General features: G+C 37.5%; 8 protein-coding genes and 1 non-coding gene across 13 annotated transcripts; 5 read left to right on the forward strand and 4 right to left on the reverse strand.

The window, feature by feature from the left end:
• Positions 1 to 2,186: 2,186 nt before the first annotated feature.
• Positions 2,187 to 23,232, forward strand: ago2 (argonaute RISC catalytic component 2). Of its 3 annotated transcripts, none has more exons than XM_053491870.1 (19): positions 2,187 to 2,390; positions 7,453 to 7,675; positions 7,762 to 7,882; positions 8,006 to 8,187; positions 9,635 to 9,771; positions 9,891 to 10,025; positions 10,121 to 10,208; positions 11,373 to 11,520; positions 11,620 to 11,739; positions 11,829 to 11,951; positions 12,058 to 12,191; positions 12,471 to 12,655; positions 12,770 to 12,929; positions 13,050 to 13,140; positions 16,095 to 16,289; positions 16,382 to 16,516; positions 16,603 to 16,704; positions 17,037 to 17,236; positions 17,666 to 23,232. In XM_053491870.1, the coding sequence occupies exons 1-19, from the start codon at positions 2,366 to 2,368 to the stop codon at positions 17,772 to 17,774; spliced, it is 2,613 nt and encodes an 870-aa protein (XP_053347845.1). In that variant the 5' UTR covers positions 2,187 to 2,365; the 3' UTR covers positions 17,775 to 23,232. The 3 variants fall into 3 exon arrangements, with proteins under 3 accessions (XP_053347845.1, XP_053347846.1, XP_053347847.1); XM_053491871.1 differs by having other exon boundaries at positions 7,483 to 7,675; XM_053491872.1 differs by lacking the exons at positions 2,187 to 2,390; positions 7,453 to 7,675 and having other exon boundaries at positions 7,761 to 7,882; positions 8,010 to 8,187.
• A 7,176-nt stretch (positions 23,233 to 30,408) lies between these two features.
• Positions 30,409 to 36,657, forward strand: si:ch211-57n23.1 (uncharacterized). The gene is made up of 3 exons (XM_053493520.1): positions 30,409 to 30,796; positions 32,504 to 32,983; positions 35,688 to 36,657. The coding sequence occupies exons 2-3, from the start codon at positions 32,514 to 32,516 to the stop codon at positions 35,827 to 35,829; spliced, it is 612 nt and encodes a 203-aa protein (XP_053349495.1). The 5' UTR covers positions 30,409 to 30,796; positions 32,504 to 32,513; the 3' UTR covers positions 35,830 to 36,657.
• On the reverse strand, positions 36,452 to 40,755 carry chrac1 (chromatin accessibility complex subunit 1). The gene is made up of 3 exons (XM_053493521.1): positions 40,589 to 40,755; positions 38,535 to 38,661; positions 36,452 to 37,329 (listed from the first exon to the last, which is right to left on the reverse strand). Exons 1-3 carry the CDS (start codon positions 40,724 to 40,726, stop codon positions 37,256 to 37,258), a joined length of 339 nt encoding a protein of 112 aa, XP_053349496.1. The 5' UTR covers positions 40,727 to 40,755; the 3' UTR covers positions 36,452 to 37,255.
• A 2,390-nt stretch (positions 40,756 to 43,145) lies between these two features.
• Positions 43,146 to 53,788, forward strand: crtc2 (CREB regulated transcription coactivator 2). The gene is made up of 14 exons (XM_053491315.1): positions 43,146 to 43,394; positions 45,977 to 46,078; positions 46,358 to 46,471; positions 46,582 to 46,643; positions 46,780 to 46,848; positions 46,933 to 47,030; positions 48,242 to 48,321; positions 48,425 to 48,465; positions 49,854 to 50,029; positions 50,217 to 50,656; positions 51,022 to 51,834; positions 52,801 to 52,857; positions 52,966 to 53,116; positions 53,265 to 53,788. The coding sequence occupies exons 1-14, from the start codon at positions 43,227 to 43,229 to the stop codon at positions 53,351 to 53,353; spliced, it is 2,460 nt and encodes an 819-aa protein (XP_053347290.1). The 5' UTR covers positions 43,146 to 43,226; the 3' UTR covers positions 53,354 to 53,788.
• trnal-cag (transfer RNA leucine (anticodon CAG)) lies at positions 44,177 to 44,259 on the reverse strand. The gene has a single exon. It is a non-coding gene; the product is annotated as a tRNA-Leu (tRNA).
• Positions 53,789 to 55,130: 1,342 nt separating the features above from the next.
• On the forward strand, positions 55,131 to 57,338 carry acot13 (acyl-CoA thioesterase 13). The gene is made up of 3 exons (XM_053492655.1): positions 55,131 to 55,432; positions 56,277 to 56,461; positions 57,090 to 57,338. Exons 1-3 carry the CDS (start codon positions 55,349 to 55,351, stop codon positions 57,244 to 57,246), a joined length of 426 nt encoding a protein of 141 aa, XP_053348630.1. The 5' UTR covers positions 55,131 to 55,348; the 3' UTR covers positions 57,247 to 57,338.
• c3h6orf62 (chromosome 3 C6orf62 homolog) lies at positions 57,331 to 61,569 on the reverse strand. The gene is made up of 5 exons (XM_053492654.1): positions 60,017 to 61,569; positions 59,502 to 59,678; positions 58,930 to 59,055; positions 58,672 to 58,806; positions 57,331 to 58,588 (listed from the first exon to the last, which is right to left on the reverse strand). Exons 1-5 carry the CDS (start codon positions 60,143 to 60,145, stop codon positions 58,463 to 58,465), a joined length of 693 nt encoding a protein of 230 aa, XP_053348629.1. The 5' UTR covers positions 60,146 to 61,569; the 3' UTR covers positions 57,331 to 58,462.
• A 730-nt stretch (positions 61,570 to 62,299) lies between these two features.
• gmnn (geminin DNA replication inhibitor) lies at positions 62,300 to 66,584 on the forward strand. 2 transcript variants are annotated; one of them, XM_053492798.1, is made up of 7 exons: positions 62,300 to 62,439; positions 63,294 to 63,359; positions 64,206 to 64,307; positions 64,413 to 64,569; positions 64,717 to 64,799; positions 65,468 to 65,578; positions 65,793 to 66,584. In XM_053492798.1, the coding sequence occupies exons 2-7, from the start codon at positions 63,306 to 63,308 to the stop codon at positions 65,979 to 65,981; spliced, it is 696 nt and encodes a 231-aa protein (XP_053348773.1). In that variant the 5' UTR covers positions 62,300 to 62,439; positions 63,294 to 63,305; the 3' UTR covers positions 65,982 to 66,584. The 2 variants fall into 2 exon arrangements, with proteins under 2 accessions (XP_053348773.1, XP_053348774.1); XM_053492799.1 differs by having other exon boundaries at positions 62,338 to 62,414.
• A 510-nt stretch (positions 66,585 to 67,094) lies between these two features.
• ripor2 (RHO family interacting cell polarization regulator 2) lies at positions 67,095 to 112,906 on the reverse strand. Of its 2 annotated transcripts, none has more exons than XM_053492582.1 (22): positions 112,729 to 112,906; positions 90,155 to 90,275; positions 87,873 to 88,043; positions 86,383 to 86,461; positions 86,117 to 86,140; positions 85,891 to 85,944; positions 79,314 to 79,463; positions 79,153 to 79,216; positions 77,791 to 77,834; positions 77,248 to 77,373; positions 76,412 to 76,560; positions 75,665 to 75,794; positions 73,511 to 74,149; positions 72,919 to 73,091; positions 72,664 to 72,829; positions 72,362 to 72,494; positions 71,493 to 71,657; positions 71,057 to 71,218; positions 69,669 to 69,871; positions 69,439 to 69,522; positions 69,253 to 69,343; positions 67,095 to 68,939 (listed from the first exon to the last, which is right to left on the reverse strand). In XM_053492582.1, the coding sequence occupies exons 1-22, from the start codon at positions 112,802 to 112,804 to the stop codon at positions 68,839 to 68,841; spliced, it is 3,105 nt and encodes a 1,034-aa protein (XP_053348557.1). In that variant the 5' UTR covers positions 112,805 to 112,906; the 3' UTR covers positions 67,095 to 68,838. The 2 variants fall into 2 exon arrangements, with proteins under 2 accessions (XP_053348557.1, XP_053348558.1); XM_053492583.1 differs by lacking the exon at positions 112,729 to 112,906 and adding an exon at positions 103,203 to 103,332.
• Positions 112,907 to 126,643: the final 13,737 nt, after the last annotated feature.

Consider the following 126,643-nt stretch of genomic DNA (forward strand, 5'->3'; position numbering starts at 1 on the left):
TTAACACTAAAATAACAGATCTTACACCACCAGCGTTTAATCACATTAGACCATATCTTAACAGTCTTAAGGTGTGATCATGAAAAGGCCAAATGGCAAGACAGTCCAGTGAAAAAAAAAACATGGGAGAGGAAAGAAAGGGAAAAAATAGAAAAAAGAAAGTCAGGACTAGGGTTTTGATTGTTCAAGTAAATCCCACAAAGGGGACTATATTCAATTTATTTAAATTCAATTTTATTTGTATAGCGTTTTTAACAAAGGTCAATGTCGAAAAAGTAGCTTTACAGAATCAAAAAAATATATATGGAAATGTGTATGAAATGTGGGAAAATAAGTATGAATCAAAATTATCAGATTGTCCCTGATGAGCAACCCAAGGGCGACAGTGGCAAGGAAAAACTCCCTGAGATAGAAATAGGAAGAAACCTTAGGAGGAACTACTCACCAGGGAAACCATCCCTGGATAGCAGGAATTGTTGTGCAGTCATACGGTGTGTTAGGCAGCTGGAAGTTCAATATAACATTTGATTTCTTTAAATTAATACAGAGTCCAGTGGAGGCTCAGATAGAATGTAAGAAATTCCAGTTCTGAACTATTGAGTAACTGCAATCACAAGTCCTCAGAGAACAGCTGTCTGCATAAGCTAAGGCCAGGACCGTCTTCAAGGTGAAGTGGAACCATCCCCAGTCACCACATGCATCCCAAGCAGACCACAGTGGCCTCCATATCTGCCAGAATAGTTCAGATTTGTTCTGTAAGTCTACTGTAAGTTTTTCCAAAGGGAAAAGATTAGCCACTTGTGCCAAACTCATCTTCAGATTTCACGAGATGATGACCTTAAGATGAGTATTAATTTCTTTGGCAGTTAAGTGATTTAATGAAAATTTAATACACAGTGTGAATGAGAAAGAGGATCTAGTGATGATTTACAATTAACAAACATATAGTTGAAGCTCAAGTGCAAAAAAGGTTACATTTTCTTATAGTCCCAAAATAGATGCATTAACTTTAATATTTCTGATAAAAAACACTTAATGAAACATTTTTAAGGAAATGTTAGTTGATGATTTGAATGCTACGTACTACATTTAGTTTCCAATGGATAACTTTTTATTTAAGTCACGACAATAAATGAAACATTTTTTTGTAAAGGAAATGTTAGTTGACAGGTGGCACAGTGGTTTAGTGGTTAGCACTGTGGCCTTTGCATGGTATCCCCGTGCATGGTGGGTTTCCTCTGGATAAACTGGTTTCCTCCTACAGTCCAAAGACATGCAGATTAGGCTAACTGGCATTCCAAATTAGCCAATAGTATGTAATGTATTAGCACCTTGTCCAGGGTGTGCCCTGTATCATGCCATAAGCATTCTGGTATAGGCTCTCTTTGTATACTGGATAAAGTGGTATAGACATTCAGTGATTAAGTGAGTGACTTTTAGTTGATCACACTGATCAGCTACAGTACATCAATATGACCACCCACCAAATATTTAGTAGGTCCCCCTCACCCCAAAACAGTAATGACCTATGTGTTCTGACATCTTACTATTGGACCAGCATTATTCTTTTCCTCAATCTAAGCTAGAGTGGCTTTTCTATTGGGTTGGACTACACAGAAGTTTTCCTGAAGTTGATGTGTTAGAAAAATGGGAGAGTATAAAGATTTGAGTGACTTTGGGGCCAGGGGAGAGGGGCCATATTGTGATGGCTAGAAGACTGGGTCAGAGCAACTCTAAAACTGAGGCGCCTGTCAGATCTTTCTGGACTGCAGTGGCCAGGTCATGCCAATAGTGATCCAAGGAATGAAAACCAGTGAAGTATTGACACTAGATGTCAAATTGATCAATGTAGATCAAATTGAGGAAAAGTTTAATGCTGGTTACATTTAGAATAGTGTCAGAACATACAATGCATCTCTGTTATGGTGGCAAATAGGGGGGTGGTAATATGCAGGTGGTAAATAATAGGCAGGTGGTCACAGTGTTATGGCTGATCGGTGTAAATACGTTTCAAGTCAGTTAACTCCGTTCACAGCTTTGCTCTTACCAATATGGCGCTGTTGTTGACGTGAAGGGACTGCCGACATGTTTGAATGGTAGAGGCGGGTTATATACGAATACGGGTAGGAAATGGCTGGCTCCGGATTTGACGAGAACACAGCATGTCGTGTTGTGACGGGGGATGGGAGTGGGGATTTCTCTCGCGGTCTCGTAGTTGAACTCCAGTGTGAAACGTTGTTTTCCTTGTGAAAAAACGGCTTCGTAGCCGATAAGTTTACTTCCGTGCACGCGGATGCACCTCACGACATCTGAAAAGCGAAAATAATCTACGCGCTTGCTGAGGTCTGCTACTAAAACAGCTGCAATGTATGCGAGCGGAGCACCGAGTGGTGAGTAACCGCTACAGAGCGAGCTAAATGGCTAACTGCTAGCTAGTTTGGAATTGTTATGCTAACTGTGGAGTCTGTATTCACGAACTGTTTACACACACTGGGTTAGCAAAGACGTTAAGTCGATGAACATTAAATTAGGAGCGAGTAAAGTTAATAAACGGAGAGTTCATTTTTGTGTTTTTAAACCCGAATGTTTGTGAGGCTTGCTATGTTATTGTTAGCAAGCTAAAGGAGTCTTTCAAATGGATGCTGCTAACTCGCAAACTTGCCAGAGTTGCTTGCTAGCTAAGTTTTTTTATTATTCAATAAATGTACAGACATAAAAAGTTACCTAGTTAAAGAAATAAAATGAAAGCTACCTGGGTATCTAGCTATCTATTTTTGCTAGGCTGTTTTATTTCCATTAGTGAGGCTAGCTCCCACACCAAACTGCCCCTCACTTGCTGTAATTGTCTGCTGAAATTATCTTGATAACCCAGTGCTAATCATATTTAGTTAAAGGTCGTTTATAACATACAATGTTTTATATCTCGAAAATTAGCAGACCAGTGGTGCTGAAGGTACTAAAGGACGGGGTGAGATTTATGAGGCGAGAAAGGCTTTAAACAAACCGTTGATGGTGTTAAATAACTCATTCAGTTTTTTTGCACAAGTCTCTCTTAAGTGCCCTAAATACAAGTTTAGGTACAAGTCTTAATCTACTATTGAAAGATTGAGAGTTTATCCTAGTCTAGAGTCTCAGTCTTAAAAGAGTGTAGATCAGAAATAATACTTCAACAATGTTTATTACTTTAAGACACATTACACAGTATAAAGTGGTTATATTTTTTTCATTATTCACATTTCTACTTCTGATTAGCACCATCTACTCTAAATAGATATGTGATGTGAATAAGTACACACTTTTCTCTTTAATCCTCTGCACGAATTTTGAACATTTTTAAACCCATGTTGTCACTTTACTAAACAGACCAGGGAGGGTAAATAAAATAAATTATTTGTAAAAGCATGTGAAAGCCCCTTTATTTCTCAGTACAATGCCTTTAGGTGAATAAACTGTAATGCAGGATCAACTACAGACAGATGAAGAAAAACTATGACTATTTTTTCCCTCACCGTTGATCACTCCTGCTAAGCTATTTTTTGGGTTTTTGGTTAGATCCACTGAAGTAGATAAATTTTAGAAGTTGCAGATTTTGGAGTCATTATATTTCGTACGATAGAATCTGACTTTAAGTGACGTGCGTCTTGTGTAAAACTGAAAGGATGAGGAAAGTAACATTGGATTCCATCTACATAAGGGTGTAAAATGGGTACAAACCATAACCACATCTTTAACCTTCATATCTTTTTGCAAATTAGAGTTTAAGAGCTCTTCTGAATTTTTAGGTGTGAACATGTTGGATGTGGTCTAGGTGGGGCAGATTGCTAGACATTTGTGCTGTTCTGTGGTCTGTAGATAAGGAGTTGAGGGAGTCTGCAGTCCAGATCAAGTTAAGATCCAGTTTGACACATGCAAGTATCTTCCAAACATGATGCGTTTCTGGCTCTGATAAGCTGGGTTGAGAACGCCCCCCCGTCAGCTTTTTTCTATTACTTCGCCTGTTGACCATCTAGTGCATTTTTGTGTTTCATGGTACAGTTAGCCAGTACACTTCTCTCTCTCTCTCTCTCTCTCTCTCTCTCTCTCTCTCTGGAAAACTAATCATGTATGTTTTTGTGTGGCTATTTATTTTTTATTTCTTTGAGGCTGCTGTTACAGTTTTGTGTACAGTTACTGTTGAATTGTTCTATTTTAATTAATTGCTTAGAAGTGTTTGACAATATTTCTCATATTGTGGGTTTTTGTGTGGAAATTGTATCCCATAGTCTAAGACCAAAAAAAAAGGATAGATTAAATGCATTCTTTATCAAGGGGAAAAATATTAATAATTTCTAAACTTTATTTGTTTCTTTTTAACATAAGTAAAGATTCTGTTCTTTAATACATTTTTGGGGGGGGGGGGGGTATTCGGCTTACTTTGGAACAGTGTGTTAAAAGTAAATAAATTACCAAGAAAGCTTTGGGTTGTATCACACAATTGTCATTAATTATTTAACTGTGATAGCACATGCTGTATATAGACTTTTAGTGTAAGCATGTACAGTAAATGTTTAGTTATACTATTTGTCTAAGTCTGTATTACACACAACAAAACTGTTTAGTGTCTTATGTATGTGTCCATACATAGTAAGCATAGCACTTGACCTATGTTTTATGTATAGTGGACTAAAGAAACCTGTTGCCAATATAGCACCGGTTTCCATATAACCGATATGTACTGGAACCATGTCTGAATGCAGATTTCATTGCCTCACTTTGTTGCCATGCCTGAGCAATTGACTTAAATATTTGTTCTCTTGTTCTCTGAAATGAATGAAGAAGCATAATCACCCTCACTGCACATAAAATTATTTTCCAACTGAGAAAATGCACGTGAATGCAAGTTGGAAAGCTCTAATCATACAAATCCAACTAATCTTTGTGGTAACATGAGTGTCCATTTTGTTTTTATGTTCCGACTTAAAAACATAACTAGGGAAATGAGACCATCCATGTGAATTCAGTAATTACACTTGGCCTGATAAAAGCAGGTAGCGTTAGCTCGTTTAGCTAAACACACCTTAAATTAGAATGCCTATAGCTAAACATAATTTAAACTGTGACTGTATTTCACAACAAATTATTCAGATACTGTGACATCCAACAAGTATCTTTTAACAATAGCGTGTAAAGGGGGAAACACGGCAAATCTAATGAAATATTTTAGGACACAAGGGATGATCTAAAAGCAGAAGGATGCACCGTGTTTAACAGATTATGTAGTATGGGCTTTCCAGGCCCCAGTTAGACGAGCACTAGCAATGTCAGGAGAAGTGTCGTATTTTGCCAGATAACGCAAATATGTTTATATTTCTCAAAAAAAAAATTGCTGAAATTTTAAGCTGGGTTGTAGCATACCAAGAATACCAACTACTTTGTTATTGCTGTTAAATTGTAGTTGGGTTAGGTAGTATGTAAAATTGTCATGTTTTTTGTATTTATGTATACTTTTAATATATGGTTTATTTTAAATATTCATTTTATTATTATTATTTGTAAAAGCTGTTCTTTAATGTTATCCACTCATTTTTATAGTCACCAGTACCACTATAAATGTACCGATTTGGCACTGTTATCGTAAAAAAAAAAACAAATGGTACCCAACTTTAGTTTTATGTCAGTTCTAAATCGTGATTTTTTTTTTTCATTTATCGTCACACTGACTCCAAAATACATTTTAAAAAAACCTTTTATGTTTATAATAGAGATAACCCAGTTGATTGGCCAGTAACCAGAACTGGCTGGTTTTCAGTTTGATTGGCGATGACCGGTGTTCGGCCGAACAACTTGCAGAATCAATTTTGGTATTTTGAAAGCATTTGATGAGGTGAAACGCCTCTTTTTTTTTTTTATAATCCTATTATTATTAGGTAAACTATTTACATATTTTCATAGGAGTAAATTATTTGTCAAGTCTATTTAGAAATAATAATTAAGGCCGATGATATGTGCTGCTTGGTTAAGTGTTAAACTCTTGTATTTAAAATCAGTTTGTTTTGTAACAACATAATGTTATAAGAAACTGGTATGTGTAATTACTTATTAAATCTATTTTTTTTAAAGGTTTAAAATTGTAATACAGTTTTTTGAAAATGTAATAATTTAAATATTTTTTAAAATTGTGATACTTAAAATTGCATTTTTAATCAAATCGATACCCAAGATATGTTTTGGGAAGCAATTTGTGATTCCTATCCCTAGTTTTTGGAGTCAGTAAATTGATTATTACATTAGTAAGGGTTTCCTGCACAAGTCCGACTTAAAATCAAAGTTGAGAACACATTTGAAGAAAAAACTATGGTCAAGTGTTTCTTTCCCCTATTAATCATGTGTTTGGTTCGATCCACTGAAATAAATAAATTGCAACACCAGTTGGTTGATGACCCTTTAGAAAGTTTAGAAGTTGCAGATTACTGATTTTGGGGTCATTATATTTCTTATGCTAGAACTTGAGCTGTTTATTTTTTCGTGTGAAGCGTCTTGTGTAAAACTGAAAGGATAAAGGCAGTAACATTGGATTCCCAATAATGTCCCAAACTCAGGAGTGGCTTGATACTAGAGAACATCTGTAACCCTTTTCCTGACATCTATGCATGGTAGCTCTAAATGCACTGACTCCAGCCTCAGTCCTTTTAAAGCACTCCCAAGGACTTAAATCAGCTTCTCTTGAAAATTCTCTGAAGCCTGAGACCAAGAGATGTACTGTATTTGTACTGTAAAAATAGTGAATTACTCAAAATTAAATATATAGATTTTAGATTTTCATCAGCTAAAATAAAAGCAAAAAAGGTCTGAAATATTTCATTTTACATCTAAATAAATCTAGAATTAGTTTTACTGTTTAATTAAAATTTTCATGATATTCCAGTATTTGTGCTTATATTCGTTTGTGTGTAAAGTCACATAAATATCAAAGCTATTTTTGTTTAGGTTTGAAAAGTCAGATAAACAAGTATAACGCTGTAAGACATCACATTGTTTCTACTTCTCAGTGTTTTAGATTTGCTAAACAAATATATCTGCTTATTTTATTTATATATATATATATATATATATATATATATATAAAATATTATATGTGTGTGTGTTTGTAATATTTGCTTTTTACTTTGTGTACTTGGGTATGAAGAAATAGGGTTGTTGGTTTAATTTTTTACACCCATACTCCTTACCTCCTTTAATTTAAATTAGTCTATGCATTACTCAGGAAAATCTAGCTTGATATTAATATTGACACCATCACTGCCGAAAATTTTCCACTGTGGCATTTTTAAAATTTTCTTTTTTCTTTTTCCTAAATAAACACTGTCTGTTTATGGGTAAAGGGCAAACAATTAAAGGATTATTCATTGCTAAACAATGTGCCAATAAAGCTGGTTCTTAAACATTCTAATATGTTGATAATTGCGATTACAGCTCATGAATCTTCTCTGATCACCACTACAGCTCCTCTGTCTCCTCCTCCTCCACCACCACCCCAAGAGTATGTGTTTAAACCACCTCAGAGGCCAGATTTTGGCACCATGGGTAGGACAATCAAACTGCAGGCCAACTTCTTTGAGATGGAGATCCCCAAACTGGAGGTGTACCATTACGACATTGACATCAAACCCGAGAAGTGTCCACGCAGAGTCAACCGGTAACTCTAAGTTCTTGAATCAGACCTCAGATTTAGAGTTTAACAATGAGTTTATTATTTTCTAAAAACACATTTTTCTTTTCCAGTGAAATTGTTGAGCACATGGTCCAGCACTTTAAAACACAGATCTTTGGTGACCGAAAGCCTGTATATGATGGGAGAAAGAACTTGTACACAGCTATGCCCTTACCCATAGGGAGAGACAAGGTGAGTGGTACTTGTACAGGTACTCATGTTCTAATCTCTATAGATTTACGTTTGAGTACTATACCACAATATATGACTTTTTTTTCTTTTCCTTATTTTTAAATTTTTTATTTTTTTTTGTAGGTAGAGCTGGAGGTGACAATCCCTGGAGAAGGGAAAGACAGGAGCTTTAAAGTAGCCATAAAGTGGGTTTCTTGTGTTAGTCTGCAAGCTCTTCATGAAGCACTGTCTGGACGACTGCCAAGCATCCCTTTTGAGACTATTCAGGCTCTAGATGTGGTCATGAGACATTTGCCCTCCATGAGGTCAGTTAATGTATTTTTGTCTTTCAAGAAACAAATCAGACATTTTAAGCACATGTTTTGGTTTAACAGTCCAGCCATTTTCCACTGAGTGTTTAAATCAGACTTCTACAAGTTTTGCATACTTTTTTTAAAATTATTATTATTATGTGATGTATTGGTTAATGCATTGCTAATTGAACAGTTTACTAGCATGTTTTTAATGAGCAGTTTTGACTTACCTTCACGTGTGTGCTTTTCATGATCACCACAAGAGGGCATTGTTTTATTTATATATATATATATATATATATACATATTTTTGCATGTCATCTTTGCAACACAACTATAATAAATATTTATAGCTGTCTTTGTTGGGGAACTGCTGGAAAATAGATATTTTTTAGTAATAACTTGAGATGATTCTTCTATGAGTACATTTATATAGGCCATAATAATCATATCATTATCTTGTTGTTGAAGTTGCCAATTGTGGCTTTTTTAAACAGCATATTATGTTTACATCAGATTGTGAGATACTGTTTTGGGGATTTTAAATAAAAACAGTAAACAATCCCTCGGTTTTCACCCAGTAATTAATCACCACATGTATGCCACTAATCTGGTATCTTTGGCATCTTCATCTATGACTTATAATAGATGTAAGCGCAGATCAAGCGGCGAGTGTTTTCTACACATGGGAGTCAATGAGAGTGTTCACACGGGCTTTGGTGACGTGCGTTTGTCCGGCTGTGCACTTATATGTCATTAAAAAAACGTTGCATGCAGCTTTTTCTTGGCGTTCAAAACCCAACGAACGCAAGAAAACCGCTTCTTGATCATTTTCTGCGTGTTCATTTTACGCTTTGGAGGACCGGATATATCCCATGATCCTACATGCTATACATAGGGACATGCGGAAAAGGGCAAAATAAAAAAAAAAATCATTGTTGAAAAACTTACGCGGAGATTTTCATTTCTTCATAAACCACAAAAAAGACTTCCTTTAATCCGACGTTGTGCAGTCAGAGAGTGAACCCGGTAGCTGCGGGCTTTCATATCCAGTTCCCGACACACTGCCCCCACAGGTTAACACACAAACTACAATTTGGGCTGCAGGCTGACGTTAGACAAAGACAAACGAATGCCAGTGTAGAAGTCAATCAAGCATCACTACAAAATGCAAAATAAACGTCTAGGACGTTCAGAGCACGTTCGTTTATCTAAAAACTTGACGCCCGTGTGAGCAAGGCCTAAGTGTGGCCATCAGTTGACAAAAACATAAAACCTGGGATTAAAAACTATTTCCTACTTTTTTGTTTGCAGTAGGAAATGTAATAAAAAAATAGATTAATTACTGAACTCGGGTAGACATTTTGTCCCCATCAGGTTGCATAAGTTTATGTAAACACAGTAACTAACTGCAATGTTGCCAATGAATTAATGTAAACAAACTCTGTCTTTACCCCAGGTACACACCTGTTGGCCGCTCATTCTTTACACCTTCTGAAGGCTGCTCCAACCCTCTTGGTGGAGGAAGGGAAGTCTGGTTTGGCTTTCACCAGTCTGTTCGTCCCTCTCTTTGGAAAATGATGCTAAACATTGATGGTAATGCCAGTCAGCATGTTTTAATATGTTGTAATACATTTATCTTTTTTTGAAGCAGACATATAAATGTCAAATTTCCTTGCCATCTTCCCCATTTTTTTTTATTTATTTTTTTTAAGTATCGGCTACCGCATTCTACAAAGCTCAGCCAGTGATTGAGTTTATGTGTGAGGTTTTGGATTTTAAAAGCATCGATGAACAACAGAAGCCTTTAACAGATTCCCAAAGAGTCAAGTTCACTAAGGAGATAAAGGGTAAGTACATCTTGTAAGTCTGTTTTTTTTTTGTGTGTGTTTACATAGCTTCACACTAGCACTTTTATCTTATTCTGCTTTGTGTCTTTCTTCAGGTCTGAAGGTAGAGATCACTCACTGCGGGCAAATGAAGAGGAAATACAGAGTTTGTAATGTAACCAGAAGGCCAGCCAGCCACCAGACGTAAGGGTTCTTGTCATATGGCCTCCTAATTAATTTAAATGCTTTAGGTTTGGTGAATAGTTTGTTTTTTGAAAATGAGAGAGAAACCCACTCCTAATGCATGTTAGAAATTTTCACATTTTCTGGTCTTGTTGGGACACATTTAGTCTGAAAGAAGCAAATACAGTATGTGCCAAAATATATAGTAATGAAATGAAAAAATGAACAATTACCTTGTTGTCATCTGTGAGTTTATTTATTCTAAAAGAAACTAACATATACACTATTAGCATGTTGATTTACCATGGTATGTGTAATGTAAGTGTTCGAAGTGTGTGCACGCCCTTGCTGTAGACAGCGTTCACATCATTCACATGGATCTCTACCCAGATTCTCGGAACAAAGGTTGCTGTAGACTCCTGTAAAAGGAAACGATTTGTTCGTGTAATGCAGGCACAGTTCTCAGCGGATTTTCACAGTTGAAAACACTCCTTTAACATTAAGTTAACATGCCTAACACAAGTAAGCATTAGGTGGTGTAAGATCAGGGGATTGGGACAGGTATGCAAAGGAAGGTGTTCTGCCACCTTTTCAAACTCGGTCCTCATTCACGACCCCTTCCGTATGAGTTTTTCCTCTGTCAACAGACCCATTTCCAACAACAACTGTTTAACATAACTTCCCCTTTCATTACTGGGAACATGTGCGGCTGGCGCTTTGCCCCATCGGCAAATGCGTATGCGCAAGTTTCAGTACTGTATAATTTGGTGCATACCGTACTTTGTTGGGACTATTTAGCCGTTCAACATGTAAAAACATATTTGAAATAGTATTTTTTAGATCTGAGCCTTGCATTTTCTATGCAACTTTACAAATTCACAATGAGTTAGCCTGCACCAGATATAGTAATTGGTAATGAATCCAACAGGTTAATTAGGTTCTGCAAATATACACATAAAGTGGATTTGTATAACCAAATTAAGTTGTGTGAGGGTGTTCTCAACATAAGCAGAATTTAGTTAGGATGAATTTAATTAATTTGTTTTCCCCTTATTTAGGCAGGTGACTATACAACAATCAATGTACAAAACAGGTTTTCCTGTTGTCTGATCATGGTTGTCTCGGTTTGGTTTGATTTGATTGTGGCCGTTTGAGCAAAACCCACTTCTCTCTCTTCTGCTACAGGTTTCCCTTACAGCAGGAGAACGGGCAAACTATTGAATGCACTGTGGCACAATACTTTAAAGATAAATACAAACTGATTCTTCGATATCCTCATCTCCCATGTTTACAAGTCGGGCAAGAGCAAAAGCACACTTACCTTCCTCTTGAGGTTAGCAAAGTATAATATAATATAAAATAATCTTTGTGAGAACCTTTTATTAATGAGTTTTATGTATTTACCTCCTGACCTCATCTTGGTTTCTCCTAGGTTTGTAACATAGTGGCTGGACAGCGATGCATCAAGAAACTGACAGACAATCAGACCTCTACTATGATTCGTGCCACAGCCCGGTCAGCACCTGACCGCCAGGATGAAATTAGCAAATTGGTCAGTTCATCTCTCTGCTGTGTGTAAGGGCTGCCAAATGTACGGCTGGTGAACTGACCAAAAATAATAATTCTTTTTATACATTACAGATGAGAAGTGCCAACTTTAATAGTGACCCTTACGTGCGCGAGTTTGGGGTCATGGTAAGAGATGAGATGACTGAAGTAAATGGCCGAGTCCTCCAGGCACCATCAATTCTCTATGGAGGACGGGTACAAACTATTTCTTTACTTCATTTTGAGGAAATCATCATTCATCTGTGTGTTATTAAGTAATAAACAAGTGTATAGCTTATTGATGATGCACATCTTTTATCAGAACAAGGCAATAGCTACCCCTATCCAAGGTGTTTGGGATATGAGAAACAAGCAGTTCCATACTGGGATAGAGATCAAGGTGTGGGCTATAGCCTGTTTTGCTCCACAAAGACAATGCACTGAGCTTTTATTAAAGTAAGTCTCTTTTTGTGCTTATGTTTTTAACTTTAATATTACTTTGTTGAAAACTTACTTGCACTTTTAAGTGCAGAAATTTGTTTAATGTAGAATCTGAAGTTTCTGTACAACTTATTGGAAAACTGAACTCTCAAACTTTCAGTGTGTCTAGAGGGCAACTAATGGGCCACTTTAAATAAAACCCTTAACACTTAATGTTGAGTTATGTAAATCTATTCAAGCAGTAAATGTCTATAAATATTTTTATCACTCTTGATTATTTTCCGTTCTTTGTAGAGCATTTACAGACCAGCTGCGCAAGATTTCTCGTGACGCAGGCATGCCCATTCAAGGCCAGCCCTGCTTTTGTAAATACGCCCAGGGAGCTGATAGTGTGGAGCCCATGTTTAAACATCTGAAATATACCTACCAAGGCCTACAGCTGATCGTGGTCATTCTTCCAGGGAAGACGCCGGTCTATGGTAAACCAGCCTCTACTATTATGATGTGTGTTTTTGTGTCTCTAACACAAATGTAAATGTCCGGTGGTCCTGCGTGCTACATCTTTTGTAACCTGTCTTCTCCTCTTGTCAAAGCGGAGGTGAAGCGTGTCGGGGACACAGTTTTAGGAATGGCCACTCAGTGTGTCCAGGTGAAGAATGTCCAGAAAACCACTCCACAGACATTGTCTAACCTCTGTCTGAAGATCAATGTTAAGCTGGGCGGAGTCAACAACATTCTGCTTCCACAGGGAAGGTGAGCACAATTTAGGTCTTACGGAAGAAGCTTACATCAATAGAATTTAAGTCTGGTGTGTTGATGGAAGTTTGAAATAGCCTTTTGTCTGAATTAATGCTTTGATTCTTTGCTCTCTAGGCCTCTGGTTTTCCAGCAGCCTGTAATTTTCCTGGGTGCAGATGTGACTCATCCTCCTGCAGGAGATGGAAAGAAACCCTCTATTGCTGCAGTAAGTTAAAAATTTACTTATTGGGGGAAATGTTTTAAAGATTAATCAGTCTCCTTGGCTTTACTAGAAGTTACATTTACTCATACTTGGGTAATGAGAAAGGTGCCTATATACACTACTCACAATAAGTTAGGGATATTGTGAGAGAATTAGTGGATGTCATTTATATGGTGTTTGTTTCTCTTCAGATATTTTTGGAATGGGGAGGCACATGTATTGGGGTGAACACACCTCATTTTGTGTTTTCCATGTAATGGGTTCATTGTGTACAGGTGTGCCTTATATTGGAGCCAATCCCAAAAGACACCTTTTTTCAATGTGGCATCAATTTCAACATTCTGTGGGTATAAAAAAATTGGTATTGTCAGGAAGTCATTTCAAGTTCATCATTCAAACAGCCATGAACACACGACATCCCTTAACGGAAGAGCAGCACCACCTAGCCATGGCGCGCCTCCGGGTCGGTGGCAGGCAGTCAGATGTTGCTTGTGAACTTGGTGTCATTAGCAGACTTGCTTAAAGACACGGAACTACAGGCAGAGTTTGACATACCCAGGAGTGGAGCCCCATGAGTGACAGACCGCAATGATGACCAGTACCTAAGGACCTAAGCATTCAGACATCATTATGCAACTGCCACACAGCTCCAGGCCCGTTTACGAGATGCGAGGGGTACTAGGGTTTCCAGACAAACCATTCACAAACGACTCCACCGCTTTGGCTTGAATGCTGGACAACTGTTGCAGGTGACACCAAGACACTGCCGTGAACATTTGCAGTGGGCACAAGACCATGTGACCTGGACAATGCAGCAGTGGCCTGTTTACTGATGAGTGTCGGGTCACCTTGCACAGAAATGATTGTCGTCAGCGTTGCTGGAGAAGGCAAGGTGAGCGATACGCTGAGGTAAATATGGTCCCCAGGGTTTGCTTTGGTGGAGGAGCTGCAACAGTCTGGGCAGGCATCACCAGTCAGCGCAATACAGATTTGGTTATTGTACATGGCTCAGTCACTGCACGTTCTTACCTCAGAGACATCATAAAACCCATCATTCTCCAATTCCGCCAGCACATGCTCCACCACATCGTGGCAGAATTGTCACAGCTCGACTTCAGGAAGTTGGAGTGCCTCATATATTATGGCCATCAATGCCCTCTGATTTCAACCCCATAGAGCACGTCTGGACCCGTTGAAGCAGAGACTGGATGATCGTACCCCATAACCCACCCCCAGGTGATCTGGCAGAACTGCGTGTAGCACTTCTGGAAGAGTGGAACACATTGTCTCAGAACAACATCATGAGGCTAGTGAGGAGCATGAGACGTTGCCGTCAAGCACTGCGGCAAATGGTGGAAACACCCGCTACTGACATTGTCAATTTTTGTTATTTGGGGCTATCCTTGTTATTGTCTACATTTTTGTGGTAATAATTATTAAACTAATGAAAATGGTGTTTTTTCTCATAAATTATTAGTAATATCAAAGGAAACTTTTACTTATTTAATTCAAATTTAGAGCAAATAGAAAAAGCACTCATGTAATTAACAATATCCCTATTGTGAGTAGTGTAAATAAAATGCATTATTATTATTATTATTAACATTATACTATGTTGCATAGTTGTCTGCAAAAGGAATTCACTACTAATGTTTATTAATATTCACATCTAAGTAAATGTAAAATTTTTCAATTAAGATTGAGTGAATGTGTTATACGTAAAACAATTCATTAGGGGGTTGGTGTGATGCCTATTATTTTCCTTTAACGTTATGTCCTTCTTAATGGTTTGTCGGCATTGACAATTGACAATATATAATTTTTTTATTTTTTTTTTACAATTAATTGTCTTTTTTCCATCTCAGCATTTCCCATGCAGCTCACCACAAAATCAACATTAACAGCCACATATTGACTTTTTTTTTTCTTGTTTAGAACGGGTAAAATTGCATTTCATTTCACCCCTCCTTGCACCCAATTCAAATTTTCTTTCAAAGAACTATAATTGACAGCATGGAAAAGCATTTTGTAGGTTTTTTAAAATGATAATTTAAATGTATTTTATAATAAAATGTAAACTATTTAAAAAAACAAAAATTTTAAACGTTCTTGGACTAACTCAGAGAAACCTCAAAAGAAATTGTTCATATTGACATGTGACACCAGTCAAATCCTGGCATACGGAGGCAGGCGGAAAACACGATCAATGTTTGTTCACAGACATCCGTGACTGGCTAGTATGGTTATGACAGTGCAAGTATAACAGCCCTATACCTAACAGCACAGCCAACCTTCTCTCTAGGCTCCCATATACACATAGCTATATTTGAATTTGCGATCTCCTAGGGCAAAAGCATTCTTGTTTGATTTTTTTTTTTAAATGGCCAAACCTGTTGAAAATTATCATAAAAATCTGTAAGCGAATTATTCTCAAAACACTTATGCATTAGGCTAAAAACTTTGCAAGCACACAGAGCAGTATTCAGGCATAGAAGAACTTTCGCAACTGCTTAATACACAAGATAACTTGACACTGGAGGTGGAAGCACTGGTTGTTCTCTGCTTGATTGGTCTTTCCCCCACCCTATCAACTACAGCCACAAATTGAATCAATTTCTGTGGGAAACACTGAATGTAATTAAGTTAATTAATCAAACATACAGCTTGCATGGCATTAAAACTTTCCAATGTGGAAAACTTTAAAGGAACAACTTTACCTGTGAGTATTACAAAGTGTAGACACAATAGACAGATCCATTAACTCCAAAATAAATGTCTTCTTACTGAAAACTTCACTACACCCACAGTTAAAGACATTAAAAAAAAGTGTTAGAAGCGCTATACAAGATCTTTTTTTTTTATATTTGTACAAATACACTTATGTAAACTTGTAGTTTACCAAGTTTCTGTTATAGAAGCAATCCTCATTTTGCTAAATATGTTTTTGTCTGATTTAGGTGGTTGGTAGCATGGATGCCCACCCAAGCCGATACTGCGCCACAGTGCGGGTTCAGCAGCATCGCCAAGACATCATTCAGGACTTGGCTGCGATGGTGAGAGAACTGCTGATCCAGTTTTACAAGTCAACCCGCTTCAAACCCACACGTATTATCTACTACAGAGATGGCATTTCAGAAGGTCAATTCAATCAGGTACACTGTTAATCTATATTGACTTTTTTTTTTTTTTTTTTTTTTTAAGCTTTTTATTTTGTATTAATTTGTTAACTATTGGTTTTCTCAAGGTTTTGCAACATGAGTTACTGGCAATCCGTGAAGCCTGTATAAAGCTAGAGAAGGACTACCAGCCAGGCATCACTTTTGTAGTTGTCCAGAAGAGACATCATACCAGGCTTTTCTGTATGGACAGGAATGAGAGGGTTCGTTACTTCAGTAACATTATATCTTATGGATTATATTTCTTGAGGTATGCTTTTGGGTAACTTATTGGTTCTGTTTATTTTAGGTTGGAAAGAGTGGGAATATCCCTGCTGGCACCACAGTTGACACAAAAATCACTCATCCATCAGAATTTGACTTTTACCTTTGCAGCCATGCTGGTATTCAGGTACAAGCTTCACAGGATATTATTATCTGCAGGGCATTTCTATTATGTTTTTTCATACGTCTTGTAAATGCAAATCTGGTTGCCTAGATTTGCAAGAAAAAGGTCTCCATGTTATTTGTTCTCTTGTTCAGTTTCACCTTGCTCCTGCATTTGCCTTTGATTCTTAAATAATTAAGCCATGCATGCTAAATTACTTCAAAATGCAATATTGAAATGTCAGTTTAGTTTTTTTGTCTGATGTCTGCACTACCTTGCTGTGCTTGAATCAGTTAACATTGCTTCTAAAAAGGGGGAACTATTTTTATTTCATGGATCACTGATGCACTTTACAGGGTACTAGCAGGCCATCCCATTATCATGTGTTGTGGGACGACAACCACTTTACTTCAGATGAGCTACAGGTACTCACATACCAGCTGTGCCACACCTACGTGCGCTGCACCCGCTCTGTCTCCATTCCTGCACCTGCCTACTACGCCCATCTCGTGGCATTCCGAGCACGCTATCACCTGGTGGACAAGGAACATGACAGGTATGCAACCTTGTCTTAACCCTTTTCATTCTTTGATACAGGGCTGGATGATATTTTATAAGTGATATCAGGATTATAAGATTTTCAAATGATTAAAAACAAATTAATGTCAATTATTAATTCAAGTGTAGTGTTGTGGTATTTTTTTCTTATCATGGATATAAATTAAATGAAAAAGTTCTCAAAAGAAAACTATAGAGTAAACTCCTATTTTCTGTTCTGCCAGGTTAGAAAAATAAAACAGAAAATGTATGCGAAAGCAACAATGCAATTAAAATCACTTAAATATAATAGTTATTATATAGCACCGAAGGGACTTAATCTGGAAGGGGTGCTCAGCAAGCACATGGGTGTTAATGATGGCGTCCACAACTTTTGGCTGTATACTGTATATTGGGATATTGATTTGTTCATCATGTCTCTTTACAGTGCTGAGGGTAGCCATACATCAGGCCAAAGTAATGGTCGAGACCAGCAGGCTCTAGCTAAAGCTGTGCAGATCCACCAGGACACACTACGCACCATGTATTTTGCCTGAGCCTGACCAGAGTTGAGTCTCATATCCTCAAACACCATGTGTCTGTATGTTTAACATGCCCCATTCATCTTTGGGGCCTCCAGATGTGCACATAGTTAATTAGCAACATTTCACACATTCAAGGTCTTTGTTAATCTTGGTATTTATTTCAGCTGCAAGAAAACATTACTTTTCTATTCTTTCTCTGCCTTTACACTGACAGTTCTGATTTAACTTCCTTTGATAGGGATTGTTATTATTATTACTATTATTTTTATTATTAATATTATAATTATGATCATGCCAAGGCTGATGGAGTAGAACATTTGATGAAACGATGCCATTAAGTTTGCAAGAAAAACATATTTGTGGAACTTCCGTCAGCACTGACTTAGAAGTACACAACTTCAGGACTCAAGTACTTACTGTTCTTTTTTATGTTTCTTTTACATGGATTAACAAATCTATATATGTGTTGTCTCAATTCAGTCACTCTGTCATAGGTATTTAAGTTTATTTCTTAAGTAACAACTAACTGATTGTGCTTATATTGGAAACCAAACCTTCATATTATAAGGACACATTTAATAAGGGGCTGTGGAAGACTAATCGGTCATTAATCTGTAATTCTCTCACCACGAGAGGTGTGTTTTGACAATCAGCTTTTGGAGTCTGAAGAGGTAATTATTAAGTTAATACAGGACTGGTTCCTGAGACCAGCATCCTTTCCTGAACCAAAATATTAATTAGTTATTCTTTTTTTTACCCTGGTTTCCTTTTTTGTTTCTCCCCCAACATTATCTGTTAGACTGTAAAGAGAAGTACTAATATTTTGTGTGTAAGATTAGTCTATGTAGTCTATGTACTGCTGATTTATTTTTATTTTATTTCTACCACAAGTCCAACCTAATGATTTGCTTTCTTAAAGGACCACTCCAGTGTTTTCAAACTAATGTCTATCTACTGCCTCTGTAGTGTTTGAGACAAAATTCTAAATAAGAGACCGTCATTACATTACTGTTTATTTCACTTTCCACCACTGGAGTAGTGAAGTAAAAGCAAATTCTGGTCACTCACTCTATTCTCAGGACTTTATGAACTTGCATGCTTGTTGTCTGTGTGCATCTGAAATATGGTCCCATCCCCTGAAAGACATATTGTATAAAGCTTAGATTTAAAATCCAATTTGCAAATATCTGACAAAAGAATTTACAACAACATTCATTAACTTAAGTTCCATATTACTGTTTCCCTGCCCCAACCTCTTTCAGGCATCTCCTTATAAATAAGTTTTGAGTTATTAATGAGTTTTCATATCTTATTTTAGTCTGCAGTTATTTTCTGTGGTAACTGCCTGTGCACTAGAGATGCAGTGGATAGGAATCAGGTTTAACAAACCCTGGAGTACTACTTTAAGTGTCTTGTGATTTTATTGGCCTCATACACCGTTGTGGTGATGCATGAATCATAATGTAGTAGACAGATTATTATCATTTCTTAATTTTTTTTTTTATGTATCCAACATGGTAAGCTGCATATTGTTTGTTGCTTATACACACATACTGATGGCTCATGAAACCATGGCCTTAATGGTCTTGAGAATTATGGGGAAAGTGTTTGTTGGTTATTGATATCTTGTTAGCCACATTACAACTTGAATGTGTTACGCACCTTATTTAACTTTTCTTTCTTTCTTTTTTTTTTTTTTGCCCAAATGTCAGTGATAACGCAATAGCCTTTAACATTGAAGGTTTCTGACCATTCTATTAATTTCTGAATTTCAGGACTCCTATTGTGTAACTCTTTTTGTCTCTGGTGCTTTAAAGCTCTTCTCAAGAGCTTTGTAGTGTCATTGGGTTTGTCCAATAGGTTTGTGGTTTTAGTTTTTTTGCAAAAGGGTTTCAAGATTGTAGAATATATTAGCAAATGATTCATCAGTTCATTAAAATTGAACTGCTATTGTAGTTTTTTTTTTTTTTTTTTTTTTTTTTTACTGGTATAAATGCAAATGTTTTTGGAACGTTGATTAGCTTCCCCATAGGTTTAATTTTTAACTTTAAATAACTAATAGCTGAACATTTTAAACTTTTATACCTATGCATTTATAACCAAGAGATTTTTGTGTTTTTTGTGTATATAATGATTTTAGATAATGTGTATTGTAGTAATTTTAAGCTTTAATAGAGTACATAGAGAAAAACCCTCTTCCTGTCGTAGCAGTATTAGCCTATAGAATATTCTATTTTTTATTATAGCAGACACTTAGATACAACTTTGAGTTATTCCTTTTAGCCAAGAAAGATTACAAATATTTAAGCGCATACTGTTATCCTACAGTAACTGAAGCACAACAAATTATCGGTGCTAAACATTTTCCTGAAACAAATGTTTTATTTACCATGGTTTAAAAAAAAAATCAAACATGGAACTAATTCTTAATGTTGAGATTCTTTAGCATTTTACCAGCGTTATTCATTACTGTCATTTTCTAACCGAACTGTGTTGCAGGGGCATTTTAGTTCTCAGTCTCGATTACTTGACTTAGTTATTTTTCATATTTGACGCTGGTCTCCAAACTTGCAGATGCACTTTTTAAGGGCATTGGACATGTACCATTAGTAATTGTGTAGAAATGGCTAGCTGTCCTACCTCTTGTTGCCTGTTTCTAATGTAATGGTAACATCACTGCGTTAGTCATTTCTTCATAATTACACAAATGGTGGTGTTGGAATACATTTTCTTATAGTGTCACTTAGCTCAGAAACGACCAAAAGGTGTATCTGTTCAGAGGCTATTCTTGGTGCCATTGAAATCTTTGACATTAACTGCCATATTTTTTTATTATTATATTTTTAAACAACAATAATAAATGCTAAAGATTAGGAGCTTTGAATTAACCCTGCATGGTTAAAATAAAATTCACCAAATGGAATTAAAAGAGCCTTATCTGCTCCCAATCTTTGTGGACGTTCACAATGTGGATAGGATCATGTTCGGCCAAGCGATGCATTCATGTTTTACATTCTTACCCAACTGGCTGCTAATTTGGAACAAAATATGTTGTCATTTTTCATTAAGATTTTCACTTCTGTAAAGCTAATATCTAACTTTTTAATTTGGGAACCAACAGAACTAAACAATTTAAAAACTTTTTTCCCCCTTTTTCTTCAACTTGGCCTTTGTTTTTATTGGTTTTTACTTATACAATTTACTTTGTCGTATAAATATGACAGTGATCACAGCTTTTACTTTACCTAGTTTTTAGAATTTTACCAGCACCTTAGATTGTCAGAACTCTTAACCATATGCAATTCTTATAAAGTAAAAGGAAAAAAAAATGCACACATGTTTCAAATTGGTGCAAAATCTGAAGCTAGTCATAGATTAAGTCCTGACATTTGAATAACTATGCAAAAACTAATTTTTTTTCACAGCCACTCATCTTATTATAGTTTTTTGGACATGTTTAAATTTGATTAGTTTCATGGTCCTTAGTCATATGGTTTTTTTAAAATGTAAACTTCATTGACAAAGATTTGAGGACTGATTTTTCTTAAATGTAAAGGAGTTGATTGGAAATAGATTGATCCTTTAAAATATAAAAATGCCTTTTTTTGTGCACATATATTTTTTTCCATTTTCTTATAAAAGTTTCACAATGTCCAGTGTAATCCAAAGCAAGTAAAAGCATAACGCTGGAGGTGATGACGTTTGGCGTGTTTAAATATGGCAGAATAATCCTTTTGTCTATGCACAGCACAAGCACATAGCATTTTGTTTTAACATAAAGAAGCTGAAGGGGAATCAGAATGGTGCTGTTTTTAAATTTACAATGCAGGCATATGCTCATTTGGTAAATGACTACCAAATTAAATAATCTTTTTTTAAACAAGATGTTAAACTTGTAGAAAAAATCTGTTGCAATCAGGAATCCTTACCAATAATCCATATTGCTAAATGTGTAGCACAAATTTTACACATTAGATTTTTTTTCTTTTGATTAGCTAATAAATGTCATTTAGAGGAACTGTGCATTTGAAATGAATGCTCTTTTATAAACAATTTCTTTAATTTTGCACTCTAACTTTTCTGCTTGTAACTGAATAAGGTCTTCAAGTCTACTGAAAATATAAACGAGAGGAAACAATAAATACAAACATGCTCTGCTCCTGATAAGACTATCGTGTATATAAAGATCCGTAATGACCTAAGTAATACACATACATGTACATCAGATGCAGTTCAAATATGTGTAACTGACTTAGTGTTTGGGCAATTATTACTGACATATGGACAAATCCTTCTGTTGCTTGTGTTTGAGGTGCTGCACTGTAAGAAATGTTTATATTTAGGGCAATATTGTTGTTTCTGTTGTTTTACGTTTTAGTACATGTATCATTTTTAAGCATTAAATTACATACTGCCACTATATCGGACTATAGCCTGATGCCTAGGTTCTACTTTTAATCTAAGAATCTTGGCTCCAAGTTGCTGAGCTCACTGCTCATCGGCCTCTAGAAAAGGCAGAAAATAATTAAAGTCACTATGTGCACAAGCAAATATTTAACAGGTGACATTAAGACTTTATTGCCAATTCTATTTCATGCTTTTCAAATTTATTTTCAAGTGGACATTCTGAAATGAATTTACTAATCACAAATAACTTGTTTGTACACATAATACCGCAATGGAGTGTTCCTGTGTACGAGGCTGAAAATCTTTTTTCAAAAATCACTAGCTTAATAACCTGGCTTTTTATACCAATGTTAAAAACTACCTCAAAACAATTTAGGGTGCTATGCTTCTCACGCTCGCTTGCTCCCCTCCGCTTTGTTAAGAACAGGAACACCCGTACACCTTCACAGTCTAATCAGGCAGTCATTTTTAAGCACTGCAGTGCAAAAAATAAAACAAAAAATCATGCATACTGTATGCAGTTCAAGTAAATGAAGAAAAACCCTGATACCTGTGACTTTAACTGTGGCATAGTGTTGGTACTGAATGAATGGTTGGAGTATTTGAAAACACAAACACTTTTTAGAGTTAATATAGTGGTGCAAAAAAAGTGTTTGTTCTGTGAATAGAAACACCTTGCTGATTAGAGTGGTCAGAAAAAAATGGCCAGATCAGTTCGAGATGCCCGGAAGCATATTGGCATGTATGAAACATCAAACTTTTTGTACAGGGACAATGACATATGGACAAATCCTGTATAGGGGACCAAATTGTGAAAGGGATTTTCTTGGACTGTAAACTAGCATTTGGCAACAACAACAAAAAAATGTGTAAAAGCAGTGACACCTGACAATTCTTCATGGTCAGCAGTTATCACTGTTTTTATAACTTAAAACTAAAAAGCAACTGAATGGACAATAAAAAATTGTACTAAGTGGTTTATTTTGCATTTATTAGCAAAAAAAATCTATCATATATCGCAAAGATGTTATGTTTTTGTGATGTTTTTTTTTCCCCAGCCATATCCCCCTAGGTTTTTCTTTTTTTGTGTTTGTGAGTGAACACAGAGCAATAATTGCATTATTATTACTCTTGCCTACAGGGTGATTTGTGCAGGGTGATTATGTGGTTACTTACTGAGTGGCATTTGGGCGCAGTTAGATTTTGTCAGATTGTAAGAGGTTTTTTATTTATTTTTTATTTTTTGGTTCTAGTCCTCAGTAGTGACTTGCCGTATTTAGCATTGTGTATTAAGTCGGCTCTGTTCTGCTTTTGCAATACTACAGAAAGTCAAAAAGTCTTAGCTCATTTGTACAATGTTTTTAAATGTTAATCCAAGTTTATCAACATGATTTCTAACCAACCAGTCACCATTACTCTGTCTGAAAGCTTGCATTAGCCTCCATTCTTCTTTTTTTGAAATCTTCAGTATTGCAATAAACAAAACGAGGGTCTTTTTTGGTGAAACCTCCACAGCAAGTGTAAGCAGGTTGAGAATAAGCTATTTAAAATAGTTTTGCATGTAATTTTTTTGAACCTTGCAACATTTTAAAAAGGGAATTTACTGTTTAATTAATAATGAAATGTGTTTGCAAAATACGCTCTACTGATACACTGGCCTGTTTCCGTTGGTTCAAGATTGAAAGGTACAAAGGGTATGAAAATATAATTAAGATTCTTGATTTTTTTTGTTGAGCTAAAGACATCCACTTTGTGTGTGTGTGTGTGTGTGTGTGTGTGTGTTTGCGTATGCCTTTTCAGTTCTGTCATCTCCTGTATTTATGTTAGGTGATAATTATTTTTAATTTGATGAATTTCATAGAATTAAAGAATCAAAGAATTTATACATGAATTACTCATGCAAACTTGAGTGAATGCTGCAGAGAACGATCAGTATTTGTATATTGCACTTTCTAATCAGTTTTAAAAAACGCCCTATTTTAAACTTGGGCAAAGAAATTAAAAGAAAATTAAGACGAGGTATATTCTGCTATAATAGGATTTTTTTTTTAAAGTAAAAAAGGTGACTTTTCTAAAGTGTGCGTAGACATGAAGTACCTCAGAAGCCTGATATATGCTGCATCAACTTTGTTTTCTTTTGTGAATCTCAATATCTTTCGTACATACAGTTATAGTTTTCCCTACAGAGAGGTTGGATGTGCATGCAAGGCAATGCTTACACCTTTCTAAAATCTGGTATGGTTTGTTTAAAGCATCCTTTTAACAGCAGTATTTACTTCAGCTTTTTAATTTGGCTAAAAGGTGTGTGCTGTAGCATACATAATTGTTTTTGTTAAATTTTAAATGCATCCTGGTTTTTCTACCGTCATTGATGTTTTTTGTTTGTTTTTTTTTTTTTTCTTTTTTTTTTTTACTAATCTGGCATTGAACATCAGTAAAAACGGCAAATTGCAAATAATTAGATGTAGTCCTTAAAGACTTCTGACTCAGGTATTGCCATTTAAGGGCTATATCTGCTAATAAAATATTTGCTCGGTACTCACTTACGTGTCTTAAAGTAGCCCTGGAACTGTATTTATGACTAAAAAGTCATACCTTGTATCTGGCCTTAAAAGGTGCACTATTAACCAAACCAGGCAACCCATGCATTGTTCATTATCACTGCCAATCATGTACTATGTTTTTACCATAAATCTACCTCCTGTGAATGTAGGAGTGTCCTGTATACTATAAAAAAAAAACCATAATCTTCCATTAGTACCTGTTCTGAAACCTCCAGGAGGTTAGGGGTGAGGCTGTGCGCGTTTAGCGTGTTTTCCCATATTTATCAAAGCTATAAAAGTGACCAAAGTTTTTAGGAAGGTGTTCCGGTGGCACTGCCTCGCATACTCGTATCTCCCCTTCGATTCAGACATTTTTTTTTTATTCCTTCTTAAGCACCTGCCAAATTGAATTTACTGTCATTCCTGTTGAGAGCTTTTGTATCTCATACTTGTATTTGAACTCACTGCTATGCTCTGTGTCTTTTATTTCATTGTGTCAAGTGTGAGCTTTGAGATTTTTTTTTTCCATTTATGCTTTTATTATGATTGCAAGCTCAATATATGCTGTAAACCCTGCTAGGATATAATGTGAATATCATTTAATATAGATGATTTTTTTTTTTTTTGCTTGACTGTATATGGCATTGATTAATAAACTTTCCCCTCATTTCCTTTTTGTCTCCTTAAATACTTATTTCGCATCGCTGTGCTGATGTCAAGAACAGCCGTTTTGACAGTGTGCACATAAATCTTTCACTAAGGTTAAAAATGTTAGGGAAGGATAAAGGAAATTGAAGGAAGAATTTGCGTGTACTGTAAATTGGAAACATCTGGACCAGAGGACCATGAACAGTATAATGTGCAGGCCAACAGACTGAAAGGCACAATAATCAGGAACTTTGCTGTGAAAGTACTTTGAAACAGCACAACAACCACAACCCAGGATCACTAATCATATCATATAAGCTGTCATATGAGCAGTTTATTATGTAAGAGGCCTGTGCTCTCTAAAGTTAATTGAACTAATATAAGCAATAATAAGCCATTCTTCCCCAAACCAACCTCATCTCTTCTTATACGGGCTCTTAAATGGGATATTGTTTGAAAAGGGAACAGCTAATTGCCTAAAATGTCTAAACTAGCCAGATCCATTACATTTGATATTTGTAACCAAAATGCTAAGGTATGTTTTAAAATCATGTTCATCATTGCACCTCTAAGGTAAATGGCAAGTTGGCAGGCTACATTTTAAACTTCTGCTGTATATGCGGTACTACTGTCAAACCAATGTCAACTCGCTAGTCTTTCCTGGGTCAAACAAAACAACAGCCCATTTTAAAAGAGCTGTCCTAAAGTTTTTAAATAGCAGAAAAATACCTCAATGGCCTCTCTCTTGCATGCACTCACAAATCTAGAGAATTTCAGCAATGATGGTCAGTCTTTTTCCATGTAATTCTTTGTTCTTTTATGTTATAATGATTATAATATTAATATTCTTCTACAATCCAGACAAATTCCTCATCATGTTGCCTACATGTGCAACCTTATTCAAGTACATGGATTAACTAAGGACAACAAATATCTCGGCCCAGATTACCACTCCCTGTTCTACAGCTTTTCCCACTCCAAATGGTTTTGGGTTTATTACTGCCATCGTGTGGGTGGTTAAGAGAGTGCAGACATTTACCCCAGGGGCGTGTTCCTCTATTGAAACCTTCTGTTGTGCCAGATTTCTGCTTTCGTTCCTATTTATTGAGATCATTCTGCTTGACATAACAGTCTCAATAAATTGTTGAACCATCAAACAACATTTACAAAATAAACACATATGATGTGGATTCCCTTGAGCACACTGCAGTCCAAATTGAAGGCAATGTTCATGTTTAGTATAATGAAGCGCGAAAACTGACATTTCTCGGCAACTGCGTTTCCCAATGTGTGGGTTGCGGCCCCTCTAGTGGGCCTTAAGGGTACTGCAAGTCGGCCGCGGCCCGCCAGAGGTCATTTATTACGCTTAAGTAACTATAGCAAGCGTGTTAATCCATACACACACACACTGTGTGTCTAATCACAAATTAGCCTAATCTGCATGCATTTGGACTGTGGGAGGAAACCACTAAGAACAGGGAGAACATTCAGGAAACATAAAGGCCTGTGGAGGGACTCGAACCCTCGACCCTCGCGAGGACACAGTGCTAACCACTGCAAATTTTGAAAAGCTTTCAATTTTCTATTTTGGTATTAGGTTTAAAATTTCTTTACATTTAAAAGAAACCAGAACTCATAAAACAAAGTCATGGGATTTAAACAACATTATGTTCTTCATTTATCTTAGTCTCTGTTGTTGATCAGAGTGGTGAGGACATTGTTGGGTGGGCCATAAAAGATTTTCACATTTTAAATTGGGCATCAGCAGTATGTTTGGGACTGGCTGAACTGCATGAATGATGCATAACTGGATTAGAGTAGGTTGTAGATGTTATGCATATGTACATGCACAGCTTAACAGCCAGTGTTGATATCCTGCACTTGGACAGAACACACATTTTAGTATTTAGTATTTAGTACAATTTATATTTATATTTTAAAAAATCATAGTTTTACGTTTTAAGTGTTTACCATATGACATGACATCATCCTCCTGTCCAGGTGTCCTTTGGCATGAGACATTGGTCTTTTCTCTCATTCTTTATCCGAGCATGCATTAACAGGAAAATTTGTGCCTATAATAGAAACCACAGACAGGGCCTTGTTAAAAGCATCAAGTCATCCAGTTGAGAGACTTTGATTTTCCACCCTGTTCTCCTACTGCTTGTACAGCTCAACTCCAAAAATGATCTGCAAAGTCTAGTATGAGAAAGTAGCCTCAGGCAAAGTGTCTGAAACTGTAAGCTTCAGATTATCTAATTTCTGGGTGCAGTTCAGTAGCTTTTTCCAGTTTGCATTACCTTTGTTACATACACTTTAAATCTGCTATTATTTTGTTTGGTAAAGTTGTTTGTAAAGTACAGTACTCTCAAAAAATAAACACAGTTAATAAAATGTTTCCTCCTCTTGGATGCTTCATTCCTACTAAAATGATTAGTGTTTGTTGTATTTTGTATGAATTGTTGTACGTATTTAAAAGCAGAACAGAAACTTCAAGAAATTCTATATGATGTCATAAGAAAAGCTTTGGACCTTTTATATATTCAAGATTAGGGGATAACATGGAGCCCGGTTATTGTTTAGATGACATTGCTAATATTAGTAAAAAGGATTGATGTTTCAAAAGTTTTAAATCTATTTAATTAATTATAAAACAAATATAGACAAAAATATATATAGGCCTAATTATATTAGGTGTAAAGACCGGCTCAGTGGTTAAGGCATTGGACTGCAGATTGAAAGGTCCCAGGTTCAAACCCCCGCACCAAGATGCCACTGTTAAACGCCCTTGAGGGGGGCGCTTAACCCCTTAATTGCTTAGAATTAAAAATAATAATAAAATAAAAGTGAGAGAGAAAAAAATATAAGTTGCTCTGGATACGACCAAATGTAATTATGACTATATACATGCAAAACGTGCACAAATCTTCCTGTTACCTTGCAGCCCGTTTAATAAGTCGGCCAGCTAAATGACTTGCTAATGTTCATGAGCAAAATGATTGAAATCCAACTTACTGGACTAGTTTACTGTCCACTGGTACTTATAGTATGGTTAGGTAATGTTTTGAGAACTAGCTACAGTATCTGAAGTGACAGGACAAGGGATGTACTGTATATAGCTTGTAATTTTAGTAGTATTTATTTTTAAACATATACTATACCATTTTTGTTTTACATAGAGTTAAAAGTACTATAGCATAAAATTGATACCACTATGGGTATATATTTTCTTTTCGAAGGAAGCTCCATTGTCAGAGCTTTGTAAAAGCTGTCATTTTAAGTTTTCCAACACATGAGAGTAAACAGGACAGATGGCTTTATAGATTTCTGGGAACTTTGCTTGATTCTTTTCCTTTTCTTTCCTTTGTGTTATTAACTTTGTCAGAAAAAGAAATGCTGACCTTGAAAGAATTTTAGCTGTTGTAAAGTAAATAATAACATGAGCTAACTTGTTTATTTGACAAAATACAGTGCTATAACAGCACACACCATGATGTTTTGTTTCTTTTTGCTCTGTACAAGAGTACTTTCATTCATGAATACACTAGATATTTTACCGCTGTTTAGTTTCTGAGGACACAGATTCTTTTTAGAATTTCATAAATGACTGGATGTGAACTATTACATAAGTTTAAGTCCTTGTGCAAAAACCTCACGCCTGCTCAAGTCTATTCTGGATCAAAGTTTCAGCCAAATGATCACAGCTCAGTTTCCAGGTGAACAGAGCAGGAAATGTAAATATAAAATGACCAAGGTAACGATAAGATATTTTAAGATACAGAACAATGTTTAGCAGTACATACATACAAGACAAAGATTTGGCATCTTAAAATAATTAGACATTATGGTAAAAGAATATATAATGTTGGCCATTACCTTTTTTAAAGTTTATATTCTGTATATAAAACATTTATAGAGCTTCAGTCCCAAAAAGTCAAGCAAACTTTAAGGTTCATTGTTTAAAGTTTCAGGTATGGCCATGGGTACTGCTTCTTAATAATAATAATAATAATAATAATAATAATAATAACACATCAATATCCAGTTCTCTCTTTTTCTCCAAAGAATTTAAACACATTTCAGGAAAAGATGAACTTATTTTAAAATATTTTAATACTAAATGTATTGCTATAAATTGATACATGTGATAATTCATTCGTCTATCCAAAAACCTCTGTAGTCCAACTAGGGACCGATGTATTTATTCCCTTTTTGTACGAGCATGGTAGGACCTCTGGTCAAATTTCACATACTAAGGGCAATTTGGGAACAGCAATTAGCCTAATCTGCATGTCTGGAAACCAGAGAACCCAGAGGAAACCTAGCAGCACAAGGAGAATGTGCAAACACCATGCACATAGGCCGGATGCGGGAATAAAACCCAGGTGCAAGTCGGCAGTGCTAACCACTAAGCCATCGTGCCACCTATAAATGATAATATTATGTTAAAAATATCATTTATATAATATATTTATATATATCATACAATTTTTCATTTCCTGAAGTGAGTATAAATTTTTTTTGACTGACGTAATGGGTAATACATTGTCTTGCTCTTCTATTTATAATTTCAGGTCTCGTTCTGCCTGTGCAGCATTTTTGTAGAAGCCTTTAAAAAAAAAAAAAAAAAAAACTAATTTCCACATTTACTTGATTGATTGCACAACATAATTTAGTTTTATACAAAAAATATTTTTCCCTTCTGTAATCTCTCAATTTGTGCCTCAAATTTTTACACATACTTTAAAATGTTTGTTTATAGGATTTAGAGGATTATAGGGATTGTACACTTCTTATAAAGACCAACTAGTGATCTGGATTCTGACTTTATTAATTAGCTCTTTTATGTTTTATTTATCGAGTTCCTTCTCTACCTCCTGCTCTTTTACAGTATTTTCTGTCAAGGCAATCAAAAAAATAAATAAAAAGGCCACGATTCGGATCTGTGACGTGTAAACACTTGCAAGTGATTAACGATTTTAGGGACTGACGGAGCTCAGGCAGCTCTGGGCTTTGACTCTGGCTGGGTTGTTTTTGTTCTTCAACCAGTTTTATGTCTCGTAGCTGTGTGTGTGCGCGCATTTCATATGTAGTTGTTAGAGCAGTTAGTAGTATATATGTATATGTGACTGTTTCATATATGTGTATGCAAGTGTTTTTTTAGTGTGTGTACATGAGTAAAGTTTGATTTAAGCCCTATACGGCGCTTCATACAATTTTAAACACTACATTCCACATATTATTCTTGGTTGGGTATTTCTGAGGGTTAATTAATACCGGCAAACAAATGGTGCGGTGGGAGCGAGTCAGATTTTCCAGCTGTGAGAACTGGAGACACACAAAGAGAGACACGAAGAGAAAGAGAGAGAGAGAGACAGACAGACAGAGAGAGAAAGACGCAGCGGACCAAACAACGTCTCACTTCACTCACTAAAGGTAAGCTTATAAACTTCTGATAATATTCGTTCTAAAAACAAACTTTTTGAAAGAACATACTGTACATTTATTCAAGTATCATGTTTAGCTTCCACGTTTTAGTGTTTGCTAGTTTTCTATAAAGAAAAGATGGAAGAGTGGAGATAAATGCGCCACGCGACGTGTTTAAGATGCTACAATCCGAGCATGAAAACAAATTTAAAAAACAACCACACAAACAGGTGGATATTCGTTACTGCCGTTACGGCTGTTTATCACACTGTGGGGTGGCTGTGTGAGTGTTTCAGGGGAAACTAGCTAATGCGTGCGCTAAAAGTCGCACGAGCCACCATGTGACGTCATATAAGCTAAATATTCGCCTGTTCGTTGAAGGTTCATAGTCATTTTCATATCAAAACGTTTCGTATGAGCATCAAAAATATTTAAAATCTGAATCTTCAGAATACAAATCGCTGTGTTATAAAAGAATGATAAATTCCTTATTTAAAAAAAGGTAAAAATGCACTTGACAAAAAAGAAAGTAAAATAATGATTTAAATCAAGAACACATAAAGAAGCAGTAAAATAGACATAAAGTAAATAGTCACAGGTGGAATAAGTGGAATATAAGTGGAATAATTGGTGGCTTCCTGGGTAGCACCTTCGCTTTTCTCCTCCAGTGTCCGGGTTCAATTTCTGCCTCGGGTCCGTGTGCACTGAGTTCGTATGTTCTCCCTGTGCTTGGTGGGTTTCCTCCCACAGTCCAAAGACTTAGATTAGGCTAACTGTTGTCCCCAAATTTCCCTGTAGTGGGTAAATGCGCATGTGAATGTTGACTGGAGGATTAAATACAATGGTCACCACTGGCCTTCAAATCCCTAGTTGGACAGAGTTTACTATATGGATGGAACTCCTAAATTACTTCTAAATAAAAAGTAGTGCATAGTCAGAACAAACAACAATTATCAGTGATTAGTCACTGGGAGACAAAGTTGAATATTAATCACTGGGAAAACTGCTCAGGGATTGGTTACTGTGAAACAATGATTAGTGATTGGACACTAAGGAAATGGTGATCAGCGATTGTTCTTTAGGAAACAGTGGAAATCACTGAGTGATGTTGGAAATTGATGTGGTTGTTTGGAGGAATACATTTATATTTATAAGCACAACTATACACACTGGTAGTAAGTCAACAGAACCTGCTTTTTCAGTTCCTATAACCGGCAGCTGTGAGGTGAACTAAAGACATGTCAAGTGCAGGAAGTCACTAACATCCACTAAAAAGTCACTAGATTTGTTTCTAGGCATGTCATTTAATTAAAGACAAACGAAGAATCTAAAATCTCAGTAAGTTAAGAACATCTGTATTATTATTATTTTTAAAGTACAGTTCTGATGGCACAACAGAGTTAAATGGCCCACTGACACAAAGCAAGAGTTTATACAGTGTTTAAAATTTTCACCTAGTATACTCATGGCAAATATGAAAATGTTACTGTGCTGCGGTCTTATAAAATGTAAATCTGCTTAAGGATCATTTGGTTATCCATCTGGTATAAATCTTAAAGGTTTTATGCAGCAGACTGTTTCCCTATCAGAAAGTAAAAAAAATAGAACCCTTATTGGCAAAGAACCCTAATGATTCAGCGAATCCTGAACCCTCGAGAAAGAGACAAATGTTTCTTAGTAAGATGAGTAGGAATACCATCTTTTTTTTTGCCTTAGCTGCAGCAGGATGGAATGGTTTCTCCTGCTCCTTTTTACTGTGTGCTGCACTGGAGACAGCATTGAAGTGGGCTTGGAGGACAGTGACTGGGACTGGGGCTCCGGCCTGCCTGAGCTGCTGCACAGCTTTCCTGCTCAAAGTCCCTTTTTCACAGACACAGCAGAACATGAAGCAAACTGCACTCAGCGCTTCTGGCTGCCACCATCCTCTCCTGTGTGCTGGGAAGACATAGCAGGACCAGAGGAGTTCAAGGAGACACGTTTGCTGGTGCTACAGAACCGAGCAGCACTCCATGCTGTAACTGAGGCCAGCGGTCTGGAGGAGGGAGGAATCTCATATGAGGAGCAGGCAATGACAGATGTCCAAGGAGTTCGGGAAGATCACCTGAGCATTTCTCAGACTGTGGAGTTCATGCAGAAAGTCTTCTTTGACCTGGATGAGAAGAGGAAGACGGGAAAGGAACAGGACACGTTTGCAAGGTAAATTGCTTTTCTACCATCGGTACAATTGGAAGAAAAATCCTCTATAATAAAATAAAGGAGAAAGAAATTCAACAGACATACAGTGCTGTAAAAATGCCCCTTACTCTGATTGGCAAAAAAAATTATATATATTTTTTGTATTACGATTTCGTAGTGGCCTAGTCAAAGTCTGTACCTAAATCTGATTGAGATTCTTAAACAGGCTGTTTAGGCTTGAAAACCCTATAGTGTGGCTGAATTAAAACAATTCAGCAAAGAAATGTGGGCCAAAATTCCCCAATTTCTTTTTCACATAGATTCAGGTAGGTTTGGACATCTTGATAAATTAGATCCTAATGTAAAAATTGCATTTTGTATTTACTCTGGTTATCTTTGCATAACATAAACAATTGTTGACCTGAATCATTTAAATGTAAAAAAAAAAAAAATCAGGAAAAGGAACAAATCCTTTTTTATGTCACTGTATGTCCTGGATGGGCCTTAACAATGTTTCACAAATAGGAGCAATTTAGAATTCCCAAGAACACAATTACCAAAACTTACAGCTCTATGGCAGTAACATATGCATGCACATGCACCATGTATACATATCTAGTGGATATAAAAGTCATCCCTGTTAAAATTGCAGGTTCTTAATGATGTAAAAAAAATATATCTATCTATCTATCTATCTATCTATATATATATATATATATATATATATATATACTCAGCAAAAAAAGAAACGTCCTCTGACTTTCAACTGTTTTTACTTTCAGTAAACTTAATGTGTAAATATTTGTATGAACACTAAAAGAGTCAACACCATAAGACATAAACTAAAAATGTTTCACAATGTGTCCCTGAATGAAGGGAGGCTCAAAATCAAAAGTACCAGTCAGTATCTGGTGTGGCCACCAGCTGCTTGAAGTACTGCAGTGCATCTCCTCCTCATGGACTGCCTATTGCGGACAGTCTGAGCACTGATGGAGGGACTGTGTGTTCCTGTACCTGTACCTGTCACGCAGGAGTGATATTTGGACGTACCAATCCTGTGCAGGTGTTGTAACACGTGGTCTTTCACTGCGAGGATGATCAGCTGTCCTTCCTGTCTCCCTGTAGCACTGTCTTAGGCGTCTCACAGTGCGGACATGGCAATTTATTGCCCTAGCCACATCAGCAGTCCTCAAGCCTCCCTGCAGCAGGTTCACGCAGATGAGCAGCGTTTTTAGAACTGTGACCTTAAATGCCTTCTTTCTGTAAGCTGTTAAGGTCTTAATGACCATTCCACAGGTGCATGTTAATTAATTGAATATGGTTAATTGAACATGCATGGAAAACATTGTTTAAACCCTTTACAATAAAGATCTGTAAAGTTATTCGGATTTTTACAACATTATTGTTGAAATACACAGTCCAGAAAAAGGGACGTTTCTTTTTTTGCTGATATATATATTTCAGATCTGTTTCGACATTTGATGTGATATACAGTACTTTAACAATCAATAAAACTCAAGTGAAAAATGTTAGGAAAAAAATGAAAGAGATCAAGTTAACAATACCCAGTGATTTGGAAACAAGGATGACATTAAATTATAGCTACTTTCAGGCTGAAATAGCTAACACATCTCTGGGATCAATTTGTGCAAGGATTCATCTTTGGCATATATATATATATATATATATAGAACCGAAAGGTTTCTGAGATTTTCTGGGCTTAAACTTCGACAGGGCTCTTCCAAAACATTGATATTCTATTATTGAATTGCCATTCAGTTTTTTGTGTTTTGGATCATTATTGTCATGGAATATGCCAAAAGAGATTTGGAACTATCCATGATTCCTTCTATATTTGCTAGAGCTCCAGGCCCAGATGGAGAGGAGCAGCCCTAAAGCCCTGATGCTGCCACCACCATGGCTTTAGGATTCTTTGGTTAAGAACCTTGGTCTTGATTTTGTAGCATGTCTTCATATATGTTTAGATATCTTAAGTTAAAACTTATATTATTTAGTTTAGACCCAAAAATACTATCTTGGTTTTCATCAGACTATTACACATTTTGTCACATGTTTTTTTTTACTACACTACCCCATAGATCAGGCTTCTAAAGAATGTGAGAGGTTAACTAAAGTTTCTAGCTTATCCTTGTTTAGGGTTAATCAGAGTCACTTAACTGATGGCAGGTGTATACTAATTGCGTTTAAACACAATTTTGAACCTGACTAATTAGTGCTGTGTACAGTGACATGCCCCATTATAAGAGGAGTTATTGTTAGGATTATTACACACCTGCTATCAATGAAGTGATTCTGATTAACCCCAAACAGAGATAAGCTGTTTCTGTTCCCTATTCTTGACAGATCTATCTTATTCTTCATACATGTGCACCCTGATTATAATATTTTTCATTTTCTTTTTTGTTTCCCTATAAATATTTCTAAATATATTTTATATCTATATTTAAAATCCCTAGTAAAGGCAATAAGATAAAAAAAACAGTAAAGTGAGTGTGATTAAGAATACTTTCAAAAGCTTTACAAAAGATGTTTACAGTAGTGAGGTAAAAACATCACAAAAATATAATACTGTTTATTTTTCTAGTTTCTCAGCTTTAGTCACAAAAAACTGTTACTATTAAACTAGTGTAAACTATTTTAAACCTTAAAAAAGTCAAATGACAATAATTAACACAAATGTGTATGCTGTCTTTCCTTGTTGCAGTTTAAAAGAGAAGATTACAAATACCATGAACTCCATAAATGGCAGAGAAGAAATAGCAGTTCTTCTGGAGCAGCATCTGTCTCAACTTGAGAGGACATTAAACACCCTACAATATCGACTAACCCAACTACTGCATCTATAATAATGTTACAGTATACATTTTACATTGTTGTGCATGCCCGTGAGGAAGCAAGACTTTATACCTTAAAGCATGACTTTCTTTATTGTCTTATACCGCTGTTTCAATAGTGGGGTAAGTAATGCACTGCCTGGGCAAAAAAGTCATATACTTTAATAATTAGTTTGACCAATTTCAGACCCATCATTTGAGTGAAAATGTTTTTACTTTCACCAAACATAGCTGTAACTTCTACTGATGATTTTTACGATGCAACCTTACCAAGCGTTTTAAGTGATCTCAATATTTTCATGACCAGATTTGTTTCGAAGTTGAATTTTTAGCACTGTCTGTCCAGGTTTTAATAATGTGCATCCCAAATCTACTACCAGCTTAATATTTGCAGGCCAATGTTTTGATCTTTTTAAAACTGCAACTTTTTTGGGCCAGGCAGTGTATGATGGTGATTTGAAGACACAAGACATTACTCTAAGATACCTTTTAGAAAGGATTATATAATTATATTATTAACTTTTATACCATATTGTAACTTTATAACAACTTTCATGAAGGCATTATTTATCAGGTCAGCATTGTTAAATTAGAATCATTGTACAGGATCAGAAAAAAAATTGAGCTGAGCAAATAAGAAACAAAAGGTTTATTTATTGAAAAATATACACCAATTATCATACAGTACACTATACAAAACGCAAGATGTTATGCAAATTTCAAGTATAAATTCTCACAATTTAAATTCAGTGCATGTAATAAGCTATAACAGCAAATAATTACAAGCAAACTGTGGTATACTCAATTCTGATCTACAGTAAAGGATACTGATTAAACCTGCAGGGTGTCAGTTTTTTTTTAAATATCAAAGATTTCAAGCAAAATATTAAGTAATAGTCACATTAAAAAAGACAAGTTGTAAGTAATAATTTCACGATATGCACAAGAGTTAGACAGTTTTTATCTTAAGGTGTATAATAAAAAATACTGATATCATAATGCCCATTTAAAGAAACAGTGGGAGTAACACCCTGAGTAACTGCTTTTAAAGCAGTTGTAAAGTTGGAATCTGAAAAAAAAATGGAAGAGCTGTGGAAGCAAATCAACAACTGTACAACATAAATAAATGCACGAGTTAAAGTGGCCACTCTGCCTTGCAATATGCTGTGAGCGACTAGCTACACTAGTTTAGTGGTGATCAGGCAATTACATATCTGAATATCATAAGGAAACAAACAAAAACCTGCTCATCACCATTTGAAGAACAATAAGCGTTAAGGAACTGAACAAATTTATTTGGATGAGATGTAATGAAGTACTCTCTTGTCTCTTTTGAGGAAATTATTATTTTTTTTTAATTGTTAACATTTTCTTATCTTGAAACAATTTCTAAGAATAATGTTGTAATAATTAATTTTTTAATGTGTGATTTGGAGTATTAGTTGTCATCGTCTTCCATTTTCTTCAAGGACTTCAGATACTCGCTAGCTAAGATTTTCTTTGGAAGAATATCTATGGAGAAAAAGAGGGAATATAGAACATATGAAAATAATGTTTTTATAACCTCTTTTTTTGGTCACTTTAAAATATACAACTTTTATGGTTCAACACAATCATCCATATTGATCAAGGCCAGACTAGCTTTACTGTCATATGTTAACATGCATACACTTACATACGTATATATCTATTTACATCTTATCTGAGATCTAAGCACATTTTCCATCACGATATCCAGGGCTGATTGAGGGTGCTGAGACTTAAAATCACAACCTTCTGGTCAGCAGTCCATAGCTTAACCACTAAGAAATCACTCTCATTAGTGTGACTATATATCAGCCCTGAAACACACAGCATGTGCAGTTTTCCAACAACGCAAAAGTTATATCCATCTACCTGGCCATCCCTTCCAATAATGGCACAGTGAAAAAAAGTTATATGTTGTTTGTTTTAGGTTATATTTGACTAATACTGAGACCTGCTAAGATCAGATAATTGTTATTACATTTTTACACAAAAACATAGAATTAAAAGAGGGGATACCAACTTTTGAGCTAGAAATGTTCCAACACACAGAATCACAGTTGTCATTGGTCTTTCGGCTGTTCCGTCATTAAGGGGTCACCACAACGGACCATCTGACCTGCACCCCAACTTGGCACAGGTTTTATGCTGGATGCCCTTCCTGTTTTTCTGGCCTTGGGACCAGCTATGCGTCCAGTGGCTAAGGTTTGGGCACTAAACTAGGACCTTCCACATGGCCGACAAGAAACCTACCACTGACCTACCAAGAATCAAAGTTCAAAAGTTCAAAAGAATCAAAGACATCTTAAAATGTCTTTGGTCAAAAATGATTTTCTGTCTATTTTGCATAGTTATATTTATCATGAACATAGTCTACCATTTTTTTTTTCTCTTTTTGAAAGTCTTTTATGTGGCTTTATAAAAAAAAAAAATGGAGATGGACGTGGTGTACAGATTAGGGATTCTGTATTTTACTTCTCATCACCCAACACCTGCCAGAGATGACCTCTTATTGGTACCTGACCAGGTTTCAGATGCTGTACTACACTATCTGACATTGTGAATGTAATCTACATAATAACTGATAAAACTGGTATTAATTTACTATTTACAATAACACTGTGACCAACATCTTATAAAAATAATTTAAGTGTACATCACAGTCAACCGTTAGAGAAACAAAAATCTCTCACCTGTGAGAAACTGGAACACTTCTGACTCCTCAGCAGTGTTCGCCAGATCGCTGTAGGCCAGGGTGCCATTCTGTTGTCCTGAGCCATTATTGTATGAGGTCAAAGCCAAGTGCTGAACAAAAAGCTCCTAGAACAACAGATACAAAAAATACATATAAAACTTAAACTACGAATGAATCTTATGCCTAAAATTAAACCAAAATGAATTTAAAAGAGCTAAGTTGTTGTTGGTCTTTCGGCTGCTCCCGGCAAGGGGTCGCCACAGCGGACTATCCAGTCCGCACAACAACTTGGCACAGGTTTTACGCCGGATGCCCTTCCAGACGCAACCCACCCATTTTATCTGGGCTTGGGACCGGCACTGCATGCAGTGGCTGGGGTTTGAGCACTGGCTGGGAATCAAACCCGGGCCTTCCGCATGGCAGGCGAATATATATATTAGATAGTATCAAGGTAAGGAAAAGGGTATAAGAGCTAACTGAGTACTGTAGTTAATTATAATCCTGGCAGATACAGAATGCCCATAATGCACTATGTATATTCTTGGGAATTCTGAGGAATTTCTGAGTGTTGCCAGATTGTTGCTACATTTGGCAGCTTTTTAATGACATTTTAACATTTTATTATTTTATTTAGATTTCAATTATTTGTTATGATACCTGTATTCGTGCCACCTAACTTTTTTTTGTTGAAACTATATATATATTGCCATCTTAATGAGGCTTCTTTTGAAAATTAGAAAAAAGAGAAAAAAGCCTAACAAGTCTTGAGGAGAATATACAGACTGTGCATGATGTGAACTGTTTCATAACAACTGATCACCATTTATTGAAAGGGAGTGAGCATGCATAGCAAGTAGCGTTCTTTGCTTTGTTAACCTGTCAGTGCAGCTAATCCTTTGCCTACCACAAAACAATTAATTTTGATACTGACAAGTTCATTTTTCAATCTATGGTTAGCTTGTGAAGTGATAAAACAGATACAAAAAAATGAATTAAAAAATAAATAAATAAATAAAAAAAAAAAAAAATAAAAAAAAAAATATATATATATATATATATATATATATATATATATATTATATATAATAATCAGACTGTGCATTCTCCCTCTCATCAGCTTCACTGACCTTTAAAGCCAACTTCCCAGTCCAGTCTTCCTAAAATAATAATAATAAAAAACATTAAATGCTTTCTTCCTTGGTCAGTGACTACCCATTCTAAAAGACCTTTTACACTCCCTAGTTCTTAAAGCTTCTTTATCATCATCATCATTATCATTTTTGTTAAATGGCAGTTGGAAGCAAGTTACATTACCACCAACTGTAGGCTTCATTTCCCTCATCTTCCTGTACCTGTTAAAGCTGATTTTCCAGCCCAGCCTCTCTTAAAAAAAATCTAATGCTTCCTTCACTGATCTTATCTTGGCTTGTTCTGTGTCTTGCTTTAACTGCCACTTTCACACACACACACACACACACACACACACACACACTTTCTTCTCGACACATTTCCTCTCAGTACCACTCTGTCTTTGGTTGGAGTTCTGTAAGTCGCATTGCTACCACCTATAGGTCTCTCTCTCACTCCTCAGCTTCCCTAAATTTTAAAGACCTTTCAGCACAGTTTTCCTAAAATAAACAAATAAATAAATAAAACATTAAGTGCCTCCTTGATTAAAAAAAAACCCCTCAACATTACCTTCAACTCTCCCTAGTTCTTGGAGCTGTGCAACCTTGGTATAATAATTTAACGAATATGTACGAGTGTGTGTGACGTCACAAAAGACATTCAGTACCTACATTTTACTATCCCCTAAAAAGAGCTCAGGTTTGACGCAAAAGATTAACAATCTAAACAACCTCTACATTAGTCAAAATATTTTAAAATACATATGTATACGTTATATTATGAACAGTAAAAAAAAACAATATCAATGCCGAGAAAAAAACTCATTCATAACATTTATCTAAACATCTTTAAGCTTAAAGTTAGCTCAAATCCATCAGTGCATCAGAGCTAAGCCAACTGGTGTTCACCATAATAATCTACTACCGTGGCTTTTGCTGTTAAGAAAAGGGCGTCCTGGTTAATACACGACACGTCCGGAGAGCTCTTCATTATTAATTTTACACGTGAGATTGGGAGAGAGACGTTTTTCCCGTTTGCCGCGCGGTCAACTTTGTTCTCCATCTTTCCTGAAAGTTGTTCAGTTTAGCGGAAGTACGCCACCGCGTTTTCAAAACGCCCTAGCACAGGCACATGGGAATTGTAGTTTTTTAATCGCTAAAAAACCTATAACGTTCTCTAAAACCGGGTTTGTGTTTATCGAAAATACTCGTCAGTGCATAAATGTCACAAAAACGTTAATATGTTGTTTTAAAAATTGTGAGAATTTCTTAGTTGAAAGTTTTATGAGCGTATCTTAACTACGTATACCAGCTTGTTTTTCATATCGAAACTACATTTCCCACTATTGTAAATACGTTTTGTGATTGTAGTTTGTACGGCTTTGCGAGGTTGCCAGGTATATGTTTATACCTCTTTCAAGGTAGGTTTTTTTTTGTTGGTTGAAGTCGTTTTTTTTTTAAGGATACACGTTGCTTGACATTTTTCACAACTGAATGTTCATTAATTTCCAACGAAAATGTACTACTCTTCTAATCAGTGTTTGATGAGGTAACAGGGGCGTAGACTTGTTTTTCCTCTTTCTCTCTGTTACACCTGGTACTCCTGAGATACCGTTGGTGCCGTTCTCTTCTGCCCTCTGTGCTTTGGTGATTCACCCTGATGCTTTACCTCTGGTTGAAAGTCTCAACATTTGGAAATCACCAGGATGGAATAACCCCAAGAGGAAAGACTAATGGTTAGGGGAAGACTTATTTTCTATCTGGCCGATTATTGTGTTAACATTTAGCATTCTTACAATTGTCTGTATTTTTTTTTTGTTGTGAGTGAACTTGTCTTCAGTAAAGTCTGTGCAATTTATGAGAGAACCAGAAGCTGGAGAGCAACTGTGCTTCCTGCACCACAAAAGCACTGTTGAATTGGGACTATTAGTTGGACTCAAATTTCAGTACAAGATCTACTACTTTAATTTCAGTTTATTATTATTATTATTTTTATTTATTTATTTATTTATTTATTTATTTGTGTGTGTGTTAAATTATAAGCCTATTTTTATATTAAACTTACAAACGTTCTGGTTTCAGCTATTTTATTTACTGATATAAAAATTTTTGACATTAAACTTTATAAGAAATGCTTCTGGGAGCTTTCTTCCTTCACATTTTTATTTTAGGATAATATTAAAATGTACTCCTTCAATTAAATACATAGATAAAGCTATTTCAACAACATGTGTGGGAGCTTGTGTTATTTCTATTTCTATTTATATTAAAATGTTTGCTGCAAATGCATATTAGTTTTAAATATCTGTTTTCTGTCTTCTTCGTTACAGTAATCAGGATCGGAATTAACTCTGAAAAAAATCATATCAATTAACCCCTAATAAAACAGTTTTGCCACAATGGCTTAAGACTGAGATTGTCTTGAACATTTTTGCACTCAAGTCTCCATTAGTGATGATATTCTCAATAAAAATCCATTTATTCATTCATCTTCTATAACACTTGCTGGAACTTACAGGGTCGTGGGGGTCCTGGAGACTTAGGGCAAGAGGAGGGGTGCAATCCATCACAGGGCACACACACTACAGGCATTTTGAGAATTTCAATTAACCTAATCAGCATCTCAGTGGGAGGAAACCAGAGTACCTGCAGGAAACCAACCAAGCATGGGGGAAACCTGCAAACACTACGAACACAGACCCGATGCATGAATCGAACCCCTTGGCCCTAAAGATTTTGACGCTCCTATCCAGAGCGGCTTACAAAAAGTGCTTTAAAGTTTCTGTCATTGGATAGATGCTTACACTGGTTACTACTAGTAAGATAGTTACTTACACTGGGTGCTAACCAGGGGTAGCTCAGTGGTTAAGGCATTGGACTACTTGGTTCGGAAGATCCCAGGTTCAAACCCCACAACCACCAAGTTGCCACTGCTGGGCCCTTGAGCAAGGCTCTTAACCCTCAACTGCTCAGATGTGTAATGAGATAAAAATGTAAGTTGCTCTGGAAAAGAGCGTCTGCCAAATGCCTAAATATAACCAGTCCGCCACCATGCTGCCCCTAAACAAAATATTCCAAATAAATATTTTTTTTATATTTCAAAATATAATGCAATTCCTGGTTACACAATTTCATTTATATAGCACACAATTATACAGTAGACGGGTGTTATTTATAATGTGTCACTCGGGAAAGGTTTCTTTTTCATGTCGTCTCAGAGAGCTTTTGCTTCTCACCGTCTCCTCTGGTTTTCTCATCAGAGATAAACCTATCGTAATAAAATTAAAATCCGAACACGTTAACAGTTCTGTAAAGCTGCTTTGTCTATTAATAAATGTGCTTACTTACTACTCTGTACCGACGACGACGAGTGAATTTGAATTGCAAGTGGACTTGGCAACCCGGCTCAACAACTTGTAGTTTCAGAAGCTCGTTTGTTGTTTTCTCTTCAACTCCACCTCCCACAATGCATTTCTCCGTAATCTCTACAGTGTTTCTCTCTCGAGTCCAATGTCCATGTTGGATAACGGGAAGGCAACTTTTCAGCAGAGCGCAGTATAATAATGAGTCTGGCAGGAGCTGCAGGACGCGGGCAGTGGAGCGGCTCAGGCGGCGCGGCTTTAAGCTGCAACCCCCGCAAATTCAGCGAGAAGATCGCCCTGCAGATTCAGCGGCAAGCCGAAGATATAGCCGCCTTCCAGGAGGTCATGATGGACATCACCTCCACCAGGGTGAGTCAAGGCCTGAAATCTGCTCTCACACACTCTGCCTAATGTGGCACGGATAACAGCGGAGTTACATTACACACTGCATCGGCACAGTCCATCCTGCAACTTTAAAAAGTTTTTTATTACTTTGAAACTTGAAATATGCTGCGAGAAAACTTATCTTATGCTAACTGAAAATGGTCAGGAATTAAACTGAGGGGTTAGTGACTTTACTGTTATGTGACATTACTCACTCACTCATCTTCTATACCGCTTTATCCTGTATTCATGGTCGCGGGGACCTGGAGTCTATTCCAGGAGGCGGGGTACACCCTGGACAGGGTGCCAATCCATTGCAGGGCACACACACACATTCACACACATCAACCTAAGGGAGGAAACCCAGCAAGCACGGGGAGAACATGCAAACTCCATGCACACAGAGACGGGAATCGAGCCTGGCCGGGAATCGAACCTGGACCCTGGAGGTGCAAGGCGACAGTGCTAACCACTACACCACCGTGCAGCTTAAAATGCACATTATTATAAGGAAAATATTAACATCATAATTAGAACTTTATTCCAGAGGAAAATTGCTCAATTTTCGCATATCCCAATTAGGAAACTGGGGTCAGCCAGTTTTACAGCGCCCCTGGAGCACATAGGGTTAAGGGCCTTGCTCAAGGGCTCAACAGTGGCAACTTGGCGATGCTGGGGTTCGAACCCCCGACCTTCCGATCAGTAACCCAGTAACCCACAGCCTTAACCGACTGAGCCACCACTGCCCCCCAAAGAGAAGGGGCTCTTGTCAGAAGTGGGATCCGAACCCACGCCTCCTGGGGAGACTGCGACCTGAACGCAGCGCCTTAGACCGCTTGGCCATCCTGACACGCTAAGGCTAAGGGCTAAGGGTAATATTATTAATAATAATAAAAATAATCTCAACTTAGAAATGTGATTTAAAACTGGTTTAAATATGTCAACATTCATATTTATATCTACCTTTTAACACATAGTTAATGTTAACGTTAGTAATTTCTTACTTATTTTGGTATTTGTTTGAAACTACCCCCTTTAAGTTTGATTTTTTTTCTTTTATTAAAAAAATGACACAAAGTGCTGTCACTTAGTTTTTTACTGATTCCGATTTTTTTATTAACATGACAGACCCATGTTCAGATACATAACATACACATGTTTAGAACTGAACTTTATTGTTCATTATTTAATCATAGCATTTTTTTTTTTAAATGCCAAGTTCAAGGACAAATCTTGTCACTACAGTATGACCATACATGGAAGTGGGACCATATGCAGTACCTTTATATGACAAGATTTTTTTTCATGAAATAAATCATATCCACAATAACATCAACATAATATAAAATAAGTGAATATAATTAATGATGTGACATAAATATCAGTCACCCCAAACTATGTAATTGGTGTTTATTTTACACAAAACGAGTTTTATTTTGAAATACATTTGACAATTTAAAGTTGTTTTTGTGTCGGAGGTCACTAGATGAAGAGCACTGGACAAATGCAAAAGCTATATAAGGGTGTTTCTCTTTACTTTTTAGAAATGGCATCATTTATTTAGCAGTTTTATGCGAAGCTTTTAAGTCCATAATTGATGTTAATCATTTTATAATCATAACTGTCAACACTGAACATAAAAATTGATCACATCCAATAATACAATCTAATACAAATAATAATAATACATATTGAAAAACCATGTAGTTTTACACATAGAAGCATTTTGTAAAAATTTTTAATTGAATGATTTTTCTCTAAATTGTCATTGATGTTACCAAGAAGAGAAGTAACACAAGTTATTAAATGTATCCAAAAAATGCATTAAGCTATACTTTTTGTGGATTCATAAAGGTTAAAAGGAAATTATTGCTATTAAAGAAGATCTGGATGTCAAAGAAGAAATACATTGCAGGCCCAAATTCCATTTTTTCTGTACAATAACCCATACAATTTATTTTTTACTTTTGTTGTGTTACTTATTTAATACAGATATTTTCTACAATGAAGCTTAAAAGACATGTTGCCTTAATGGCCCAATGTATGTACTTTAACCTGAAACTAATAATTTAACTTTAACCTATTAATACTAATAATTTACATTTTAGTATTATGTTTAAGACGGTATGTATGCTTTACCAAATGTAAATATTTGTGATATTTTTAGTGTGTGTTGTGAGTTTGTTATTTGGTGCTGTATTTTCATTATTCCCAGGAGAAGTTAGCACCGCTGCATTTTATTTTAGGAAGAGATGGATTCTCACTGGAATCATAATGTAGAAACTGGTAACCAGTGTGAAAGTATACCTGCATATACATATGTATGTATGCACATACATATATGCAGGTATGCTTTCACACATGCATATGTATGGTTAATTAAACTGTTGTTTGGGGTGGATTAAAAAAAAATATTAACATGTGCCTTGCCTAAGACAATATTTGAAACAAGATAAGCTATAGGGAGCTCATCGACCAAAATGTGCATGTGCTTCAGGCATTTGATGCATTTTGTGTTATAACAAGGATTGCAATGTATAACATATCTCCACTCACTCAAACCGCAGGTTCAGGCTCAGAAAGTCCGTCAGGCGAGGAGCTTGGCATCATATTATGGAGGATCCCTGCCAAATGTCAGTCAGATATCAGCATGTCAAACCGGAAATCAGGCGAGTATTTATGCTTTAAACATTGATGCTGAATCATATTCCATTACATCCACAGATATTAAAGTTAAAGAATACTCTTGAGTTTAAAGAAAGACTTGACTCTCAATGTATTTGTATTATAGTTGCATATTAACAAAATCATGATTGATGTGTTGTAAATACATGATTGTCTAACCATCACTTTATTATCGTAATAATCTTTTTTCTTTTGTTGGTCTTTTGTTTGCTTTCTGTTGACTATCCAGCACCTTACTCTCTGTTCTGTTTGCCAACATATAGAGCCAGTTCCTGTCTAATCCAGATTACAATGTCACCCAGCAGCACCATGTGAGGACAGAACATGGCCAGAGAGATCACAGACCTAGCATCTATGGCCGGCCAAACAGGAGACATGTATCCTTTGCTGTAAAATTTATCCATAATCTGCTAGTACCCCATGAAAGCCACATAGCTTTCTGACTACAGTCACAATTCAGGATGATCACCTTAACGGCAGTTTACAGATTGACAGCGCCCCCTATCTCTCTGTCCACTTGTCTCCTCCATCAGGCCCCAGCTGGCGGCGGTACAATTATTACCAAATTGATTTTAAGTCTTTTTACCATTATCAAAATGCTTTACCACATCCTCAACATGTACCGACACATTCAGCTCACAATTTGTTGTTGTATCTTTTTTTTCCCTCTGTGTTCTTTCTGAAGGAACTGGTTCGTCAGATCTGCAAATGAAAAAAGCCAGATGGACCAGACTCCGATGACGGCCCTTAGTAGGTGAGCACAAATCTGAGTGGTGTATATATACACTCTGTTCTGGACCCCTTAGGCACCATTTTTGACTCGCGTCTTTTTGTTCAGGACTCGCTCAGACTCTGCCCTTCACACCAGCGTGAGGATGACCTGCACCGGTGACCCGAATCCTGAACAGGTCTTGACTGGATGCTTCAAAAAAACTGGTCAGTGTTACTTTTAAAAATGCTGTTTTCTTATCATGATGTGAAATTCGAGATTTGAAGACTTTTAATTTGGAGTGGTTCACCTACTGGAGAGATACAGGGGTTGTATAATAATAGGTGCATCTTGTTCTAAAATAACTGGATTCAGCAATTAGGGCTCATGGCTTATTGCTCATGGCAATTAGGGCTTATGGCTTATTATTAACCCTCCCAATATTCTTTCACATGAACCCCCTGCTGCTGTAAGAAATAAGTCAGACCTCTTGGCTTGTCACTCCAGGTGTCAGCAGGCTCTGCACTGTTGTTTATCTATGCACCATGGTTTAAAAGTACACACCTTCATGCTAACTTACATCTACATCAGGGTACTTTTCTTTTGGGTTATGAATTTCAACAGATTTGCTAGATGCTCAGCTTTACTACACGTTCAACTCTGTGTGTTTTCGAAGACGCTCACGGTCAAAACCTGGTATTAGTGCTAAAAAGTGCCACCTTGGTGAAAAAGTGAATTTTCAGATAAAATCATGTTACACCATTTTCACCATGCTTCTTATATCCTGATCCAGGCTTCATTTTTTGTAATCAGATTTAAAAGAACTGCTAAACACAGTTTCATGCCTTTTTATGTAATGTCCGTAACTTTCCGTAACTCTTTTGGCTAAATTAAGTTTCACAAAAAGACATAAACCTGAAAAAGTGCGTCATTCCAAAATGATAAATTGTTAAGATATTGAAACGAGCTTGACATGGTTACGGACACTACAGATTTTTATGCTTTTTTTACACAAATTTCAGTACTATTTCAGTACTAAGTAGCATTTTAAATTGTTATAGTTCGAAGCGAGACAGTATAACTCTGAAAAATGGCCAATTTTGGGTCACATATAAAATCATGTCTCCAAAACCAGAAGTTAGCAACTTGAAATTTTTAGGGAAGCGAGACTGGTCACATCCATGTTGCATAAACCTCAGAAATAGCTTGTTTTTTGTATTGTATGTATAACATAAAAAATAATTAAAATAAAATCAGCACCAATTCTGTGTTTTGGCCGTCTGGACATAAACGTCTGCTAGATGCTTGAATTTAAATCCAATTTTTAGATTTTAACAATGATATTTTGTAGTTACATTTTTAATTCTAGCTTTGTTTTAATGACCACAACACATTTCTTTACTTACATTGTAATACTTGATGATAATTTTTTTTAAAGGAACCCAGCTCTTTTCACCACCAGTACCTTTGATTGAAGAGAACATCCAGGAGGAAGGAAGGACTCCTAAATTTCAGAAGGTGTTTGTCTTCATGCAGATGATCTCACAATTTAAAATGCTTGAATAGCTATCATAGTATAAAATAATTGTTTAACTTTATTGTATTACCTATTATTTTACAGATACCGTCAGCATTATCTGCTTGTGACACTCCTGGAAATCAGTAAGACCTGTTTCATTAGAATTAAGTACTGAGTGGAAAGATTGCTCAAAATAATTCTAGACACTGTACATGCTTACTATGTACAGTAGAACATATTGTTGCTGTAGAAATTTCGCAGTGCAGTTCATACTTCCTAAAAGATTTACACCAGTCAGCCATAACATTACAACGCAAAAAATTATATCCAGTATTGTGCAAGTTCTCTATGTGCTGCCTGGGCAGCTCTGACTCCAAAAGACCTCTGAGGGTGTGCTATGGTGTCTGGCACCAGGACTTTTGGCAGTGGATCCTTTGGGTGCTGTGGGTTGTGGGGTAGGGCCTCGATGGATCAGACTTGTTTATCCAGTGCATCCCATGGGTACGCGATTGGATTGGGATCTGGGGAGTTTGGAGGCTGGGTGGCCATAGTCCTGTCACCAGTTTACTGCTATATAATTAATAATCAGTGTTAATGTTATTTATATGCCCAGGTGTTAATGTTATGGATGATCAGTCTATGCATTGTTTATTCCCATACATTATATCACGCAATCTGATTATTCGCATTCATTGTCTATTACAGCAGCAATGATCATAGAGCTGACTGTTAAACAAATCACAAAAGCTTTCTGTAATCCTTGTTTAGCATTTAAGGTAGCTCAGTGTGAGGCTTCTCGTCTGCCATGCAGAAGGCCTGAGTTCAGTTCCCTCCCAATGCCCTGACCCCAGCCTTTTAAGCAGTTAATAAAGAATTTCAGTCAGCTGTTCCTTGACTTCTTTCACCACAGGAAAGTTTATGGAAGTTATCCATAACTAACGAGCTGAATATTTGTCTTATTATCTTTGAGAGAGATATAAAAGACATGGGCAAGGAAGCAACTGTATATAGCTACAATACCATGATAAAGTGTATATAGGAACTACACGTATAAAGTCATAACAGGAACTTGTTTCACTTGTATGTAAGTGTAAATGGAGGAAAATGTGCGATGTCATGCTCAGTAATCATTGGAATTGTTGAAAACCTGCTGCTGAGTAATAAAACACTATGGGACATTTTAGTTTTCTAAAGAGATTATCAACTTTGCGGTGTGACAGTAATTCTTCTTATTTTCTATAGCAGTTTGCCTTGTTGTTTTTTATTCCTTAGTTAGTTGACAAAACGCAGTAAATCCACATTTACTAGGCATAAGTGATGCAGGGTGTTTTATATGCAGCACTTTGAATTAAAATCATATTGAACTGGACAGTCACCATTAATTCTGCTATTAAGTCTAAATAACTAAAGAACCTCCAGAAAAAAATACATTTAAACATTTATGAGGAGGGGGGCTTTGGGGGGGCGGCTAGATGGGTGTTAGACAACTTTATCCTCACATTAATTTCCTATCTGCTTACTCTTTCCTCAGCATAAGTGGCTCTCTGCCAGACCTCTCCAGTCTGTGTCTACCATCTGCAGCAACCGAGGCTTCAAAATTGCAACCCCAGATTAACACCAACCCAACTAGCGGCGCCACCGACATGCACCACCTACCCAGCAGTGCCTCACATGAAGTCTCAACTGACAGTGATTTTTCCCTGCCCAGTATGATAACTGAACTCCATTTCTCAATTTGGAATATTTAATGTTTTATTCACTAATGTACACATTAAAAGTGTGATTTGTAAATTTCCTGATTCGACCCAATGTTCAGACATTTTACTGAAGTGAACTAAACAAGTGAACCTCTTAGTTAACTGGACTCACTGCTGCTTGTTTCTTCTTTCCTCAGGTTTGTCATCATCTCTCCAGGCAATGATCAGTAATCCGTCGCTTCAGTCATCTCTCAGCAACCCTAATCTCCAGGTGATGCTTAGCAGCCCCTCGCTACATGACTCTCTAAGCTCCACGTCCCTGTGCACATCACTAAGCAGCTCGTCTCTGAAGTCCTCCCTTAGTAGCCAGTCTCTGCAGTCCTCCTTTAGCAGCTCGTCTCTGAGTAACCAGTCTTTCCGATCAATGGCTAGCAGTTACAGTAGTGGGATCGGTGGATCTCGCTCTTGCTCCTCATCGTCTCTATCCTGCTCACCGCGTACTAGTGGGCAGGTAACTCTGTCAAATACAACTTCATCAGTCAGGAGAAGCCAGATTAGCCCATTAATGCTGCCCAGTGGTGAAGAACCTCTTTGGCAACAACCGACTCTGTCTCCTACACTCTCCTGCATTAACCAGGTAAGATTTGTGTCTGTTGACCTGACAAATTCTAACTGGTGGTTTAACAATTAAAGCAATTAACAGAATAGTCATCTATCGTTGTTCAAAAGAAACAAAAATATAGGTCAATTAAGGTACTAAAAGAGGGTAAAAAATGATTTATATTGAATCATTCTGGATCATTACAAAATTATTTATAGGTTAACTTGATCTCATGTTTGATTTTTATTTACTTAACTTTAAATATCAGCATGCAGAATTATATTATGTAGTGTTTATTTCATGTATTTTATATGTTTTTGGTCCATCATATTTTGTGTGAGAATTTGACTAATTTTATGTAAACTGTTTTATCACTGTCTCTGGTTCGGATGTTCTCACAGGGTATTGCATTAAACAGCACGAAAGGAAGACAAGAGGTTAAGCCACCACCATATCCTTACAGTCAGTTTCCTCTAACAGGAACTCCTAAGGTTCATAATTCTTCTCCGTCTTGGCAGCTTCATCATTCCGAGGGATGGGATCAGTGCAGACAAAGCCCCAGATGGTGCCAACAGCAAGACCCAAAGCTGTTAAGCTCTCAGTGTAAACCACAACCACATTTTATGCAGCATTTAAACCCACAATGTCAAACACATGACAACATGCAGAGTTCATATCACCACACACCCCAGCAACAGCTAGACAAACAAACACCAACTGCACCACAGCAGTACCAACAGACTCAAAGTGATCAACAATCGCAGCAGCAACCTATAGACTGTGCATTGACTCCACGATATTTACCCCAACATGCACAGCAATTTCCACCACAGCATCAACAGCAATACCAGCAACTCAACCAATGTGGCAATCACCAGCTACAACTCATAAACCAGAACCAGTTACACTACCGAAATAAAGATGAAGATCCTCAGTACCAGCAACCTCTTCACCATCCCACTGTCTTGGCAGCTCAAGATGAATCATGGAACGATCTATTAAATCATCAAGACCCCTCTAATATTAAAATACAAAGATCTTTTGAGACGCATATGCATTTGAAAGAACGGCCAAAACTTCAGTCCAAGAAGCTGGTCCAAGAAACTGAAAGAGAGAGAGCTCACAGCTCTAAACCAGTCCATTCTGAGAAAGAGCTCCAGTTTAGTAAAATGGCTTCAACCAGTTCACTGGATAATGAATTCGGGCTTCACAATGTGAGTGCTGCACATCGTTCTTCTTAATCTGTAAACTGGGCAATTTTGCAGTTTTGTGCCCAATTAAAAAATATCAGTTTAATTGAAAAATAATGATTAAATGTTAACTTAATGTATGCACAGGGTTCTTACACAGATCTAGAAAGATTCTGAATATAAAAACATAGATCACTAGAGCTAGAAGCACCAATCAGTCATAACGTTATGACCACTAACAAGTGAACTGAACAACATTGATGCCCAATTATATTCCAGTAAACTAGTGACAGAATCATGGGCACCCAAGGCTCACCGATGCCTGTAGGGACCAAAGGCCAGCCAATCCACAGCCCCCAAAGCATCTGCTGCTGATGTCCTGATGCAAGACTCCACAGCACCCCCCAGAGGCCCTGTAGAGCTATGCCCTGAGGGGCCAGAGCTGCCCTGAGGGGCCAGAGCTGCCCCGGGTGCAAAAGGGGAGCTCAAAACCTAGATGGTTTTAATGTTTATGTTTGTGATGTTATGGCAGATTGGTTAAATACTTTTTATTATACCCATATATATATATATTACAATAATATGGCATTGGATCAGATGGTACTCTGTGGCGACCCCTTGACGGGAGCAGCCAAAAGAAAGTTTTTAAGGCATTTTTAATAAATACTCAATTTCATGTTGAACTAAATTTGAATGTGTGTAGTGTCTAAAAACCGACTTGTACAAATCTGTGGAATTTTACCCTTATATGATTGATTAGTTTCGTTCTGATTGGAGTGTAATGCCATGGTTTCGCATTGCTTTTCAGTTCCACGATCTCAAAGTCCTCTAAATGGGATAGTTTTAAATACAGTTTTTTCTAATTTTGTATAGTAGAAAATGTCATTGTTTGACCCTGTAAAGGATCCCAGGCTAATAGACTTGCAAAGTACAAAGTAAGACCCTTGGTGTAACTTAGTTTTGTTGGTTATTCTTTATTTTACTTTACAGAAATCCTACACTGGCCTTCAGCTGACACCAAGCCAGACAGAAGCTCTCTCACAGAAGGTAGACGGAGCAATGGTGTTTTGTGTATTTGTAGCTTACTAACTACTGATTAGACTCTGCAGAAGTGTTCTACTTAATTTTTTTCATTCCATTCCATTTGTTACACAGCTTGGCCAACTCCAAAAGGTCAACAGGAATTCTGACTCCAAATGTCAGGATGTAGAGGGGAAACACCTGTGTGATATTGAGCACCTCAGGAACTCACCAACCCCGACTTACAGTGATGTGTCCTGTAGTTTTCCCAGCATCAGTTGTGCAGGTCATACATGATTTACTAATCTTTTGGCAGCTAGTCATTTCTTCTATCATTTTTGCCTGCATCATATTTTGGTTTCCTCTGTCATTAGATAATACACTTATTAGACTAAACTGTCAAGTAAATTTATTGTTGTCTCTTATTTCCATAGTACCACCTGACTGCTTGGATGATGTGATTTCAGAGCTGCCATTCTCAGTTCCAGAATTTGACCTGGACTCCTTTATCCTGGCAGACTGAATTGTGATGGATTATAGCTAAATGCAAATATAAAGTAGTTTACATTAGCATTAGTAATCAGATTTAAATGTACTAAAGGAGGAAGATTAAATATTTAACGAGGGCCATAAAACATGGTTCACAGTGTAGTAGTAGAGGAAATGGGCCTTATGTACAGAATTTGAAATAGTTTACAAACCTTTATTAATATTTCAGACTTTATTTTAAAATCATTTTAATGTTCAGTCTTACTTATAAAGAAAAAAAATAATAACTTAAGTTACCTTTAAAGCTTGAATAGTTCTGAACCAGTTTGGTCTAATTGATTGATCACTGACTGCTTTCTTCATGGCACCAACTTAAATGAAATGTCTATATAAATGCTTTGCACTATAAAACCATATTAATGTAAAATATTTAATATTAAGCATATATTAAATATAAAACTAACTCGTATGTTTTGTGTTTCATTTTGTTATACACTTTTTTAAAAAGCTGACACAGCGCAGTGTGGTGTTGCACAGATGAAGTTTTTTGTTATTTCTCTGTCCATGTAGAATTTTTTTCCCCTTTTCAGTTTGTTTCCAACTCCTTGAAGGTGAATGGGCAAAGTTAAATTGCCTCTAGGTGTGAATGTTTGTGTAGTTTCTTACAAAGAACTGGTATCTCATCAAGGATGTATTGCCACCTCGCATCCAGTGTTCCCAGGGTAGACTCGGGCTCCACCACGACCCTGACCAGCTTAAAGCGCTTTCCTCAGAATTAATAGTAGCTTTAAAAGTGACATAAATAAAAGATTAAATTCTGATGTAGTATTGAAATGCTTCTTTTTTTCCCAATATTTCAGTGTAACACATGAGAAATGCACTTACTTTAAAAAATGGTTTTCCCACTCACTTACTCATCGTCAATACTGCCTTATCCTGTATTTAGGGTCGCAGGGGGGCCTGGAGCCTATCCCAGGAGACTTGGGGCACGAGGCAGGGTACACCCTGGACAGGGTGCCAATCCATCATAGGGCACACACACATACACACACTCACTCACACACTTGGGCAATTTGGGAACGCCAATTTCTCTAATCTGCAGGTCATTGGATTGTGGAAGGAAATCTGGGAACCCGGAGGAAACCCACCAAGCATGTTCAAGCATGTTCAAACTTCCTGCACACATAAAAAAAAAAAACCTTCATGAAGACCAAAACTTAACTCTGCTGCAGAGGAGTTAATTTTAGAGGTAACAGCCTTAAAAAATCATCAATTAAGATCACCTTCGATTAGGTTTACAGATCATGAGTAGTGGATACATCTCAACATTGGCTGTTTAAAGTGTATATATAAATATACATATATATGTGATATAAATCTTATTTAAAAATCAGGCTACATTTATAGTAGATAACCATTTCTTTAAGGCAAGGCAAGTTTATTTGTATAGCACATTTCATACACAGTGGTAATTCAAAGTGCTTTACATAAAAGAAAATAAAATAAACATGAAATGAAATAACCAGTACAGTGATATACATGGATACAAAATGCATGCTCTGTTTATGGCGGGGAAAATGAACTAAAATGTTCTCTTAATTGTAAGAGAGTTTGTAATAGCCAGATGTTGCAGAAAATCCAAAAAATGAATTCTGTGCAATTTATTCTTTAAAAACATTCTGGTGCAGTAGTTCATGTTTCCACACGAGCAAATTTGGTTGACGGAACGGAAGTAAATTTTCCATTTCATAATAATTGCATTTAGCTCGCTTTCAAGTTGTTTGTTTATTATTAGTTTTATATTTACTCTACTCTAACATTAATTGCTAAACTACTTCATGCTACATTAAACATTATTCGGGTACATATCAACGTCTGTTGCGTCAAACAAAACGTCTAAAGACAGAACGTCATTGACAGATGTTTATTTTGATAAGTGGTCTTGTAGAAAGACATTCCTTCGATTCATTATCCTCTTAATGAAAGCTGGACTGCACTTTGTTTGATATTTGAAAGTAAACTGAAAAAAATGGCGTCTTTATGTGTAAATTCGCTGAGACAGGTGTTACGGGTCATGCTGGACTCTCCTGGATTTGACCGAGTTTTAAACAAGGTGAGTGAGAGTCATCCTCATCCTTTAAAACAACCTTGAAGTTTAATTTTCCAGCCCAACTCTTAAAGTAACATTTTAAGCAAGTAACTACAAGAGGAAATTATGCACTTGTTCAGTTTTGTCTTTTTTATTTACTTAGCTTTCTTGCATCTATAACTAGGCTACGTTTATGAAGCTTTATTTTACACATGCATTATTTCTGACCTGATTTACAAACTTAGTACAAAAGATATTCTCATATTTTTACTTTTATAACAGACTGTATACTCGCAAGAAAAGTACTTTTTAGAAGATATTATTTCTTGACTAAACATTAAGGAAATAACTGCAAACAAAGTATTTCCAGTTAAAAAAACCTTACTTGTTAATTCTTACATAAATTGATGAGTGCAAATAGTTGGAAAAGTTCAGCAAATAAAATGTGTAAGTATAAAGTATCAGCTCACTAAAATGAATTTTGAAGCAAGTAAGCAAACAAAAAATAAATAAACAAAAATAACAATGATTGTCTTATTCATCTTGTTTCTTTGTTATTGCAACCAACATAATGCTGCACAAATAAAAATTATTTATATATATATATATATATATATATATATATATATATATAATGTTAAAGTTAATGATAATAATAATGCTTTATTGTTATTTATCTTCCAACTATTATTATTACATTAATGAAAAAAAGTTATCTTTTAAGAGAAAAAAAACAACTGTGAGTCAAGTGCAACAAAATGTCATTTTTGATTATCTTTATTGATTTAGGTTAATCAGATATTTCTTCTATGAAAATGTTCCATTTATGGTGCAGAGAGTTTGAGTTTATGTGCCGACTGTGAAACAGGTGGAGTTGGTTTCAGCCAGTCCGGGTAAAGTAGTGTGTCAGATGAAAGTGGAAGAGGAGCACACTAACCGAGGAGGGACCCTACACGGTGGACTGACCGCCACGCTTGTCGATGTGATTTCTACTGCAGCACTCATGTACACGGAGAGAGGAGCTCCTGGAGTCAGCGTCGACATGAACATCACGTAAGGGTTTTTATTACAAAAAAAAGATCAGCATTCTTAATCTTCATGTTCTGTGCTGGTCAGAATTGGTTTATCATTTTAAACTTTTATGTATAAGGGATTAGTGTAACGGGAATAATTAAGGAAAAATAAAGGGAGTTTTTACTCTCACAACTGTGTTCTGTGCAAAAAAAGTGTTTTGACATGTATTAATAGTAGTTTACGCAGGTTAATGTAGAGTGGCTTGTTAAAGACTTCTTACATGGGGTAGTCCTAATGTCAGACCACATCACAATATGCTGTCATTGATATTTTACTATTGCTGCACATCCAAGTTTTTCCTTACATCCATATCTATTGTATTTTATGTTACTTTACAGTTTGTCAGCTCCATGTACTTAATGTAGAACATATTGTTAAACCTTGTAGGTTAAGGTGAGAGACTTCTTCTTTCCATAAAGTATTTGTGATAATTGTCATTAAGTCATTGATCCCTGCAGGTTCTGACCACAGCACCGACTGATGTACTGTTTATAACATAAACATAAAGGTTAAGAGCGGTTGTTTCCAGAACCGCATAAGTGCACATTAAGTGAAAACTTAATGGGTTGAAATTCTCTGCTAAGATTTTTCCTCTTTGTATCGACAGGTATATGAATGCAGCCAAGATTGGAGAAGACATCTTGATAACCGCACAGGTTTTAAAGCAGGGACGGACTTTGGGATTTGCTACTGTTGATTTAATAAACAAAGCAAATGGGAAAGTCATCGCTCAAGGAAGACACACAAAGCACCTCGGCAGCTGATCCTCAACATAACATCTGAGAAATATGGAATAACTAATATTTGTATATAACATATGTGAGCATGTAATAAAGCACCACAAGAGATTTTCAAAGCTTGCACTGTATTGGGAAATCTTCTGCAGTGTGGCATTAAATCAATACAAATGAATAAATCATGAACATGGTGATCTCTCTGATTATGATTCAAAGAGGATTGCAACAGACAGGAAAAGGTAGATTTTATGCTTTATTACCCAACAAAGCTAGCTTATGTTTATTAGTACTCAAAAGGGGGGTTGAAAATAAGGGGGAAAAAAGCAAACTAAATGTAATGGTGCACTGGATTTTTCCACAGTAATTCTTGTTAGGTACATGGATTTAAGCATTATTTGCTTAATGAATTTCCACCAAACAAAATCAGGTATCAGTAGCATGAATGAATAGTGCATAAACGGCTCATTGGTTTTCAAATACCCACACCCAAAAACAAATTAAATTAAAAGCCATTAGAATTCACCCAGCAGACCTTCTTCTAATGTCCATATTCACATCTTCACATCTAAACCCCCACCAAGCATCACTCTTCCAGAAATTACAACAAAAACATGAAGGAGCTTAACAGGTAATAAGCAAGGACCGACACACAAAATAAAATGTACAGCAAAACTCAGGCAGTTGAAAAGAATAAGAAGCAATGTCTACCCCAAATCAATTTTTACCAAGCATTGTTCACCTACTAAACTTAGACATTTTGCTGACTATGAAGGCTGTTTAATCCGGTCATTGATTGTCATTAATAATAAAACTATCCTCCCAAAAACAATAAAGACAATGTCAACTATCCACTCATGAAACTGATATCAGAATCAGTCCAACATAAGAGGCCCATATTTAAGGCACTCCTGACATTGGTTTGCTTTTGCTATATTCCCCCACTAAAGAGTTCCTTCTGTGAATGGTGGTGTCGACAGTGCTGCTCCAAGAGAACAACCACTCAAAAACAATGTTCGTGCAAGTTCAAATAAAGGCAGACAGGTTAAGGGTAGGATAAATGGGTGAACCGAACCAAAACTGTCTGGTAGGTGGGATATAAGAATGAACTAAAATGAACTTCAGAATGAAAATGAGTGGTTAACAAAAAGGAGAGTTCCACGCACAAGGGCAATTCTATTCAACTGAGATGGGTATGAGGTCAACTTGCTTCAGTGACCTGGGGCAGGAATCTTCTATGTCTCTGCTAATCTGGCAAGTATGGGCGGAGGTGGTCTTCGATGTCTCCCACCCCCCAACAGGTCAGCTGATCCTGTGGCAGGTAGAGGCAGAGGCTGCACAACTTGAAAACTGTGGCCTTTGTTTTTGGAGTCTGCAGAAAGAGTATGAACATTAAAAATGATAATGGTGTACATAAATATTCTAAGACTTTATCATTGTCCGAACACAACCGACCTGCAAGTGCTGTCTGTCCAAGAAAAGAAACACAGACTGATTTGGGTTGTTCATCACCATCCCAGCCTTGTCCTTACGGCCAAGAGCATGCAAAAACTGCTTCTCATAGTCCCCATGGTGAAATTCAAACTTGGCCTTTGAATACAACATTAAACAAATAAATGAACAAAAAGATAAAGAACACATGCAGATGTAACCAGTGCAACCCTTAACAGCTTATAAACATCAATACTACTAAAGCATATATCAAGTAGTCACCTGAACAGGCCTGAAGGGTTCATGGTCTGCTCCCTTCCATCTGGAGAACAGAAGACACACTATCTTCTCAATATCATTGCGGGGCCAAAGAATGAAGTCCATCTCTTGTGTGCAACCTATAACATCCTATAGAAAGAGACCATGGAATTATAATGTTTCATATGGTCATTAATACAATTCCTTTTTTCTAAAAACAAACAAACAAACAAAAAAAAACCCAGACAATTCTGTGCTAATATTCATGCTGAAAATTTCATTTTCATAGTGAGCATAATAGCAAAATAAAACAAAAATTTAAAAATACAACATGTTACTAAAACTTCATGACTGACAATTGAAATAAAGAGTCAAGTTTTGTCCATCGAGTGTGCGTAAAGATTATTTCAAGTTTGGTGCACCACAAATAGCCCCTTACAAAATAAAAAAAGGTCATAATTTGCAAATTCCTGTGCATTTTAGAATTGTGCCCAAAACAATCATGTAAATAATCTGGAGTCCCACATGTTTAAAAATATTTTTTTATCCTAATCAAATAATTAAAATAAATTGCCCCAAAGCTTAATATTTCTTACCCTGCGCATAGATTGGTAGCGAGGGGCATGCAACTGCACAACATCTTTATGAAGAAGCTCCAAAGAACTTTCTAAGGAGTAGCTTGAATCCTTTACTCCTTTGAGGATATTTTCTTCATAATTGTTGGTCATAACAGGTACCACTTCAGCTACCTCAAAAAGTGCAGACTTCTTTTTCTGCTCAAAAGACAAAATTTGACAACAGGTATGCTATAATGATCGATAATAATTAGTTTATTGCAAAATATTGTCTAATTCTAAATTTGGCAAATCATAAATACAAGAGCGTTGGATACATAAAGCTAGCAGATATTTATTGGTTTGCATTTAATATTACTTTTTCTTTTAACTAGGGAGCCAAATTACCAAGTCATACCAAAACTGGTACAACCAAAGCTAAGAGAGCTCTGGGAAATGATTAAAGTTGAAGGAATAAATATACAAATAAATAAATTAATACAAGAACTGTTAAATGCACTTATAAGTATTTCAGCTTAGGTCAATGCATCAAGCACCTTTTCCTTAAACACGAAGGCAATGTAGATTTTGAAGTCAAACTGGTCAGCCAAGGATTCTCGTTTCTTCCGCAGCTGGGCACGGAGTCGGTTTCGGGTTTGATTTCGTCGAGAGTTTGGGTCTCCCATTGTTTTATAGTAAAGACTTAATTCCCTCAATCACCTTTTTAGTTTTCAAGGCTTTCTGAATGCAGGCTATGCTATTTCAGTTATGTTTTTTTTTTTTTTTTTGGACTAGTTAAAGAAAGAAAAAAGATCTGCCACTAATTGTAAACGTCGCTAAACCTAATTAAGAAAAGATAAATCTTCCAAATTGAAATCAAGTCATCTTTAAATTAATATTAGATAGCACACCTGGGGCCTGATGATTCGAATCTGAATATCTCACACCATTTTTTCAAAGAAAAAAAAAAGTCCAATTTTCATAAACAGAAAAGCAACAAAATTATGTGAGAACTAAATATCAAACCAGTATTTTAGAGCTGATAAAATTGCTGAAATCCATGCCAATAACTTTTGGAAAGTTTTGGAAATGCAGAAGTAAAGCCTTGTTTTTTTTGTACCCTGGATTTTCACAACCTTATTCTAGTATTTAAAAACTCTTTCTAGTCCTGACTATTGTGGATTTTGGAGTCTCTTCCATGACACACGTAACTGGTGTTCATATTGATGCATTAAACTCTCAGTAACGCACAGCTGAGTGACAAGGGAGAAAGCCGACCATGACAGAGAAACGAAGATGCCCGGAGGAGCTGGCACCAGGTGCAAGGACAAGGTACAGACTACTCGACATGTTGGGCTTTAAGGCCAAAAATCTGACCCAAGGGTTGTTGATGTGGGCCCGCTGTTGTACTTCACCATCCTTGGGCTTTCCTGTGCCCGCCAGCTAACGAAACCTGACCAGCAAAGCTTTGCACACACAGACACACACACACACTAGGTCACCTACTGCAAAGTTAAGTTCACTTAACCGTCAGCTACATGTCAGAGTAATAAGAGATCCTCTATGACACCTCGCTAGCTAACGCGTTGTCACTGTCCGATAGTTACATTTTCTACCCGGTGCCGTATTTACTAGCTGGCTATGCTAGCAGAGATGAGAAGTGCGTGGCGTGGCTAATTCAGTTAGCTCACTTCTGTAACGGCTAACTATCGGAACACAAGTATCATTGTGTCAAACTAGTGAAATCTGAAACCGCAACCTTATGACCTGCTATCAAATGACAAACGTTAAAATAATCTCTCGTGTGCAAAAGCTTAGTTGTTTTTAGCCGAGCCTGGTTCTCTCCGCTGCGTTTGTTGTCAAGCTTCTCCTCAGTCGTCAAAACCAACCGACCAAACCTCTCGTGCCATGTCAAGATAAACTGACAAACCAATTTTGATTCTCCCTTCTTTCGGATAATAGACGACTAGATTTGCTTCGTGGTGGACCCATAATTATAAAATGGTGGAGTGAAATGTCTTTCGAGCAGTTCTTCGAGACCTCGGCCTTGATCCCTGTTTGTCCGAAGAACAACAAGCCGTCACCCCACACTGAACAAACAACTCAAAATGGCTGACGAGGAACACCAGGCAGGGCTGGTGGTAAAGAGATGCCAGATCCTTGTAAAACCAGCAAATTTACTTACAAGGCAAAATCGCTGGCGTTGTATGTTTTGTTTCCTTTTGTAAATATTACAATATTTAAATAAAACAAATGAGACAAAAGTGAAATGTCTCGTTTGTGTTGTGAAAAATTATCTGTTACTCACTGTCGACATACTTTTCAAAATGTACATAAAACCCACTAAACCTGGCAACCTTTTCGAGGCGTCACATAGGTTCCTTGTGTGAAAATATACAGGCTGTAGTGAACTGTTTTCTAGTGAACTAGTGTTTATTACACATTATTTATTACACTTACAACTCTTAGGGTTAACATTGACATGGGTGTCCATAACATATGTTTGTGTCAAGCTTTTTTTTCTAAACGCATTTTCTTTTTTACCTTTCTTGGCTTTTGCAAATATTAATATTATGTCAAAAATGTATAGCTTCTGTTATCCCATGTCGTCTTAATGATTTTTAGGCAGGACTTGCTAACATTAAGTGTTTAGGGGAATCTGATTATGTTTACTCAAACAGTAAAAACAGAACATTATACAGGACCTGGATGCACTTGTTCTAAGATAGCATGTAGATTTCGCCTTCAAATTATAATATAAAACTCGATCATTAACGATTCGTACAACTTCTCTGAAATGATCTAAATGACTCGGAATCACGAGAAAGATTCATTTCGTGCGGTTCAAGATCACGTGATCAAACTCGGGGCCGCTACTTAAGCTTGTGGCGCGCGCGCTTTACCCTGTTTCCTTATCTGCTTTGTAATAAAACACGGTGTGGTGAAGTTACAAAGGTAAAGTCGCGCTGTTTACATTAAGGTAAATAGTATTATTCTTATTAATACTTTCACGTTTTTCAGTGGTCCGTCTCAAAAGCTTGTTTGAGTTATTGGAGGTTTGAGGAAACCTATTTTAAGTTTGAACAGCTTGCTAGCAGGTCTAAAAGTCAGGAGGTAGTGTGTGTGTGTGTGTACTAGCGGGTAATTTTTATTTAACTTCGTTCATTCTGACTTTTAACCTGATGTCTTAAATAACTGTGTGCCTTCTTGTTAAAAAAAAACGGTTAAAAACGATTATTCATTGTGTTTGTGCTTTGTTTTTGGTGACGTCATTTTGGCGCCTGTGTTGGTTGTAGCTAGCATCTCAGCTAGTCGTTTTTTGTTCTTTCAGTTATTTAATAACAATAATTGGTGTTGCGTTGACGCTAATCAACCTGTTACGAAGTCCCATTTCTGAATTTTGCACCTATTTGGTAAATATTACCCTGGTTATTCCAGGTGTTTTGCCCTCCACTGGGGTCGCAGTTTAATCAAACTTCTAGATGTTAGGCTAAGGGCGTCTGCCAAATGCTGCAAATCTAAATTATTTTTAACACAGTGACCTGAGAAAAAATTAGGTCAGTCAGACTTGTATTGTGACTATTAATTTACCTAAGACCAGTTGTAAAGCCATTTAAAGTGAAGCCTTATTGTATTGGTAAATGAAATCTAAATTTGTGCACATTTTACTCCATTTTTTTTTTGTGAAGCTGCTTTGTGATAATGACCATTAAGTGCTTTATAAGTAAAATTGAAGTGTATAGGTGGCTAAATGTATAATAAAGTATACATTTATACCAAGTTCATGTATAGGTGACTTAAACCTAATCTGCTTTTCTTTTTACCTATCTGCAGATAATCAAAGAAATGAGTTCTGTCAGAAAAATGAAGCAAGTGGAGAATCCACGTGAAAATCTAAAGGTATGCATGAACTTTACTTATTAGGTTTGGAAGTAAAGTTGTTTTGAAAACCGTAAAATTGGGATCAATGTGGGGGTTTCTTACCCTTAAAATAAGTTTCCATTTTGTCTCTAAACATGACTGATCTTGCTTTTACTGTATTTCAAACCCATTTGTTTTGTTCTGTTTAAAATCTGAAGTTGCTGTCTTGCTTTGTGTATAGTGTGTCCTGAAATTGTCCCAGCACCAGTCGGTATAATCAGTATTGCTCAACCTAGGAGTTAAACATTGAAAATTAGTTTGAGGGATACTTTACAGTGACTGTGTTTCACATTAATTTGTGTAATTTATGTCCTTGTCTTGATTTTTACATGAACCCTGGTTTCACAAGTTTAATAATTTCTCATACAAACACAGCTTGCTGAAATGTGTGCTGGTGTTTAATCCTGTTAACTGTGACTCTTACTGCCACTGTGTTTGTAGGTAAAAACATTAACCAACTCCTAACTCGTAGTTGGCAGTAATGAGTGTTTTTAAAGCAAATTCCCACAGTAATTATTTGTCTAAGGTTCATGCCGTAAGAATGTGTAAAGACCAATGGCTTACTGTGGGAATTTAAGGTGGTTTGCTTGTAGCTGACTGTCCTGCCCCTTTCCCACGCTAGGTAAGCATGCATACACAGTGCTGCTTAGCTACCATGCTCGCTTATGTCTCACTGTGACAGTTAACAAGTGTGTAAGGGGAGACAAGGGAGTCGTGGGAATGTTCTGCCATGCAGGCAGAGAAGTGTAGTTTCAGTTCAGGCCACTTGCTAACTCTCAATTCTAAGATCTTAATGATTGATACTGTTTGTCCTGTGTCTTGTAGAATTTCTTTACAGCACAATCATCAGGGGTCTCCTCCATGAGGAGAACACTACAGGTCCTCCAACCATCTGCTGTCAATAAGCCCCTTGGGAAGATGATTCAGGTACACAGCATGATCTTGTTTGTTGAATGAAGGAGCAATTGGCTGAAAAGAATTAAGACCAGACCACAAACCTCCCCCCCCCCCTTTCTTTGTTTGGTTTTCTAGCCTGGGAAGGCTGTTCCTAAGAGGAAGATGTGGAGTTCTGACCAGGTGAAGGGCTCTAAGAGGGTCAAAGCTGAAGTGGCAGTAAAGCACACTGAGCCAGAAAATGAAAATCACACTGAAGGAATCTCTGAAGAGGCCTATGAACTGATGGTCAAAGGTAACTAAGTTGTATGAGATTTGGTCACATTGACTAATGTCTAAATAAGACTAATGTCTAAATGTTATATTGCTGATGTAGTTAAATCAGGGAGGTCAAGCCTAGTTAAATCATGATGGCAATTTATTTTCCTTCCCTTCCCCCAAGAAACGCCCAGCTCTTCTTACTGGAAGGAGTTGGCAGAGGAGCGCCGAAAAGCCCTTTTCAATGTTCTCCAAGAGAATGAGAAGGTCAGTGGTTTTGGCTATTTTTTTTCACCACAGATGAGTCATTATGGCATAGGTTTTGCTCACTGGCTTAGAATCACTTACTGTGCTGATGTCATTATAGTATTCTGTTTACTGTAATAGTATCCAAAATGGGAAAACCAAAAACCGGCCTCTCAAGATGTTTAGCTTTAATGTCTCTTGTAGGCAAAATGTCAGGTTACATCTCTTGTTTAGACAGGAATTACAGGTGGCCTGCACATCGTTTATAAAACCACATTTATAAAACACTGTTTATAAAATGTATATAAAAAACGTGGAGCAATTTTAAGCCTTTTTTTTTTTTTTTTTTTTTTTTTTTTTTTTAAACTGGGCAGTTGCACGTTTGCACGTTTTGCAACACTTTATGTTGTCTGTAAAAAAATTTTATACTTAGCTAGTTAGTTTTTGTTAATTTATGTTGTAATTTATGTTGGGTCTCTGCTAGCCAGCTAACTAGGCCTCTTGGTTAGCTAGTTTAATGTCTGTTAATTTATGTTGCATGTAGGTCCTGGAGGAACGTTGTTTCGTTTCACTGTGTACTAACTGTATATGGTTGTAATGACAATAAAGCCTACTTGAACTTTATTCTGCACAGAGGGGAAACTCGGTTTATCATTCATCTCTTAATTAGCAAATGTTTTCCCAAATAGCTTCACAAAGAAATAGAAGATAAAGATGAGCAGATTGCCAAACTGCGAAGTGAAAATGATGAACTACAGGAACTAGCACAGCATGTCCAACACATGGCTGACATGATCGAGGTAAGGTCTTTATTATAATTGTATTAATTGTACTTTTGAGGTTGTTAAAATCGTATATTTTAGTAGAGTAACTCCCTTGTACAAAGGTGCTACTTAACATGCTATCCATTACAAGTTATGTATTTGTGAGTAGTATTTCTGTGTAGAGGACAACATATGTCTGATAAAAAGATTCTCTTATATTAAAAGTACTAACTAATTAATTCGTTGACAGAGGTTAACTGGTAAAAGTCCAGACAACTTGGAAGAACTACGAGAAATTGCCTTCGACACTGAAGAAGATTCTGAGTGCAAAAATAAAGACTGTTGTGGAAGTAATCTGGAAGATGAGGACACAAACACAGAACAAGCGAGAACACGGGTTGTGACAGAAACTGATGCGTCCTCAGATGATGAGTCCTGAGATGATGAATCAAAGTAATTTTTAAGCATGTGTTGGACAATTCGGGACTGTGACATTGCTGTTTGATTTTCGTTTATTTTTTTCTTTGAACTACTGATGTGCAATTATCTTTAAGATTTTTTTTTTTATTTGAAACTTTTATTTCTGTAAAAATTCCAAACTTGGTTATGTACATTTTGTAAAACTGACTATTCATGTACATGAATAAACGGCCATATTTTTATAACACTTTTTTTTTTTAACAGTACTTTATGTTTAATTTAGCTTTTACTTTTTTCAAAGTGACAGTCTCCTTGCTGCTGTGCAAAATGTGTTAATTTGGTATGGTACATTATGACCATCTGCCTAAAACTAAGTAGGCCTCTGCTTTTGCCACCAAAACTATGGTCTGTTGCATTCAAAAAAGGGGACCAGTATTAAACTTAGCAACTTGAGCTATAGTAGTTCTGTGGGATCAACTTCACTGTCCCTATTGACCTTGTCAGTCACAAATCCTTAAGCTTGCCTCCCCCAACCCACCTGCTTCAAATACAAAAAAATATCTATTCCAGGTGCCATTGTAACTGTAGGATGGAAATCACCAGAGACTGTCTGATATCACAGTAGCTGGGTATCAAGTTGCTTTTTATGCATCTATAAATATCTTTTTTTTATATATATATATATACTGTTGTGAATTGCTGTCAATAAAGGGTCTTGTGTTTGACATATCACTGGAGGACTCTGATGCACCACCCCATTTTGCTCCTAATGTGCATGTTAAACCAGCATTTCCCAGGTTGTTGGTTTGATGACAGACCTCATGAATTCCAATGACCTCCAGAAGACTGACCATTTGAGAACTGGTTAACTACATTTTAATTTAAAGATTTACTTTTAATTTTCCTATTTAATAAGTACATAATTTTAAATTGTGTATTAGAAATATGGGTTTAACCAATTTTTAATGCCTAGTAACTTTTTACCCACACTGTGGATGCACCACTTAGGCAGTGTATTTATGCATTGCACAGAAAAACTGCCCCATATTACTTGTACATGGTATCACTATCACCCTGATTTTTGCTTCCCCCCAGTTTGTCCAGTATCAAAAAGTACATGGAAGCTTTTAAAAACTTTTGGTAAATAACATTATCAAAAAATAAACTTTATTGCAACAGACAGGAATATTATAAACACAAAGAATAATAAACTGAATGGAAATATTATACAGCAGGTTTGAGAGCCAGAGTACTGCATTCATTAAATTCCAAGTTGTGCTAAAGCTATTCATGCAGCACCCCTACCCTGCTAACTCAAATGCTTTAATCTCAAACCAGTTAAGAAAAATAATACTAAAATATTTAACAGGATCTTCAGAGTTTGTTAGTGAAAATGTAAAAATGATTTTGTGCACACAAGCCTGGATTTGAATAAAAAACACTAATGTTCATTACACAACTCACAAAGTATATGTTAAAAAAACAAACAAAAAACTGGTGTTAAATTAATTCCTCAATGGCCAAGTCCAGAAATACTGTGAAAATGAGGAACTCAGGGTGCAAAAAAATTAAATAAAAAAATTAAAAGTTAATACAATAAACCAAAAAAATAAAAATGCCAACTTTCCAAAGCTCTGTGATAAGATAGAAATAATAAACCTGTGATGTTCCTGTGTGAATTATGGCTAGAAATTTGTGAAATAAGTGACATGACAAAACAGGCTATACTATAAACACTAAAAAACCTTTTTCAGTGCTTACTAAGCACATTAAGTACTATAGTAAGATATCAAGTGATCAATAAAACAACCTAAAAGTTTACAGTAATAACATCAAAATGTGACAGTGTGTGTGGTTGCGAGGAATAATCACAAAATACGAAATAAAATAAAATACTTATGTTTAGTATATTGCAGATACAATGCAATTTTATGATTAAAAAGAAAAAAAAAACACATGGATGTACGTTTTAAAAAAATAAATAAAGGCATGAAAAGATGAGTTGTCACAGTTAAAAATGCGACTCAGTAGTACAGTTACACTAGGCACAGAAGCGAGTTGGATCACAGAGCGCTATAGTTTTAGTCTTCATTGAAGCTTAACACCAAATTCACAGTAAATCCATTAAGACTTCTTGAGATACCAAAAAGTGCATTTTAACATACACACACGCACACATGCACACAGCTATCTGTTCTGCCATTCACCAAAAGCATTCATCCCATAATTATGCAATACTTAATCTGTAGGATAATACTGAAGAAGCTTGTCTCTTCAGTCACTAGTAGCAGACCACCATGTTTGTCACCATTCCACTGCTCATTATTCCAAACGAGACAGCTTTGTGTGACGCTAACTGGTGGCACTGCAAAGTAAAGTAAACCTTATGAGAGGTCTGGATAAACAGATATGATCTTCTGTTATTAGCATCAACATGGTGTAGAGCTACACGACTCTGTCCAGTGATGCCCACAGTTAGGACTTTTTTAACTCGCATATTATACACTGAGTAATGACGAGGGTTAGATAAAAACATGTCCCTCAGAATCCCTGAAGCTGAAGAGCACGAGTCTCAGGTAGTTCGGGTACGATTCGCCACACGATACAACAATAATGCGCTTAAAATACATGCCTCTGACAAGTGCAAATTCAGAAACCTCACCTAGTACCAACCAAGGAGTAAATGGTCGTCAGAAAAAACTATTAATCAGGATGTGAGTGATCATCAAAAGTGAGAACTACTGCTAGAACTGATTTGTGCATCAAGCCCTGATACGGAGTGTCTTTGTGAGGAACAGTGCCTCAAGTACTTAATGCCTAGACACACCCACAGTTGGACACAGGAACGGTACTGTGGGCTTTTAAACTTGCTGATCTTAGAAGGCAGTGGTGACGGCAGTGCCGCGACGCGTACCAAGTCGCACCATCTCCCTTGGCACTGTGTCCAACTGCTCGTATGCCAGTCGACCCTCCTCACCTGCACACAAAACACACACATTTGACGGTGAAACTTTCTGAACACTGACTTGGTTTGCATAATAAACTGTATCAGTAATGTGCTTTTTTTTTTTTTTATAGACTGCTATGCAATATACAGTACCTGGCAAGTGTCATGTTTTAAAGAAAATAAAACGTTTTCCAAAATTTTTGTAATACAATACAATACAATACTGTTGTGGATGTTACATATGGAGTTTTCCTCATGCAATGATTTTTTGCTCATTTTACGCTAAACAATTCTGATTCATATTCAAATGTACTTAGAAAGGCCACTGCTAATGTGGACATACCGAATGTGAGGAGGCTCTGCATGGCAATGTGGCGTAGCTCCTCATCGGCGGAGTCGCACAGCGCCACGACTGCTCTGATGCTTTCCACAGCCTGAGACGAAGAGATTAAAAAGGTTAGCTTTACACACATTCTTTAACACGATCACTTTCAACATTATCGTGCATCTGTACTTTAATTGTCCTGACCTGCAGACAGCTTAGGGCAGCACAAGCGGCTCTCTGTGCATGTATGCCTGCTTCTGATAAGGCCTGTGTGTAGTAATGCACTGCCTGACAACACACACCGACAGACACATAATCAAACTCTCAACTGCTTCCATTTAAAACAGTCAGCAAAAAAAACATGCACATGCACCGATTGATCAAAAGACAGTGAGTGAGTGAGTGAGTGAGTCTGGGGTCAATGAGATACTGACCTTTGACCTAAAAAGAGGATGTGAGGCAGCTTTGGAGAGAAAAGCAAAGGCAGCTTTACTAAGGTCAGGGTCATCAGAGGTCAGGAGGCCAGCCAGAACACGTAGTGTGTGTGTTCGGGGCTGGAGGGCTGTGATGGACATTTCCTGCAACTCCTTCACAGAGCACTTGGCATCAGCAGTGCTCAGATGCTCCGCAAATGTAGCTGCAACACGCAAAACATTTTACGTGTTTAATATCGCTACAACCAAATCACTTTTAAATCAACAGGCAGCAGGAAAACCGTAACAGGATAAGCAATTACTCAGTAACAGATGCTCACTTAGAGAAACCACTCAGCTTTGTCATTTTTGGCTGAAACACATCAACTTGGTAACATATAAACGATTCTTACACAGCGTACTGCGCTATGATACCCTCCGGCATAGACTCGTCAATTTTCCTCATTTTTAGACATTAATCCAGTGGAAATTAATATGATATAAAGTCACACCAAAAGAATTTTAGGAAATTACAGTTAAAACATTTTTTTAGGGGGTTCATCTTTGTTGCTGGCAAACATGTACATGGGCTTCAACCTGACATCATAATATTACTGATTACATTAAAGCTGATCAGCTTATTTGTAGCTTTAACCTTTTAACTCTTTTCCTGTCAACGACGGGTACTTCAGCTAGTCGTTAATAAAGAGCAGCGACCCAGTTCCATTAGCAGCCATACATGCCCACGGTATAGCACTGCCCCCAACAATCAATGTGACACTTTGGATCATAATTCTTGAATTCATCCCATCATTCTGGTAAAGTTCTGAAACTGGCATGTACCGTTTTTTTTGTGTGTGTGCATTAAATTACTTACCAGTCAGTTTTCCAATTACATTTAAGCTTGTGATATTGTGAAAATTCCTAAACTTTTTAATTATTATTTTGTTAACCCCTTGAATTCAAGCTGAAAATGTACACTTCAGTTACATACTGCTACTTTTAAAATCAAATCAACTGTAGTGATATATGGATGGAGTATGTAATGTCTTGCAGAAAACTCATTTGATCATGACCATGTAATGTTCTTGTGAAGAATAAGGGCTGGAATTGAATGAAATTAGTGTAAAATTCATGTTTTGAGTTAATTATATCAATTATACAAAAGGTCATAAGATCCTGATTCATTTTAGACATTTAGACAGTTTGATACTTGACAGTCCTGTTATTGTATATGGATAAACAGGGTAGGGAATTCACATTTTTGGACAGTTACATAAAACTTCCATTAAAAGTATTGAATAAGACTAAAGTAGTGATTTAGTAGCAGTTTTTCATAATAAATGGAACATCACTCATCTGTGATTCACCCTGTCCATGTTTTACATGTATATGGACGTGTGTCGTACCCTCTCTCGCCACCTCCAGCAGGTGTTCCCGCATGTCCGTGACATTGTGCTTGGCGGCGTAGCTGTAAAACTGAAACACTGTCAAAACATCCTGTGATAGAAAGGCAGGCGTGGAGAAGAGCTCACTTCTGTCCATCATCTCGGTCACCACCAGCCTAATCACTGCACACGCACACACACACACACACACACACACACACACACACACACACACACAGCTAAGTAATGTTCAGGCACAAATGAGCCAAATTTACAATAAAACATCTGTACTGTTCAAGTATGTTATTTAGTAACTACAATGAATTCAGTCATTACAGTAAAACTAATATGAAACTGATGTAGTTATGAGGTGTTTAAAGAATGAAACAGGAAAGGCCAAGACATGTGAGGCTGCAGTGTAAGTATGGTGTGGTGTGGTGTGGTGTGAGGTGTGTACCCGAGTCTGTGCTGTTGTGAGGGTAAGTCTCCTGCAGTGGTGCAGTAAAGTGTTGCTGCATGTGTTTGAGGACTCGCTCCACTGTGCTGTGAAACAAGCATGCGGACCCAGTAAACTCGCACCACAGGGACAGCAATGCTGACCGCTCCGCCAGTCCAGGAAGCACTAAGGAAAATACACAAACACATAGGCAGGGTAAGTGGTATTTTCCGGTATACACATTGTATCTGTACCAACTGCTGTTTGGTAACAGGTATACTATGTTTCACAAGAATTTCAATTAATCTGCAGTAATTATGTAATAATGTAATAATAAAAGCTCCAGCTAATTTAAAGGGAATTCACATATATTCTGTATCTAGCTGTATATCGATATATATCCATCTCTACAGCTGGAGTAATCCTAGGACCGTTTGGAGAGAGGACTCATCAAAATGATTTTTTTTTAGTACCCAGGCAAATCAAACGGGCTCAATTGTGAAATTGATTATTGTTATGTTTATTGAATACATGTAAAATAGAATTAATAAGTACTCATGTAAAACTTTCTGTTTCAGTATAATATTACATTATAATATTACATTACTTGAGTCTCTCCAAGTTTCTTGCTTATATATAAAATAGAGAGTTGTATTTATTTGCTCCACATATTTATAAGGCATTCTGTCATCTCTGGAGGCTATTTTTACATGATTAAATTTTAATTTTTAATTTTACATGATTTCTCCCCCCCCTGTACCAAAATCAGCCTCACGTTCAATGCAAAACTGCTCTTAGAAAAAGAATATATACAATTTAAGAGAATGCCTGTTCAACTGAGATCTCATCATATCGAGCACAAAAGCTCACACACACACACACACACTCACCCTCAGCTGCTGAGCTGATGCTTCCCAGCCACTCTATGCTGTTCTCTGTTAACTCTTCCAGCAACTCGATTTGGACGGAGAGTTTCTGCAAATAGAGCTTATGCTGCCATGTGCTTCCTCCTGAAGTTAGCATCTATGAGCACAAACAAACAAGGAGTGTTTTATGTGAACATGTGTAATAAATGTAGCATTTACACATGTAGTTAGTTGTGCTGGTAAACGGAGCATGAAAAGTCGAAATGACCAACACTACAGCTGTGATTGATGGAAAGCTGTGATTGATGGAAAAGTGTGCGTCTCACCTGAATGAGATGGTTGCAGTACTGCAAATGAATGACGATGGCCATATCCAGACTCTCATTGCCTGTGCTGAGTGGCAGGGGGCTCCCCGCTACACTGTTACCCACACCTGTGTCCTCCGTCAGGGCTTCACTGAGATGACCTCGCGCCTCGGGATGCCGACTTGCCCTGTTTCAATCACTTCAATTACTATACAGAATTCAAATCACTAAATTGCTGCCCTGGTAAAAAAAAACAAAAAACAAAAACTAACTTACCCCATCCTCTCATTCTCCATGTCGAAGAATACAGCACGTGAGACAGCAATGTTGTCATCCCCAGTATCTTCATCATCGAAGTCTGATGTGTTGAGGAAGTCAAAACTTTCTAAAGCACTCTCCACGGTGAGGCTGAGACTGGAGGAGCGACTCCTGTGAGCGGGACCTCGGCACTGAGGAGACACAACAGCTGTTCAATCGTGAGAAACAGAGTGGTGGCTCTGCATCCTGTGGCTTTCAGTACACTGAGGTAACCGTGTCAAAACGTGGTTTGATTAAATGGTAAAACAGATACTTGTAAAGAATTGCACAGAGACTGCGTCAGGGCGCATGGGGCATTTTTACCCAATTTTCATCCCAGCGTAGCTGCAAACCCTTTCCCTTCAGCCAGGTTGGCAAACATTATATAATCAAAAAAAATTACTTGGTAAAAGATTAAATAAGATTGCCAATAAAATATTTTGAAAAGCCAAAAATTGAGAAAGCCAAAAACTGTTATCATGGATCAATGCTGTAGAGATAAATATAAATAAAATATCTTGAAAACTGTAGACTTAAACTATGCCCCTGATAAGCATCAGGCATCTCTCACCTTGAGTAGGTCTTCCAGTTTCATCACTTCCTGCTCGAGGTCCTGAAGCTCTCGGCAGTGCTGGGGCATGCTCTCCAGCTTCATCAGCAGACTGTGGATGGCCTCCTCCAGGCTGCTCTCTCCAGCCCAGCTCAGAACAGCTGGTTCAGGCAGGATATCAGAAGAAGTGAGCCTCTTCACCAGCTGCCTGGTCAGACTGCCCTCCTCCCCATCCAGCTCCACTGGCTTCAGCTCTGAATTGTCATCATGGCTGCCAGATTCCAGGAACACCACATCCTCAGGCCCCACAGCTGAGATCTGGCCTTCTGAACAGAGCGAGGGTGCTGTGGATTCATACCCGTGCTGACACTCTACACGCTCCCACTCGCGCTCCGATTCTGCCTCACTGGCACTCGCGAGGCTGGCACTTACACTAGCGCTCTCTTCCTCCTCCTCACCATCCTCCTCGTCACCAGGCTTAACGTTCGAGGCAGGAAGCTGAGGTGTTTGGTCACTTTCAGGAGGTGTTACAGTGATCTCAGGATGCGACTGGCTCTGAGCTGGGCTTGAGGCTGGTGTATCGGTGAAGGTAAACGATAGACGTTTGCATTCGGCTACACCGCAGCCACCATTTTCGAATACGTCATCGGCCAATGTGGACTGTGAGAGGAAGAGAGGGACAGAGTATGAGCAACCCTATCAGGCATTCACCACAGAAATCTTGATGGTGTAGGTCTATATGCAGTAAATCAGGAATGGAGATTTTAAAAGACTGAGGGAGACAGACTGGGTGCAACAGATTTGAAAGTTTAGCAAAACCACTATACACACACACAGACACATGCGTTGAGGGTAGGTGGGCACACACATTGACCTGACTCACGTAGACTTCCAGACTGGACCTGGGACGAGGCCGCAGTGCAGCCAGGTCACCAAATGAGCGACTGCGTCTGAGTTTCTCTAAGAGAGTGTCCCTGAGTGTGTGCAGGAATGAGAGGTGGTGGCCCTGACGATGCTGAGGCTGCCATGTCTGTGCACCATTCCCAATACACACACATATAGACATACACATACACAGCAGGGAGAGGGGATGTTGACCACAAAGGCCAGGGTCAGGTTGTTAATTGGTGTTAACGAGGCATAAAAAAATAGAAAATCATACACATGTGCGATAAATAGCAGGATACCAACAATCAGGAGCGTATTAGCATCAGAGTGTTAATATGGTGTGATTTTAATACTCTAGGATTACTTTCAACAGTTGCATGCAGAACTTTGGATATCCCATAATTATAGAATAGGACAGCTATTTTTACAATTTATGTACAGAAAAATAGGAAATAAAATAACCTGCCATACGCTACTTCGTCATGTAATGATGTAGCATCTGTGAAACCTGACCCACTAATGGAATGTCAGTTTTTTTGTACTAAAGGAATGCAATATCTTTGTACTTGACTCAATGCATTAAAAAAAAAAAAAAAAAAAAAAAAAACAGTAAGCGAAGTGAATATGTAAGATATGATCAGATGTACCTTTATTTGTCCAACAGTGGGAAAACTTCCAGTAAATGTTGTTAATTCATAGGGATATGCTAGTAAGGTAGTTGGGTTAATATTGGATAAGACTTGTTACTTTACGCTCATATACTTTTTTCTTAAACCTGTGCATTTTCTTCATCTGTCCTTTTTTAGTCTAAGCAAACAAGCAGTCAAAAACTAACCCTTCATTCCATCATCATCATCATCTGTGATATAATACGGCGGGAAAATCTTCATCTGATCAAATCCATCATTACAACATGGGTTTGTGTATACATTTTTTTTTTTTTTTAAAGCATTTTTGTTTCCTGTTTGTAACATTATTAGCAGTCTCAAACAAAGATATATTCAATAATGTATGCTTATTTTAATATTAGACCATGGATAGCATTACTTATTTTTATTTAACTTGCATGAATGTTTACAATCAAGTTAATATCATTTAAATATTTTATGGAATTGATACCATGTTCACTTTGATCTCCAAATATTATATATATTAAACATAATTTTGTTGTTTCATTGTTCCAACATATGCACAATTTAAGAAATGTTAATTAGCTGGTTAGTTGATTTAGGTGGAACAGAAAATTAGAAAAGTAGGAAAAGCATTACAATGTGACCAGAGACTCACAAAGAATGTCGTGTCCTGGAAGATAGGGGTCTCAGGCGTGCCCTGGCTGTACACAGACACTCGTCTTTGCAGAGCAGTAGCTTTGCTCACGTTACCCGAGGACAGGGTCAGGTCCTCCACATCAAATGGACTGCATGAAAAAAAAAAAAAAAAAAAAAAACAGAACTGTGTCTAAGAAAGAAATTAACTCTCCAGTCAGTACCTTAACTTTCCACCAGAGGGCAGCATTAGTGTGTTCTAGAATTGGCATGAAGTCTTAAGTGTGCCCTAAAACTCTAAATGATGTCACCTTGCTTTCTTAATTCTACATTATTCAAACCAGTATGTGAACCAGATCTGAATGTCTGACATCTTTAAAGCTGTACCATTTCTTAAAATGCACTCAAAGGAATAATAATATTAATAAATAAAAACGGAGGAATTATGTGTGAAGAGGAATCTTGATTAAGTTGAAATGTCATCATTTAAGCCTGCCATGTACTGAAACTGCAATTATGTTTCATGTAAGAATAAACTTTGGATTTTATTAATTTAATTTACTCTCCATTACATTCAAGATCTGATATACAGTTAACTGAGGCTTAATTACATTGGTTTTTAATTATTCTAGTCCTCGTTTTTCTTTATTGCATGCCTTTTCCACGTCCTCAGAGGGAGATGCTAAAAAGCTAGTAGAAAAACCAAGCAATGGAAACTGGATGGAGCAATTAAAGTATAGAAGCAACCTTTATGTTTATTGCTACTTACAACCAGGTGACTTCCAAATTGAGTTTGATTGTGCCCAGGTCATTGACGTCCACAGCCACCACCTGAGGCATGGCGGTAAACAGATCCTTGGTCTCACAGATCACACTGCCCACCAGGACATGCGTGGCAAGTCCTTTCAGCTCAGTGACCTGAGAAAAAAGCAACAAAGACTTATATTTCAACTTAAAAAAAAAATCTAAATAAGTACACACACACACACACACACACACACACACACACACACATATATATATATATATATATATATATATATATAATTTTATATATATTATTTATATATAAATTTGCTATTCTATTGATGAAGTGATCATAAACTCAAATATGATTTCTAATGGTTCAGGTCTCCTTAGATGAACAGTACTGTTCATATAGACTGGCCTTACATTTCCATTTTAAAAGATCTTTTTAGTATATCCTTTAAAAAAAAGATTTGTGCATCAATAACAATTTAGTAACAATCACATCCACAGCTAATTTCTGAGTGTCACAATATACAGTGGTATACAACGTCTACAGTTTGACACACATGGCTACTGCTAAAATACAACTACGTTATGGTTAAAAATGAGATCTTGATACCAATCTGTGAAAAATGGGAGTTGGTTTAGTTAGCAAGTCAGCTAGCTGTGATGACAAGAGGAAATAGGAGTGTTTGCACATTGTATATTCATGAGATTTTAATTAGAGGGAATGTGTAGAGACGTTCCAAGACTACTTATAGTCTTTTCCTCTGTATTACATTTTTAGACAGCTTATTTTGAAATGGTTTACAATAAGATATACAGGGACGCATTGCACTCTATCTTCCACTGCACCTTTATGGAGATCAGATCTGTGATTAGAGGCATAAAGACCATCTCCTCTCCATCCCAACTCTGCCTGGAGTTTGCCTCAATTTTTCCTTTTAGCTTCCAGCGCTGCCGTCCGTACCGCATGAAAATCTGCAGGGAGAGTGGGAGGACAGGGATGAGAGACAAACAAGGCAAGAAGAGAGAGATGGTGGGCTTTAAAAAGGCAGAGGCAAGCTCATGTGCCCACACTGCCAGCGCTGCACAGTAACTAAAGGGAAAGAACATCCAGGCACAAGTACTGTGGTGATCTGTAGTTTTTCATAGTCTAATAAACAGTGCTTCAATGAGCTGGGAGGAGGGTTTGTGCTGTGCTGCTGGATCCGAGCTGAGTGTGTTGCTACGGCAACAGCCACTATAGATGTACTTAGCAGATTTTCAGACATTTAATACGAGCGATGTAATTGTGGAGAAGTGCCATGCATTCATATCCTAGAACTTCAAAAAAACCTCCAAGAATCCGTGAGAGATTTCGATATGCAACACTAATAATGATATTTAACTACTTACTTCGTACTGATCACCTGGACAAAGCCTCGCAAATCCAGCCAAACCTGAAGTGGAAAATACGTTTCAAAATTAGTTTATTAGTCCAATAAAGTTTAAACTTAAATTTTTTGTTTACATTACACTAATAAAATCCAGCACATTTTTCTTATCTAATGATGAACACAAATGCAAAATTTATGATGTGTATTTCTTCTATTTTTTTTTCATCAATTTTGCAAATGAAAGGTTTTTGCACAATTCCACAATTGCAAATTTCTTCCATTTTAAAAGAAATCACAATCAATAAATGTTATCATCCAGGACCCATAGGCTAAAAAAGAAAATAGTCACTATCTAATCATCATTACCCATAAAATAATTCAAAAATGTTCTATTTTGAACATTTATTGTAGGCATAGAAGATTATTATTATTTATCTTCTATGCCTGGAGCCTATCACAGGAAATTTAGGGCACGAGGGAGTTACACCATGGACATGGTGCCAGTCAATCGCAGAGCGTGCGCACACACACACACACACACACACACACACACACACACAAACACACAAACACACAAACACACAAACACACAAACACACATACCAGGCAATTTAGGAACACCAATTAGCCTAATCTGCATGTCTTTGGACTGTAGGAGGAAACTCATCAAGCACAGGGAGAACAAACAGATCCGAGGTGGAAGTCGACCCCTTAGTGCTAACAACTATGCTACTGTACGGACAAATTTTATTTTTACACCGTTTTCTCTTTTGGCCAATATTTATGAACTATTTTGTTGCCGTCCACAATAAATATAGTAAACGGATGTAACTATATTTAATGTATATACATATGTGGCTGTGCACCAATTGTTAAAAGCTTGCTGTAAAGTCAAAAACGCATAGTCAACATGATAACAGTAACATATTGGGCCTAAAAAGGGGAACCGATGGTTCTGTCTAGTTAAAAATGAGGTAATCATAAAGGTTTAAAACTTTTTTCATTACTTTTTAGCTTTATATAAAAGTAAACACTGATCAACCGTAATATTAAAACCATCTAGGTTTTTCGGTACCCTTGTGCCCCAGCAATAGATCTGGCCCATTGTGGCGTGGCTCCGCAGGGCCTCTGGTGGGAGTTCTGTGGTGTCTGGCACCAGAACACTGGCAACGGATCTTATGGGTGCTGCGGGTTGGAGCCTCGCATTTAATGTATGCTCCAATTAAAACTATAGGCTAAATGTTGTAATATTAAATTTTAAAGTAAAACATCTTGTTTAGGAATAACTTTAGTTTCTACAAGTGATAAAAATTATAGTCTAGAATTCATAGAATGCAATAAACAATAATTATTGTAATATCACAGCAAGGAGCTTATGTACCTTTCATTTTGATGTGGAATTCTCCTAACAGGTTTTCCAGCTCTCCCTCAAAAGTTCCCATGTTCTATAGACAACAAGACATACAGATAAGCATCCAACATGCTTCTAAGAATGTAACATTTGGCACAACTGTGCTGGTGTGAAGAAGAGAGAGGGATGACCTCTGTGTATTCCTTGTAGCGACGGTTGACCTCAGTCAGACTCTCTCGTGTTCCTTTAGTAGAAGGCGAAGCAGTAAAGGCTTGCTTCATTTTACTGGCACCATCTCGTAGTCTCCTTTGAATACAGAAGCCCTCATACAACTCGTCCACCTACGGCAACACATACACGGTCCGTTAGTCTGAAGAATTTCATACACATACAAACCCACACAAACGATCCAGAAATGTATCGTATAACATATAGGGGTACGGAGGCCTGGCGTGCTTTCAGAAGATCATTTAACAGTTCCGTAACAACACTACCGCAACTATTACTAAAACAAGACTACAAGATATCTAAATGAGGACAAAATAATATTAACGTGCATACCCAACTCAAGTAGTAGTATTTATGATGATAAAAAGGTAATCTGTTTATTAATTTCCTGCATAGAGAAATAAAAGCCATGCAACATCATTTATGTATGATTCTAGATATATTGGGTAGAAAAATTGGTTCTATGGCACAGACTTTAAAATACCTAAAATTTCACAACATTGAAGCCAACTTTAAAAAAAAAAAAAAGATTTATTTATTTTTTAACACTGCCCCTTCAATTAAACACTTGGTTAACATGTTAATCTAACATTTGCTCCTGGTTACACTCAGGCAGGATTATTATAATAACTAAATAAAAGATATAAACGGCTGCTTGCAGCTTTTAAAATGTTCAATTAATGTAGTTTATTTAAAATTGTTAAGAACAAGCAGTTGACTAAGTGACTTTGCTGACAGATGTGTGAGATGTAGATCTACCCCCCCCCTCCCCCCCAATGTCTATTTTAAAAGAAATCACATTGAATAATGTTATCATCCAGGACCCATATGCTAAAAAAGAAAAATAGTCACTATCTAATCATCATTACTTATAACATTGTTCATAAAATGGTATATTTTGAACATTTATTGTAGGCATAGAAGATTATTATTATTTATCTTCTATGCCTGGAGCCTATCCCAGGAAAGTTAGGGCACGAGGGAGTTATACCATGGACAGGGTGCCAGTCAATCGCAGAGCGTACACACACACGCACACACGTACACGCGCACACGCGCACGCGCGCGCGCGCGCGCGCGCACGCACACGCACACGCACACGCACACGCACACACACACACACACAGCAATTTAGGACACCAATTAGCCTAATCTGCATGTCTTTGGATTGTAGGAGGAAACTCATCAAATACAGGGAGAACAAACAGATCCGAGGTGGGAGTCGACCCCTTAGTGCTAACAACTATGCTATTGTACAGACAAATTTTATTTTTACACCATTTTCTTTTTTGGTCGAAAACCAATATTTTTGAACTGTTTTTTTGTCGTCCACAATAAATATAGTAAACGGATGTAACTATATTTACCTAGCTTACTTATAGATAGCACATGTTACTTGTGTCAAACATAAACAAATAGGTTTGACGATTTGGTAGTACAATATAATTCAAGTAAACACACCGAATGATCACTGAATACATAAACACTGGATTCCATGCCGATGTAATCTCATTTTGGAATGATTACAAACGAGCAGTTAATTGTTGGACTAAAAGTAGTAATACGGCAACTTTTGGCTATCTGCCCACATGACCAAATGCTGTTATACAACACAATTTATATGTGCAGATCTGGATCTGCACACATCATCCATGAGTCAAGTTACACATCAAAAAATGTGTGTTTAAATAAAAAATCTGGATCGAAAGAAGAGCCCGAGCCAGCACAGGGCTAATGAGAGGCAGAAAAAGAAGAAGCAAAATAAACAAAAAAAAAACAAACAAAAAAAACAACACATGATAGATCAAAGACTGAAAGCAAAAGGACACAGAGGAACAAAGAGAAAGTAACACAGCAGGATCTTCCCAATCCGGCCTGAGACAGTGTATAATGTGGTCTCAGAGCAGCAGACAGAATTTAAAACCCCAACAGTTGTACGTGTGTGATCATCACATACTATTCACAGCCATACTGTAGATGTGTTAAAATAAACTGCCTGACATCATAACATACAGTAACATAAAGCAGTTCTCAAAAGGGAGAAAAACAAGTCCTAAAAAATGTAAAAAATAAATTCTACATGTACATAAGGGAAGACGTTACATGTGGACAGACTGCTGTTATATCTGCTGTTATATTCAGACCCAGGGAGACTGTATATAAATATAGATAGAAATCATACAGCATGCTTGATATGTTCATACAGCATGCTTGATTATGTATGCTTCATGTTTTGGATTCAGCATTTGAGTTTTGAGAATGAGAGAATTGGGCAGGGTTGGGCGATCCAGATGAAGTCTGTTGGGAAAATGTGGGATTGTCTCGTGGTGGTCCCATCTGTTTAGTTAAACTGGGGAATAAGACCCACCCAAGTCTAGACCACTACACACACTCCCACTAGAATCATTCTTGCTGCGGCAAGTATGCGGTTCCTAAAATTCTTTTTTTGCTTCTTAGCCTGGTCTGGTAAAGCTGGGCTTGCGGGGGCTGAATCGGCTTGATTTGGGGCCGAGGAGTTTGTCTAGTTTCACTGAGGAGTTCATTGTAACTTATTTATCCTTTTAGAAAGGGGGAAATGAGTGATGAGTGTAGAAGTGTGAGGTTTGGGTAGACCAGAGTGTTATCTTGTCATGTGCAAGAGGAAACTGAAAAACAGGGTGTGTCCAGTGATGGGCTCTCATCTGATAGTGACATGATTAAAGGAAAGCAAGTCTGATGATTCTATTGAAGACTAATCACAAATAACACACTTTGACAAAAATCATGTGGTGAAACTATTCCAGTTGTTTAAGCTGAGATTAAACATTCACTTTGTATCAGACCGTTTGTGCGATCATGGTCAGAGGCAGAATAACAGGAAGTACCTGACTCGTAAACAGGCCTAACGGAGAGAAGAACTGGCTGGGTCTGTTTCACACACATTTTAAGGCAGTGTGAAACAGTGGGAACTGTACGAGTGTGCGCAGTGAAGTTTAGTGCCTGTGTATCTCACACTTAAGGGTGGGGCAAGTGTGAAAGGAGGGACCTCAAGGGCACAACAACTATAACACGCAACACACACACCCTTTCTTAAACACAAACATAGCTTTCCCTTGAGACTCTACTGTTGATCCGCTTGTGTTCTTTCCAAATCTCAAAGTGAGAGCAGCCTCTAGGAGACCCACCCATCTATGCAGGATAGCAGCTGTTTGGCAATAGTTTGGGTGGGTGTGTGTGTATGCTGGGATGGGGTGTGTGTGAGTAAGAGAGAGCATGCTGGGTTGGGGTGTTGGGGGCATTCGGGGGTGGCCCAAAAAATTCAAATAAAATATGTACTCAACACAAATCAGTGGCAGAATTGCTAAAATTGTAAGTAAAACTCATAATCATGGGGTAAATTATGTGTATATTGGAAATTGATTAAAAACACATTTTATTCATAACCTAGTGGAACTAGTGGACTATGCTCAGCTGTATAGCATATTAAATCACACTTCCTTGATTATATTTATAATAAATTAAAAATTTAACCTGCTAATTGTCTAGGCATTGTTGCCAGATTTGAAAAAAAAAAAAAGAACTGAGAAATGTAAAGAAGTAAAGAAACAGAGAGAACTAAGGCAGATACACTTACACTTAATGGTTTTTGTTTTGGATTCTTAAACCCTGACACTTTTGAACCTATACTCCTGAGCAAAAATCATTACAGACTCTCATCAGGCCATTCTATCCTCCAGGGGTTCAAGTCGTTAGATAATAAATAAGCACCTTGCCTACATCCCATCTCTGTTACATGTCTGACATGTGCCACATCCCTCGTACAGTCCTGACCACGCTCCAAGTTATTTCCACATCTTTGGACCTTTAAAAGACCTTTAAAGAGTGGCCAACAATCCGGACATGAGGCATGCAGTCCGATCATGGCTCTTGCATACTGAGAAATCTTTCTGCACTACTGAAACTATGGGATAAGTTCTTTAGTGATTAAATAGAGAAATAAAGGGTGTTAGTCTCATAACGATATTCGGTTATTCTGTGCAATCAAAAGTCCCAGTTTGACCTGAACACCCCTTGTATTAGATTTTTCTTTTTTTTTTTCTGTTTTTTTAAATAAACATTGTTTGTCATCCAGATTCCGGAAATGCAGTTCTCTCATCATAATAATGCATCCCTCTTTAAACACTCCCCATAATATTCTTAACCTTACATAGCGTATACTTATTACAACAGCCTCATTAATTTTCAACACCTGTTCTTCCCTTTTTTTATGTCACACTTTAAAATTTCACTAAAGCTGAAATCCTGTCCCTTGTGAAAGATTCCAGGAACAGCGTCTCAAAGGACTCCAGGCTTTCTTTAAAACACACTTTTGAGAAAAGATTAAGAATGACTCCTTCCTTTGTACTTCCCCTTTTCAGCTCAACTGTGTGTCACGTGACTTCCTGTTTGCCCAGTTTACTTTTTGTTGGTGGGTGGATAGAGACTGTCCACTCGCTTTAACAGCATACTCATAATGAGTTTGCATATGAGACAATGATTGTGCGGGTTACTAAATAATGACTATGTGCCTTGGTAAAGACCATCCAAATGGCATCATGCTGGCACAGAGTCCCTCCAGCCAGCCTGATCCACTCTGATAACGATCTGCTGAACACCCCGCCTGTAGTTTCACTGTTCTGTATAGGACTTGGTGATAGGCATCGGCTGGACGCCCATATTACTCTGTCCTCTGGCAACCACAGATTCTCTGTGTCCGACAAAGCAGAGTCTTATAACTAATTAGTGGTAACATAATATCCTCATAACAGTACACCACTATCCAGAACGACAGTGCTGTAGGCAGCCCAAACAAAGCATTTTCAACCTAGTCTCTATATACTGCATCTGTAGTATACATGTGTTTACTGACATTTTTCTCTACTGAGGAATAAGATCAGTTTACTCAAAACTTCATATTTTTTTGACTCTGCTCTCCATTATTCTGTCCTGAACTCAATGTTGTCTTGTATAAAAACACTAGAGCACTTCAATTAAGTCATCAGAGGAATAAAGGATATAGAAGGGATTCTCTGCATACAAGCATTACACTCAGTGTTACACAAGCACAGAACATATTTGGACGCACACACAACCAGAACCGGTTCAGCCGTCAGGGGTCTGCCTATTATAATTCAGAGAATTGCTCTGACCCAGATCGAGGGCTAGTAAGAAAACAACTTATACAACAAAATGTATCCAAGGAGCTCCGAATTAAATGACCTCAAGGGAGCTCCATCATGCTCTATCCACTATCCTGAAATGTAAACAAAGTGTTGCTGATGATTCAATTGGCATTCAGTTTGTAGGAAAGCAAAAATATTACAGGCCTAATTTTCTGGTTACGTGAAATCGCTCGAAAACGGTTCCCACTCTTCTATTTCCAGGTTACCATGGCGACCTGTAAAGCAGGAATGCTTTATGAGTTGCCAATCGATGCGCCACTGTGCATCAGCCGCACACCTGCGAGCATCGCACAGGGCACAGCAGGGCTCTGGAGACGTGGGCACTTTGGAAATGAGCTGCGTCAATTGACACTGACAAGTTTGCATCAATGCCCGAGAGCACCCACTCAATGTTCACAACTTCACTGTCGAAGCTGAAAATGATGAGACATTACAGCTGATTCACACGGTGTATGGCCATTCACACTGGCTTTACAATGGGGTTTTCATTTAAACCCACCGAGGATGCTCGTGTGGGGATGTGTTTGGCTGACAATGTGTGGAGGAAATACACAGTGGTTGTAGGTGGAGATGGAGAATGTCAAACAAAAGAAGTAGAAAAGGAAAAGAAGGTTTTAAGCTTGGTAATAGTGCATGCAGCTGGAAACCTGTCGTGAGAATTATTAAGGAGCCAACAAGAGGTAGGAAATGTTACTTAAAAAGCTATTAAACCCTTCCTGTGAAAAATTCTTGCCATATGATTCGAGGCAAATCTATTGTTTTATAGTACAGTGGAACCTTGGATTACGAGTATAATTCATTCTGGAAGTGGGCTTGTATTCCACAACACTTGTAAATTAAGGCAAAATTCCCCCAAAAGAAATAATGGAAACTCAAATTATTTGTTCCACAGCCCAGAAAATAAATACATAAAAATAATTAAAACAAAAAATAAAGTAAATATAAATATATAAGTAAAAATAAAACAAATTAACCTGCACGGTGTCAAATTACCTGCATGCACACATAAGGACAGGCTGAAACAGAGCGGGAGAAAGATCTTTCACCTCTCTAATGAGACTTTCTTTTGCTTTACACGCGCACGTGTGTCATGAGAAACAGTACACGCGCGCTGTACACACGCGCTTACAAACAGTGCTTCTTAATGTACACATTAAGAAATTGCAATGTACACAATGGTAGGATCCATGTGTCAGGAGGTTAAATGATGCTAATAAACAATACATTTATAAAATGCTATCTCTGGTGTGGACTGCTTAGATACCATTAACATGCACTAAACACAAATGAATAAAAGCAGAGAAGCAAAAAAAAACAAACAAAAAAAACAACTTCTTACCTTACTTATGTGAAACTCCAGGCGTCGTATATATCTCTCAATTGACTTAATTTGCTGCATCAGAAAACCAGAGAAAGTTTAATTATGACATGTTTTAGTTTTAATAACAGTACAATGCACGGAAATAGTAAGGTAATTTTATGTCCAAGAAATTGACATGGTTTTGATGTAAAGCTGCTTTTATTCAGAGAAGTCAAGTGTTTATGGTTGCATGCTTTTTACCCACCTTGTCAAGATCATACAGCACTCCCTGATGAAACACACACACACACACACACACACACACACACACACACACACACACACACGCAGTCAATGAATGCCAGTGTCAAGATTAATACACCACTGAATTTACTTTCCTGTTTACACAACAAACTATTAAGTAACTCTATGAGCTCATGTGACCTGTGCAGTGTTTTCCGACATTAAATTAAACTCAACGAGCACCAGGTAGACATGATTTAGGGTGGGCACGTGCTCATGGTGTCTCACCAGTCTGGAGTTCCTCTTCATGTCCTTCATGAGAGAGGTAAGCTTCTCCAGCTCCGCTTGATGCACTTCCAAATACTCACTGATTCAAGAAGAACAGAGAAGGGGGGAAAAAACTTAGTGTCTTAATGAGACGATGAGACAAGACATGTTCAAAAATATGACCATCAGTATACTGTAAAATCTTAGTTTGATTAGATGAGGTTTAGGATTACTTGGATCTATTTGACAAATCAAGATTTAACATGACATAAAATTGTTATGTTTGAAAACTGAAATGTATGTATTTATTATTAATATGGATCATATTTACTTTCATATTTATTTTCATATTTACAATTAAATGTATCTATTCATACATTGTATTCCTATGCTAATTATAAGTATTACCTAAATGTAGTGTGTGTTAGAATGCACAAAATATGAATAAAAGTTAGTAAAAAGGTACCACTGCTATATTTGAATACAGGTCATAACCTGGAATTTCCAAACTTTTTACTGTGAAAAACCAAAGAGGTAGAACAACAAAAAAAACTTTAAGACCTTAATATGACTTTCCACAGCTTGAAGAGCAAACAAAGTATTATTTTTTATCTTTAAATTAGTTTTTTTGTGTATACCAGGATTTGCTTTAGATGAAGAAACATCGAGACACGCCTTAAACAGATTACACTTTTGCCTTTTCAATATGTAATAGGGTGTGTTAAAAATGATCCACACTCTGGCTGTAAAATAAATTTAGACAAATGCACCATTTTTCTTTTTCAAAACTAAGATTTTTATCATTTAAAATTGCATTTATTTTTATATTTTTATATTTAATACAAATGTTTTAGGCTGAGCTGTGAGCCACAAATGCACTGCTGTCTTCACCTCTTCATCAGAAGTGAATCTTCATCCTCGTACGCCTACTTTCAGGAGACCAAAACTGAAAGTCTGATGGAGCAAGATCAGGACTATAGGAAAGATGCTTTACCACCTCAATAAAGTGTCGACAAAGTGGGCAGACTTATTAGGACACGCATTGTCACACAACATCGCATTCCTCTGCGTTTAATCCAATGTTTAGCCTTCAGTTCTTCAATAATCATCTCACTGTAAAGGGCACTGCTGATTGTCGAACCTTTTTCCTGATAATATTCCACTGATAACACTGGTCCTTTGAGAATCTCAGAAAATTGTAAGCATTAATCAGGCTCGTAGTGATGCATCCGTGTCTCGTCACCAGTGAATCACAAGTGGGGCATCCAAAAAGTTTTAATATAACCGGAGTAGTGCGGATGATTTTTGACTTATCCTCATAGGAAAAAAAAAAAAAACAGTTGCTAATAAAAAATGAAAATGGAGGAGTCTCTGTTTTTTCCTACACTTACTTTATACTGTACATGTACTATACTATGTAATGTACTCTATATCAGTCTCTATATACACATGTAGTGCTGTTGGAAAGCGTGGTGTATGTTGACAACAGCATAAAAATGAACTGGACTTACTCCAGACCCTGTTTCAGCGCTCCATACACCTCCTCTACTCTCTTCGGCTGCGGTTCATGTGAGCTGCTGCTGCCGCTGCTGCCGCTGGATTTGTGCCCACACAGATGGGGCTTCTTGGGCTTTGTAAGCGACTTCTTCTGTGCTGCTCCGTTCCCTATGAATGAGTTACACCTGGAAACATGCAAGAGCACAATCACAATCAAAAATAACCAGGGCATGTTTTTGTTACCGGAACTGGAGTAGCTTTATAAATGTATGCTCTGAGCATTATATTCATATATCCAAGGTCGAGGACAAGGACATCATGGTTGTAAATGTGAATTGGTGTTCAAAACATCAGAAATGCATGTTGCACAGTAATGCGATGGCATTTTAATGTTTTCTGCTGTGACAGTTATTCACCAACTAATAAACAGCTGCATTCCTGAAATTGCATTCCTCATTGCTTTACACGTCTCAGCAAGCTACATACACTCCGATAAATCTAGGCCACTTCGGAAAATAAGCACATGCAACTGCCTAGGGGTCAATAGGCACGCTGCCATGATCAAATAAACAAGTTACTCACTAGTGGTAATTCAATCTATTCATAAATAAAGAAATCACAGAGACAGCTCTACTGTCTCTCTCTCTTTGCATGTTAAATCCAACACATATGACAAAAAACATCTGCAACATAATAAAATGACAACTCATTATGCCCCACAATAAGCTGTAGTGCAATACAGCCAACATTATATTACAATGTTTTCAGTAGGGATGCACCGAAATTTCGGCCGCCGAAAATTTTCGGCCGAAATAGCATTATCTGTTTCGGGCGAAACGTAAGAAAGCGCCGAAAAGAAAAGCCGAAATTGTCGCCACGCCTCTCCCATCCTCCCGTCTCGTTCGCGCTGTCATTACGCATCAAACACGGAGTATGTCGGCGGTTTGGAAGCACTTCAAAGTTTCAGATGAGGACAGCAAAGTTGCAATATGCAACATTTTTTTAATACAAACAAAAAGAAAATATTTTAAACATGTTTTTTAATGAAGCCATTTTCGGTTTCGGTATCGGTTTTCGGCCAAGTGCATCCAAAAATTTCGGTTTCGTTTTTCGGCCCAGAATTTTCATTTCGGTGCATCCCTAGTTTTCAGCATCCTGGACATTCACAATATATAGAGGTCACATTACACATCACTTATTCTCTATACCACTTATCTTGTACCGGATCATGGGGGCATAAAGGCGGGCTACACCTTGGATAGGGTGCCAATCTATCACAGTTCACACACTCATGCACTCTCACAAAACGGGCAATTTGGAAATTCCAATTACCCTAGTCTGTATGTCTTCGGACTTTGGGAGGAAACTGGAGTACCCGGGGGAAACCCCACAAACACTATCAAGAGAGAACATGCAAACCCCACACTCATAGGTCTGAGGGGGAAATCAAAGCCACAATGCCAACCACTACACTACACTACCATGTGGCCTAGATCGCCATATACAGTACATTTGCTATCTATAAACTATTACCAGAAACTTTTGAGCCTCTTACATCAGAGATTTTCTTTTGTATAATTTGCAATGTTGCAGCTCTTTTTTTTTCTTGATCATTTTTGCAATGAAACCACAAAACACCAAATTATCCATCTTGAAGTCATCCTCATAGTGAAAACACTTACTGACATATGGCAATGGAGAATTATTCCAAAAACGTTCACTAAACATCTCCTTAGAGAATCCTTAATCAGATAAACTTTTTCTTTGTTAAAAAAATGTTGTCATCAGATTAAATTAGATTTCTATTAGATTTAAATTAGATTATATGGAGAATCTGCCTTACAGTTTGAGGCCCCCATGTAAGTTATTAAAACCTTGATTTTCCCTGCAGATAGAGCTGCTGTTAAAGAAGAAAAAAATAAACACCTTCTGACCTGCCCATGTGTATATATTTATATAATAAAACTTTATACTCAATAATTAAATTATTATAATTAAAACATTACGATTTTTTTTAAATTAGCTGATTATAGAGTACATATTTATTAAAATGGCTCAAAAAACCCACTGTATCTGCATTATGGTATTGTAAAAGCTGAATGCAATACCCGATTTAAGCCAATTGCTGGATTAAATTAATACTTAAGCAGTATTTTAATCTCATTACTAATTGAAATATTTCTGCTGGCATCATACGTGCACCTACAGTATGCACTAACAACCTAACCTTTTTGTAGTAATAAAAAAAGAACAGCTTTTGAAAGGGTTAGTGTTTGTGGTAGATATAAATGCGCACCGTGAGCGTCTTTCCTGGAGCGTGCTGAAGCCAGCGAACGACTGACTCCGGATAATCCCACTGGGTCCTCCAGGAGAGTGTGTACCAGCTGCCATAATCTCTGGGAAGCGGGAGGAAACTCCTGCAGAGAGACAGAGAGGTCAATGGGTTAGACAAAGATCACTACTATAATTAAAGGGGCATGGTCTAACAGTATGTAGGGTTGAGATGGTACAATAAACTGTATTACACAATCTGGAATAAAATACTACCATATGCAGTTTATTAATCAATAAATTTGATTAAATGTTTAAACAGTTTGCTAAGAATTCTTTATTGAAATCTGTTTGGATCTGTCTGTTATCTGGATCCAGCCAAGCTCAGCTGTCAAAATTCCACCAAAAACAAAAGCAAGTGACTCATTTAATCCTTTAAGCAAATGGGGGCTGAAAATAGTCACTGGCTCCATACTGTGCCCAATCAAGTACTCTTAGGAACGGCTTGTTGCCTCTTCCGGCTCGAGTAGTGAGGAAGTTTTTCTCTTGCTGGTTCTTCTAGTCTAGACTTAGGGGCACAAAGATGAAAAACTCATCCAAAATCACTCACGCACACATCGTCTATACCGCTTTATTCTGTATTCAGGGTCACAGGGGGCCCAGAGCCTGTCCCAGGTGACTTAGGACACAAGGTGAGGTACAGCCTGGACAGGGTGCCAATTTATTGCAGGGCACACACACACGCTATGGACAATTTACTTTGGGAAGAACCCGGGAGAAAGCCCACCAAGCACGGGGAGGCGGAAAATCGAACCTGAAACCTGAAGGTGCAAGACAAAGGCTGGTAGTATCTGCAAAGCTTTTCCAGCTGAGCTGAGGTTATGTGCAGACATGTGTTTTACTGTGCAACATAGTAAATACTGTATACACACATTTATCCTTTCTCATGTAACAAACACATTTATCAATTACAATTCAGCGGATACAGTCGAGGCTCCTGAGAGTTTTAGGGTTTGTTTGGGATCAAACCACCTCATTGCAGAGGCAGTGGCTTTAAAAGAGGAACATTATAAAACTCTCAAATCGTGACGTACATTCCATAGAGCTGATTTGCCTTGGACAAGGTATATGCATAGTATTCCATATTTTATATATTATATATATATATATATATATATATATATATATATATATATATATATATATATATCCATCCAATACCACATATCAATATATCGAAATTGCACAAAAAAAAAAAAAAAAAAAAAAGCTGATAAAAAGTGAGGTTAATATGTATATGCGCATACAAATCACTCGGGATGCTATGGATAAATTCCACCCACCGAACGTCCCACTTTCTATTTCCCAAACATCTAAAGAAGACAAAGCGGCATTTTGGACCTTCGTGCATGCTTGGATGGCTGCTGAATGGAAGTACCCCTCTCTCCACTGAGGCCTGCATGGAGCAGCTTATGAAAAGAGACATAAAGATCTGCCTAAGGAGGGCTACGTCATCCCTTACTCTTTAGGCCCAACCCTCATCAGCATTCTGACTACAGCAGCATGGCACAGAGATCTGGAGGCCTCTTTGACAACAGATTGAGAGAAAAGAACGGAAGTGAACAAGGAGAAAGTCCCCCAGATCAACGGCAACCGGGTGCTTATGAATCAAACATGATGTAGAGAATGTGTATAGTAATATGCACATATATTACTCATTTAAATACTGTATATAATATTTTTTTTTTTTTTGCAAATTCTTTAGAAAGAGATTTTGATACACAATCAACTCTGGCTACATTTACTCCAGGCCTTACCCAGGTCAGCATAGTTCAGAAGCTAACCTGTAATGATCAAAGCCAATGAGAACTTTTTTTTCTAGATGTGAATAAACAAGTTTTAAGCTTAGATATTCCATAAAATCCATGTAGATTCTGCATGTTACACATGGCTATTCTAACTATACTATAATATACTATACTATTATAATAAGATGTTTGCAAGTGACCAAATCTATATTTAATCATTACTATAATATACTGTATTAGATCTAATAACCCATTTAATGTCTTGATGTTTGAAATGACCTCAAGTCACTTAACTCCTGGATGGGGTGCCAATCCACTGCACACATACTGTACAAAATCACACAGGTAATTCTGGGAGAGGCATTAAAATGGTTTAGATCCTACCCGTCTGATCGATACCATTTTGTGGATCTAAATGGAGAACCGTCTGGTAGGGGTGGGAATCTTTTACCATCTCACGATTCAATTCGATTCCGATTCTTGAGGCCACGATTCGATTCAAAATCGATTTTCGATTCAAAATGATTCAATTTTATTCATAATGATTTCTAATCGGGTTTCTGCTCATGATCTACTCTCATCTGCTTTGCTATACAGAATAACAAACATTAAAGTGTCTTTTTCACATTTATTAAGTTAAATTCTCAGGGAAGTGCCTTTTATCAAAAACATTGTCTGGTTCTCAATTGCTACTCATTAGTAGCTAGCTATAAAATAAGTTGGAACAAAAATAAAGTGCTTCTTCATAATACAAAATGGTTGAAAATAAATGCATTTCCCAGGAAAGTTGCAGTTTACCACAAATATCATGTAGAACACAACCGGAGAAGACCAAAAAAACATCTAAATTTCTCGGTCAGATTCAGTAACTTAAAGAATAACAAGTTATGAAAATAAAGTGCATCACGTTAGTGCCACTCTGGGTGTTTCGGTTAGGGCACTGGCGACCTTTCTTTTAGTCCCATTGTAAAGCTGTGGCACAGCTGTTTCAGTGAAAAACTTGCGGGACGGTATGGCGTACCTCGGCTCCGCTGTCTGTAACATGCAGACGAACCCCTCGTTCTCCACCACACTGTAAGGCCTTAGGTCTTTGGCAATGAAGCAAGCGATAGACATAGTTCTTTTTTTTGCTCTCTCGAAGTTGGCAGGGAGTTTCATGAAGCACTGCAGTGTGCGTTGGTCTGCGGCTGGCGGCTGACTCTGCTCCGTGTCGCTGAGCTCCGATTCTGAATCGTTGCGAATGAGAATCTAGATTTTCCTGTGAATCGATTTTTTGGCACACACCTACTGTCTGGTGTAATGCCACTGAAATATGGGGTCCTACAAAGGTCAGTTTTAGGTCCATTGTTATGCTGATGATACCTAGTTATATATCTCAACAAAACCAGACGCAATATTGAAAGTTGTCTAGACTAACAGTGTGTCCAGGATATAAAAGACTGGATGACCAATAACTTTCTTTTTACAAAAATCAGATAAGACAGAGATATAACTTATTGGCCCAAAAACCAGTACACAACAGCTCTCACAATTCAGCTTGCGTTTAGAAGGATGAACTGTTATTACCAGATTGACAGTAAAAGACCTGGGTGGAAAATTAGACAGTAACTTGTCTTTAAAAATCATATTTCCAATATCACAAAAACAGCCTTTTTCCACCTTAGAAATATTGCCTTTTCTACCCATCCCGAGGCATCTGGAGATTGTACCAGCTTCAGTGGACAAAGGCCAACCCTGCGAGGATCCTGAGGGATCCAGAGAAGGACCAGCTCCAGCTGGATTCTGCTTTATTATGGTTGGAGCTACACATGCTGCTCCTGTGCTGCCTGTGATCCAGACCACATCTGCCCTCTGCACCTACTGACTCATCCCTATGCTGAACTGGACTTCACGTTAATTTAAAGAACTTTAGTTATATTGAACTTTCAGCTGCATAACACACATGATGTTCTATAATTTTTTCCCCCTTACCACCCAAATGAGGATGGGTTCCCTGTTGAGTCTGTTTCCTCTCAAGGTTTCTTCCTATTGCCACTATTCCTATTGCCTTGCCACTGTCGCCGTCACCTTTGGCTTGCTCATCAGAGACAATCTCATTATTATCTAGACACATTTTTCTCACACATACACACTTCCATAAATTTTCTTTTCCAATTTTCTTTTTATTTTTGTGAAGCTGCTTTAAGTACTACTACGAGGCTATTAGGGTGCATAAAAGGGAAGAAACCTTAAGAGGAACCAAGATGAAAAAAGGAACTTGGCTTCCTGATTTTAAAAAAAAAACACATCAACATGTATACATTAACTTCTTGCACAAGCAAGCAGATACATGCCAGCACATTTAACCCACTCACACAATCAGTGTGACTGGCTGGTTACATGTAAACAACATCAAAGTTAGACCACAGTGGTTTTTTAACAGCAGCCTAACACCATATGCTTGTCCAAAAGATGTTCCCCATAGCAACAGCAAACAATACAGAGTGTGTGGAGTAAAACAACATTGCTATTATGCGGACTGTGCCGAGACCAGCGCCTCCACCTCCCATTCAGCTCTGAGGGTCTGTTGTCTTCTCCCGCGCTCTACTACAGGCAGTGCTAGGTAGGAGGGCCCTTGTGTTTGGGACCTCTCAGACTGCTCTTTGTGTTTGACTCATCCCTTCTGTCTTCAGACACACAGAAGTGACTTCATCACTGCCCTCGGTGCCAGCTCACAGTAGTTACCCACTGAGCAGCGCCCTATTTAACCCTGAGTGATTAAATCCGCCAGTGGAAATGTTGATCAAAGCTTGGATGTGATCTGTTCTATATAATACACACATAACATGCAAATCTCGCTCTCGTGTTGTACATGTACTCCTGCTGCCTGGTGATACTTATGCCAAATCCAGAGAGACGCACAGTCATGTGCTCATTACAAGACTATATGCTGATACAGTATATGCTCATAATAAAATTGGCTTTTTTTTACCGCCGCACCTCCGCGCGCAACTTGGCACGGGTTTTACACCCTTCCTAATGCAATCGTCTCATTCTATCTCGACTTGGGATTGCCACTGGGGTTTGGGCATGGGGTGGAAACTGAACCCAGGCCTTCCGCATGGCAGGCAAGAAACCTACCACTTTTCCAAACGTTGTTCCTTGCACCGTCCCTTGCCTCAGGATATGAAAATTAGGGATCTGAATCCACAAGGGATTTTTAACCTACGGTAAAACCTACGGATTATAAGAAACAATAAAAAGGAATTAAAAGTGGTGGCACGATGGGGTAGTGTGGCCTTGCATCTTCAGGAATGAGGGTTCGATTCCAGCCTTAGATCTGTGTGGATATAGTTTGCATGTGCTTTGTGAGTTTCCTCCGGGCACTCCGGTTTCCCCACAGTCAGAAGACCTGCAGATTAGGTTAGCTGGTGTTCCCAAATTGCCTTTAATGTGTGTGTGTGTGAGCCCTGCGATGATTTGCGACGGATAGGGTGTACCCGTCTCTTTCGCAAAGTCTCCTGGGTTAGGACCCAGCCCCACTCCGACTATGTATAGGATAAGGATATAGGAGATAAATGAATGATTGAATAAATTAAAAAGCACGGGAATAAACCAGAACCAGCCACACTCAGTCTAATATTATAGCTCTGACACAAATAACTAAAAGATGCATTCAAGACTATTAAGTCATAAACTCTATAGATGATTAGATATCCTGTAGATATTTTTGAATTCATGGTTCTCAAACGCCTACATATAGCATCATCGAAATTAAGGTTATTTTTAATTCAGCTTTAATGTTACTGTATGCTGGAAAAGAAAAGAAAAAAACCCTGATGGAACGTCTCAAGCAACGAGCTATAATTGCCGTTGGCACTGTATGCAGAAGTGAGATTTGAGCGGCGGCTCGTTATGAACACAACTGGCAGTAACACGTTTGTGTGTTTTCGGCAGAGCAGCTTCTCTCTCTGCTTAGTTGAGCAGGAACACACAGGGTTTTGCTCAGAAACCCCTGAGACTATTAAGTGCAAAAAAATACAAAACATAACAGGTCCTCTGAGGCAACCCTGAACTCAAATGTGTCACCAGGCACACAGGCATCCTAATGCACTTCACTGGAATTCTTCACCAGAGACGAAAACATCAGCCAGCCGATAACAGAAATGTCACATGGCCATGTTGAGGTTTAAACACTGTGCTCATGTGTTTTATTCTAAATGGTAAGAGGCCGACTTTGACGCATACAAGATTTGTCTTTTGAGATAATAATACGGTCATGACAACATAACATTGGCTATCAGGTTAAAACATCTTTGGTACTAGTATAGTGTTATATAATCGAAAGATCCCCAGATCTGGCTGGTTAACTCAGAAATGAGTTCACACCACCACTCAGCACTACACATTATGCTCAATATTACAGTTTTTCCTTACGGCTAATGCAATTTGCCCTGCAACCCCCTTTAAAGCAGCAGGGTTATTTATACATTACAACGTTGCCATACAGCTCAAATCTGACCATCTTTACCTCCCATTTGTTTAAATCCCAGCCACAGGAGATAGAAACCGAGGCACTACAATGTTATCTAAGACTGAGTGTGAGATGCTGATACGAGTGCTTTAAATGTCATGCCACTTCCTATTCCCACTGTAACCGGACTAGAAGAGCAAAAGGATATGGATAAGTTTGACTCCATTATGGAATGGTGTATGACTAATAATGTCAAACTGTCGAAATCACACAAGGTTTTCAAGAAATTTGTGCATGCTGGAAATACCAGCAGACCAAGCAGGACACGGTTCAATGCTACATGACTCGGGTTATGGCGCGGCTTTATACAGACAGCTTGTCATGAGAAAGTAACTCATGGATCTAGGTCTTCTGTAAGGATGGGTGGAGGAAGCTGGGTTTTAAAGTGGGTCAACACTACATGCGTGACAGAGAGCCGGGATGACGTGCGTAACACATAATGCCCGGTACCAAGCCAGAAGCTATGTGGAAGACCAATATTTATAGAACAGACTGACAAGAGAGGCATGTGTAAGGCTTGACATTCCTGTATGCATGGTGTGTAAGGCAGCAAGAAAATGTGATTCAAACACAGCTGCTAAGACCAGCTGAACCCAACCCTGACAACACACACTTCCACACACCCGATCTCGGTCACAGGCTATCAGGCACGATGAGAATCCAACAGCCACTTAAGCTTTATAAATTAACCTCTGACCTAGAAATTAGACAACTTGAGATATGCAACGATGTCTATGTAGAGGCGCGTCAATGGAACATGGAAGGTTGGACGAGCTTAAAGTTGAGTTCAAAATATGACATGAGACAGTGGATCAGTGAACAAACTGCTTATTTGTGTCTCTTCCGGTTCCACCATAACAGTGTCATGAAGACCAAAACCAAACAAGCTGTACATACTATACAAATACAGGATGCACAATGGTTACATTATTTCCTGCAACAGCGCTACTAAATACTTGAATCAGACTGATCTGAATGCTTTCATTAATTTTGATTATAGCAGCTCAGACAGGGCTGTAAACCAAAGGTTTATATTAATATGCTTCATTTAATGTCATAATTTCCATCATTGACAGCTAATTCTCAGGAACGTCTATGACTCTTAAAATAATCTTAAAGACAAATCACAAGCAAATAAAATGTATACCCATTCATGCTTTAAAGCTTTCAGACATTTTTGAAAGGACAAATGTCAGTTCCTTGAATTTTTAAAATTGAATTTTCACGCTGGAGAACTTTGAGGTTTCTCCTCAACACAACCAGCTTCATATTTTAGGAAAAAATTGACTTTTTTTATAGATGCTATAACAGCAACCAACCTGTTTTGTAAGGGTTTAACCACATTAAAATGTCTATAAAAGAATACTAACATGTTGCCTTGAACCTTGGAGATTAGGCTAATTGGCCTTGCCAAATGGTGTGAGTGTGTGTGCCCTACGATGGATTGGCACCAGGTCCAGGTCCAATCCACCCTGTCCACACCCCTATTTAACAAAGACATTTTTAGCTTCGAAAAATTGCTGTGGTATAAAAGAATTAAAAATTATTTAAATATTTTAGTTAAATATTTTCCCGTGTGACATCACATATGTTTTATTCCTTAAAACCGAATTGCATACTCTGTTACCAAGTGACTCAGTGACAACAACTGGATGACGTGAAACATAAGTGAAACACTTGTGGATATAAAAAGACAGTCTTGTGGTCATGCCATAAGAAATATTTGCCAAGTCACTGCTCTCTTTTAGCAGCACTTTCGACTTTGATGTACTGAAAATAAAAAGTATTAATTGTGTAGGCAGAGAGCCATTCTGGCAGCTCACATAGCACAAGGCACATTAGCGCCATGTTATAACAGCAGCTGAGCTACAGACAGCATGTGTGTATGTTGAGAGAGTGTTAGCGTGAGAGATGTTTAACTAGATTGTGCTCCGCTCTACTTAACCAAATGCGCTTAACTAGTGCATCTGTCCCCACTATGATGCATCAACCCACAAGTGTATATATATATATATATATATATATATATATATATATATATATATATATATATATATATAAAAATGAAGCAGTGTTCATGCAGGATAAACAGTGCATAAGTTCTAGTTTTTATTTTGGACAGCATTGTGCAATCTCTAAAGCTGTGAGCAAACACATTTACTCAGAAACAAGCTTTGCTTTTAGGAAATACTCACCCAAGCTAAATCACTCAGAGTAACTACCCCTCCTGTAAACCAGCACCTTCACCTATTCATAGAAACCGAAAACATTATGTTGGCTCACAAATCTCTAAATCCACTAATTCTAGCTTCTGTCTAGCTTCGTGTTGGGGCAGCTGTTGTTTGTGAGCGAGCGCTCGCTTGTTGTTTATCACATTGCCTCTGGCCTGCACAATCACCTCCATTCGCTCAGGCCCCTCTACAGCGGTCATAGTAGAGCCGTGCATCTTGTCCCTCCAGAGACGTACAGCACCTTGTCTTTATAAAAGACCATCCAACTCAGGCCATGTCAACTCAGGCTGCAAAAGCAAATTATAAATCACAGTAGACTTGCATCTAATACAATCATCGGGCACATAAAGAGGAAACTATGTGCCCAACAAAGATTCATGATCAACTTCAGTCCATTAAACAAACAACAACAACAACATACAATTTTGTGGTACACATTCAGAAGTACTGAGCTGTTTTGTTCCAGACGTCGAGCTGTTTTGTTTGGATTAGAATCATGGCGATTTTTCAGTTTTAACCTTAGAACACTTATGAGCGCTAGAGTCTAATCGAGAACCACCGGCATCCTGTACAGTGTGTATCTCTCACACCCAGTGTTCCAAACCTGACATACAAAAAAGCAAAACACAAAAACAATCTAGTTACTTCAAAATGTCCTTTTCTGGTCAAACCTTATTCACAGATACACCATCACCAAAGGCAAATCAGACTCAGGTAGGTAAAGTCTGTAGCTGTGTAGCTTAACATCCCCCATTGGTGGTCATTCTTATTAGATTTGTTTACATAGATAATGTAAATATATTGCAAATGTGATTTAAATTTTTAAATTATGGTGTAGCCAGCATGGTAGTGCATTGTGTACCGTTCCTGAATCACAGCCAAGGGGAGCTGGTCTGTTTGTTATTTTCAGGTTCTTCAACACAGTTTATTCCAAAGCATGCTGGATTATGAACTGCATTAAATTGGCCATAGGTATGAATAAGTGTGCACCGTGCTGTGCAATAGCTTGGATATAGGATGCCATTTCCTATCAACTGCTGATTCTTGGCATTTAAATCACAATATAAATAGCTAGGTTTTTTTTCAGTTTTCTTACTTTAAAATTACTTTGTTGGGGAAAAAAAAACAAGATTTCCCTAAAACATGACAATCACCAAGAAACCTGAATTGAACGTCCAGAGAGTTTCAGCCAATCTTGTCAATGGTTACCAATGGTAAAGTTTAAACTGGGATACATTAAATATGACACTTATTAGCTTATAGGGATAAACGTATGAAAGATCTACGACTTCTGGAAGGTTACTAAAAAGGTGCTCACTTGATCCAGATGGTCTGTTAATCAGGAGGATTATAAAGCAGCCCTTTGCTGTCCAGCGCCACTGACAAATCAGATCATCAGCTTACAGTGAAAGGAAAATAAAGAAGAAACCCTCAGAGACCATCAACACATTCCCCGCTCAGCACCTGCTCCATCTCCTATAAGGACACAGGGCACACTCACCAGGGGATAATCATGACAAATTGATGTTAACCCTTAAAGCATACTTTCTTCTGCATTATGCAATTACTGTATATGCATAAAAGCATAATGGCACTCCATTGGAGTAAAATTCTGGCCAATCAGATTTAAGAAAATTAACTGTGATGTTCTGTGATGCAATAAAAGGATAAAACATCTTTAATGGCATGCTCCAGTAAACCATTTAGGTTTGCTAACAAATTTAACATATAGACAAGGAGAAAAAATGCACTGTGAATAGTGACTCTCATCCAAATGTATCATAGTTTAAAATGCTGCCAGATTACCATTAAGAGGCAGAGCACCCAATTCTTATAAGCATTACTCTTGGAAGGTCTGAGACTGCAGCAATCATGCAGCCCTTACCTGTAATTCACCACGGTAATTTAATAGCACTGTCATTACTGTGATGCTGAGCAACACACTACGCATCTCATCATGACCGCAGGACAGCAGAGGATAAAAGGTCTGATGACTGCTTTCATCCCCCACTCCAAAATCTTCCAATTAACCACAGCCCATCCAGAGAATCTCAAATTTCTCTCTATTTCCCCCCATCCCCCAAATAATCCCCTGTCTCCATCTTTCTTAAAATACCCCTCCTCACACCCTCAGGGCCGAGCTCTCCGACTGGGATTTGTCCAGACAAGAGCAGACTCGGTGGCAGATTAAATACTGATAACACTGACAGAACTCGGTAATAAATCACAGTTCAGCCCCACAGAAGATGCAGCTGTAAAGACCTGGACAATGGAGGAAGTTTTCCATCTCAGCTCTTTCTTGGCTCATATTTACTGTGGGTGATGGTTGCTGCTAAAGGATTAGAAATAAAAATATACAATGCTGGCCACCAAAGGCTTGGACTAAACCCGAGAAAGCTGATTGTCTCTTAAACATCTTACTTTCTAGCACAGATGTGTAAATGCAGGGTTTTGGGAAGACATAACAGGTCAGAAGGTCGGGGAGTTTATTTTTTTTAGAGGAAGCATGCATACAATCATTAATGCAACAATTCATATTTAAGCTGACATCACCACTGTCAAGGCTTATGCATTATTTCATAAAGGGACATCACTGTTGGATCAACCATAGAAGTAGTTTTTGGCAATAACTGAGTCTTAATTTTACTTCCAAATGCCTATTACTTTTAATGCATTTGTCCCTAAAGCAAATGTCACTTAAAGCAACCAAGAGAAAAAAAAAATTACAATTGCTGTTAAATTCTCAACAAGCTATATTTTTACATTTCTTTATAAGACACAATAAAAGCAAGAATTGTAAGGGGGTGACTGTTAATGTATGTAATAACTGAAACTAATGTGTTTTGCAGACATTCCACAAAATAAAATGTTACCACAAACTGACTATAAACTATATGGCGGGTGTGGGGGGTGTAATTCTTTAATTAAGAAGAAAAAAACTGCATCACTGAAATAAACTATGGGGTAATCTATTACAGAAAAAAAAAAAAATCAACTAACCCCAATGGCACTGATTATGTTGTGATAACATAATGTGACATGTTGTATTCTTTGCTTGTCAGATAGATAAGCATGTTTGTGTCAGACTAACAACAACACCGATGTTTCCCCAACAACATGTCCATCAAATATGCTGCACTGTAACATCGATTTTGGGAGATATGCTAAGAAAAGTAAAGTTTTTTGTTGCTTAAAGAAAAGTCCTTGTGCTGCTCATGCGTGACGGAGAATACTCTGAGAATGCCAACTTGTCTGAAGCACTGATTTCACTCTTATCTATAAGACAACAACAAATGAAACATCAACTGACTCACTTCGTTCCTGGCCACAGGCTGAGATCCTCATCACACTGAGAAACCTTAAATTTTCCTTTTTTAAGAAATTTAGAACAACTACTAGCAATGTCTTCTAACGTGTCAATGTCTTCTAACATGGTGAGACACAAACCGAAAAAGACTGGCGAGAAAGAGAATTTAAGCACGGAAAGAAAAAAATAAAAATACAGTAAAACGGGAAAAGAAGAACTGAAAGACTGAGTCGAGGGGGTTCGTCTGTGGCAGTGGCCATGTTGGCAGCGTTATGTCTTGGCACCTGTCTTATGAAATGCCCTCCAGGAGAACCCACTTCGGTTTGTCCAGTGGAGCAAATCATGAGCGTTTAACCATGTCAAAGCAAGCGGGTTGTTGATTTTGACCCAACCTCGAGTTGTAGGCCATTTTCCTTTCCAACCACTTCTGTTTTTCAGCAGACGACAATAACCTAAATTACAGTACAGTGATGATTGTAATTATTCGCAAAAAATGCAAAGCTCCCAGGCATAACAAATGTTCTCTTCTCAGCATGAACATGCTACTTGAAAAAAAAAAAGAAGAAGAATGTTGATATTTTGATTTCTTACAAAATGTTAATAGAAACCTGCCAAGACTGTGGTAGATCACAGTTAAAGACAAGACTTTGCATATTTCTATGGAAGATCTCAATGTCAAGATAAACTAAAACTTATGTGAATCCACTGTAACTGGTCAAGAATTTTCATAGAACTGCGGTTTATTCATAACTTTTGCGATATCAGTCATTTAAAGCCTGATATTGCAATATAAACGATTTATTGATCCCACATTGTGTATTATTTAGATTAGAAATAAGGCACAGGGGTCCGTTGCTGCTGCTCTTCTTTTGTGGAACTGAACGAGACCACCTGCGTGAGGAAACTAATCAGCGCCTGGAAGGAGAGATAAAGCAGATACGTTGCGTAACTATCGCTGTTTAAAGGGACAAATATCGCGAGCACTTTCCGTTAGGTGCGCTTTCATCTTTTAGTCAACGCACTGATATTTAAAACAATGTAGCAATTTAAACCAAAACATTGCAGGAACACGGTGTCTCAGTTTGCGCGCGCGCTGCTCACAAGTAGTCTAAATTCAAATCCGGATTTTTTTTCTATCATCCTGCATTACAAACACGTTACTAGTTTGCCTTAATACAGCATTGCACTATGATTCTATAAGTGTAAATACTCACAGCACTGCAAGAAAAAAAGCTTAATCCAGTTCAATCCTGTTTACTCGAACCTCCATCAGAGATCCACCATTGAGCTTCATTCAACTCATCCACACAGCTCAGCGACTCTGACCGATAACACCCTCGAAACGATAGCTTCCGATCCGAAACTCGTGTGTAATCCTAGTTCAGATTTGCACCCACCACCGCCCCTTGAATGCCGTCTGACCAATCAGGAGCGCGTACTGCAAAAAGTAGGCGGAGTCTCCCCCTCCTTCCGCCCTCATGAATATTCTGTCTAAATATTAGGCTTAAAAAGTGCATCAGGTCAGCGTGTACCAGTGCATGTACCCCAGGGTTAGTTTGATATTTGCTCAGCTGCCCTGGTGGACATGCATCATGCATACAGCATGTGTGTAAAAAAAAAATTCTCTTAGTCATATGCACAAAAATAGCTCTGTTACATGGAAAAGAATGCAAGCTACTAACCAGCTGACCAGTTTTAACACATGAACAACAGCGGCACTACTTTAGAGCAAATTAAGGTCACAATGCATGCATTAGGATTTTATGAACCTTCTTCCCAGTTCTGTTTGACTGGTGGCGCTTAGTTAGTAACCTAGTAACCCAGTGTAAGTATCTATCCAGTGATGTAAACTACAAAGCACTTTTTTTAAAAGTCACTCTGGATAAGAGCGTCTGCCATATGCCTAAATGTAAATGTATAAATCTGGGATTTCAAACTGCTCGGCATGTTTCGACACCCGGAATTTCGACACAAAACTAGCCATATCAATATATAGTCCGTTACCCCAATTTAAACCTCAGGTTTGTTACTCCTGCACAACTTAGATACAGTAAATGCTCATATTGAGCTAATATTAATTTAATTTGTTAGTTTATTCATCTTCAATAAATGCATTAGCTTGGTCAGTATCACAGTCTGGATGGGATACTACTTAATAGGAAACCCTGCACATGCATAGCAAATCAACCAACATGGACTCAGGAACTACAGGCAGACTGTAAAACTAGCTCACAGTGGTCAACATCATCATTTATCAATGTCCTCTTGCTGTTGTTGGTCTTTCGACTGCTCTTATCGAGGGCTCGCCACAGCAGACCATCCAATCCGCACGCAAATTTGCGCGGGTTTTACACCAGATCCACTTCATGAGGCAACCCTCCTATTATACCCAGTTCAGATACCAGCACTTTATCCAGTGGTGGGGGTTTGGGCATTGGGTTGAACTGAACCCAGGCTATCTGCATGGCAGGCGAGAAACCTACCACTAAGGGCCCATCACTCATCAACATCATATTTGATAAAAAAAAATAATAATCCAGTGAATGAGGTTCAAGATAGATCTACTGTGCAATGCTAAAGAGAGATTTTTTTTTTACTTTGCGTGCATGGGAAAGCCAAATGGGTTTCATAGTGGAATCATAGCAACAACATAAAAGTTTAAGCACTTGTGCTGTCTTGTTACTTATAACTCACTCTTCCACCCCCGGGATGTTACTTTAGCCTGTACCTGACTGTTGTTTTTTTTTAAGACCTGGCCTTTTAATTCACATGCCACGTGCTGTACATCAATTCGGAAGGGAAAGAGAATGCATTTAGTCAGCCTTGGGCAGTGCAGCACAAACACCTCCACATGCATCCTCTTTCAGCTGCTGTAAAACTTATCCTGTAATTATGGTTGTCATCAGCAGCCCCCAAACTAGCAGCTATATTTACTGGTGCACAAACAGCAATCATGTCTCATACATCTTAACACAAAAAAGAACTCTACTGTTATACAAGGCCTTCAAAATGGTTCTCTTACTAGGTGTCTTGTTTCATACCTTTTAAAACTCTGTTTAGATTTTGATTCTCCAGTATGTGACAACAGAGGGGGATTAAAATAACACCCAGGAAACAAGGTCTTTTTTGAGTCACGTATGTCAGAACATCCTTTAGAATTCAGTGTTTTTTTTTTCTTTACTAGAATTATGGGGTTGAGTCACTTGGCTGAGTCATAGACACATTAACATGGTGGTTATGATGAAAGATACCTGCCAACCTGCCAACGTCTTCTTGTCCTACGGTCATAATATTTTAGCTCAATAAATGCAAAGGAGTCAATAGATCAAAATTAACCCATGCTCTCTGGGTGGGAAGAATGGCATATACACAGCAGCATTCGAAAATCCTGGGTATCTGTGAGCTTATGTATTCAAGAGAAAAGATAGTTATTTAAAAGTGTGTGACCCTATTGTATGATGCAGCCAGAGCAGCAGTTATATACAGTATGTTTCACATTTCATATTTATAGGAGGAATTTTTTAGCCTTCTCCTTCCCTGATTCAGGGACAAACTAATAATCATAACTTTTTTTTCTTCCATTTTTTTAATTTAATTTTCATATTTTTTTATTATGCGAGGATACAAATTGGATTATTTTTTTTTTGGTTATAGGTAAATAGAAGCTAAAGGTGGTCAAACAAAATATTATACTTGTCACCTTTTTTTGGTGGAGCCAGGCAGTGCATTATATATTATTATATATTATACATACTGCTGGTCTTCATATATTAATTTCCAGTCATGCCTTGATAGATGGATAGATGGATGGATGGATGGATGGATGGATGGATAAATAGATAGATGGATAGATGGATGGATAGATATAGATAGATAGATAGATATATAGATAGATAGATAGATAGATAGATAGATAGATAGATAGATAGATAGCCATGCACCTTTATCAACATGTTTTTAAGCCTATCCAAAAGGCCTAACCCTTTTAAACTAAACATGGATACAGATTCTTTATCTCTAACATGTCCAACAACTTCCACTGTGAGATCTGTTCAAAAATACTGCACAAGTCATAGAGGTCAGTTTGTGAGGATGAACAAGCACAACTGTGAAGGAATGTGTGTGTGTGTGTGTGTGTGTGTGTGTGTGTGTGTGTGTGCGTGTGTGTGTGCGTGTTTAAATCTGGTTTTAGTCTAGATCTAAACTAGACCAGGCTATACTAAATCTAGTAATATCTAGGTTACATGTTGTCTCACATCTAAAGATGTTGTAACATTGCATATAGCACAGTTCTTAGATATGTTATAGCACAAAGTGATTCCCTGTGTGGTGTGTTAAAGCATCTTACATCACATTATATATAAGGCCTTAGGACAAAGGACACTTTGATATTACTTGGAATCCCATTTTGATTTGGAAACATTCAGTCACAGAGTCTACACAGAACATCTTCTGGCTGCCCCTGAAGTACAGCTGTAGGATCTTTTACTTGAACATTATTCTGCACTTATCAAGTAGGACCTTTTACTTGATCATTACTTTATAGATAGGTAAATAGATAATAAGTTCCCAACATACAAACAAGCTCTCAGAACGTAACTTTTCCAACAACATTGTCTAGGTACTAGGATACTAACACAATTGGCTATATGCAGTATTAAATTAACATGTTCCACAATCTTTTCCTTGTACTATTAGAATATTGCCTTTAGAATTTAGCCTTTAGAATGGTTGAATGATTTATGTTAAAAAATGAGCAAAGTCATCTAATTATTTTCACTTTTGTCTCCATGTTTATTGCTGCTGCTTTTACGCTTGCTTATGGACATCCAGGTAATGAACGCCAGACATGTGATCTAAGTTCCGCAATTGAGAACATGCACGAATGCATGTTCGTAGCTTTGAAAGTAACTCGAATGTTCATGAAGTGATGAATAGTGCTGACTTTACAAGCCTGAGGAGGCAGTGTTATGATTTGGGTTGCTTCAGTTGCTCAGGTCTAGGCTCAGCAATATTATGTGGCAATACAATGAAGTCAGCTGAAGACCTAAATGTACTGAATGACCAGGTATTACATCAGTGAATTTTTCTCTCCCAAAATAAGAATGATTAATATGCATAAAAGAACTATGATTCTACTTTTACCTCTCTAATTTCTCATTAAGGAAGAATACAATATTAAGGGAAACATAACATTATGATATGCACCATTCAGCAATCAAAGTTTGAAGAGCTTTTTATACAATGAAAAACGGTACTTTTAATATTTTACATATACCTGAAAACAAAAACACATCACAAAATATAAAACAACAGTATCAAAGCAAAAAATTGGAGAGGTCTCTAAGCCTTGGATTTCACAAAATTGCCACCTTTTAGCTTAATAACAGCCTCAAACACAGAGTTTGGGGTCAACTGCGAGTCATCCAATATAATGTTCTAAACTCTAAAATCTGAAGGTGAATATTTATTTGACATTTAAACACTTTCATCCCAAAAAAAGATTATAGCATTTACATATATTTGACTATGTAGTTACTGTATATACAAATGTCCAGTTCATATAATCACACATTACATAATTAAAGACGAGTGAAAGCATGCAGCCAAAACCACAAATGTTTGACTGTTACCGTGTGCAAATCTTTACAAAAATGAAATCCACATTCAATTCATAGTAAACCTTTTTCAAAGCTAGAAAACCGTGCCTAACCTGACGTCTGTGTATATTTTCACTGGCAGCACGCTTATACAGTTAGTCAGGCTTAGTTAGATTAAAGACCATCATGTCTTAAACACACATCTTCTGCCTTTGGTCTTAATAACAGACTCAGCTGTAGGTAGCGGTCCAGGCCGCCCACCTAGCACAGCTGCTTGTACACTCCTCACCAGGTGTTTAGATGTGTGTGTGAGTTTCTGTTTGCATTATGGGCTCTCTGTTGTCTAGGATCAGTGGATCAGCAGATGGGGTTGTATGTCTGACAATAATGGTGAAAGTCAGAACATAAGAGTTAGTTCCTATGTGACTATCAGACAACTACATTTCCTTTCATCACTACTGATACTGATCAGCTGCTTGCACGCTCTTGCTATTGCAAGGCCTCAAACCCCATAAGGAAGAAGCCTTGGTTATGCTATGTTTCACTTTCAACATACTTTCTTTTTAACCACTGTAAAGAAAAGAAATAAATGTAGCCTTGCGTTGGTGGAAAGCTTGTCTTATTTGGAATAAAGTAGGTCAATGGGTGCTTGTGTCATCAGGCAGTGAGACAAAAGTACCATGCAGCCTACGTGGTGTATATCTGAAAAGGCTGGCCCCCTCTGGTGATAACAACATTCTGCATCATCTTCTCTTTGGCAGTTGAGTCTCTAGCAGAGAAGGCTTTTTAAAATTCCAGTTTCATATTATGCAAAGAACAACCATGTCTCTTCCTCTTTTTCTCTTCCTCCCTGTTTCTGCTCGATATAACCCAAGCTGTACTTGTTCTATGTGCCTAGGGCAGTGTGTCCTAAACTGACGTGACCAGATCATACCATCTTCTTCTGACATAAACTCATCCCAGGCCTCAGGGAATATCGCAAACGACCTATGCGTGAACTCTGAAAAAGGAACAAACATGCCATCATGTGCACATGTCTGACTAGAATAAATGGAACCCAGTGCTGAAACGTAAGCCTTTTACTTCAGGTGTTTAACTAAAAAAATGGAAAGAGCAATAGTCCACTTCATGCAAGTACTCATGTTCTTTAATAATAGACTATACTTTGGATTTCTAGGCCAAAAAGAGACTAGAATGTTTTAGTGGCCTCTGCAGAAAAACTGGGCAAAACAAATATCCATTAATTCATGTTGTAAACATGCCTGTCCCTTACACCTATAATGTACAAACTCTTTAGAGCGAGGTTTTCTGGTTTGAAAAGTGGAATGTTAAGAGTATTTTTAATGATGAATTCTGCTAAAAATGCTTAGGCAGGAAAATACATTTCTTCATCTATCATTAGTAACTACTTTCATCTGATCAGACCTGTGGTGGAGCTCGAGACTTTTCTGGGAATATGTGGTACAAGGACACACACACTTGTTGACACCTTAGGAAATTCAGCTACTAAAATGGGAGGTAGGAGGAAATCATAGTAAGCAACGGACCCCCCGCCCCACAGCCACTAAATCAAAATCAAATTCTGGAACGTGAGATGTTGAATATTTTGTTAAACACAGGCCGCACAGTCCTGAGTGGTTAGCACTGTGACCTCGCACCTCCAGAGTCAAGGGTTCAATTCTTGACTCGGGTCTGTGTGAATGGAGTTTGCATGTTCTCCTCATGCTTGGTGGGTTTCCTCTGGGTACTCCGGTTTCCCCCGACAGTCTAAAGACATGTGGATTAGGTTAACTATCATGTCCCAAATTGCCTGTAGTTTGTGTGCCCCATGATGGATTGGCACCCTGTCAAGGGTGTACCTTTCCTCATGCCCAAAGTCTCCTGAGATAGGCTCCGGGCCCCCAGAACCTTGTATACAGGATAAGCAGTATAGAAATTAATGTTAAATACTAGTTTTCTCCTGATATCATAATCAACCTGTAAACTTTAAAAATGATTCTAGAGCCTCACCATGATAGGCTCATCACTTAAAAACCATTTGTGTGGGAATAGTGTATTAGGCTAAATAGTGCATTAACAACCGGTAGTGGATCATCCACCCTTATTTAATGAATCTTAGTTAAGTTTAACTACAAGGCTGTAACTACCCAGATCTACTAAAATCAATTTATATTAGATCTAGTCTTGAGCCACAATCTCCAATACTGGTGCAGCGTCTCAAATCTCCCTCTTTCCATCCACCCAGCTCTACCACACAAAATAACTTGATAAGGTGAAACCAGACACTACCTCAACAGGCAGTGCAGGGGCACCTAAAGAGGACACACATCCCCCAACACTGTAATAAGATCTGAGTTTAGATAAGGAACATTAGAATAAACGGGTTTGCGATATCTGATACTGCTTTTTGCCTGTTCGAATGAACCGTTAGCATAACATATAAATAAACTAGAAATGCTACAGCAAATCAGAAAACACAACAATAAAGCCAAAAACACAAATTCATTTATCAGCATTCAGTTAAAATGGAAACTCGGGCATAACATGCCTATTGCATAGTGATTCAGTCTGTGACACTACACCCCTACAGTATAATATCGTTATATTAGCTTTACTGTTGTGTTTTTGTTTTTGTTAATGTGTTTTGCACTTGTACTGTACTTCACCATATACATGTAACTGTGAGCAAAATCACAGCTGAAAGGAAATTGAGCGTGAAATTTCTCTCGTTTATCTTTTACTCATCCACCACATTCTATAGCACAATATCACCTGAAGAGACAGTTTTGTCCTCTTTTTCTCTTCTTCACTCCCAAGATATATACAGTCAAAACTGAGAACTGACTAACAGCAGTGATCAAGAGAGGCTTTATCGGAATAACGGATAAAACTGCTCAGCTTGCTCAAGGTAGAGTTGAAACCAGGTACTGGTAATGAAATATTTGACATATTTGAGCCTCAACCCTCAGTGTTGAGATGATAAATGGCTTCTTTCGTTCTTTCTTTTTTTTTCGCGGCATGATTCACAAATACTTGACTTAGAAAAGTACAAGGGGTTGATATGCATGATGTAACAACACACATGCTAGAGCTTGTATTTATGTAGCTTGTTCTGTGTTTCAGTTTATTATTTAACAGCTTCAGGGCTTGAGGATGGTACATCTTGTAGTTCCTTGGATCTAATTAAACACAGGCCATATACAGTATATACCTTTTGGTACAGTAATATTTAGTTTAAGGACTTGTAACCCGCTTTACCTTCTGCCTTCTTTAGACTTATTTCATTTGCTCAACTCAGTGACTGAGGCAAAACAGTGTTTTCCCAACTTCTGACCATATCTAATAGGCTTTCCTCTCTACTTTAGGAACCACACATAAGCGATGAATAACTCATGAAGTGCCCACAAAATGGATTCAATGGACCCTGTGTGCATGGTTTTGTCACAATAAAACTGCCTTTACCTTTTACAGTTTTTTTTTCTTGGTAAGATTTAATAAAAGCCTTAGAGGCAGGAAAGATAAAAGAGCATCATGATCCAGTTCATAATGTTTGAACAGAGGGGAAAGTAAAGGTCCAGCAGACCGGGATACACAGGAGACCTCAGACCTCACTCTGAACTGTACATCTGTGTTTTTATAAGGATGTCCTTCCAAACACTTAAAAATGAGAGTTCCCTAAGGGTCCTTTAGGAGGTTTATGGTTCTAGCTTTCTAAGCATGCTTTCTGAAAACAAAAACTCTCTGTTGCTCTTGTATGGTTTTATGAAGAACTTTTAAGATCTGTTCCAGAGCAAAAAAGAAAAACAGAGATGTATTATTTTAAGAATCAGTTACACAAGGATGTGATTGATTAATGAGTTTTGGAAAAAAGCTTATGTAAGCCTTACACAGAATGGCACAATAAGGGAGTTATGATGTCATAACATCAGGAGGATGCTCAGTTAATGAGATTAGGATAGCTATGCGAAGCTTAAAATAAATTTGGAATAACAATCATTTATAGTAATTTTAATCAATGTTTATAGAAACTGGTTTATAAAATATGAGTAAAATAACTAGAATTATAACTGTTATGATTGGAAACTGCCAAGTGTGTGGGGGTATTGTATTAAAGCCCTAAAGAGCCACAGAACTGTAGAATTTTGAAAAAAGGCATCAGATTTCAGTGAACTGTAGGCGTACCCCTGGATGATAAGGCAACACATTTTAAAGACAGCAGAATCATGATTCAGATATTTATGTAAAAGATATCAATTTCACAACTGTCCCTATAATCCCTGGCAATGCAGCATTTTGTACTCTCAGAGGGCATAGGTAGGACTGCAGGACATCTATTGGGCATACCTTCAGAACCCATTAATTCTTGCAAATGTTAACACCCCTGATGTTTTCGGGGCTAATTTTCTAAAGCCCTCATATTAAAATCATCTTAGGAACAACCTAAGGATCTTTTAAAGGAGACTTGAGTTTCAAAGAGCTCATCAGAAAATCATATTAAGTATATATTCTGTATATTTTTCAATTTAAGCATGGTTTGGTAAACTATTTGGCAAACTAAGCATGTCTGCAACCTACACAATTTCCTCAACTCTCCAAGTAGACCAGTATATGTAGGTTTTAATATCTAGAGAGCCAATAGACCACACATCATTCCCTGTCAACCATTTCCATGCAACATGCACTAATGAAAAATGAGCATTACTTTAATGCTAACTAACCGGAAGAACAAGAGGAACAATTTTCTTGGCACTTATATTGATATTATGAATGATTCTATAGTTAGATATAGGCTATGAATATATGTTTAAAAAGATTCCTTATTCTTTAATGGCATTTTTTAGGCAAGTTACTCGGGAAGACACACACAACCAGTCTGACTGCAGTATGACCAAATAAGAAAGTTTCATCTTTAGAATGAAACCTTAGTAAAAATGTCATAAAATTAAAGCCAATGTATCTTCCAGTCACCAAATCGCCCTAGACCCAATCCCATGCCGATTACCAACCAGCAGACCTTTTTCCATACCACAAGTTTTGACCTGATACATTTTTCTCACAACCACACCACCATGACCAAAGCTTTCCCATCCCTTGTATATATAAGCCCACCCCTCAATTCCCTGACCCTGGACCACCCTACCATCAGTGAAGACATCCTCCGCCTCCTCACGCAACAGTTCGGTAAAGTCATCCTCCGTGATATGGGCCAAGGCCATCCCTTTTAACTTTAACTCACACTGCTATGATCCTTTTCCTGATTTAGAGCTTGATATCAACTACAGCCTGAACAGAGAGCCAAGGACTGCACCGTGCTTCTGCTCTCCACACAAGGGTGTGTGTGAATGTGTGAGAGTGAGAGAGAGCCCACACCACCCGGGCCAGCTTTCGACAACAGGATGATTTCATAACCTAATGTGTGTTTTTGCAGAGGGAAGAAGTGGAGAGCAAACTTGAAGCGGGTGTGTGTGGGTGAGCGTCTGTGTTAAATGCAGGATGAAGGACTGCATGTCTGCTAAACTACGATCATAAAAAAGCTAAATGTGCATGTTCAGCTTTAGCAGAGATTTGGTGATGTGTCACACATCCAGTCATACACTACAGGCAATTTGGAAACCAAGGGGCAGATGCCTTTGGACTTTGGGAAAAAACAAATATCCAAAGAAAACCCACAAAGCACAAGAAGACTCTCTTTTGTCTAAAATATCTCATCTTACAATAACATAAATATCATATAAGCCTTTATATCCCAAATAACCATGTATTGTTTTTATTATAATTATTATATAATACAGTGAATGTGCGATTACCATAAAAATTATACCATATTGAAATTATTGTATTAATATGCACTTAAACTGAAACTTTATTTCTGATTGGTCAAAAGATGATAATTAATTTTCACAAGGTTTTAGGAATGTGTTTGTTTTATTACATTATAATTTCTCTAGTAATTTCTCTGTGACAACTGACTTGTGTGGCAGATATTGCGCATAAACAGATTAAAAATGTGTACTGAGGAGTCTTGAATATCATTGATTTCTTACAGTCAGTGGTCAGGCTGTTCCTTTAACCAAGGAAGGCTTTTGTGCTTTGCAGGTCCTTGCCACTATGATAAAAATCTTATTTTATTCAAGAAAAAAAGAGGCAGTTTTTTTATAACGACTTTAACATAAGCAATAATGAGAATGAATATGTTTTGCAGATGTTTCACAACATTAAAAGCAACTATAAATGGATAAAAGATACATGATAAAACACTTTAACATGTGCTGCTGTTGGGAAACAATATTAGCTTAGGTAATAACAGCATCTTATTATTAAATTTTATTCATATAGCAGCAGAGTGCGACGTGGCTAAATCCTTAATCGACCCATCAGATGACCCATTTTAGGCAATTAACCCATTTAATCTCAGCAGTCACTGCAATCTATTTTTTTTTTACATTCCAAATCAGGTTATAAAAGACTTTATGTCTGTATTAGTGAGAAGCTAATTGATAAGTTTTTTGAATCTCAGACAGATTTATGTAACAACATGATGTAACTGGTCACATGAGCACAGCCCTTTACTTCAGGCATGCATTTTAAGAAAGATGACATCTGCTTCGGACCACCACAAAAGTACGATATCCAGTACATATAAACTTTTGAAAGTTTTTTATTAGTTCTGTTTGATTATTAATACTAATGTGGATGGGTTCCCTTTTGAGTCTGGTTTCTCAGTCCTGAAATGAAATGAAACCATGAGATAAACCAGACTCAAAAGAAAATCCATCCTCATTTGTGTGATACCAGATTTGGGACCATAAATGAATCCCCTCCGTAACTTTGTTCAATATTGTAAAAAGTGCAGCTATAAAACTTACTACTGTGTTAATAAAGAACAAAAGTTTTCCTGGTCATCTCAGGGAGGTTTCCTTGCCTTCCATAACCTCTAAATTGTTCATTAGGGACAAACTGTTAAAATTAAAAGTGTTTATAATTTTCAATTTATATCCAGAATATTTATTTCTATAAAACTCTTTTGCGACAATGTGAATTGTTAAAAGCACTATACAAATACATTAGAACTAAATTTTATTAATTCAGCATTTATAATATGTGATGCAATTATATAACTGTATTTTTACTATTCTAATTGTCCATACTGTACTTTTTCACTGTATAATTTTTTTTCTTTGCTTAAAAACACAAGAATGGAGACTAGACAAATGTGACTTCACACAGCATTTAAAATATGCAAACAATTTGTGCCATAAAGCTAACCCCAGGCATAAAATGTATGTGCTCATATAGGTAGGAAATTGTGAGGAATAATTTGACTAGACATAAACTGGTCACAGTTCATTTGTGTAAACTAAAAAGTACACGGCGTAGTGTTTTACTTCACACACAGGCCTTTGCTCATTTCACACAGTGGACTTAAACAGAGAAAGATGACATATGCCAGTCTACTGAGACAGGCTGAAATAGTAACTAGGCTACAGTGGTTTGATTTAACTCGTGTCTTATTTTCCCTGCAATCCTTGTGCACCTTCTTTAAACCCCTCTGGAAAAGACCTTATAGCAATCTCATTAACGAGGGAGCCAGCTCTTGCAGCTGCAGCCCTAGCACATTACGGCAGTGATGTACCCAAGTGTTCACATAAAATTCTCTCCAAATAGGAAAATAAAAATAAAACCAGATGGTAGGCATGTTTATAACCAACTTTGATATCCTGAACATCTGTGTACTATACTAGTGATGGCTATATTTTTAGCCATAACTATATATAGGCTATAGTGAAGTAGTTGTAAGGTAGCTGGAAGGTGTTACTCAAAGCATAAATAATGCAGGATGCAAGGGTAACAGGAGCCCTTAGGCAGTCATGAGCTCCCACACACTTTAAGAAAAGAAAACACACATAAAGAGAAAATACCCTAGCAGTTAATATCTGTAGTAACTCAGTAGAATCTGTACTCAAAACATATAAGAAAAAGGTTGTATTTTGTGAAAGTGACACATGACAAAAATTAATATGAAAATCATGACTATATTATAAATCAGTATTACATCAGAACATTTATATGTACATCTAGCTTTTTATGTCATAACCTGCTTCATTGTCATTCTGACTTTCCAAGAGTGCTAATTATGTGAACCATTAGTCATAGTACCAGTGAGAGGAACAAACAAGGAAACACACACACACACACACACACACACACCTGCTCTTACTAACACATCTCAACCCACAACAAGCTGTCCAGTGTAGCAACATCCTAATTTTTACCTCAGCTTTAAAAAAATAAAAAAAAAATCAAATGGACAAACCCATCAAAGAACATAAGTGGCTGATGTAACTGTTATTGACCCAAACCCAGACTTCAAATATATATTAAATATTAATATACATGCAAGTTTTCTCACATTTCATGTGACATAACCATTAGAACTATAGTGAAACCTTGGATTGCGAGTAACGCGGTTTGTGAGCGTTCTACAAGACGAGCAAAGATTTTTAATAAATTTTGATTTGAAAAACGAGCAAGTCTTGGTTTAGGGGTACCGAGTATCATGCACTTATTGTTTTGACACCGAACATCACGTGATCACAACTGAGCCAAAGTTTTTTCTCTCTCTTGTGCTGCGGAAGTGGGTAATCGTCTCCCCGGCTGGGTCTTAGTGCTCATCTCTCACTGGTATAATCAATATCTGTGCACACATTTTCTCCCTCAGCCTGTTGTTATGTGTGTGTACGCACCGTGCCGGTTCACAATCTCTCTCTCTCTCTCTCTCTCTCTCCTGCCTTTAGTGTTTGTGAATCGGCATGGTGTCAAATTACATCTGCACACACACGTAATGACAGACCCAAGCGCACACATACAACGCCTGCGTGCATGAACAAAAAAAAACTTATCTGTCTGGATTTATTTTTACTTTTTTTTTTTAAAGGTAAAGTGCAGGTCAATTTTTTTTTTTTACTTTATATTTTGTGAACATACACTTGAGAGATACGGTTTGAGCTACCTTCAGCTAGCTGACTAACAAAATAATTTTTAGTTAAACAGCATATGAAATAATGTTGAACTGGATTTTTTTCTTATGAATTTGGATTTGATTGAATTACGTGCCAAAACAAATATCTAGTCTGATCAAGATATGTGGAGGTTAGGGATGTCATGTTAGCTGTCAGATGACAGGTTATATTAAGGGGGAAAAAAACCCGGACTGACCAGGTGTAAACAGAGTTTCGGCCAGGTCTTGTTTAGCTGGTGAAAAGAAAAGTGGTTGATCTGCGACCTTAGCAACCCGTCTTTCTTTGCATACTTCCTCAAGCACATACTGCCATTATTTCTCCACAATAACAAAGTACGTACTGTTGCACCCCAGGGAAGCTGTCCCCACACCTGTGTACCTGACAGAACAATATATTGATGAGTCCTTTCAAATGGACTTTTCCAGTCAGACAAGTCACCACCCTCGGCGCTACACGAGGGACAATGCAGGTCAGGCCACAATCTGGCCTTTAGTGCCTTTGTTTGTTATGAAGTACTCATAAATAATGTGGTTTTGCAACAAGGCAGCGAAGAGGAAGTTGAGAGAAGCTAGGACATTGCAAAAAGTCCTTCTTATTCTTTCACAACCAAATGAATGACCTTCCCCATAAAGTTTTTTTTTTGTCTGTGTGTGTTTAACTTTATGAAAGCCTTACATTTTACATCAGCACTAAGACAGGCTAAGAAAGTTCAGAATCAAAAGAGCATGCTGCCTTTTTTCGCCCTCTGTGATCACACTCATCCTCTTGGTTTCACACACGTTGTTCTCTTTGCATAAACAAGGGCGAATAATTGCACGAAGTGTGTAGTTTGAAATTGTACACCGTTTCCAAGGCAACTGCACCGAGGGTATACTGGTAAATTTCTGACTTACTTAATTCACAATTTTACATCTAAAAATAGAATTGACTGCTTATTCTTCATGAATCCATTTTTCTCAGACCAGTGAAATGATAAGGCTTGCGTACAAAGGTCATGGTTAAGTTTGATAGCAAGATAATTCTGCTGGATGACAATCTGCTTACTCAGGGAAATACGTTAAAATCTATTGCAAAATACTTATCCTAACCCTAACTTTTATCTACCAAAGTGTCACACACGTACTTGTTTTTATGGCTCAATTAAGCACCTTAATGTTGTTCATCTACAATTATGGTTCTCCAGGTATAGGTACAAATAATGAAAACTCTATGGCACAAAGTGACAAGCATTTTTAACTAAATTCACAGACTACTGGCGTATTCTAAAATGTTTCAAGTTCTGCTTGTGTATGATTTGCTCCAGTATAGGCACAGATAATGATTGAGGTCTGCTGTGGTGTACTTCCTGTCTGTAGCTGAGCTCAACTACAATGAGGACAAATCATTGCTAGCATAAAGAGAGCACACAGAAGCAATAGGTTTCGTTTTGACTTTTCAGTACACAGACTCATTTTCATATCCCTAAGGAGTCCCTCAGAGTGAGTGATCAAAGAATAATTCAGAAACTGACTCAAATGCATAAATCTTTATAAAAGAGAAGTACAAAAACCCCATAACTGGCCTATTATACACGGCTATTTACATAGTATGACACTTAATAGGTTTATCTGACTGGCTGGTACTTTATACTATACTTCATACTGTATACTATGAAATCATATACGCTTGTCTTTTTTTAAAAAATATTATGAAGAGAAAAAAAAACAGAATATATAGCAATATTCATGGAGAGTTCATTAGGAGAGTCATTGGGGAGCTCTGAAAAGAAAAGCCTCTTAGGTAAATCTCTCTCAAGCTGCTTGAGAAGATAGCAAGAATGGAATTCATTAGGAATAAATAAAAATCTAAAATAGCTTTAACTTGTCTGTGCTGACTGAATTATTCCATAGGTGCTTTTACAATTAGGAGAAAAGCAGTATATTATCGAAATATAACCGAAACACACACACACCCACAAACAGAAACACACACTTGCACTTGAGAGGGTCAGAGAGTGGGTGTGTTTTATGTGGTATGCCACAGTATCTGTTCCTACTGCAGGTGACCAAAGAAAAGAGAAGTGCAACATGCAAGAGAGGGATGTGTATATCTCATCTCAAGTGATTGAGAGTAAGGTGTGGCTCATTGGTGGTAAAAGTTCAGATTTACCCAACTTCCTGCAAAGCAAGCAATGGTGTGTGGCCTAATATATAACATCGGGGAAAAACGTTAGATGATGTGACAAGTTTCCGGGAGGGAAATTTAGCTTCCATTCCTAATCGTTAAATTCCTTCCTTCTTAAGTGCTTCATATTTTGATTGAATTTATTATATCAGCATCAGCATCTATGTAAACAGTTACTGTAAGTTAACAGAAAATCTAATTATTATGATTTCAATTAGATTGAAGAAATTTTTTTTTTCATTTAAATCTAGTTATAAACAGCAGGCTTTATTGGGGCAAATAGCAGACACAAGGCATGCTGTCACTCTTTATACCACTATATCCTGCATACTGGGTCCCAAGGGGCCTGCAGCCTATCTCAGGAGACTTAGGGCACGAGGCAGGGCACACCATGTATGTCTTCGGAATGTGAGAGAAAACCAGAGCACCCGAAGGACATACAGTAGAGAACATGAAAACTCCATGCTTGAGCCGGGAATTGTACTGGAGGTGCCGATTTCAAATGCAAAGTGAAGTTATTGTTACTTTGAGGAAATTAATTTTTTCCTATAACAGTATCTCTTGAAGTGTTTTATTACTTTTATATAATAACAATTTACTAATATTATTAGTATTTGAGTAAAAAAATTGTCAAGACACAGAGGAAGTACAAAAACCTGATAACAAAACCACTTCTTACAGAATACTTCATCTTATCAACACATTTTAAATTTGTTTCTGAATTATCTCTTGCTGTAGAAATAAAAATATAATAGAATCAGCGCATTAATAGAAACATGCGATTTATCTTGCTGCAAGCACTGCTTTAAGAAACATTGCATATTATAATATTCTTCTCTCATCCTGAATATGTGCTAAGCACATTATGAACATGCCGTCTACAAACTAGCGGGTTTCTACCCTAGTGTGCAGTGATTCCTTATATGCAGCTCAAAATTAGACAAGGGCCTCTCTCCAGTTGATCTGCATGAGAATAGGTCTTCCCACGAATGGCTTTCACGCCTACGCATTCAGAACAGCCAACCATGGCAGTCTGGCATTGCCCAAAGGCCCTCAATGAGACCTCTTTCCAAAGGACGCAGGGGTCCAAAGAAAAGCATAGTGTCCTCAGTCACAAGGGAACTGCATATAGATTAAAAAGTGTGAGACCCCTTGCCTATTGCTGTGTCATGTTTCACGCTTGCGTATCTGGGCGGGACATCAGCTCTGTGGTTGGATAGGGTGATATATGAAACAAATGACTGCTATTATGGGTTTTATAGCTTTTTTACAAAGGCCTACTAATCTTTATTTGCTATGCAGTCTGATTTTTCTGCAACACACAGAGATCAAATTACTATTTCCAGTCTCTCACTTGTTCTCTTTTTGATTTATGAGCATGAGCTTTAACGCTGCTGTGTTGTTTTGCACCATGCTGTCCTGCAGGCTGTTCCTGAGAATCGACATTATTTGAAAGTCCTGGCTGGCGTGACTCACTTGTGACTTTTCTCAGAGCAGATACAGAGACAAAGAGCCAGCTCACTGCTGTCTGCTCAGACGCCGACTGCTAAAACACAGTTTGTCTTCTAAATACCACATTCCGTTAACAGAGTGAGTTTAATTATCACTGTTGACTCGTCCCAAATTCTCAGTTGTCCATGACCCTTTTGCCCTGCACAGCTACACTCATCTAATGCATCTAACACTGATTAAAACACATTAAAGGAACACTTCAAGCTTTTTCTATATAATATTTACATACAACATCTTTTGAGTATGTGCAATTACCCTAGACAAGAATTATGGCATGTTTGCCTGTACAGAACTGAGATAAAAGAACAGAAAACCAGCTTAAGTCTATGGAGGAAAGAAATAACATAAAATGGCATCATACTGTAAGCCAAAACAACAAAGATAGTGTAACATCATCTAGATAAGATATTCCCAAAGATGAGGTTTTAATGATGCTGGTGGACAGCACTGTCCAGCATGTCCAGTACGTTGCTCCAAAAATTTCCTGTGTTTGAGATCTGGTGACCTCACAATTTACAGTATATCTAAGAACACCAATTAGCTTAAGTGTTTGGAAAGAAACCGGAGTACCTGAAGGAAACCCACTAAGCAGCCAGTAAGCCATTGTGCTGCCTGCCTAACCAACACACATTACCAAATGTTAAGTAACCAAATGATTGTTTATAGCATTAACAGCTATAACAGCTAACGTCTGTCCTGTATTTATAGCAGTTGTAAAAAAAAAAAAAAAAATTTGTAATTATTTTTTTTTTTTTATGTTCATTTACTAAAATTCAACAACTGCCCTTACACATCTATTGCAAATTTCAAATAAAGATTTTTTTATGATTTTATTTGGCGCAGAAAATCATTTGAATGTTCTTGACTTGGGTGACTTTTATACATGATATAAAATGGTGGTTGAAAGCAAAGCCATCTACTATAGAATATTCCTTTAATAATGAAGTGAACATCAAGAATGTGCCTGTTGACGGGCTGCACTGCAGATGTTCGCCAAAGATCCTGAGACTTAAACACATTACACAGATGCAATAAACATGATAACAAGGCTTTCATTGTCACATGCCACTATTTGTGTTGCCATGTGTCTTAAAAAGATGGCAAACTGCTGTGCTGCTTGTGCTAGATGCAGGCAATCAAAAGCAGCATGCTGCAGATCTGCTGTTTCAAAGAAATCTTTTTTCCTGCACTGAGGCTTAGTGTCAATATGATGAATGCGTTCAAAGTACATCAGAATATCTAAAAAGAAACTGTTGTAATATAGAGGCTTTGTTCTCAGTTCATGGTTTACTTGTAAAAAGCTGTATCTTGGTAATTAGGGCTACATGTCAAAACCGTCACTACATTATGGCTTTGACAGAAAGTCTCCAAGAAGTGCTGAAAATATCCCGGCTGGGTTATTTTTTAAAACGTCTGAAGCAGGTGGTTTTCCTTTGGCTTCTTTTTGTTAATAAAGGAAAGAGAGGAGTAGTAAAAGGAAATAAGAGGAAAAGAACACTGGAATGTTGAAGTAGGCATTATGGCACACTTCAGTTCTCTTCTCTCCCCTGTGCTGTGCTCACGGTCCGGCTTTAGCACGAGAGAGGCGTGTTGCCATGGAGTGGGAAGATGTTCTGCCTGCAAAGCCTGTTGAATTTAGAGAGAGAGGGAGATGGAAAGATATAGAACATGGAGGAAATCTTGTTGTAACCTCAATCTAGATTTGTTCTCACATTCAGTGGTTTACGGTTTAGGTATCAGAAGTTTAAATCCAAGAGTTACCAGAGAACACCCATGCGGGTAAGAAAGATAATGTTCTGAGAAGAAATGCATAATTTCTTCTAAAAGAAATATTCCCTGATATTAACAATGATCTGTAAGAGATCTTGGTTTTAACTACACTCATGCCTCCAGTGGAAATGTTTCGCTTTGTGACCCTAATTCAGATTTTATCATCCATCCGCAGAAGTTCCCACAGGGTGTGTCACATCTGCAAGTCTCAGAAATGAAGAAAACATTTAAATAACTAGCATTGCAAAAGCTGTCCTCATTTTCCATGAAGTTGATGTGCAACTGTTCATTGCAAAACATTTCCCTCCATCACTGCGCCGTGTGCCTCCCTTTGCATTTCAGCTGTCAGCAACTGTTATATTAATACTTAATTATTTCAGATTTTACAGATGATATTGAGTTTTTACATTTTGTGTGATTTCTTTTCAAACTAGAGCTGGGCAAGATGTGTTTCATGTGGTATTACATAAACAACAAAGCTACAACCAGAATTAAGCATAAAAAATAAAAAAAAAACTGTTACAAGCTCACACAATTTTTATTTATTTGGTTATTTATTGGATAGTACAATTCTGGCAATGTGTTAAAAGATTAAGTAAAATTTCTGAGACTTGTGTACTGTAAGCTCTCCCTTACTGAGAACTGCAGTGAAGCCACCTAGTGGACATTCCTGAGAAAATAAACAGCACTGCTGTGTCCATATACTGTACCGTAAAGTACTGTACATTCAGCTAAATACTATACTTAAAAAATAAAAAAAAATATATAAAACATTTTATTAGGTCAATTTTTTATATAGTTCCTGGACGCAGCTGAACTTTCGGCAGAACAAACACTAGGTCTGTGGGAGGACAGCTGCAGCCTCCCTGCTGTTTCAGGATGCAATGCAATCGCCGCACTGATTGGAGCACTAATGAGCTGCTGACTGATTGCAGACAGACAAGGCACATTGCCAGCTAAGAATAGCACCTTTTCCTCCCCTGTCAGACTTTAATAAAGGGTTAGGTGAAGCAAAACAGATCTGGAGATCCAAAGACCTGCTTCATCATTTCGCAGGATTGCAAACAAAGCTACAGCTGTTACTGACTATGATTAGTTGAATTCATTATTATTCTGGGAGATTTTTTGTTTTCCACTTGTTAATTTTACCTAATTATAAAATATTAAACAAAAGCTGTATCTCTAGTCAAAAGAACCAAAGAACGTCTCAGGACTCTATGAGTCACAGTTCTGGATGAAGTAAGCAGGATGCACACCTTATCTCCTCCCTTAGTTCTTTTTTTTCCTCCTTACCAAATTATTTACCCATTATAGGCAAACTTTTCCCAAGGAATTCTCCAATTATGCTTGTTTTTCTATCATATTGTTATGTCATATACCTCGTCATCTGACTCCCTACATCATCTGTACCAAGTGATTATATTTTTTCCTATTATAATTCATTTTCTTGCAAATTACTTTCCATTATCTTTACAATTCTTTTGCTTAATTTAAAAAATATTAGGGTGGCCAAAAGTATAATTCCATATACACATTAAAGCAAACCTTGAAGCAGTTTACTGACAGTTCAACTTTGTGGAGGTAGAAGAAAAAACAAAGATCCTGGGGGAAATCTATGCAGAAGATCATGCAGAGGAAATTCCACATACAGAGTCCACCGTGCTCAGGATCAAACTGGATATGAAGAAGCTGTGTTGCTAATTAATGCACCACCATTCCACCCACCTGCTGCCAGTATGGTTACATAACATAACATTACAATATTAAGCCCAGTCTTGTGTAGCTTCCCCTTGTGTTGCTGGGGCAGGGCATGACTCCACAAGTCCTCTGGTGGGGTGTTTTGGTGTCTGGCACACAATACTTTTTTTGTCTGCGGCATCCCATGAGCGCTCAGTTGAATTTGAACCTGAGGAGTTTGGGTTGGCATATTTGGGCTTTTTGCCTGCCAGGCCTCGTGCATGCACTGGGTGTCCTGGTGCCTTTCTATCATGGCCAGCATTGGCTTTTCTGTGTGATCAGACCAGACAGACCAGGCATTGTTGAGTCTGTCACCTGTTCACAGTGGTACAGTGATTGATCTTTTATCATGGCCTTCAACTGAGGTGGTAATCAATTTCTACCAAATCACTCAAATTAGGCATTTCTCTGAGGATGGACTTATAAAATAAACCATTTTGATCTCCCAGTCACCACATGGGAGGAAAGTGAAGTTCAAAGTCACACTGCATTTTTTATTTTTTTTTAAACAGAAGGAAGCTGTGAGCTCTAATAATCCTATCTTATCAAAGGAACTCATGGCGGTTACATGGTTAGTGGATAAGACAGAAAAGAATTGAAATATTTAGCCACATGCCTCACTCACCTTATGCTGGGAGAATCAAACCCACACTGCCTTTTGTTCAGCTCTCCCCTACATCTGTGAGGCAGACAACCCGGATCCACCAGTCACCAAGATGAAGAAAGGTTTTGAAATGAAATAAGCTCCCAAGCATGTGTGTTGCTTTATCCTTCAACAATTATTTTTATATGGGTAGTGTGGGATTCACTGTAAAGGCCTTTATGCTTCCTTTATACACACAAAAAAAAATCTAACCCTTTGTGTCTGTACAGCAGATGTACAACTGATGGTATCAACCATTGAAAATGAGTATGTCAAAAGAGGCGCTGTAAATGCATTGCAAACATTGCACAACTTAAGCAAACATAGAAATCCCGAACAGCAAACTAGGTCAATAATTCATTCCAAATGACGACTAAGTACCCATAAAATACCACAACATTGTGGAATAAAAAGCATATGGTAAGCAACTGTTTTACATTAGACTTAAGGTAATTGGCTGACGATTCAAAGTAAGCATTCTCTGATCAGCAGCTACGGGGTATATGGAAGGACCAAAACAAATTATCCATGCTCAGGGATTTGCGAAGCCTCTGCTGTCAGTGACTGGTTTAAATTCTGCTGATGAGATCCAGCTTAATCTTTTCTGTCACATGTAAAACAGGATTTCATCACTGAGTGGGAGGATTGTGAAAATACAGACTGCGATTCAGTTTGACATGCGAGTTAAAAGATGCTGCAGTGCTAAGGCATAATTAGCATTTCATGTCCCACCTAATACACTGCTGATTAAATTCACACACTTGTTTGTGTCCATAGCAGCTTCACACTGATGTATAAGGGCTTTGAGTAGGCACAGGCTAAGAGATGAATTAAGAAAGCAAGCATACGGGTCATTTTTTGTTTTATCTAATAATCTTGTTCTCCACTCAAATACATTTTGGTGTGGATAAAGTACGGCTCAAGTGGATCTTTAAAAAAGCAGCGATAACATGTCCATCACCACACACTGCACATGCACTGAAAACATGATTCAAGGTGGACACCTACTGGATGTGTTGTCTTTCCTGGACCTCTTTAAGCTCACATATCTGTTTTTCCTTATGGGAGACAAAAGTCCAAGTTCCAAACTGTCCTGGTAGGTATACCAAAATATAAAATGATCACTTCCTCATTGTGCTGCCTGTGGTTCCAAATGCCAAATCAATAAGTATTAGCATTACTTAAACACACTGGCACTGCAAAAAAATTTATTTCTGGATACCAGTGATTTGTTGACTGGCTTTTTCGACGCACCACAGGAACAGGCTTTGGTGCCTGCACAGTCTACGTAAAAGACGTTTATCATTTTTAAATGTGTTTCTGAACCTAGAATCGTTCTATCATACAATTATTTCATGATAGGTGAGACAGTGGTGAATTAGGTAGTATGGCAGTCTTGAAGCTCCAATGTCTCTGGTTCAATTCTGAGCTCAGGTTACAGTCTGTGAAGTGTTTTGCATGTTCTCCCTACACCCTAGTGAGTTCTCCGATTTCCTCCCAAAACATGCTGGCTATTCCCCTGAATAAATGAAGGGTATATCCAGGGTATATTCCACCTCACTTCTTCTAGTACTGTATAGGCCCTCTGGCTCCACTGCTACACTGATCAAGATCAAGCAGTTATAATGAATAATTAAAATGAATAAATTTCAATTACACATTGTTTTGCCATAGATCTGACCGCATTATTTGTGACAGGCCTGCACAATGTGTTTCCTCGTCTAGGACCGGAACAGAGTTGCCACACATTTTTACAAGTCCACTAGTAGTTGTAACACAGAGGTTCAGCATGGTTATGGGAAAGAGGAAGCTTTGTTAATGCTGTAATTGCAATTCTCAACGTATGCAGAAGAGGAATTACAAATAGATTTTTTAGCTGGGATCGACACGATTAGATCACAGGTAAATGTGCAACATATTAGATACTCAGTCAGTGAACCTACTGGTTTAGCAACAGTCAATGTGTAGCACAGGTCAATTTCCCGTGTGCTCCAGGAGGCATTAATTTCTGGCATTAACAGGACTAGTTGAATTCCCCCGTCTGATTGGCTATGACAAACCTGGATGACGTGGAACAGACAGAGTCATTTCATCACATCAAAGGTGGCCGGCAGCCAATCAACACACTGCCTGGATCAGTCTGAGCAACATGCAAAGCCATATTTTCATGCTCATCTCATAAAAGGCTTGTACTATATACAAAGTATAAA

This window comes from Clarias gariepinus, chromosome 3 (assembly GCF_024256425.1).
Source record: "Clarias gariepinus isolate MV-2021 ecotype Netherlands chromosome 3, CGAR_prim_01v2, whole genome shotgun sequence".
Lineage (NCBI taxonomy): Eukaryota > Metazoa > Chordata > Actinopteri > Siluriformes > Clariidae > Clarias > Clarias gariepinus.

What these genes read in the sequence shown, in the direction of transcription:
- ago2 (XM_053491870.1), top strand. Translation starts at nt 2,366, where the DNA reads ATGTATGCGAGCGGAGCACCGAGTG. An exon ending in TGTCCACGCAGAGTCAACCG is followed by an intron (nt 7,676 to 7,761) that starts GTAACTCTAAGT and finishes TTTCTTTTCCAG; the next exon opens with TGAAATTGTTGAGCACATGG. An exon ending in GTATGGACAGGAATGAGAGG is followed by an intron (nt 16,517 to 16,602) that starts GTTCGTTACTTC and finishes TGTTTATTTTAG; the next exon opens with GTTGGAAAGAGTGGGAATAT.
- crtc2 (XM_053491315.1), top strand. Translation starts at nt 43,227, where the DNA reads ATGAGTCTGGCAGGAGCTGCAGGACGCGGGCAGTGGAGCGGCTCAGGC. An exon ending in TGGATGCTTCAAAAAAACTG is followed by an intron (nt 47,031 to 48,241) that starts GTCAGTGTTACT and finishes TTTTTTTTAAAG; the next exon opens with GAACCCAGCTCTTTTCACCA. An exon ending in ATGAATTCGGGCTTCACAAT is followed by an intron (nt 51,835 to 52,800) that starts GTGAGTGCTGCA and finishes TTTACTTTACAG; the next exon opens with AAATCCTACACTGGCCTTCA.
- acot13 (XM_053492655.1), top strand. Translation starts at nt 55,349, where the DNA reads ATGGCGTCTTTATGTGTAAATTCGCTGAGACAGGTGTTACGGGTCATG. An exon ending in TTGACCGAGTTTTAAACAAG is followed by an intron (nt 55,433 to 56,276) that starts GTGAGTGAGAGT and finishes ACTGTGAAACAG; the next exon opens with GTGGAGTTGGTTTCAGCCAG. An exon ending in AGCGTCGACATGAACATCAC is followed by an intron (nt 56,462 to 57,089) that starts GTAAGGGTTTTT and finishes TTGTATCGACAG; the next exon opens with GTATATGAATGCAGCCAAGA.
- gmnn (XM_053492798.1), top strand. Translation starts at nt 63,306, where the DNA reads ATGAGTTCTGTCAGAAAAATGAAGCAAGTGGAGAATCCACGTGAAAAT. An exon ending in ATCCACGTGAAAATCTAAAG is followed by an intron (nt 63,360 to 64,205) that starts GTATGCATGAAC and finishes TGTGTCTTGTAG; the next exon opens with AATTTCTTTACAGCACAATC. An exon ending in CTATGAACTGATGGTCAAAG is followed by an intron (nt 64,570 to 64,716) that starts GTAACTAAGTTG and finishes CCTTCCCCCAAG; the next exon opens with AAACGCCCAGCTCTTCTTAC.
- si:ch211-57n23.1 (XM_053493520.1), top strand. Translation starts at nt 32,514, where the DNA reads ATGGAATGGTTTCTCCTGCTCCTTTTTACTGTGTGCTGCACTGGAGAC. An exon ending in GAACAGGACACGTTTGCAAG is followed by an intron (nt 32,984 to 35,687) that starts GTAAATTGCTTT and finishes TCCTTGTTGCAG; the next exon opens with TTTAAAAGAGAAGATTACAA.
- ripor2 (XM_053492582.1), bottom strand. Translation starts at nt 112,804, where the DNA reads ATGGCCTTGGCCCATATCACGGAGGATGACTTTACCGAACTGTTGCGT. An exon ending in TGGAGTTTCACATAAGTAAG is followed by an intron (nt 79,464 to 85,890) that starts GTAAGAAGTTGT and finishes GTGTTGCCGTAG; the next exon opens with GTGGACGAGTTGTATGAGGG. An exon ending in ATGGAGAATGAGAGGATGGG is followed by an intron (nt 72,830 to 72,918) that starts GTAAGTTAGTTT and finishes TGATTGAAACAG; the next exon opens with GGCAAGTCGGCATCCCGAGG.
- c3h6orf62 (XM_053492654.1), bottom strand. Translation starts at nt 60,145, where the DNA reads ATGGGAGACCCAAACTCTCGACGAAATCAAACCCGAAACCGACTCCGT. An exon ending in CCTTCGTGTTTAAGGAAAAG is followed by an intron (nt 59,679 to 60,016) that starts GTGCTTGATGCA and finishes TCTTTTGAGCAG; the next exon opens with AAAAAGAAGTCTGCACTTTT. An exon ending in TGGACAGACAGCACTTGCAG is followed by an intron (nt 58,589 to 58,671) that starts GTCGGTTGTGTT and finishes CTCTTTCTGCAG; the next exon opens with ACTCCAAAAACAAAGGCCAC.
- chrac1 (XM_053493521.1), bottom strand. Translation starts at nt 40,726, where the DNA reads ATGGAGAACAAAGTTGACCGCGCGGCAAACGGGAAAAACGTCTCTCTC. An exon ending in TCTTAACAGCAAAAGCCACG is followed by an intron (nt 38,662 to 40,588) that starts GTAGTAGATTAT and finishes CTGTTGTTCTAG; the next exon opens with GAGCTTTTTGTTCAGCACTT. An exon ending in AGTGTTCCAGTTTCTCACAG is followed by an intron (nt 37,330 to 38,534) that starts GTGAGAGATTTT and finishes TTTTCTCCATAG; the next exon opens with ATATTCTTCCAAAGAAAATC.